The sequence below is a fragment of the Lissotriton helveticus genome, chromosome 6, assembly GCF_964261635.1.
Source record: "Lissotriton helveticus chromosome 6, aLisHel1.1, whole genome shotgun sequence".
Taxonomy (NCBI): domain Eukaryota; kingdom Metazoa; phylum Chordata; class Amphibia; order Caudata; family Salamandridae; genus Lissotriton; species Lissotriton helveticus.
The window spans coordinates 640,057,359-640,201,537 of record NC_136067.1 but is presented as its reverse complement, the minus strand read 5'-3'; the positions used below and the strand labels follow the sequence as shown (position 1 = coordinate 640,201,537).

The 144,179-nt window shown below is 46.0% G+C and overlaps 1 protein-coding gene across 1 annotated transcript; it reads right to left on the bottom strand.

Annotated features, from left to right (window-relative positions):
- Nucleotides 1-40,020: 40,020 nt before the first annotated feature.
- IRAK1BP1 (interleukin 1 receptor associated kinase 1 binding protein 1) lies at nucleotides 40,021-111,915 on the bottom strand. The gene is made up of 4 exons (XM_078648098.1): nucleotides 111,495-111,915; nucleotides 76,867-76,932; nucleotides 41,720-41,850; nucleotides 40,021-40,392 (listed from the first exon to the last, which is right to left on the bottom strand). The coding sequence occupies exons 1-4, from the start codon at nucleotides 111,819-111,821 to the stop codon at nucleotides 40,137-40,139; spliced, it is 780 nt and encodes a 259-aa protein (XP_078504224.1). The 5' UTR covers nucleotides 111,822-111,915; the 3' UTR covers nucleotides 40,021-40,136.
- Between the last annotated feature and the right edge of the window lie 32,264 nt (nucleotides 111,916-144,179).

Genomic DNA, 144,179 nt, shown 5'->3' with positions numbered 1-144,179 from the left:
AATTTGCCAAGCACAGATGGGGGCATATTTACAAGGACCTTGCTCCACGGGGAAAGGTCTTAAATTAAAATGGGAAAAATAACATCAGAGAGACTGAAATGCCTTATAAATATGCCCCAAGCAACCTATGAAGCACTAGCAGTACATATCAAGAAACCTAATATTTTTCAAAAAACGATTTTAAACACATCAACAAAATCAATGATATACCTACATTCATCGGGACATGACTTACAATGCCCTAAGACACATGAAAGCGTTTTTTTAAGGGTCACTTTTAACATGGCTATGTAACTCAAAGAAACAAAATCTATTTGTAAAACACTTGACACAAAGCAACATTTTAAATACACAACTTTCTTCATAATTTTCTCCCTAAACCATACTATTCTCTATCTAAATTAAATGAATCTTTTCTCACCTTAGCAAATACTTTATGAGTTTCAAAACAGTCTCAGAAACACACCAAATTGTCTTTAGCAGAGCAAAAGGTATGCACTCCAGAGTCTGCAGCTATTAAAAGCACAGAAATGCTGTAACCCATCACACATATCTCTCATGTCACCCAATCAAAACTCTTCCCTCACTTTTTTCAAATCAACACCCTTCCCCCCCTCTGCCCTCTCTGCCTTTTTTGCATAGCAACCACCTCCTGAAAGACCTCTGATGTTTGCAAGTTCACACAACAATGTTTCAATTGAACTCTGAACTCTCAGTGCACCTGCGTATCCAGTGCAATCTTTCATTAAATGATTTTTTCTTGACCATTCAAATTACATCTTTCAAAGAACACATCCATGCACCCTAACTTTCTGTTTTCAGCAATCAAAATCCACCAATCACTGCTTAACACAGAAACTCCACATTTCTTTTCATTTTAAACTCTTATTTTTCCAACTGCCATTTCATTGCCACACTTCATCTGACTGCAGCAGAACCTTCTCTCACCATGTTTTCTGTCTGGATTGTTGGACATAGTTACATCTACTGGGCTCAGAGGTATGCTGAGAACAGAAATTTACCTAACCTCAATTTACAAGATGTGGAAATTAAGTGGTTTGGCCACAGAGGATTAAAATGTCACCAATTGATACCATTGGAGAAACCTTTATGCATTTGCCTAAACCTGACCTGTTAATTTTGCACTGTGGAGGTAATGACTTGGGCACTTTGACTGGTGTAGGTCTGGAAATGCTTTTAAAGGACACCTTTGAGCAATTGATGGCACTTTTTCCTCAAACTGCCTTGGTATATTCAAATATATGCCAAAGACAGAAATGGAGGTGGTCGAACCAATTTTGTCCACAAATTGAGAAATCGAGGAAGCATGTAAACAAATCTGTTTCAGCTTACATGAGAGACCATGGAATGGGCTCCATGTACAACAATAACTTGCGTTACTACATGCAAGATATCTACAGAGGAGATGGAGTTCACTTCTCAGATGAAGGGAACAGAGTTTTCATTCTGAATTTAAGACTCTGCATTGGTACCTACTTATAAGTACCTAAATGTACCATAAACCCAAAAGCTCTTCTCAGAGCTACCCTACATCTGATCACTCACAATGATTATTTTACTCTAACTTTTTTCACTAATTTTCAACAAAGTACTTTCCCCGGGGCGCTACCCGGTACGCGAACCGGAAGCTAACCGCGTGAATTTGTTTTAAAAAATGTGTTTTTTTCGCACATATGGGCCTCCTCAGCCATCCTCAGAAAACCTAGGGGGTCAAAATACGTCTACCGTGTCCTCTTCTACCCATTCTGAACATTATTTGCCCTCCATCTTGTATCTTAATTCGACCGAAACACAAAATGGTGGACTCCCGTAACGCTTCAGGTTCGCGTACCGGGGCGCTCGCCAGTTCGCGTACCGGGTCGCTCCCCGGGAAGCGCTCCATCAAAAAAGGTGGGAAAGTAATTTACAGAAAAGCGACTGGAGACACTTTCACCAAATATAGATTAGCTCATACTACATACCAATTCCTACCATTTTCACAAATTTGATTGAAATTCCATTTAGCCATTTAGCCTGTAGACCTCTCTAAATGCCGTGAGGTAAATTACTTCACAAAACACATCTGAAGTGTTGGAATTGACAACCAATGAAAATGTTACTTTCATTTTCAATTTTTTTTACCAGACATTTGATTGGTTATATACCTGAATATATATAAAGGAAGAGAAGGAAACAGAGCCATTTTGACTACTACTTCCAGGTGTACATTTCAATAGGATTTTCACTAATAACTTCAACTTCTTTGTAAAGGTAAGTTGTTATTTTAAAAACTGAAGTATATTGTGCACTTTAAGTTAATATGGTAAACTTTTTTTGATAGTTATATACTATCCCTCTGTAGTAGTTATAGATTTAGATAGACTTCTCTGTTATAGTTATGGATGGAGTTAGGTTTCTCTTGTATAATTATGATTTTACTTACGTTAAATCACATACACTTTTTTATATTCCTACTTCCACTCTGATACTATACACTGCCCAAAGATAAATTCACTGATAAAAACTGCCTATCTAAAATTAATCCCAACAGTGCCCTATCTGTACTAATATATTTTTTTTAATCCAAATTTCAGGCAACATGGAAGGCGAACAGAAAGTTTCATTTCAAATTGTCCTGCAAGAGAGCAACCAAGAAATAATTGATCCAAATTATATAGAATTTATGGATGAAACTTGGGACCAAGAACTACTGCAATGTGTGCAAGCAGTAGATGTCCTCCTTGACAATGAGGACATTTTACACACTCAAACATTACAAGCTATGTTCAATGAAAATAACGACATTTCAGACAGTGAAATGTTAGACATTTTATTAAATTTTGAAACACAATCACAATAATAAATAATTGCTTAAAAAATAAAGAAATTAAAAAATAATCAACAAAACAAACAATCAATTAACATACAATATTAGAAAAGTCTATCATTCTTTTTTCCTTTTAGTACGCTCCCCAGAACGCTTCCCGGTTCGCGGACCGGGCGCTCCCCACGCAAAAAAACAATTTTTTTTTTTTCTTTGCCCTGCGGGGCCCTTTTAAAGCCTCCACATCAAACCTAGGGGGTCAGGGAGGATCTACTATGCCCCCTTATGGTAATTTCCCCCTTTGTTTTGGCCTCCTCTTGTCTCTCGATCCTACCGAGAGACAAGATGGCGGCCGCTCCGGACTGTTTAGAATGTTGACAGACAGCGGAGAGCCAAACAGCTTCGCTACGCGAAGTTCCGTTACGCGTCAAGTACGCGAACCGGAGCGCTGCCCGGAGCGCGCTTACAGATATATATCTTTTTTTGAACGTTAATTTCTCAAAATCCACTGGAGCACATATATTGAGACCTAGCAAAGGCACATCGGGCTAACAGTCCCTACAATTTTGCCAAGTTTCGTGCAAATCCATTCAGCCGTTCGGCCTAAAAGTGAGGCCAACCGCCCTATGGAAATTAACATGGGAAAAACATGTTTTGGGACCCCCCTTTTTTCTCAGCCCCCCCTTGACAAACACCCCCCAAATTTTCAGTGGCTGCTCAGAAACAAAATGTTCCATTTTCCTGAAAATTTCAGCCAATTCCGTCCACAAATGCCAAAGTTATTAGACATAGAATTTTCAAAAATCCCATAGGGAAAAAATCCTAACTATATTTACCTACTGGCGGTCAAAACTGCCTATCTAAAATTAATCCCAACAGTGCCCTATCTGTACTAATATATTTTTTTTTATCCAAATTTCAGGCAACATGGAAGGCGAACAGAAAGTTTCATTTCAAATTGTCCTGCAAGAGAGCAACCAAGAAATAATTGATCCAAATTATATAGAATTTATGGATGAAACTTGGGACCAAGAACTACTGCAATGTGTGCAAGCAGTAGATGTCCTCCTTGAAAATGAGGACATTTTACACACTCAAACATTACAAGCTATGTTCAATGAAAATAACGAGATTTCAGACAGTGAAATGTTAGACATTTTATTAAATTTTGAAACACAATCACAATAATAAATAATTGCTTAAAAAATAAAGAAATTAAAAAATAATCAACAAAACAAACAATCAATTAACATACAATATTAGAAAAGTCTATCATTCTTTTTTCCTTTTAGTACGCTCCCCAGAACGCTTCCCGGTTCGCAGACCGGGCGCTCCCCACGCAAAAAAACAAAAAAACATGTATTTATTTTTTGCCCTGCGGGGCCCTTTTAAAGCCTCCACATCAAACCTAGGGGGTCAGGGAGGATCTACTATGCCCCCTTATGGTCATTTCCCCCTTTGTTTTGGCCTCCTCTTGTCTCTCGATCCTACCGAGAGACAAGATGGCGGCCGCTCCGGACTGTTTAGAATGTTGACAGACACTGGAGAGCCAATCAGCTTCGCTACGCGAAGTTCCGTTACGCGTCAAGTACGCGAACCGGAGCGCTGCCCGGAGCGCGCTTACAGATATATATCTTTTTTTGAACGTTAATTTCTCAAAATCCACTGGAGCACATATATTGAGACCTAGCAAAGGCACATCGGGCTAACAGTCCCTACAATTTTGCCAAGTTTCGTGCAAATCCATTCAGCCGTTCGGCCTAAAAGTGAGGCCAACCGCCCTATGGAAATTAACATGGGAAAAACGCGTTTTGGGACCCCCCTTTTTTCTCAGCCCCCCCTTGACAAACACCCCCCAAATTTTCAGTGGTTGCTCAGAAACAAAATGTTCCATTTTCCTGAAAATTTCAGCCAATTTCGTCCACAAATGCCAAAGTTATTAGACATAGAATTTTCAAAAATCCCATAGGGAAAAAATCCTAACTATATTTACCTACTGGCGGTCAAAACTGCCTATCTAAAATTAATCCCAACAGTGCCCTATCTGTACTAATATATTTTTTTTTATCCAAATTTCAGGCAACATGGAAGGCGAACAGAAAGTTTCATTTCAAATTGTCCTGCAAGAGAGCAACCAAGAAATAATTGATCCAAATTATATAGAATTTATGGATGAAACTTGGGACCAAGAACTACTGCAATGTGTGCAAGCAGTAGATGTCCTCCTTGAAAATGAGGACATTTTACACACTCAAACATTACAAGCTATGTTCAATGAAAATAACGACATTTCAGACAGTGAAATGTTAGACATTTTATTAAATTTTGAAACACAATCACAATAATAAATAATTGCTTAAAAAATAAAGAAATTAAAAAATAATCAACAAAACAAACAATCAATTAACATACAATATTAGAAAAGTCTATCATTCTTTTTTCCTTTTAGTACGCTCCCCAGAACGCTTCCCGGTTCGCGGACCGGGTGCTCCCCACGCAAAAAAACAAAAAAACATGTATTTATTTTTTGCCCTGCGGGGCCCTTTTAAAGCCTCCACATCAAACCTAGGGGGTCAGGGAGGATCTACTATGCCCCCTTATGGTCATTTCCCCCTTTGTTTTGGCCTCCTCTTGTCTCTCGATCCTACCGAGAGACAAGATGGCGGCCGCTCCGGACTGTTTAGAATGTTGACAGACACTGGAGAGCCAATCAGCTTCGCTACGCGAAGTTCCGTTACGCGTCAAGTACGCGAACCGGAGCGCTGCCCGGAGCGCGCTTACAGATATATATCTTTTTTTGAACGTTAATTTCTCAAAATCCACTGGAGCACATATATTGAGACCTAGCAAAGGCACATCGGGCTAACAGTCCCTACAATTTTGCCAAGTTTCGTGCAAATCCATTCAGCCGTTCGGCCTAAAAGTGAGGCCAACCGCCCTATGGAAATTAACATGGGAAAAACGCGTTTTGGGACCCCCCTTTTTTCTCAGCCCCCCCTTGACAAACACCCCCCAAATTTTCAGTGGCTGCTCAGAAACAAAATGTTCCATTTTCCTGAAAATTTCAGCCAATTCCGTCCACAAATGCCAAAGGTATTAGACATAGAATTTTCAAAAATCCCATAGGGAAAAAATCCTAACTATATATACCTACTGGCGACCGCCAGTAGGTAATATACACACACACACATACATACATACTTATATACACTATATATAATATGGATTACACAAGCAAAAAGTCCAATATGTTTTATCTGGTTTAGTGCTTGATTTTCAGTATTAACTAAAGTGTACTGATAATCATAAGTCGCTAGAGTCTAGCTGTAGACATATCGGTGATTAACTGAAATTGTTATAAGTCACCGCACAAAGATCTGCTTCCAAAACATTGATGATTTCAATGTCAATTGCAGCTTTCAATAACACCTTATCTGCTTGGCAACACTTCGATAAATCAATCCAAAGCTGTTGACCTTTCAAATATAACACAGATGTCAAAGCTAGCTCAAGTCACATGAGAGCCTGAGAGGCAGCCTGCCATAGGCAATGTAGCCTTCAAGAAAACTTAGCAGAACAGAAGATGTCTGGCTAATTATTAAGTCTGGCAAAAAAACAAATCTCCATGTAACTAAACTACATGCAACTTGATTTTGAAAGTTGTTAATGTCTGACCTGCCTGTCGCCATATGGAATATTAATCTTCCGATCTGCTCTCATGAATCTGAATTTCAAGTTTTCAAAGTGCGGTTTCCAAGGCAGCCTATTTATTATTTATGCTTTATGCACATTCATAGATATTTCTATTCTTCAACCGGTTCTATTAATGAAGTACTCATTTACCAAGAAAATGGGTTTAGAACGCTGAAAGGGCGGCATTATTTTGGTTTTCGTTAAGCTTATAATCAATGTGTTCGCTTTATTGTACATAGCCAGCTAATTTAGCAATCTCTGCATTAAGGCTGGAATAGCTACCAGTAGCGCTAAGTAGTAGGCTAATGTAACATATTAATGCATTGCCTAATTATGAAGGCTGACTATCCGACTTCACCACATTAGACGCAGTGTTCTTTTGCTAGATTTACCTTCTATTTCTTTCATCAATTCCACACCACTTCTAACAGTTCTTTAAAGGAGCACAAACTTTAGGGACGGTTAAATGTAGTTTGCTTGTTGTTCGGTAAAATTTACATAACCAGGTTGCAGGCAGAAAAACTAGGTCTGAAGAGAAAGGGGAGGAGAAGCAAAATAACAAACTCATGAGGGCATTACCCATTAGGCCAGTTGCTGCATTGCCCATTAGGCCTGTTGCATAAGCAGCAACAACGTCCTTATGCTCAGATGGTACCCATTCACCACCACTAAACAACAGGTGCACACGTAAACAAGCATTGGCATAGCCAATAGGTCTTGCCTTTGGGACCTTATAAGTATTTAATTTTGCCGCACAATATCCTTGGTGCAACATCAACTGTTGCATGGCTAAACACTTATAATATCCCAAAGGCGAGACCTATTGGCATAAATGCTTGTTTCAGGTGCGGTTGCTGGCCGTGAGGCAGTCAGGCTGCCTATTTGGATTGTACAACTTTCCTTTAATAAGTGGTCAAAAAGGCACAAACATCAAAAATGTGGATGTGCTAACCTCAGGTTCGACAAATGTTTGTTTATAGTTACCTGGCATGGAAAAGGGGGCATAAGATATCAGGAGCTGTTGCGATGTTTAAATAATCTTATGAGACGGCATAGATGTACAGACATTTTACTGATTCACTTAGGACGAAAATGACATGGTGGTATGCAAGGGGCTGGCATTGTTAAAGGTAATGAAGAAAGATCTGATGGAGATCAAGCGGCAATAGTTAGGATGTTTCTTGCTGTGGACGGAATTTGTTTGAATATGAGAGTGGATGGGGGGCGATGAAGCCCTCTGCCATTATAAGGCAAGATGTAAAATTAACAGGGACATGTGGTTTTTTATTTGCAAGGAGAAGGTTTTGGTCAGGTGGAACACTCAGATTTGAAATATGATGCAGCAGAATTTTTTTTAGTAGGGACAGGGTTCATTTTTCTCGCTACTGGATGGAGCTGTATTTGTGGCAGTTGAAGGAAGTTCTGGCTAGGACACTGAATATTCACAGGTGGGACAGCAGGTCCTGGGGGGAGTGAGACAAGTCAGCAGGCCTTTTATGAGTGACAGTTAAGTTGTCATGGTTCTAGATTAAGAGTATTATTGTGAAGATAGGTGAATCAGGAAATTGAAAGTGACAATGAAGTTACAACTGGGTGAAGCAAAAAATTCAGTTAAGATTGAGGATATTTTGATAGTTAAATGTTAATAGATGTAGGCTAGGAGGTAAGGGAGTTAAAGGCCACCAATTCAATGCCAGGGTTTCTAGTTAGACATTTGCAAGTTAACTTAGGGCTGGAGGGGGGGGGGGGGGTAAGTGACCGTAGGTGACATTGTATAGTGAGGTTTAGTTTTGTGAGGTAAAGGCCGAAGGTTTATTGTGTGATGTGCACCTGTCTTCAATAAAGTGGCCTTTTTCACATAATAAAGTCAGTAATGTGGTCTGGCGCTCCCCTTTTACCCAAAAAATACGACTGGGTAATTTCCTTCACATATGGTTTCTGTTTGATCTCTTGAGAAGGTGCTATCGCTCCGCCTCCTCCCAAAGTCCAGGTCGTGCACACACTTGCAGTCCACCCACGGGGCACACCCGCACCGTATCTCTGGCCATCAGTGTGGAAAGCCTTGCAGCCGTCTATTACCAGTGAGGCTTTTGCGGTAAACCGATTTGCTGCTAATGTTTCACGCAGGTGCCATTTTTATGGTCTTAGCCTCCAAATCGTGTAATAGCAACAACTTCCAAACTTGCCACACATATATGGACATTGGTAAAGCATGTCAGATTGAGCCATTTCGTAGAGTGAGGTGTTTTTTGTCTTAAATCTTGGTTATTGCAACAGATCTTCTTTACTGCTTAGACCTCCGGTAACTGACGTGCAGGGCGAGAGATCGCTGAGCCTTTTGCTTCTGCATTACAGGGACAGCGTGGGCTGCGTAATGCACATAGAGTAGACAGTACAAATAATTGGCAAAGGCAGACGGGAGCGCAGGAATCACACAACAAGCCTCCTACACACCGTTGAAAGTATTTTTATTTATTGAAGCTCAAGTTTAACGTATGTGTCTTGTGTATATTTGATAAGCATGTCCCATGTTTTAAACTGTGTATAACGTACCAATTTCAACCTATAATGCGGAACAGTGGGTACTCGTCGTGCGTCGATGACGACATAGACTATTTTCCATACTGGGTTCAATTTCCCAGAGAAACGCCAGAATGTAGAGCATGAACTAGTGCAGTGATGAGGTAATAGCGTATTTTTCCATTTTGGGTCGATCTATTGGAAGCAAATGCCAGGAACATTGAATAAACGTTTGGGAAGTGACGACGTCGCATTTTATTTTCCTATATGACTTTAATCCTATCTGAAGATATCAGGCGTACAGTCAACCTGCAGTTGTGACGTCCTACATTGTATTTACCGAATATATGACGTTACAACGAATTCCGTTGCAACGCATGCCTTTACCACGCATGCGTTACAACGGAATTCGTTCTCTACGCATAACCTTTACCACTAATATTCCTTTACCACGCATAGATTAACAACGTTTATCGTTGTTAATTTATGCATGGTGAGGCATATTCTTGTTAAAGGTTACACCTGTCCTCTTTCACGTCTCCAGCCTCTACTACTTTTCATTACCCCTGCCATTAACCCTTATTTTTAAAAAAATAATAATAATTTTCCCTTACCTTTTCAACTCGTCTCCTGGCCATCTTCTTTGTTACGTCGGTTACGTCGGCCGTACGTCCTAAAGAGGAAGCGGAAGTTTAATTCCGTTTCCTCTTTTACGACGCTGATCGCATGTCCTCACTTCAGGTATTTATTTATTTTTTGGGGGGAAGCCCCCCCAACCCCCCTTTTTTTATCCCTCGATTTTTTCGTTTTTGGGGGAGACCCCCCAAACCCCCCCTTTTTAGGTTTTGCCTGGCGAAAAGATGCGCTCTGCGCATCTTTTTCGCGCAGGCGAAAACCTGATGAGAACTGTAGTGTGGCTTTGGGTCGGCCCTCGTCATTCATTGGCTGGCTCCATAAATGGAGCCTAGCCATTGGACGAGGGGCCTGTCCGTCAATGCCGGACCAGATTCGGGGGCGTTCCCGAGATTCTTTGGCTTTTTCCGACGTCACGCGACGTCAGCCGAAAGCCGGGAACGCCCCCGAATCTGGCTTTACTCTGTGGGCAAACACGAGGAATTGTTCCTTTCAGGTCATTTGCTTTCATTGCCCCCAGGCTATTGGGATTCTGCGGTGGTTTCAGCGTGCCGGAGCTTTTGTCAAAATGTTTCTGCTGAGTTGCTTTGTGCCGCAATTTCTTCATATAATGATCCTGTTGAGTGGAAGAAATGGCTCCGAAATGATAGGTAATCTCGCGCTTAATTTTCTTTTCTACCAGAGTCCTGCAAGTGACTTGGCTTGCAGGGTTGCGGCGCCTCGCCTCTCGAGTTCAGCGGGGGCAATGGATGGCTTCTCCTTCTCGTCGGGGACTTTCTGCGTCTCGGTTTCCCACAATTTCAACTGTATGGCGAAATGCTGACGAGAGAGTAAATTGTAGTGGGCTGCCTGTGTTAATCGTCGGGGTAATTCGAGGCTTGTGTATAAGGAGCCGGGCATATTTGTACACCGCCTCTGGCCGTTTCCGTGCTTATATTATGATATATTTAAATTCTAGAGGACCCCATTACTCTCAGCTGTAAAGCCAAAGTGCCTATGATGCACCAATATTGAAATCTGCAGTAGTAGCGCGTAGCGCGATGTTTGCTTCTACGGCAGGCTATGGGAATGGTTCATCTGCTCCTGTGCTACAATGTAACACCAAGAGGACTGACGTCAGAAGAGGAGTCATTGTGAGTGGCAAATTGTGAGACCCGTTTTAATTGGGTGGGCAGGCAGGCGCGAGAGGGCTGTATATTTTAAATTTAGTAACTGGCTGGGCTGCTCCACTGCTGTGCGCGCGCGGGATTTTGGTAGTGCAGTTGAGCACGCTGCTTCCATCTGTTGCAGCGGTGGCGGCATAACGGATCCCGTGGGCAGCCCGAGCTGCACCCTCTGAGGCTCAGCCGACCCCCAGCGCTGCAGGCGGGTGACTCACTCGCCCCCGTGAGTCTGCTGCTCAACTTTAATAAATGTAATTCTGCGTAAGTCAAATTATTTTATTTTTCTGTTAATTTATAATGAAGAAACTGAATAATCGGAGCTGGAATTGAATCATACATGGCGAGGCCCGTGTTTTACAGATTTGCCGTGCCCCGCCTGGCCTGCCTCTGTCCGAGTTTACTCTGGGTATTATAGAAGAGCCCGGATTGCTCTCTACAGCGCTACAGGCATGAGTGATCCATGAGCGGCGCCTTGCCTGCAATTTTCCTGCGAAGTGTGTGCCATCAAAGGGGCTCCCCTTTGATGGCCAGCAGCGTCACACACCTCGCAGATTGGCCCCAGATAGGCAGAATGACGCCGGGCGGCATCTTTGTTTTTCTTTGCAGCGCTGCCATCAGCAGACTTTCTGTGCCGTCTGACCCGACCCTTTCAGTGTTGTGGGTAGGGTCATGGTAGAGGTTGTTGGTTTGCAGCCTGCTGGGCCCATGCCTTCCTAACCCCCCACAGATTACTTACCTCGGATTGTTGTGAAGAATCGATTTGCAACTCTTGCCCTCCAATCACATATGGTTTCAGGAACTGGCACAGTGTTTGTTCATTTTCCCGATCCCGGGCCTTTTTCGGTCAGCAGAGCGCCCAAGCGTTTGTGTGACCTCCAGCCCAAACTTGTCAAGGTTCCAGTCGAGGCTTGTGACATCCCCCATCCCAAAAATCAGAAGGCCGTCTGTACTGTAGAACCTGGGAGACAACCCAACCCAGCGCGAGGATGAGGTCAGCCAGCAGCAACAATGTGGTAGGGAGCAGGGATAAATGTGCAGTGCGCGCCATGGCAGATGACAGCTAAATTCTTCAGAGATCGGAAAACTGCTGTCATTAATTTAGGTAATGCGTATCAATTAAAACTGAAATACCAAACTAGTGTAACATTTTGTTTACAACAAAATTAATTTCTACTTACAGATCAAAAGGGTATAAACAGGCCAACCCTGAGATAAGACAGCTGTTATTTGGTATAGATTACCTGCTGAATTTTATTAAATGCTACTAAAACATGTTACAGGAAGGTATGGTATGGCAGAAAAGGGTGCAGGGCAACTTCACAAATCATACCAGGTGTGAGTGGTGTATTTAATCCAGGTACTACACGCACTTAATACAATTTTTTTTATCATTTTGTACCATACATTTTCTTAAACCACTGCGCCTTATAAAGTATCACTGAAGGCATTGCACAGGAGATGTGAAAATCACTTATACTTGACTTGAAAACAGAAATGTTACTTGTGTGTACTGAGTACTTGGCAGCTATGTTTGGGCCGCGCCAGTGATGGTCGGGTGACACTGATAGTTGTGACGGCGATAGTGTCACTCATAGTCATTGAAATGTCACTCATAATTGCACTGAAATTATGAAAATGTCACACGTAGCAATCTGAAACCTTGGCAGCTATGTGCCCGTATGTACGTCAAAGGCTTCTTTCTAAAAGGAGATACAAATCATGGCTTTTAATAGCGCCTAGTGAAGGGTGGCGCACTTACATTGTTGAATATATCTTATAACTAAATCTTCGATACGGAGCGTTAGACATCAGCCCCTTTGTAACTGGCTGATGCGTGTGTATACAGGAGCAAACACATACTTTTAAAGCGCCTTACGAGATTGGTGTGCTTATATTTTACCGAAAATTGACATTACTGAATATTTATATTTATAATTTCACACCAGAGCAGGAGCGTCTCGTCTGAACCCAAAAAAATGGCTTTTAATACAGCACCGTATGGAGGTCGGGAGTGTAACATTATAAAAAAATAGGTAAATTATAAAATAATCCACATAAGCCGAGGGTTGGACCACAACACGATGCCTTTGTTTACTAGAGACCAGAAAACATGGCTCCACATAGCGCCTTATGGAGGTTGGTGCATTTATTTGACTGAATATTGAAATTCTAATTTCATAAACTGCGACGTGCGCACTTATTGGGATGTGTTTGTTTAAATATAACCAGTCTTTTCTAAACTCATCTATACGTTGTTGACTTTAGTAACGAAGAAGATTCAGAGTGCAGAGGCAGATTCAGAGTGCAGAGTGCAGATTCAGAGTCAGAGTGCAGATTCAGAGTGCAGATTCAGAGGCAGATTCAGAGTGCAGAGTGCAGATTCAGAGTGCAGATTCAGAGTGCAGAGTCAGATTTCAGATTCAGAGTGCAGATTCAGAGTGCAGATTCAGAGTCAGAGTGCAGATTCAGAGTGCAGATTCAGATTCAGAGTGCAGATTCAGAGTGCAGATTCAGAGTGCAGAGTCAGAGTGCAGAGTCAGAGTGCAGAGTCAGAGTGCAGATTCAGAGTGCAGATTCAGAGTGCAGATTCAGAGTGCAGATTCAGAGTCAGAGTGCAGATTCAGAGTGCAGAGTGCAGATTCAGAGTGCAGATTCAGAGTGCAGAGTGCAGATTCAAAATGCAGATTCAGAGTTCAGAGTGCAGATTCAGAGTGCAGATGCAGAGTGCAGATTCAGAGTGCAGATGCAGAGTGCAGATTCAGAGTGCAGATTCAGAGTGCAGATTCAGAGTGCAGAGTGCAGATTCAGAGTGCAGATTCAGAGTGCAGATTCAGAGTGCAGAGTGCAGAGTCAGAGTGCAGAGTCAGAGTGCAGAGTCAGAGTCAGAGTGCAGAGTCAGAGTGCAGAGTCAGAGTGCAGAGTCAGAGTGCAGAGTCAGAGTGCAGAGTCAGAGTGCAGAGTCAGAGTGCAGAGTCAGAGTGCAGAGTCAGAGTGCAGAGTCGGAGTGCAGAGTGCAGAGTGCAGAGTGCAGAGTGCAGAGTCAGAGTGCAGAGTCAGAGTGCAGAGTCAGAGTGCAGAGTCAGAGTGCAGAGTCAGAGTGCAGAGTCAGAGTGCAGAGTCAGAGTGCAGAGTCAGAGTGCAGATTCAGAGTGCAGATTCAGAGTGCAGATTGCAGATTCAGAGTCAGAGTGCAGATTCAGAGTGCAGAGTGCAGATTCAGAGTTCGGAGTGCAGATGCAGAGTGCAGATGCAGAGTGCAGATGCAGAGTGCAGATGCAGAGTGCAGATTCAGAGTGCAGATTCAGAGTGCAGAGTGCAGATTCAGAGTGCAGAGTGCAGATTCAGAGTGCAGAGTGCAGATTCAGAGTGCAGAGTGCAGATTCAGAGTGCAGATTCAGAGTGCAGAGTGCAGATTCAGAGTGCAGAGTGCAGATTCAGAGTCAGAGTGCGGATTCAGAGTGCAGAGTCAGAGTGCAGAGTCAGAGTGCAGAGTCAGAGTGCAGAGTCAGAGTGCAGAGTCAGAGTGCAGAGTCAGAGTGCAGAGTCAGAGTGCAGAGTCAGAGTGCAGAGTCAGAGTGCAGATTCAGAGTGCAGATTCAGAGTGCAGATTCAGAGTCAGAGTGCAGATTCAGAGTCAGAGTGCAGATTCAGAGTGCAGATTCAGAGTGCAGATTCAGAGTGCAGAGTCAGAGTGCAGAGTCAGAGTGCAGAGTCAGAGTGCAGAGTCAGAGTGCAGAGTCAGAGTGCAGAGTCAGAGTGCAGAGTCAGAGTGCAGATTCAGAGTTCAGAGTGCAGATTCAGAGTGCAGATTCAGAGTTCAGAGTGCAGATTCAGAGTGCAGATTCAGAGTCAGAGTGCAGATTCAGAGTGCAGAGTCAGAGTGCAGATTCAGAGTGCAGATTCAGAGTGCAGAGTCAGAGTGCAGATTCAGAGTGCAGATTCAGAGTGCAGATTCCATTCCGAGTGCAGATTCCGAGTGCAGAATGCAGATTCAGAGTGCAGATTCAGAGTGCAGATTCCATTCCGAGTGCAGATTCCGAGTGCAGAATGCAGATTCAGAGTGCAGATTCAGAGTGCAGATTCCATTCCGAGTGCAGATTCCGAGTGCATAATGCAGATTCAGAGTGCAGATTCAGAGTGCAGATTCCATTCCGAGTGCAGATTCCGAGTGCAGAATGCAGATTCAGAGTGCAGATTCAGAGTGCAGAGTGCAGAGTGCAGAGTGCAGAATGCAGATTCAGAGTGCAGAATGCAGATTCAGAGTGCAGAATGCAGATTCAGAGTGCAGATTCAGAGTGCAGAGTGCAGAATGCAGATTCAGAGTGCAGATTGTGTGGGTGACTCTATGTGTGTGTGGGTGGCTTTGCGTGTGTGGCTCTGTGTGGGTGTAAAATGCAATAGGTCATGCATTTGCGAGCGATTAAGCTATTGGCATTGTAAATGACAAGGCCATTTATTTAACGATTACGCTATGGGCAATGTAAATGACTGCCATTTATTTATGATTTTTTTTAAAAAACACCCCCAAAAAAATGTCATGAGCAATGCCAATAGCTCTACCTTTAATATTGCCAAGACCATTGCATTGTAAATGCTTGTTTACACTGTCACCCTGCCTCGGAGACACACATTTCTCAGTCAGTCCCTTCAACGCTCAGTTGGAAGTTGCCAAAACCCATTTTTGAACTTTAGACACGCAAATATCCGGTTGTATATTATTAGATATGTTGAGTAGCCCATCGAGTCTGTTTGTGTTTTTCCTTTTGCTTTTCATGTTAAAAATGCGAACTCGAGCAGCGGAAAACCCAGAAAAAACGTGAGCAGGCGGACTACTCGCTTGTAAAAAGCTTTCTGAACTTCCTAGTCAACTGCTATTAAACGCGTAAAGTGTATACATGTTGTATATGGTCGTTTTTAGGGTGTGCAGGCAAAAATGGGGGTAAAATTGGGGTCTGCAGTGCTACACGGTGAGCTCTCCTAGATATCAAGTGTGTATGTTACTGTTTTAAACACATTTTTGGTCTGGCAATAATTGTCAGTATGGAACTAATTAAGTTCTATCAAGCCCTGTGTGTGTTGAGGAGGGCCCCTCAGTGTTACACATGCTTTTACGGAGGTTTAGGGACCTTGTTGCTTCACTGCTGATTGGGCTCTGAGACGGCCATCCTGCCTAGTTGCCTGTTGTGAATGGGTATAAACAATAAACGTCCGATTATGGTGCCGGTTGGACCTATCCCCCCTCAAGAACACAAAGAACCTACTGACATTTTCTACCTGAAATAGACCATCTAATTTGGAAAGACCACCCTGTGTCCTTCCTGATTTTATTTTCACCCAGTCACTAATCTCAAACTTATACTCCTTTCTCTCCATGCTCACATTTGTCCCCTTGCCTCCTACACCATTTCAACCTTTCAGCCATGCAGGGACCAATTTAGTACCAGGTAAGCATCACACATCTATTGAAATGGGGGTCGCAGTGTGTGGGGGGGCTCGCAGTGTGTAGGGCTTGCAGTGTGTGGGGGGGGTCGCAGTGTGTGGGGGGCTCTGTGTGGGTGTGTGTGGAGGGCTCTGTGTGGCTGTGTGTGAGGGGCTCTGTGTGGGTGTGTGTGTGGGGGGCTCTGTGTGTGTGTGTGTGTGTGGGGGGGCTCTGTGTGTGTGTTTGTGTGGGGGGCTCTGTGTGTGTGTGGGGGGGCTCTCTGTGGGTGTTTGCGTGTGTCATTTGCGAGAGATAAAGCTAGTTGCATTGTAAATGACAATGCCATTTATTTATGTTTTTAAAAAAAAACATAAATAAAAATAATGTCAAGGGCAATGCCAATAGCTCTAACTTTAACAAAGGCAAAACCATTGCATTGTAAATGCTTGTTTTCATTTACCACACATACCTTTACTATGTATTTCGTAGTAAAGATATGCGTGGTAAATCCTCTCGTTGTTACCACGCATGCGTTGTAATGCATGCGTGGTAAAGGTTTTCGTGGAAACGGCTTCGTTGTAGAGGCCGTTTCCCGTATTTGGATGTATGATGATACATCGCTAACCGCCACAACGCCAGCAATGACCACGCAGTTTTTACATCGCAAAAGGCATCACATCGCACGCATTCTGTGCGCATGCTGTCCCCACGCGATTGTAGTGTCTCTGCCGCACCCGCATTAGGCAAATACATCGCAGTTCTTCAAATTGCATGCTATTAAATTGTTTTTCCGAAAGTGTTTATTATAGTACCTGGGGCGATTTGTATTGTAATCCTTTAGTGTTCAGTTTGTCTAGATCCAAGCTGGCGAGTGTTTGTGACCCCCCCTCCCCCCTACCCCCCCAAAAAATTATTTTCAATCGGCCGTCATCTTGCATCATCCTCGATTAAAAATGTTTTTTATTTTGAGCAAGTGATAATTATCTTTAGTTTAAAAGTAACGTTTTTTTCATAGTGTAACCATATGTGCGTAAAATAATTCATATTCAATACAACTGATCATTGCAGGCATCTGTCATCTCCTGTGTTCCTGTCATAATGCGCATCTGTGATCTCTACGCATCATGCAGCCTTTGCTAATATGGCTTGCACGCATCTGCCGTGTTCGTGACCACCCATGTCATCTTGCATCAGTGGGTCTAAAGTGATAATTCTCTATAGTTTAAAAGTAAAGTTTTTCTCATAGTGTAACCATGTCATCTAATGTCTGCCCCGTGGCTATTGGTATATCGTCACGCATAATGTCATAAGCCGGCACGCATCTGTCATCTTCCGTGTTCGTGCATACCATCTCCCATTTTATCTATCATCTTCCGTGTTAGTGCATACCATCTCCCACGTCATGGCAGCACCCCCGTGTCTATTGGTATGATGTCACCGCAGCACACGCATCTTGCATCAGTCATAATGCGCATCTGTAATCTGCACGCATCATGCAGCCTTTGCTAACATGTCATCCATGTGCCACTGCTAATAATTTGTTTTGAATAGGAGTGATCGGCATGTGGATCGGCATCTGTTATCTTGCATGCATCTGCCATCTGCCGTGTTCGTGACCCCCCCATGTCATCTTGCATCAGTGGGTCTAAAGTGATATTTATGTATAGTTTTTTTCCATTTTCAATACAACTAATTGCTAATTGCATAATAATTTGTATTTAATACAAGTGATCGGTGCACACATCTGTGGGTCTAAAGTGCTAATTATGTGTAGTTTAAAAGTATTGTTTTTTTAATATTCAATACAAGTAATTGCGAATTGAATAATACAAACGTTTTTTCATATGAAATACAACTAAACGCTAATTTCATAATATTTTGTATTCAATACAAGTGATCGGTATGACGTCACCGTAGCACACGCATCTTGCATCAGTCCTAATGCGCATCATACTAATTGTAATTCAATACAAGTGATCAATGCGCATCTGTCATCTGCAAGTGATGAATGCGCATCTGTCATCTGCATGCATCTGTCATCTGAACCCATCTGTCATCTGCACGCATCAATAATTTGTCATAAATACAAGTGATCAATGCGCATCTGTCATCTGCAAGTGATGAATGCGCATCTGTCATCTGCATGCATCTGTCATCTGAACCCATCTGTCATCTGCACGCATCAATAATTTGTCATAAATACAAGTGATCAGCATCTGTCATCTTAACCATCTGTATCGGCATCTTATTTTATTTATTTATTTATTCTATTTATTTATTATGCATCTTGTAACGCGCAAACTAAACCCGAAGGTGTCAAGGCGCCTACCAAAAGGATCAAAAAGCAGGGCGCAACTACTCATACGCTTGTACAAAGAGGCGTGTTTTGAGGGCAGCTCTAAAGGTCTGAAGGGAGGGAAGGGACCTTAGCTCTAATGGAAGATCGTTCCACCATTTTGGAGCCAAATGAGAAAAAGCCCTGCCACCCCATCTAGTTTTCCGAATGCGAGGGATGCGGAGAAGAAGATGATTGGAGGAGCGGAGGTTCCTGCCAGGATTGTAGTAAGACAGGATGGAACCAATGCCTGTAGGGCTACTTTTCGCCAGAGCCTTATAGACCATACACATGGACTTAAAGACTACCCGCTCCTTTATCGGAAGCCAGTGAAGCTGCTTCCTGGCCAGCGTGGCCGAAGAGCGTCGGGGAAGATCGAGGACAAATCTGGCTGCCACATTCTGGACTACCTGCAAGCGCTGCAGCTGACTCTTATTCAGTCCAGCATACAGCGCATTGCAGTAGTCCAGACGAGAACCCAAAAGGGCGACAGCAAGTTGCCTTCTTGCCTGCAAAGAAAGGTAGTTCCTAATCTTCCTGAGGATGTGGATTATACCCCAACAGGTAGATACCGTCCTGTTGACCTGTTGACACATACCAAGAATGGGGTCAATCATCACACCGAGATTTTTAGCCGAGGAGGTAGGTTTAGGGCAGGCACCCAACGAGTCAGGCCACCACTCCATAGACCAAATGTCTTCCTTTCCGCCGAACACCATCACCTTGGTCTTCTCCCCATTCAATTTCAGTGAGTTGTAAATCATCCACTGGCTGACAGCCTCCATACAAGATCTAAATCTGGAGGCCGTCAGCTCGACTGACTGGGAGAGAGACACGAGGATCTGGGTGTCATCTACGTAGGAAACTACCTCCATCCCAAAAGATCTAATAAGTCTGGCAAGGGGGGTCACATAGATGTTAAAAAGGGTGGGACTAAGCGCCGACCCCTGAGGGACCCCACATTGCACAGACAGGGATGGAGATAGAAATTTTCCCAGCATTACCCTCTGCTCTCTGTGATCGAGAAAAGAGGAGAGCAACCCCAGGGCTGCCCCCCGGACCCCAATCTCACCCAGTTGAGATGTTAAGACACGGGGAGATAGGGTATCGAAGGCAGCCGTGAGGTCCAGGAGGATCAGGAGGGATGTCCGACCCTCATCCACACTCATACGGATGGAATCGAGCACCAGGGTGAGGGCAGACTCGGTGCTATGTTCCCTCCTGAAACCATGCTGGGAAGGGTCCAGGCAGCCCGAATTCTCCACAAAGACAGCCAGATGCCCATTTAAATGGGCCTCAAGCATCTTTGCGGGGGCCGGAAGCAGTGAGATGGGGCGGAAGTTTTTTAATACCCCGGGATCTAGGGAGGGTTTCTTGAGTAGAGGTTTTACCACAGCATTTTTCCACTGCTGTGGAATGACACCCTCCCTCATTACCCCATTCATGATCTCTAGTAAAGGGGGTAAGAGAGATCCTCTACACTGCTTCAGGATCTTAAGAGGACAGGCATCTAGCGGAGACCCTGACTTCGTTTTATCAAGCAGCGTCTCAAGATCTTGTAAAGAGAGCGGAGGAAAGGATTCCAGACAGCCGGCCGAGGGAAGCTCCGCAGAAGAGACATCCGGGACCACAATAGCCGATGTCTCAGCCGTTGAAAGCCTCTGTGACTCCAGGGAAGAATAGATGTCCGATATTTTGGACTGAAAGAAGAGAGCTATGTCGTTGCAGAGCTCCTGAGATGGAATAACAGGATCGGGGACCTGGAGAGATGTGAGAGAGTCCACGATCCTGAAGAGCTCCTTGGGAGATGAAAGGGAGGAAGTCAGGGCCACAAAGTAGTCTTGTTTGGTCCCAATAACTTCCAACTTATATCTCTTAAGCAGGGTTTTATGAGCTTCCCTGTCTTTGGGATCCCAACTGGCATGCCATTGACGCTCCTGTCTCCTTACTTCCTGTCTAAGGAGTCTAAGTTGTTCAGAGAACCAGGGGGCTGATGGTCTTTTCCTGGCTGAATAGCAGGACCGAGCCGGCGCCAGTTCGTCCAAGGCCTCTGTAAGAATATTATCATAATGCGGCACCGCCAAAGAGGGATCCATCTCCCGAGTAGAAGACAAACTGGGGATCCACGGATCAAAAGAGTGTTCCCCGATGTTTTTAAAATTCCTACGTACTTCAAAAGTACTCGGAACTTTCCTAGGAATTTCCTGGCTAGGGAAGGCCATGTTGAAAGGAACGGCCAGGTGGTCTGACCAGGAGAGAGAGAAAGGATCCGTTACTGACAGTCTCTGATCGTTAGAGAAAATCCCATCGAGCGTATGACCTGCTCGGTGGGTGGGTCCTTTCACCAGTTGGGTGAGTCCACATGCTGTCAATGCTTCCAGCAGCGCAGAGGTGTCATGGGACTCCAATAACTCTAAGTGAAAGTTAAAGTCACCCAGAATCGTTAGATTCTCACGGCCAAAGTAGGGCTCCAGGAACTGAAGCAGTTTTAAGCTAAAATCTGCTCTAGGACCGGGCGGACGATAGACCAGAATCCCGTTAAATGGAGAAATAGAGGAGTCATGTAAAGAAAAATACAACACCTGAATAGCGTCCTTAGGCATCTGGCAAGCATCTGTCAATCACATGCATCTTACATCTCATCTGTCATACCTAATGTCACGCATAATGTCAAAATCCTTCTTCCGTGTTAGTAAATCTCCCATCTCATCTGACATTTCGGCACTCTGCGTTTTATTGAATACAAGTGATCTCCCATGCCATCTGTCATTTCGGCACTCGCGCAGGCACCATCAATAATTTGCATTGGATACAAGTGATCGTAAATCTCCCATCTCATCTGTCATCTCGAAACTCTACGTTCAATACAAGTAATTGCTAATTGCACAATACTAAAGTTTTTGTTATAAATACAACTAATTGCTAATTGCATAATAATGTTTATTAATTACAAGTGATCAGTGCATTCACGGCATGACGTTGAAATCTCCCATCTCATCTGGCACGCTTCAATATTTTCTAATCAGATCTCCATCTTGGCACTCCGCATTTTATTCAATACAAGTGGCACGCATCAATAATTTTTATTGAGATCTCCCATCTCATCTGATACAAGTGATCTCCCATCTCATCTGTCATACATCTCGGCACTCGCGCGTTGTAATGGCTAGCGATGTTAATGCGCATTAGTAGCATGCGTTCTAAAACCATTCAGTTGTCCGGTGGCAAGCGACCATCGAGGAGTGCTGAGGAGCTGCTACTACGACCAGCCTTCTTCCGAAAGAAAAAAACCTATGAAAGAGCGTTCTCAGGAGCGGCCCCCAGAATATGGAACTCACTCCCTCCAAACATCAGGAAAATCCAGAACCTGGTAATATTCAAACGGGAAGTGAAGAGCCTACTGATGAATAGATACATTACTTAGTGGAGATCACTGATCATGGATCTGCTGTACTAATGCCTTAGTTTAGATCAAGTACGATATTAAAATGGGAAGCACAGACTATAATATAACAGAATATGTATAAGAACAACCCAAAGGCCGACAGGAATGAATACTTGATTGAACAAGATAACAGCATCTTTCTCGAACTTATACCGTGCTACCTCATATCTGTTTATATATACATGTTTTGTTACTATTTAATCATAGAATATTTACTTACGTTAACGTCACATGTGGTACGAATATATATGTCATCTACCTCACTGCAATTGCTTATTTCTTGTTAAGCGCTCTGATACCCACGGGTCTTGTTCGCGCTATACAAAACTTTATAATAAATAAATAAATAAATAAATTCAATGTAATGCCTCCAGCGATGTGAAAGTTGCGTTGCGATGGCAGCGCGTGAAAACACCATCGTTGTAATGGGTGTTTCCTGTGGGATGAGTTACCATCCTTAAACAAGTTTGACGAGAGGCAGCAGGGAGAGGGGGACTGCGCCTCTTTCCCTTGCGGGAGCGAGCAGGAACCATCTGTTAAGTACAAACAGATGGTTTCAAAGCTCGCTCCCGCAAGGGAATCGGCAAACGTGCACGCGTGGCCATTGAAAGAAATGCAAAGCATGTACGTTTTTGGCAGAAAAAGGGAATCGATTACTAAAGGTCTCCTATGCAGCGCATGCGCGCTGCGTAGGCGAGACCAAAAAATGGGACAAAGGAAGAAGTTTACATCCCTCCTGCTGTCACTGAAGGGATATTGATGGCGGTACGGCATCTTTACGCTTGGTCTGTTCAGGTCTTTGCATTACACCAAACAGGCGTAAATATTGCATACCCTTAACAGGTTAACATCCATTTCTTCTAAACTAAATTTATGCAGCCAAGTATTTAATGTCTGTTGGCAATTCTGGTGTTCTTGTGCAGTCTCAAATCCTTCTGTCTTTTAATAACTCTGATGAGTTTCCTCGCTTTCAAAACATTGACATATCATTTTGTTTCAGGTTGATTTTTAACTTTACAGACCGTACCCGGTCATCACATTCCAGGCGGCTGAATGAAGGTTCGGAAATACTGCTATGCAAAGTGATTAAAATGGGTAGCCAGATAGTTTTAACAAGTTTAATTTTCTGTCAATAAAACACTGTTATTTGTATTGGTAAAGTTGCCACCTGAATGCTTCTGTGGTCTGCCTGAAAATGAGAAAAGTACATCACTCCAACGGGTAAACCAATGGTGTGCTTAAATCTAATAAACCCCCATTTGCGAAGACCTTTCCTGGATATAAAATGTTAATCGACCACTAACAGGATGTCCGACACAAGTATTGTCCCCCCTTGTAGAGCTTGAGGGAATTTTAGTATTCGCTATTCAATCTAAATGAGTAGCAGAACGGTTTCCCAGATAATCAACAGAAATAAAAATGGAAATAGGCAATCATTAACCTCATGACTAAAAGGTACAAAAGGTTCAAGAGTCTTCGTACTTTGCTTAAAAAACGTGCATTTCCTGGTTTACCTTTTAACTTTCAAACATGCGATATTTTTTCCTTTTTGGAAGTTGGTTTACCTTTCACCAACACTTTCTGAAAGTATGCGCCTAGACTTTTCACTTATGTTTTTCACTACAAAGGGCAGTAAAATCATTCTCATTTGCTTTACATAGTTTTGTTTTTCCCTTTGAAATTGTGATACTAGACCCTGATTATTATGGTTCAGATGTATTGTTGTCATTCTGCCAAACGAAATTCACTAAAGAAGGCATAGATGACTGAGCAATCATACCCTTTGTTTTTTTTTGGTTTAAATTTATTTTATTGGTTTCAGAGAGAAACAAATACATTACAATGCAATATTGAGTCCACAAGAAAATGCAAATGACAGGCTGGAATTGCCTCTTTGTATATCGCTGCGTATAACCTGCAAGCGTCGTGGGGCCCCCCAAGTGTCCGAGTGTTGTGCCGCCATGGTGACTTGTGGATCCAGGCAAAGATCTTCCATGAATCCAAGTTAGTAATAACAAAATTAACAATCCCCCCTCCTGCCCCCGAAACCCCCCCCCCCTCCCCCTCCCCAACCAGTGTGCCGATGAGTGTGAATTGGATATATCGAGGGTGTGGAGCACTCACGGCGCCTCTGTCTCAGATTCTGTGGCGGCTTGGTTTGCATCTGTTAGGCGTATTCGGCGGAGGTATCTTGGGCACGTTATTTCGTTGAATTCCTGGGATAAAAGCGTTAGCAGTGGTTGTCAAAATGTGTGGAATGTGGCTGTGGACTGTGTGAGTGTGGCTTGGATGCGTTCCATCCCCAGTGTATACCAAAGTTTGTGCAACAAGCCAGTGTGAGTGGGCCTTGTGTTAGTCCCCCCAAAGGGATAGGATGTGTTGGGAGGCTGCTTGCAATGCTAGACCTATTTGTCGCCCCCTAATGGATTTCAGCGGGAAAGTAAGCATGTTCGGGAGTCCTAGAATGGTGTAGGCTGGAAACCGTGGGATTTCGGTATCTAGGGAGCTGTCTATGTCGTTGAGGACAGTCGTCCAATAAGCTTCGACTTCTGTGCAATCCCATTGAAGGTGCGTCAGAGTACCTATTCACCACACTCTCTTCAGCAGGACGAACTTCGGGATGGGTTGCCCCTATGCAGCCTAGCAGGGGTTAGATACCAGTATGTGGCTAGCTTCACGGCTGACTCTCTACCCTCTGTATTCCTAGCTGTATGGTTGGCCCTTTAGTGTATTGACTGCCATTCCCTAAGCGTCAATGTTCTCCATAACTCCCTTTCCCAGCGCTTCTGACCGACCGAACGATGTGTCTCAGAGGGAGGAGAGAGCATCTTATAGAGATCTATAATCAGGCCACGGTCTGAATCTTTTGTAACTAGCCATTTCTCAAATCCCGTCATACGCCTACCAACTAAGGGGCTGATCTCGGGTTGCGTGAGCCAATGCCGGAGTTGAAAATATTGAAAGAGCTGTGGCGAGTTGACATCGTAGATCTGGGACACTGTAGAGAGTGGTATAAATCCCTCTAAGTCGAAAAGATGTCCCACCGATCTACAGTTGGAGCCTCGCCATTGTGGGAACGACTGGGTGTCAGTACCTGGGAAAAAATCAGGATTATCCAACAAAGAAGTTAGCGGGGATGGGAAAGATGTGAGTTCCCGCTTGGTTGCCACCGAGTCCCACACTCCCAGTATGGTACGTGTGATGGGTGATTTGTGAAGGTAGCGCGGTCTGTGTGTGCGGCGGAGGAATGGTATTTTCCACAAGGATGTTTGGGCCATGTCGTCTTGGAAGAGCCACCTCTTCTCCGATTCGGGCATGTACTAGATATCTCAGCTGTGCCGCCTGAAAGTATTGTTGTAGATTGGGAATCCCTAGAACCCCCTCATCCATCCCTCAAAAAGCTAGCTGTTTGTTCATTTGCGGTCTCTCCCCCCACCCCCCATATAAAGTGCTGAATCACTGATTGCAGTGTTTTAATAGTCCCGGCTGGAGGGAACACAGGAATGGTCTGAAAGATATATAGTATCTTAGGGAGTGCTGACATTTTCACAGCCGCGATCCTCCCCAGCAAGGACAATGGTTGCTTCTTCCAGCGCCCAAGATCACTATAGATCTGCGATGTTACTTTGGCGTAATTCAAAGCTACCGTTTGTTTCTTAGATGGCGTGAGGGTAATGCCTAGGTAGGGGAGGTGCATCTGAACTAGTAATCCCCCTCCATATGTGGGTGCTCCGTGCTGTGTGTGGACGTTTTTACCCAGTGGTAATATCAGTGATTTCCCTTTGTTCATCTTGAGGCCTGACGCTCTTCCGAAGGCCTCCATCTCCTCCAGGAAGGCTGGCACCGAACGTTGGGGGTCGTCAAGCGCCGGTAAAATATCTTCTGCATACAGGCCGATTGGGTGTGGCTCCCCGCCAAAAGTTATGCCGCGGATATCAGGGTTATCGCGCACCCTCTGTGCTAGCGGCTCGACATAGAGCGCGAACAGGAGGGGTGAGAGGGGGCACCCCTATCTGGTGACGCGTTGGATTTCGAAGGGACTGGAGCATAATCCGTTGAGACGAATCCGCGCCTGCAGATGATGATAGCAGCTTTCAACCCATGCTTGAAGACGCTACCCCCACACCAAAATGTGCCAGAACCTTCCCTTGAAAGCCCCAATCGACGCGATCAAATGCCTTCTCGGCGTCAATGGCTAGGAGCACCAAATCCGATTGTCGGAAATGGGCTTTGTCAATTAAGTGGAGGATGCGCTTGGTGTTATCACTGCATTGTCTACCGGAGATAAAGCCTGATTGATCCGGATCTATGATCCCCGGGAGACAAGGTCCAAGCCTCGAGGCTAGCACCCCCGTAAAAAGTTTGAGGTCGAGATTGAGTAGGGAAATCGGCCGATAAGCAGAGCACTGGGTAGCGTCTTTGGCTGGCTTAGGCAGCACTATTATGTCAGCCTCCAGCATGTCAGGCGGGATGGAACAGGGGCCCTGGAACGAATTAAAAAGTTTAGTAAGAATCGGGGCGAGTGGCAGACAGAAAATCTTATAAAAACCAGCGGAAAAACCATCAGGACCTGGTGACTTTAGGGGTTTGAGGCGGGAAATGGCTCTGATCACCTCTTTAATTCTGATAGGTGCATCTAGGGAGCTTATGTTCGCTGAGTTCAGCGAGGTAGTGGCCGCGCCGTGCAGGTAAGTGTCGGCGCTATCTACAGGTGTGAGATCTGCTTTGTAGAGAGATGCATAGTAGTCCCTAAATGCCCCCACTATTTGTGCCTCATCTTGGATCTTTTCCCCTTCCTTGTTGTGTAAGGCTAAGATTTTTGAGCGCTGGACCTTGGCCCGCAGCCTGCTCGCTAGGAGGTGTCCCGTTCTGTTCCCCCCCCCACGTAATAACTGTGTCGTAGTCTGAGAGCCGCATATTCGGCCCGATCTGTATCCAGACTCGTCTGTTGAGCACTGGCGACTTTTAATTGTTTCCAGATTCTTGGGGCCCCCGTGCGACTGTGCACTCGCTCCAATTCCACTACCTTGGCTGTTAAGGATTCTCGTTTAGTTTTACGGTCTTTGACCTCCGCCGCTGCTATGGCGATTAGTTCGCCCCTCACCACTGCCTTTAACACCCCCCACACTGACATCATAGGCGTATCTGGCTAATCTCTCTACGCTGCAGGAGGGGTTCCCTCAACCTCCATCGACCAGGTGGTCTCTTGATGCTAGGGTCTCTGAACGTTATTTCCACGGCGTCGTGGTCGGAAATGGCTGCCGGAGTGATGTCCACATCCACTACCCAGGTCTCCAACTCAGAGGAACCTATTAAGTGGTCCAGTATGGCATATGTGTGGTGCACATGGGAATAGAAAGTGTAATGTGATGTCCCAGGGTGCTTAGCTCGCCACATGTCCCTCAGCCCTCTTTGCGTCAACCACTTTTTCCCTGCCGCCGTGATGGCGCCTGTGCTGCCATAGCGATGGCCCGATCCGCCCGTCTCTTTATCCATCACCAAGTTGAGGTCCCCCCCTAGAAGCAGGAAGGGATCGGGAGAACGCAGGGCCTCCGACAAAACATTTTTTAGAAAGGGCTCCTGACACGTGTTAGGGGCATAAAGGGATCCCACGGTGTTAGAAGCGGCTGTCTCTAGTTGGCAGAGGTATACACTTCTGACAAATAGGGACACACCTTTTCTAGTCAGGGCAAGGAGATCACACACTTAGATAACCCCTGCTCACCCCCTTGGTAGCTTGGCAAAGCAGACAGGCTTATCTCAGAGGCAGTGCGTTAAGCATTTATGACCACATACAGTAATAAAGTGAATACACTACAAATGGACACGACACAGTAGTATTATAAAAATAAGTATTTTTATATAAGGTTTAGCACAAGACCAAATAACGACAAAAATATACCACAGTCTTAATAAATACTCTTGGAAGGAAAAATAATAGTTCAAGCACGGTTTCTTCTTAGCACAAAGTCTTTAGTATCAAAAGCAACTCTTCTTCTCTAAAACACAGTTCTTGGCAACAATGTAACCCACACGGGAGTCACACGACGTCGAGGCAAAGTTAATCCAAAGGTTCGGCGTCGACCGCGAGGAGCGCTACGTCGAGCCCGGAGTCGCACAGACCCCAACAACACAGTACCTTGGAAAAAGTGAAGCACTCGATGATCAGCGGCGTCGAGATGTCCGGCGTCGCGTCTTCGGCGTCGATCGGGCCTCGGAGTCGGGGCGATCTGCAGCGGCGTCGACCGAAGTCAGGCGGGAGCAGCGCTCACGGGATGAAGCAGGATACGGCGTCGTCGATGTCGATGTTGCAAGAGTGAGCAGCGCTCACGGCGTCGAGAGGGCTCGAAGTCGATGCGATCAGCGGCGGTGCAGACACGGGGTCACTTGGAGCTGGAGCCGAACTCACTACTCACTGGCGTTGCTGCTGGCGTCGATCGGGCCCGGCGGCCGGCGTCGAGGAAGCGGGACACTGGAGCCGTTACTCACGATGTCGAGCTGGATTCGGCGGCGTCCGTCGGCGTCGAGATTGCTGGATTCTTTCAGAGGTGCTGGATTCACAAACTCCAGCAAATAGCACTTTAAGCAGATGAAGTCCTTTAGCCCTGTGACTTCAACAGGAGACTGGCACTCTTCCAGCCCTTGGAGATTTTCTCAGCAAAGAGTGAGAGTACACACAAAGTTCCTCTCTCCTGGTTCCTTGGCAAAAATAAAGAAGCAATGCAGGATTCCCCCAACAAACAGCACTCTGGCAGAAGGGGTAGGCAGTCCTTAGATCAGCAGGCTTCTTGTCCTTGGTTCAGGTTTCCTTGTCAGAAGTGATCTAAATTCTTGGTTCAGGGGTCCTTCTCTTATACCCCTTTTTGGCTTTGATCCCTTTGTCCATGCAGGGGAAATTCCCCCCATCCTGGGTTTGTTGTGGGTGTTGCCAGGCCAGAGCACCTGGCCTATTCACTGGGCAGGGCAGAGTCCTCAGCCGCTCAGCAGGAGCGGAGCCAGCATTGTCACTGGCAGGGGCAGGGCCATCAGCTGCCCGGCAGGAGGCGGGCCAGGAAAGTCCCAGGCAAGCACAGAGTCATCAGTCGCCTGGCAGGGGGGTGGAGCCAACATTGTATCAGGCAGGGCAGGCTATCAAGAGCTACTCTCCCCTACTCTCAATGCAAATGCCCCACTCATCCCACACTGACTCATTCAGACTCTCTGGAGCCACCCAGCTCCTGTCACACGCACACCAGAACCAGCAGAGACCGGTAGACAGTTAGACAAGAAAATAGCTACTTTCTAAAAGTGCTATTTTCAAACACAGAGTCCAAAAACCATCCACACAAACGGATGCGTTATTAAACCCTGAGTTCAGGGATACCAAACTCGACATTGCACCATGCTCCCCGAGCCCGCTAGGATTATAGCATTAATAATCCTGGCAGCCCATTCTAACTGATGGAGAGCAGGCTACCTTACAATAGTGAAAAACGACTATGGATGTAATTCACTATTAGGACATGCCAACCTTGTCAGGCTTGTCCTACCTTATGCTTACAATGCACCCTGCCCGTGGGCCTACCATAGGGGTGACTAACATGAAGTTAAGGGAAGGTTTAGGGACTGGCAAGTAGGTGTACTTGCGCAGTCCTCGTGACAGTCAGACTGCACGTGGTCTGGCAATGGCAGACCTTCAGACATACTTTTACTAGGCCGCTCTTGTGGGTGGCACAACATGTGCTGCAGGCCCACTAGCAGCATTTGTATTTACAAGCCCTGGCACTCCTGGTGCACTCTACTAGGGACTGATAGTAAACCAAATAAGCCAAACATGGAAGTCAATCAATACAGCAATTTCACATAGGGAGCACTTGCACTGTGGCACTGATCAGCAGTGGCACAGTGCCCAAAGCATATACCAGCAAAAAAAACATCGTAAACAGAGGAGGCAAACAGAAAAAACGGAGGAGAGACTCATGCCAATGATGCCAGGTCTAACACGTGTCCCCTCCAGCTGAAATGTGGGGAGAACTACCCTTACCCTAGGGAGTCCTCATCACTAAGGCGGAAAAATCTGGACAGACCATCAGCATTGGCGTGATCTGTGCCAGGGCGGTGTTCCACCGTGAAGTCCATCCCCTGTAGGGAAATGGACCACCTCAACAGCTTTGGATTCTCACCCCTCATCTGCATCAACCATCTGAGGGGCCTGTGGTCTGTCTGCACCCGGAAGTGAGTCCCAAACAGGTAGGGTCTCAGCTTTTTCAGTGCCCAGACCACAGCAAATGCTTCTCTTTCTATCGCACTCCACCTCTGTTCCCTGGGAAGTAACCTCCTGCTGATGAAGGCTACAGGTAAGTCTCGGCCCTCTTCATTCACCTGAGCTAGAACAGCCCCCACGCCATGCTCTGAAGCGTCCGTCTGGACAACAAATTCTTTAGAAAAGTCGGGTGCCTGGAGTATGGGTGCTGTGCACATTGCAGTTTTCAGGGTGTCAAAGGCCGTCTGACAGGCGTCAGTCCAGTTCACAAGTCGTGGCCGCTTCCTGGAAGTCAGCGAAGTCAAGGGGTGCACAATGTTACCATAATCCTTGACAAACCTCCTGTAGTAACCCGTGAGACCCAAGAAGGCTCTCACCTGAGTCTGGGTTTTGGGCGGTGCCCATGCCAGGATGGTATCAATCTTGGGTTGCAGGGGGGCCACCTTGCCGCTCCCTACTTGGTGCCCCAAGTACACCACTGAACCCTGCCCAATCTGGCACTTACTGGCTTTGATTGTGAGGCCTGCTCTGCGCAGGGCCAACAACACTTCCTGGAGGTGGCACAAGTGTTCCTCCCAGCTGGAGCTGAACACTGCGATGTCGTCCAGGTAGGCGGCACTGAAATCCTCCAGTCCAGCCAAGACCTGGTTGACCAACCTCTGGAAGGTGGCAGGGGCATTCTTCATCCCAAAGGGCATAACCCGGAACTGGTAGTGCCCATCTGGTGTGGAGAATGCTGACCTCTCTTTTGCCCCATCAGTTAAGGCGATCTGCCAGTACCCAGACGTTAGATCAAACGTACTAAGGTACCGGGCAGCCCCTAACCGATCGATGAGCTCATCAGCTCTGGGGATGGGGTGCGCGTCAGTCTTGGTGACTGAATTGAGTCCTCGGTAATCCACACAGAACCGAAGTTCCGGTGAAGCACCAGGCGCTGCAGCCTTTGGAACCAAGACCACGGGGCTGGCCCAAGGACTGCTAGAGGACTCGACCACCCCTAGGGCAAACATCTTGGAGACCTCCTCTTTGATGTATGCCCTGACCTTGTCAGTCACTCTGTAAGCCTTGTGCTTGACAGGAGTGCTGTCCCCGGTGTCTACATCATGGACACACCACTGAGTAACACCAGGAATCAAGGAGAACAGATCAGGGAATTGCCCCAACAAATGGCGACAATCCTGCTGCTGTTCAGGGGTCAGTGTGTCAGAGAGGACAACACCATCCACTGACCCATCTTGCTCTTTTGCATACAGGAGGTCAGGAAGAGGCTCACTCTCCTCCTCCATTCCAGCATCTGTAGCTAGGAGCATGCCCACTTTGGACCTTTCTAAGTGGGGCTTCAAACGGTTGACATGCAGGACCCGCAAGGGGTTCCTGGGAGACTTTAAATCCACCAGGTAGGTGACATCGCTCTTCTTCTCCACAACCTCGAATGGTCCAGTCCACCTGTCCTTGAGCGCACAAGGTTCCACAGGGGACATGACCCAAACTTTCTGTCCAGGCTGAAGCTCTACCAGAGTGGCCCTCTGGTCGTACCACCGCTTCATCTCCTCCTGGCTGGCCTCCAGATTTGCCTGAGCAAGATCCCTGAAGCGCCTAGTCTGGTTCCTAAAGGCCAGCATGTAACTGTATACATCCTGGGGAGGTTTCCTGGGAGATTGCTCCCAGCCTTCTTTGACCAGACTCAAAGGTCCTCTTACCGGGTGACCATACAAAAGCTCAAAGGGGCTGAACCCTAGAGACTTCTGTGGCACCTCACGGTAAGCAAACAACAGGCATGGCAAGAGGACGTCCCATTTACGCCTCATTGGTTCTTCAAGACCCATGATCATGCCTTTAAGGGTACGGTTGAATCTTTCAACCAACCCATTACCTTGAGGGTGGTAAGGAGTGGTGAACTTATAAGTTACCCCACACTCCTTCCACAGAGACTTCATATAGTTGGAAATGAAGTTGGTGCCCCGGTCTGACACCACCTCTCTGGGGAACCCCATTCGGGAGAAAACACCCATCAGCGCCCGTCCCACCACGGGGGCAGTCACTGTTCTGAGAGGGATGGCTTCCGGGTACCGTGTGGCATGGTCCACCAAGACCAGGATGAACCTGTTGCCCAGGGCTGTCTTGGGGTCCAGTGGCCCAACAATGTCAATCCCCACCCGGTCAAAGGGGGTACTGACCACGGGAAAAGGTTGGAGGGGAGCCTTCTGCTTCCGCCCGCTTTTCCCACTTGCCTGGCAAGTCTGACAGGTCTTGCACTGGATGTCCACATCCCTTCGCATCTGAGGCCAATAGAAATGGGTGACAAGCCTGTCATAGGTCTTGTCCTGCCCCAGATGTCCAGCTAAAGGAACGTCATGAGCCAAACCCAGTAGGAAGGCTCTGAAGCGCTGGGGTACCACCAGCACACGGGCTGACCCAGGCTCAGCAGCCTTAGGCTCGCTATACAGGAGGTCGTTCTCCCAGTACACAAAATGTGACCCTGACTGATCACCTGAGGTTTGGGCTGAGGCCTGCTGCCTCATACCCACAAGAGAAGGGCACACTTTCTGTTCTGCACAGAATTCCTCCCTGGAGGGACCACCATCCTGCTGCCAATGGGTCAGCTCGGGCAGGTCTCCCAGTTCGGCAACTTGTTCACCTGTGGGTTCCAGGGCATCCCCCTCGAGGTCTGCCTCCTCCTGGACCACGGGAACTACGGGGGACGGTTTCCCGCGCCCCCTGCCTCTTCTCTTCACCGCTGGGTCCTGGGCCATACTTTCAGGCTCCAGAACCCCATCAACACCCTTACTTGCTGTCATGGATCGAGTGGTTGCACACACCCACTCTGGCACACCCAACATTTTCAAATGGGTCTCCCTCTCCACCTTAGCCCAAGGGGAGTCTTCCAAATCGTTGCCCAGGAGACAATCAACAGGCATGGCGGGCCTTACAGCAACTTGAAGAGTACCTGAAACTCCCCCCCATTCAAAGGAAACTTGAGCTACCTCACACTCTTTCTGGGAGTTGTCAGCAGCTATCACAGGGTAGAATGCGTGGGGAACAACCTGCTCTCTGGACACCAAGTGACACTTGACAGCTGTCACACTCGCTCCGGTGTCTCTGAGAGCTTCCACTCTATGGCCATTAATGGTCACCCACTGCCTATATTTCTTAGTGTTACTAGGCAGAGGGGGTGGAGGGACCAATTCCATGTCTCCTAGAGAGACCAGGGACATCTCCGCGGGACCCTCCCCACCATGGGCAACCATCTCCTCCCCTCCCAGAGCTACACTAGCCAACTGACGGGGTGGTGCACTGGGTAGTGCACCAGACTTCTTCAAGGGACACTGAGGGTCATAAAAACGGTGTCCCACCTGCTTACAAACGAAGCAGGTCAGTGGGCCCCTATGACCAGGTTTACCTGGCGGGGCCTCTGATTTCTTCACAGGGGGAGGCTGGGAACCTTTCCCTTGGTTCCCTTGGGGATTACTTTGGGGCCCTTTCTGGGACTCCTTCTGTTTACCCTTGTCCCCCCCACTCTTCTGCTGGGGACCCTGCCCACCTTTGGCTGAGTCTCCCACTGGACCCTTGTGGACCCTGGTACTGACCCAGCGGTCCGCCTCTTCAGCAAGTTTTCTAGGGTTAGATATCTTGCTATCAATAAGGTGCTGGCGCAGCTCTGGAAAACAGTTATTAGACAAGTGCTCCCAAGCAAACAAATCATAAAGAGCATCATAACTTTCCACTTTGCTGCCCTTTACCCAACCATCCATGGCTCTGCAAAAATATGACACATACTCCACCCACGTGGTACCAGGCAACTTCTTACATTCTCTAAAGGCCTGTCTGTACTTTTCTGGGGTTAGGCCATACCTTAACATTAAAGCATCTTTCATATGAGCATAAGACGTCCTATTCTCAACAGGCATGTCTAACAGGGTATCTCTTCCCTCATTCACAAAGCGACCCCACAACCCCGCTCCCCAATCCTTCTCAGGGACCCGGTGGGCCAACAATGCTAACTCATATGCTTTAAACCACTGACCAATATCCTCATTCTTCTGAAAATCTTTGATCACATCTTTGGGAAAATAAAACCTACTTTCTGCAGGCACAGATGGGACGCTGCCACCAGAGGGATTCAATTCTAACTTTTTAGCTTGGAGCTCCAACTCCCTCAACTTGGTATCACGCTCAAAAGCTAACTTCTCTCTTTCAAACTCTAATCTTTTGATCTCTAAATCAGCTTCTCTCCTGCCTCTTGCATTCTCTATCTCCAACTGCCCATTTATCTTAAGTTTTGCCATTTCCATGTTGTAGGCTCGCTCCTTCGCCCTTTCTTCTCTTTCTTCAGGGGAAAGACCTTTGGAGGAAACACTGCTGCCAGGAGGGGATACAGGCCCAGTCACGGGCACTTCCTCCTCCCCTTCCTCTGTCGGTACCACCACCGGGGCAGAGGGGTCTCTGGCCTCTAACCAGGCTTCCAATGCTTTGAAATATTCTGCTTTCTTGGAGAGGCCTGGAGTAGGGACTTTCAATTGTTTGCAAAAGTGTTTCAGCTCCTTTAAGGAATAATCATTTATCTTACTCCTATCAAATTCCTCCACAACAGCAACAACAGGGGCAGTGACTCCGGCGTCACTCATGGTCAAAACTGGCAGTTTCAAAAATCAAGCTTCAGGAAAAGCGGAGAACAAAAATAGAATATCCAACCAAAACAGATTGTGGCTGCGCTATGGTCTGCTTTCACTATGTAGCGCACACTAATCACTGCACATGGGTCATAAATGCAAAGTTCAAAATCCCACCGCTGACCCACCAATGTTAGAAGCGGCTGTCTCTAGTTGGCAGAGGTATACACTTCTGACAAATAGGGACACACCTTTTCTAGTCAGGGCAAGGAGATCACACACTTAGATAACCCCTGCTCACCCCCTTGGTAGCTTGGCAAAGCAGACAGGCTTATCTCAGAGGCAGTGCGTTAAGCATTTATGACCACATACAGTAATAAAGTGAATACACTACAAATGGACACGACACAGTAGTATTATAAAAATAAGTATTTTTATATAAGGTTTAGCACAAGACCAAATAACGACAAAAATATACCACAATCTTAATAAATACTCTTGGAAGGAAAAATAATAGTTCAAGCACGGTTTCTTCTTAGCACAAAGTCTTTAGTATCAAAAGCAACTCTTCTTCTCTAAAACACAGTTCTTGGCAACAATGTAACCCACACGGGAGTCACACGACGTCGAGGCAAAGTTAATCCAAAGGTTCGGCGTCGACCGCGAGGAGCGCTACGTCGAGCCCGGAGTCGCACAGACCCCAACAACACAGTACCTTGGAAAAAGTGAAGCACTCGATGATCAGCGGCGTCGAGATGTCCGGCGTCGCGTCTTCGGCGTCGATCGGGCCTCGGAGTCGGGGCGATCTGCAGCGGCGTCGACCGAAGTCAGGCGGGAGCAGCGCTCACGGGATGAAGCAGGATACGGCGTCGTCGATGTCGATGTTGCAAGAGTGAGCAGCGCTCACGGCGTCGAGAGGGCTCGAAGTCGATGCGATCAGCGGCGGTGCAGACACGGGGTCACTTGGAGCTGGAGCCGAACTCACTACTCACTGGCGTTGCTGCTGGCGTCGATCGGGCCCGGCGGCCGGCGTCGAGGAAGCGGGACACTGGAGCCGTTACTCACGATGTCGAGCTGGATTCGGCGGCGTCCGTCGGCGTCGAGATTGCTGGATTCTTTCAGAGGTGCTGGATTCACAAACTCCAGCAAATAGCACTTTAAGCAGATGAAGTCCTTTAGCCCTGTGACTTCAACAGGAGACTGGCACTCTTCCAGCCCTTGGAGATTTTCTCAGCAAAGAGTGAGAGTACACACAAAGTTCCTCTCTCCTGGTTCCTTGGCAAAAATAAAGAAGCAATGCAGGATTCCCCCAACAAACAGCACTCTGGCAGAAGGGGTAGGCAGTCCTTAGATCAGCAGGCTTCTTGTCCTTGGTTCAGGTTTCCTTGTCAGAAGTGATCTAAATTCTTGGTTCAGGGGTCCTTCTCTTATACCCCTTTTTGGCTTTGATCCCTTTGTCCATGCAGGGGAAATTCCCCCCATCCTGGGTTTGTTGTGGGTGTTGCCACGCCAGAGCACCTGGCCTATTCACTGGGCAGGGCAGAGTCCTCAGCCGCTCAGCAGGAGCGGAGCCAGCATTGTCACTGGCAGGGGCAGGGCCATCAGCTGCCCGGCAGGAGGCGGGCCAGGAAAGTCCCAGGCAAGCACAGAGTCATCAGTCGCCTGGCAGGGGGGTGGAGCCAACATTGTATCAGGCAGGGCAGGCTATCAAGAGCTACTCTCCCCTACTCTCAATGCAAATGCCCCACTCATCCCACACTGACTCATTCAGACTCTCTGGAGCCACCCAGCTCCTGTCACACGCACACCAGAACCAGCAGAGACCGGTAGACAGTTAGACAAGAAAATAGCTACTTTCTAAAAGTGCTATTTTCAAACACAGAGTCCAAAAACCATCCACACAAACGGATGCGTTATTAAACCCTGAGTTCAGGGATACCAAACTCGACATTGCACCATGCTCCCCGAGCCCGCTAGGATTATAGCATTAATAATCCTGGCAGCCCATTCTAACTGATGGAGAGCAGGCTACCTTACAATAGTGAAAAACGACTATGGATGTAATTCACTATTAGGACATGCCAACCTTGTCAGGCTTGTCCTACCTTATGCTTACAATGCACCCTGCCCGTGGGCCTACCATAGGGGTGACTAACATGAAGTTAAGGGAAGGTTTAGGGACTGGCAAGTAGGTGTACTTGCGCAGTCCTCGTGACAGTCAGACTGCACGTGGTCTGGCAATGGCAGACCTTCAGACATACTTTTACTAGGCCGCTCTTGTGGGTGGCACAACATGTGCTGCAGGCCCACTAGCAGCATTTGTATTTACAAGCCCTGGCACTCCTGGTGCACTCTACTAGGGACTGATAGTAAACCAAATAAGCCAAACATGGAAGTCAATCAATACAGCAATTTCACATAGGGAGCACTTGCACTGTGGCACTGATCAGCAGTGGCACAGTGCCCAAAGCATATACCAGCAAAAAAAACATCGTAAACAGAGGAGGCAAACAGAAAAAACGGAGGAGAGACTCATGCCAATGATGCCAGGTCTAACACACGGTCATTGTCATGCTTCCCACCGTGATGGGTAAGAAGTCTACCTTTGATCTCCCCCACTTTGTCTCCAACTTGGCCCTGAAAGTGCTTAGCAACCAGAATCGTGACTCCCGCCTTTTTGTCAGGGGTGGAGGAGAAGAACTGTTGAGGGAACGCCCAGGACCTCATCCTATGCCAATCTTTAGGGAGTAAATGTGTTTCCTGAAGTAAGCAGATCGCGGCGCCTGAGTTCTCTAGATATGACAGGACAGCTCGCCGCTAGATGGGGTTATTAAGACCCTTTACGTTCAATGTAAGAATTTTCAAAGTGGTATCAGCCATCTGGGCACAAGGGAGTAATTGCTGCGCGGTTCGCCCTTCGCTTTCGTGCTGCACCATGCGCGCGGGCCTCAGCCACTGTCGGCACACTGGTTCCCACCCTCCCTCCCACTGCCCCGCAACTCACCCAACTCTCACTCCCCAACCTGCCCACCCGCCCCCCCTCCCCAACAAACAAGGACCCACTTCCCCCTTCCCAACAATCCAACTGCCCTCCTCCCCCGACCCTAACCCAAACACCCCCTTTCCCCCCTCCCCGCACCCTAACCCCAATGTAGAGAACCCAATGCCGTATCATAGTCCCAGGCCAGATAACCCACAACACAGGCCAGTGGTAAAGCATGTAGGTAAGGGTGCGCCCACCTCTTCTCCCTGCGTTGTCCATTTTCTTTGCTGAACTCGCAGTGCCCCTTTTCAAGATGCTGGGGTCCTCAGTTGCTCTCGTGCCACGCGTTTGTGGGGGAGGACTTGGTCCCTGACCGGGGACCAAGGCACCACAGGTGGAGACGTCAAGGGGGAGCAGCCCCAGTTGCTTTCCCAGCCCTCCTCGCGGAACCGAACTGGTGCTGGTATTTTGTCATCGGCCAGAGGTGCAGCTCTAAGGGTCCACTATCACGCCAGGGGTATGGAGAACAACCACCGGCTCTACAGAGAGACCTCCACGGCTCTGTTTCTCATATGCTATTGTGTCTCGAGGGTAGGAAGGAGGGCATCAATATGGGAGAGGGTCCCTGAGACGGCTAGGATATGGGTTCTAGGGGAGCACCAGCCCAGGGCCGGTTGGACTCTGCTCTGGCGCCTGGGCGAAAGTCTCCCATAGTCCCTTGTAGGCCTGGCTCTTGACCAGCAGGCAGTGCCGACTCACTTCTGTCTTGGCGGTTCGCCGCCCCTGCTTGGCCGTTGCGGGCTGCCTCCTGTGTTATGGCGCTCTCCCAGACGCGCCTCTCTATCGTCGGGTGTTGTGGGGGCCCCGCTCCACACCCGTCATCTGCTATCGCCAGGTTCTAGGTGGCCGGTGCTCCTCGCCCCTCTTTCTTCCACTCTGGGTGCCCCCCAGGGCCAGGACGGGCCGCAGTCAGGCCAGTCACGTAGGCCTCAAAGTCTCTGCCTAGATTTTCGCGCCCACCGGGATCGGTGGTCTCGGCCTCCAGCGCTGCCTGTCGCTTGCCGCCTCCCCCGTCCCTGCCGTGGGGGGCAGCTCCTCACCTCCGCGCTCGAAAGTGCTGAGTGGCAGCTGGTGCTTAACATTGTCTGGGCGCCCGGGGTGGAATCGGCGGCCCACCCCAGGTCGGCAGGCCCGGGTGCACGGGTCTCGGGTTTCGCTACACCTCCTGGGGTCCCGCAGCCGCCGCCAGTCACCCCCGCCGCCCGCAGCTGCGCTCACCGGTGCTCCGGTCTCACGCCTCTAACACCTCCAGGGCGGCAGTCGGCCTGCGGCAGTAATATCATTAATTTTCACAGCCTCATTGTGTGGTCTAGTAGCAAACAATTTTAAGTCTCATAAGAGTTTGCATAGGTGACTGTACCATGATTTCATTAACCTTCCCCTCCTCACTTAACAAAAGTAATCTGTTGTGTTTTTTTTTTGTCTAAGCATGTTTTCATAGTTAATGGTCCAGAGTTTTATATAAGAAAATAGCATTGATGTTCACAGAAGTATGTTAGATTGATACTCCTTTCTGTAGCTGAGCACCACGATATAAGCAGACTGTTATGTCTGCCACCAACTAACCTTCCAGCCTGACAGCAGTGTCAAAGCAATTTGCACAATTAATGGTTCGTCGCCTTGATCCGTGAAGAAGATGGAACTAACACTCGGGTGTCTTCTAGTGTGACTGCACCATATCACAAAAGATTTCCTGACTCCGTACAAGCCTTGCTGCACAAATACCAAGAGACCACAGAGACACAGAGAGAGGAGAACGAATAAGCCCTATGTCTGGAAAGGCGAGGCTGAAAAAAAAGGGCTTTTTTTGTAGAAAGGTGGCATTTCAGTATATGAAATAAAGTTCCTTGGTTTTACACCAGATTTGTGCATGAGCATGTCCATCCTTCTCCACATAAATCCTTCTGTTCCAGGATTCATTTCCAGCACGGGCTGAAGGGAATTACCACATGGACACAGGAAAAGGCAGGAGAACACGCCCAATCACTGGAAAAATGAGAAAGGAAACAGAGCACTTCTTTTATAGCAACATGTTCAACTTTATAACGTTTTGCGCGAATTAGTAAGCAAGTAAGTAAGTAATTATATCTCTCTAAGGGGGTAGACATTGATTTTATTGCTAATTAATACTTCTATTGTGGTCATAAAGATCTGAGTATTGTGATGTGCTAACAGTCAGTGAAAATTTACACATGCTATTACTAATCCATTAACTCAGCTTAACATTTTTTTTATTTCCTTTTATTTCGAATGTGGCAAAGATTTTTGATGCAGCAGATATTGTTGTGTTTTTAATTTTCTGTTGAATGGACAATCCATCTTGCTGGTTGTCTGCTTGGCATTCCCACTCTTTCATCTCATCTTCCCTGATCAGCAAAGGCTTTCCCAGTGCCTGTCCAACCAAACGACAGACTTCCTGAGCTTTACGCCGTGCATTTCCAACAGCAGCAAGGCAAACTCTCCTTCTAGAAATCGAAAAATGCAGACCATATTAAAATTCGTTTGGACCGAAAGTCAGATCAAAAACGTGTAGAATAGCGGCAGTATACACTTTGGCAACAAATCAATATCATTACATTTCATAAGGCACACAGATAATATATTTCGCTACATAGGCTTTTCGAACACGTTTAAAATGTCGTCTTGCTAGCCTTGTTGCTTTACTTGGGTCCAGGGAACGAGTCGGGGGTATACGGGGGACGGCATCCGCCTACTATTTTTGCAGGGTGAACGCCGTCCAACCTGCCAAGAATTTGGGCCGCACTGAATAATGTGCTCAACTCGCCCTGGTGTAATTTTCAAATACCGGGACACTTCCAGCAGCGCCTGCACGTTGTCTGCTTTCCTTCTACAACAAGCACCAACATGCAGGCTGGAAAGGGGCTTTCTTATTTAAGACTCCTTCTGGGCCCATAAGAAAGGTCGAATTTGAGGGGTCATCAGGCCTCCTTTTGTGAGTCTCTGGGCTGGGAGCTGTCAGGAGCCTCACACCTAGATGCAAATGAAGCGGAGGGGAACACAGGTTAGCACTTCACACATACTTAGGAGAGGCAGCCTTTCACTTTGTTTTCACTTTGTTCAGTCCCTGTTTAGGAGATATGCATGCACAGTAAGAATGTCAGAAGTGTTAGTCTTTCCCAGTATTTACACACAGCAAATTACATCTATATAGAGCTTAATACACCTGAGGAGGCGTTGAAATAATTTATGTACCACTATTTTTTTCTTGTACAGCCCTACTCATCCCAATGCAGGGTGTCAGAGCGCCTTACATCAACACATGCATGCTACATGTACAATGAATTATACAAGTTTGTAATTGAATGTACAGGATGTGGTGTTGCATAAAACTGGGGGACTGCAAGGTGTAGAAGTCACATATCTTCCATAGCTCACTGTGCTATTATCCTCGCAATGCGCTCAAACTTACACATGATAGACCTGCTAAACATATGTCAGGGCTTTGGATCGTATGTCACTTCTTGTGATGCCACGTCCTGTAAAGTCGAGGCTTGTGATGCCACTTCCTATTATGTCAATTCCTGTAATGTCATGCGCTGTGATGTCATGCGCCATGATGTCGTACGCCTTGATGTAGTGTGCCTTGATGTAGTGTGCCTTGATGTAGTGTGCCTTGATGTATTGTACCTTGATGTAGTGCGCCGTGATGTAGCACTCCGTGACGTAGCACGCCGGATGTATAACTAGGTTAGTTCCCCCACTTCTTTTTTTAGGACTTGTGCTGTGCTTCGGTAACTCAAATGAAAAAGCAACCTTAGTTAAAAAGCTTACCGAAGACCTTCCACAGATTCCGGTGTGTGATAAAAGTGTGGGGAGGAGATGGTTACAGAAATATCCAGTTTTTCAACAAGTAGGTTTGAAATAGTCTGCATTTTATCAAAGTCCTCAAATATAACGCATATCTGTAAAACAGAAAAAGTTGAAGATATTTTAGGTTGTAGCGTATGCAGTATTGAATTATAAAATAGTAATCCTGAAACAGAAACAATGCAATTTATGTTAGAACCGTTCGGAAGGAGTAGAAAATGTGAAAAGGTTGTGCTTATGCTCATTAATAGACATGCATTACCACAGCTAATAGGTCTGGCCTAGGCAAGTGTGCCATGTTTTAAACTTTTCGGCAAGCACAAGCAATAGAAATTATACATTAAAAACACAAATAGTAATTACAGTTATGTCAAGCCTGTACAGAAACAACAAAGTGTTACACCCTCTTCTCCATCCGCAATATCTGAACGCTTGACATTTTTCGTAGATAAATGATGCCTCGCTTCTATGCAGATTCGTACAGTTTTGTCAATACACCTCAAGAAAGCAGTAATACATGAAACAAGCATTGGAATAGGTCTCTCCTTTGGGACCTTATAAGTGTTCAGGCATGCAACAGTTGGTGTTGTTGCACTAAGGATATCGTGCTGCATAACTAAATACTTATAAGGTACCAAAAGCGTGACCTATTTGCTATGCCAATGCTTGTTATTATGGGCCACGATTTAGAGCTGTGGAGTTGAGGCTGGAGGCAGTGTGAGTTTCTCACAGTGTCTATCAGTAGGCCAAAAAGGTGTTCAGAATACATGGTCATCCAATCCCTGACCTAGGCAGGTTGCACAGAGAAATGGTCACGTATTCCAGTTGCAACTGGGAATCTGTGCAAATGTGTGTGAAGGAGGCACATATTTGTCAACATTTTGAGAAAGCGAAAGTAAAAGAAAATCTAGTGCTTACACGTGAGTGAGTGCATGTGTGTTTTTGGTGGTGACGTGAAGGTGATGCGGAGAAGTGCATTCAGGAGAGAATGAAAAGAAGGTGCTGAAAAGGCTAGAGAAGAGGTGTATGATATGCAGATGGAGGAGATGTGGACTCAAAATAGGAGTACATGTCTAGCACAGTGAACATAACAGGAGTGACTGAGACACTCTGAAGACCACTACCCCTTTCACAGGTCTCAATGTTTAATTCACTATTTCACAATTTTGGAATGGAAACATTTTTAATATTATTTAAAGCACAATTATTGTTGTTTCTCATTTATCATGAGCAGCTAACAACCATTAGAAAAGCCAATAGTCCAAGCTAGTTGTAGATAAATGTTAGTTGTTGTATTATGTATCTAGATGCAATGACAGAAAGCTGGGCGAGGCACCAAATACCAATCGGGTGGCACACTATGGGTATCACATAAATGTAGTTTAAGTGTTTAAGCCACGCCCTTAATTACATACACCATGCCCTTTTTCGAGACTTCAGCAGAAGAGGGGTGGGTGAAGGTGCCCGCGCGGGCACACCTCAAGGAGGCATGGCTGGGAATGCCCTCCGAATGCCGATGCATTAATGATGACAATACCACTGTCCTCTGGGTTTAGGGCTTATATGAGGGCACAACTGCTGTCATCGGACCCGAAGACAATAACAGTTTCGGTGGAGCTATCCACGGTCACTCTTTACTTGTGGTATTACAGCAACCCCTGGATATTTATTGTGGCAGCGGCTTCTAATCTGGTGCCATTTACGGATATTGGGGCTACCCTAGGGCATTAATGGAATGAAAGGTGTGCCACGGGATTAATTGGCACTTCTCCTGTAAACGCGCAACAGGGCATTACTGTCTCTTAGGTGGCAGACTCTTAGGAAGATAATGCATGTGTGAGGAGCATTAATAGCAGGCAATGCCCCTTGTGTGATAATGTATTTACAGTAAATAATGCCATTTATTTAAGAGTGCATGAACAGGAGAAAATGCATCACTTGTGGCAGTGTATTAACAGAGGATAATGTGTATAGTTATACGTACAGTAGCAACGGAAACATATTCGGTTCTTTGGACACTCTTGGGTGACGCGATGGCCAGGTTCAGTTGAGGACATTCGCAAGGGGTAAGGTCAGAGGTCAGGTCCCTCCTTGAACCAGGCAGCCAAAGGCCGTCTGTCTGTTCTATTAGTAGCTTTAATTGAATTTCCCCTCCTCAGCACTGTGGAGGGGCAAGAGGAGGAAGGAACGAGGGGTTGGGATGTCAGAGAGTTCTGGGGTGGGACTGTGACTGGCAAGTGGAGCAGGTGGGGCGAAGGGAGGGGGTGGAGGGGGAGTAAAGGAGGGGAAGATTGAGTGAGAATATGTGAGTGGGGAGAACGTGAAGTGGAGAAAGGGGGAGGAAGAGGCATAGAAAGACGAGAGGGGGCAACGAAAGGAGCAAAGAGATAGTCAAATGCACAGAAATTCGAGAGAGAGGGGAGAAGTAGGAAGAGTAGAGAGTATGAGAGTATGTATGCATCGCTGAGATGGATAGACCAAGAGAGAGGGATAAAAACGAAGAAAAAGACAGTGAAATAGGGAGAGAGAATCAAAGGTGAAGAAGGAATGAAGGCAAGAATGAACAAGTGCATGCGCGCCTGGCACGGCAGCAGGGAGAGAGGAGGGGGCTGCGCCAGATTCCCCTACGGAAGTGAGCAGCAAGGCGTGATAATTGCTAACATATGGTGCTGCTGCTCGCTCCCGCAAGGGAATCGCCAAACGTGCACGTGTTGCCACTGAAAGCAATGCAACGCATGCACGTTTTTTGGCCTCAAAACAGGCGAGATTGCTAAAGGTCTTTTTCCTATACAGCGCTTGCGCGTTGAGTAGGCGAGACCTAAAAAAGGACTAGTGTAGCTCGGTGGTTCGAAAATCTTAGGATAGAGAAATGCCAAAAAGTGAAACATAAATGAAGTAATATAATCAAGGTGTCAGATCCAGTACCAACTGATCATAGTATGGCACTTTTTGAAACAAGGCAGGGAGGGAGGGAGTGACCCTGGCCATGCTAAGTAGCATTAGAAGACTACCATCCACCGGGACAGGAAAAGAGAAATACAATCACTTTAGAATGGCATCCACTGTGACAGATAATCACATGGACAAAAAAAGCATTTACAAAGGTAATAGGTCTGACGTTGGCTGCCAGCCTTTTGACTTTGTCAAAGCTTATTTTGCGTTTTTTACCACTTAATTTTAGGGGTAGCTGCTGGGCCCTAACCACTATAAAAATGGCTTAAAGCAATAATATGTTTTTGGTCTCAAAAAGCACCCTTTACAACAGTAGTACTTGGAACTGAAGGAAACCTCTCTGTGTGAGATATGATCCTTGTGAAAGAGCAGAATGTCATGACTGTATAGTCAGCCAACATTTGAAGTGGTATGAACCATTGGCCCGGTGCTGTATTGTGTAATGGGTGGAAGAAAAATATGAATGACAACAACAGACCACTGTATGAACCTAAGTATAGCATAATATAATTATTGTCAAGTCTAACAGTTCTAACACCTGAGCTAAAAGTAAATAGACTATTCATAAATCATATATGCAAGCAATAAGAACGGAACCCCACAGCAGAAGCATTAAAAATGTAAATGCTAATTATTTCAAACGTACCACAATACTAGCTCGAAACCTTCCAAAGTGAACCCTCTGTAACACAAAGATATAATACATGATGTTGGGAAGTGGGTTATTAGAAGTGGTAAATATGCATCTTCCACTGGCAATAAGGCCACCAACACAGTCTGGGGCTCAGAGGGTGAGCAAGACCTCTGACCTCACGGCCAGAGACCTGCTCTCTCCCGCTGCAGCTCTGCTAGTAGGGGTTCGAGCCTCTGTCCAGACTTTATTGTGACCATTCTGTTGTCCCACTGAGTTAATTTCTTTTGCCTTACTGTGTCCCTCAGAGTTAATTTCTGTTACCTTACTGTGCCCTTTATTCTCTGACTGTTGCCTTATTGTGCCTTTCTGTTTGCCTCATTGTGCCATTTTCTGGTTGTTTTGTTGCGCTGTCTGCCTGGTTTTTCTCTTCCCTCTACTGCCGTTGCTGCTCCCGCGCCCCCCCTCCCCTGTTTATTTCCATTCCCGCCTCCCAGTTATGCCTCCCTCCCCCTTACCTTTTTATTGGCGGCCGTGCCCAGCGGGCGTGCCGCTAGCGCACCAAAGGCACACCAAGGGCAAGCCCATATGCTTCTGACCGCGACCCGACCCGGACCAGCGCCAGGGACCCTGGCTCACTGACCATCCACCGCTACGACTTAGCTGCCCTCCTCACACTCAACCCTGGACGAACAACTGCCAGCTGTCCAGGCCAAGCAACACCCACAGACAGTTCTCCTGCCATCACTGCTGCCAGACCTTCACCATTTCCCGCACCCCCACAGCCATCACCCCTGCACCGAACCCCAACACCTCTGAAACCCTGGGGTGCATCCTCCTTAATGTGCGCTCCTTGCACAGACACGCCGTAGAGATTTGGGACCTCCTCGACACCCTCTCACCATATGTCACCTTCTTCACAGAAACCTGGACCCATGCCTCCTCCGCCCCGACATCGCCACAGCCATACCTGACAGATACAAGATCCAGAGGAAGGGCCACCCCAGCCGCCCAGGAGGAGGACTCGCCATTGCACACAGGAGCTCCCTCCGACTCACAACCTCCAGCATGAGTGACTCCTTCTACACCACTGAACACCTTCACTTCCAGGTCCAGACATGCACTAGAACCACATTTCGTGGCACCCATGCCTATAGACCCCCCAGACTCCGCGCCTTGTTCGCCACTACCATCGCTGACCTCTTTGCACCCTATACCATCGCCTCCATGGACTACATACTCATCAGAGACCTGAACTTCCACCTCAACAACGTCAGCAACCCCAACTCCACCACCCACAACTAGGGAATTACCTCGTGGGCGATAACCACCTGTATGGCCCTTGTACGATTTTGGCAGCGATTGGGAGCTGAAGAGTCGCTCAAAATTTCCCAATGGGCCAAAAAGGAAATTACCACGGGTGAGCTACCCTGGGCAAAAGAGTCTAGAGCATCAATAAGGAATGCCTACAGGGTGCTCGAACTGAAGGTCTGCCCGCTACAAGACCATATAATAATAGGTAAGAAAGAACTAAGGCTTCAAGGAACCGATATGTCCCGTACTTATGACCGGGAGTACCTCTCACAAAAATGCTCGGTAGCCCATATGACATCAGCCTGGGAGCTTGACCAACATTTTCCCTATGTAGATCGGCTACCAAGCCATAGCTTAAGGCGGGAAGTCCTAAAAATGAGAATTGGAATAAACCCATGTTTCGCTAATAATGAAGCTCGAAATCAAATGATGGGATGTAATGGGAATTGCACTTGCACTTTAGGCACTACCTGCAATATTACTCACATTTTATTAGATTGTTTGTGGTTTTTAGATATACGAAAGGAGTTTTTATGCCCGATTTTTAAAAAGTATAATATTACAAACAGGATGCAAGCCGCTAAATTGTTGATGGAAATGGGGAACTTAGATATAGCCTGTGCCTTGGGGAAATATATGAAAAAAGTTAAGGGGTTCCTCAACTGCACAGAGTAAGATCTAATTATATAAGTCCTCGATATTAAATAAGTCTGAACCAATTAGTGTTTAAAATAGTAAGTGCTGCATGTTTAAGGAGGTGTTGTATAGTATGAATTAAGTGATTTTATTAATTTTATTGATATAATACTCCGATTTAAAAATGATAGTACTCATATTTATACCAAGAAGTAATATGTCTATTGATACCGACGTGCTATGTATCTGTCGCTGTTTTTATTTTATCCTTTTTAGTAAGATAAGATGCAAATTGTACTTTTATGGTTGTAACAAACCAAATAAAGTTTGTTTTGACTGACTGACTGACAACTCCACCACCCTCCTGGACAACCTAGCCTATATCGGACTGAAACAGCTCATCACCGCGCCAACCTACAAGGAGGGACACACCCTCAACCCCATCTTCGCAACATCCATTTCAGCCGCACCACACAACTCCAATGGACGGACCACCACTGCGTATACTTCCATGTCGACAAACCCAAGCCGCCCAAAACTGCACCGCGCCCTCCACGGAGGAACTGAAGCAAAGTCACTGAGGCGCAGCTCAACTCCACCCTCAACTGCGACGCCACCATCACCTCTGACCGACACCAACCTCGCAGCCAAAGAACTCCACAGATGGATCTCCAAATGCGCAGATGAGCTCACACCCCTATGTAACCCTGACAGACAGCGCCCCAGGTAGGCCACCTGATTCACCACCGACCTCCAGGAAGCCAGACACACCTGCAGACGTCTCGAGAAATACTGGAAAACAGCAAAATGTCAGAAAATCACACCACCTTCAAGAAAGCCAAGGGAGAATACCACCAACCCATCAGATCCACCAAAATGACCTCTATCCAAAGCCAGATCCTCGCCAATGCTAGCAACTCCAAGGAACTCTTCAGCGTCATCCAGGTATTCACCAAACCCCCCAGCGAAACCACGGAATTCACCTCTTCCAAGGACCTCTTCAACAAGCTCAGGTCCTACTTCCATCTGAAAATCAAGGGCCACTAAAACTACTTCAACGACCAGGAACCCAAACCACTCCCTCCTCCAGCAACACCAGCCAGCCCACCATCTCCTCCTGGAGCCCAGTCACCACCAAAGACACCACTTCGACCATGATAGGCATCCACTCAGGAGCCCCCACAGAACCCTGCCCACTGCACATCTTCCACAGAGCTGCCACCGCTCCAGAACTACGACGCACTATGAACGCCACCTTCAAGACCGGCAACTTTCCCGACGACTGGAAACAAGCAGAAGTCAGACCCCTGCTGAAGCGCTCAGCCGACCCCACGGATCTCAAGAACTACCTATCCATCTCCCTGCTCCCCTTCGCAGCCAAATTCACCTAGAAGACCATCAATGCATAACTAACAACATTCATCATGGAAAACTCCATTCTCGACCCCTCCGAATCCAGAGTCCGCAGCAACCACAACACCGAGACCGCTCCACTTGCCGCCACAGATGACATCCGCACCCTCCTCGACTAAGGACACATCACAGCCCTGATCCTACTCGACCTCTCTGAAGCGTTTGACAACATCTCCCACTGCACAATCACCGCCAGACTCCACGAAGCCGGCATACAAGGAACTGCCCTTGACAGGGCTCGCTCGTTCCTCACTGGCAGAAACCAAATAATCAGACTGCCACCCTTCCTCTCGGAACCCACATGAATCAACTGTGGAGTACCCAAAGGATCAAAGCTCAGCCCCACACTCTTCAACATCCACATGACCCCGCTTGCCACCATCGTCAGACAGCACAAACTCAGCTTAGTAGCCTACACCGACGACACCCAACTCATCTGCTCCCTCACTAAGGACCCTATCACCACCAGACTCAACTTCCAGTAAGGAATGAAGGATGTTGCATCATGGATGATCAGCAGCTGCCTGAGGCTCAAGTCCTCATCCTCTGCATGGGACAACACCCTCGGCAGCCCTCGCACTCCCACGGACCACGGCCAAAACCTCCGCATCGTACTGACTCCTCCTTCTCCATGACCCGACAGGTCAACGCTGTCACCTCCAGCTGCTTCAACACTCCACATCCTCCGAAAGTCCTTAAAATGGATCCCCCAAAGCAGTCATCCACGCACTCATCACCAGAAGACTGCACTATGGAAACACTCTACGCCGGGATCAACAAATCTCTGCTCCGCAAGCTCCAGACCATTACAGAGCGCCGCAGCCAGACTCATCCTTGGCATCCCTCTACACAAACACATCACCCAACACCTGTGGAACCTCCACTGGCTGCCCGTCAAGAAGAGAGTTACCTTCAAGATACTCACCCATTCCTACAAATGCCTCCACAACACTGGACACCAATATTTCAATGAGAGAATATACTTCCACATACCCAAGAGAAACCTCCGAACCACCAAGCTCACGCCCTCGCCGAAACCCAGCACATCTGCAGAGCCAGAACAGGTAGAAGAGCCTTCTCCTACATCGCGGCCAAGCCCTGGAACGAGCTTCTGATTGACATCAGTCGCGCCCCATCCCTGAACATCTTCAGAAGACACTAAAGACTTGGCTCTTCGACTGAACGGAACTGCGAGTAGACAGGCTTAACTTAAGAGATAGGTACGTAAAGCATTTAAAAACACCAATTCACTAACTAATTAAGACACACAATAAAAATCCCACACCATTTTATAAAAATTGGATATATTTTCTATCTTTAAAATTACACCAAAATGACATATATCTAATGTGGGGAACAAGATATATGAATTTTAAAGCTTTAGCACTATATAGCACTTAGAAACCTATAGCATCACCTTGGGACATCTGGTCGCACTTGACCGGGACAAAGTCAAAGTTTCAGACCGACTGCAATGGAGACCTGCTTGGATAACCCTTGCTGCAGGCCTCGGTCAAGATGTTACCTTCTGACTTAGAAACTTTTCTGGAGCCTTTTTTGCCGGGTCCCTCAATGCTCCTCGTCAGTCCAGGATTCAGTGAGGATTCGCTGGCTTGCTTTCCAGGGATCTCCAAAGTCAAACTCTGGAGGATGGACCTCTGGAGCTTTTCAGCAGGATCAACTAGCAAACCAGGCCAGCTCGCGGTTGAAGGTGGGCACCTTGTCTCTCGCTTTTGAGTCTGTCTCCTTATTGAACTTTTTCTAAAGTTGCTCCAAACTTCCGGAACATCTTCCTGAAGTTCCTCTTGAGGGTCCAAAGTGTCCAAAACACAATGTCAGGGTCTGGAATCTCCAAGATGGTCCTTGAAATGGTGGGACCACAATTCCCACTCGGCACCTGGATAAAACCCTTACAAATCCACTGGATGCATTGAATCAATCAGGAGTTTGTATAGAGTGGCTACTCTACGAAACAAACAAAAAGGGGAAAGAGAGGTCAGGTTTGCTGTGGACTCAGCCTCCTATCTTACATAAGTAACAGAAAAAAGTCCACCCGTATTTTGAGTAACAGTCCTACCAATGGTCTTGATAATGGTTTTTAAGGAAAACTGTGAGTTTTCTTAAAATAACACTCACCCACCAAAATTTCCCATGGTGGCATAATAACACACACTTGTTTGACCCTCCAACTCTCGTTTTACCAATCACCTAATAGTCAACACCCTAGAAAGTGCTCCCCCATCGCCTTTGGTTGTACCACGTCCTGTCCCGCAGCGAGGCAAGAAGAACCAGATGAAGAAGCATGCCACCATGGGACATTTTGGTGGGTGAGGGTTATTTTAAGAAAACTCATTTGTTTCCCTTAAAAAACATTATTAAGACCATTGGTATGACTGTTACTCAAAATACGGGTGGACTCCTTCTGGTTACATCGTCTACTCACCTGTGAGGGTCTCAAGTCGCCTAGGGGATGGGGGGGGGGCAGCTAATCCATCCGGGCATGGAGGTTCAGTCAAAGTGCCAGTTCTTGAGATTCTCCCTGAATTAGGTCAGCGACGGAGATTGCTTAAAGTGGAGGAGCAAGGGGTTTCAGGTCATGCCAGAGAGGTAGGAGAAGGAACTTTGTCTGGTTCTGGTCTTGTGAATCTGTGGGACGGTGGTCAGGGTAAGTTGGTCGGAACATAGTTATCTGGCTGGTCCGTGGAAAGAGAGGCGGTGGTTTAGATATGCTGGTCCTGCTTCGTGGAGAGCTTTGTAAGCATGTGTAAGGAGCTTGAAGGTAATTCTCTTGTTGACTGGGAGCCAGTGGAGGTGTTGGAGGTATTGCATGATGTGCCTGCGGCAGGGGATATTGAGGACCAGTCTGGCTACGGCATTTTGAATGTTCTGTAGTTTCCTGAGCTGTTTCTGTGTGATGTCAGTGTAGAGTGTGGTGCCGTAGCAGAGTATGCTGGTGATGAGTGAGCAGGTGACAGTCCTTCTGGATTCTGTGGGGATCCATCTGAATGGATTTTGAATCAGGCTGAGCGTGTGAAAGCAGGATGAGGATACTGCGTTGATCTGGTGGTTAACTATCAGAGAGGAGTCCAGTATGATGCTGTGTTTATGTGCTTGGTCAATGCGGGTGGAAGGGGTTCCCAGTGCAGCGGGACACCAGGAGCCATCGCAGACTGACGAGGTGGGTCCCAGGATAAGTACTTCGGTCTAGTCTGAATTTAGCTCAAGGCAGCTATCTTTCATCCAGGTGGCCACGGCCTTCATCCCTCTGTGAAAGTTGGTTCTGGTGGCTGTGGATTCGTTGGTGAGGGAGAGGATCAGCGGGGTGCTGAAGATGATGAGTCTGTGGTTTCTGACCAAGGCTGCGAGGGGGAAAGTGTAAATGTTGAAGAGGGTGGGGCTCAGGGAGGAGCTCTGGGACTATCCGCAGCTGATCTCTGTAGGTTCTAAAAGGAACATACGTAGTCTGACTCACTGTGTTCGGCCTGTAAGGAAGGAGTGGATCCAGTCCAGGGCTTTGTCGCGGATGCTGGCATCATGGAGAATCGTGATTAGGATGCGGTGGGAGACGGTATCAAAGGCGGGCGAGAGATCCAGTAGGATGAGGGCTGCGGTTTCGCCATAGTCGAGGAGGTAGCAGATGTCTGAAGTTCTTGAGGTCTGTCAGGTCGGTGGATGGCGTCTTCAGCAGGTGGTTGATCTTGGCTTGTTTCCAGTCATTGCGAAAGGTAACTGTTTTGATGGAGCAGTTGATGGTGCGGTGAAGCTCTGGGGTGATGGAGGTGGCTGCTCTACGGAAGATGTGATATGAGCAAGGGTCCGATGGGGCTCCTGAGTGGATGCTCTTCTAGGTCTTGAGTGTGTCATCTGTGATAAGCAGAGTCCAGTTTAACAGGATCTGTTAGGGTGCGGCATGGCTGCGTCCGGTGGTGATGGAAATTGTGACAGGGTCTTGGGAGTCGAAGCTGTCGCAGATTTGCCTGATCTTGTGGTGGAAGAAGGTGCCCAGTTTGTTTTAGCGGTCTTGGGAGGGTGGGATGTCTGTGGTCTCGCTGTTGGGCCTGGTGAACTCCTTGACTATGGCAAAGAGTTCTTTGCTGTTGTGTGCATTGGTGTTGTTTCTGTCTTGGAGGGTCGCTTTCTTTGTGGGTTTGAGGAGGAGGTGGCGTACGTTGATGGTGGTTTTGAAGGTTGCTTGGGTTTCTGGGATTTTATTATTCCTCCATCTCTCCTCGAGTTGTCTGCAGGTACGTCTGGACTCGGAGGGTGGGAGTGAACCAGCTGACTTTCTTGGTGTGTTCTTTGCCTGGAGCCTTCTTGAGGGGAGCCAGAGTGTCGGCACAGTTGGAGATCCATCAGTGAAGGTTGCGTGTTGATGTGTTGTCTTCTGATATCGGCGGTGTGGTAATGTTGAGGAAGGCGATGAGTTCTTCAGTGGCCTTGTTCCAGCTATGATGGGGGGAGTGGTGAACGGTTGTAGTGGTGAAGGCTAAGTGCACACAGTGGTGGTCAGTCAAGAGGAGTTCAATGGTGTGGCTGTAGATGATGTACCTGCCGGCGGAGAAGACTGGGTCGAGTGCATGTCTGGCTGTGTGAGTCGGAATGGTGACTAGCTGCTTGAGCCCGATGTTTGCGAGGTTCTCCAGAAGGGATGCAGTGTTCTGGTCACTGGGGTTGGCCAGGTGGAAGTTGAGGTCACCAAGTAGGATGTAATTAGTAGATGTGACAGCCTGGGGTGCGATGAGGTCTATGTGGTGATGGTCCAGGTGAGCTCTGTTAACCTGTAGCTTGCAGGGTGTCCACTCTTCATTCCTCTTGAAGCAAGGTACATCCAAAGGGCTGTAGTTCTAGATAATGCAGCAGGTGCAGTCAGTAGGAATGGAGAGCCTGATGGTGCAAATCAAGTTTCCAACTATGCACACCTTCTTCTTCTCTAACTTTCAAGTAGATCTGAGAGGCTCTGTACCTCTAACCCACTTATTAAGTGTGCTCTGGGGTGCAGCAGGAGAGTACCCCTGTCCAACGAAGTGCAGGGCAACACCCCAGAGCATGACCACTTCTTCCAAAGTGTTGCATTGGCTTCTCCCAGAAAGCACTATAACTACAAAAGTCTGTATGGCTGAGCTCTCAGTTGAGGAGCAGAGGAGCAAGAAATAACTAAACTAAACTCCAGTATAGCTCAATTCCATAGCTCTCCTCCCTACCATCTGCAAAATCCAGTCTTAAGCCTGCCATCTGGCTGGGTCAGAGGGTGGGGAGGTAGAAGGGCCTGGTATTCCCTGCCTGTCCTATCCTCCTTTGAAGCTCCAGGGTTTACGAGCCCCCCCAAACACCCCAGTCTGACATTCCTGTGTAGCAGAGCTCTCTCTATCCGATAGTCTCTCTCTGGGTGAGCCACTGATCACTTCATCAAAGTAAATAGGTTAATACTGTTAACTCTGACCAATCAGGGGAGACCACAGAAAGGGTGAATTTTGGATTACAGATAAAAAACTTCTTAGAACTTCGTTTCTGTATATTTTAGCATAAATTCAACAATAGCATATTGTTGGATCACTCAATACCAATTCTTCAAGTCCTTGAATGATATTCTAGTAAATTTTTAGCATTAGTTATGAGTTCATAAACTATTGCAATGTTATCCTATGTGGCTTGGGATCTACAATAGGGAAAATTAAATGTGCAATTTTTCCAAAAACCAAGGCTTGTAAAACTGCTTTTATAAAGGCCCTGTTTATAGTTACATGATCCCCTCCCTGCCCCTGGGACACCGGGGGGATAATTTAGGGGTCCTGAATATGAAACAATAGTATAGATCCCCATTCCACAGTGCTCCTAGCATCAAAGTCAATTTTGGGAAGCACTACAGTGGGGAGGTGAAATGTGCAAGTTCTCTATCCCCAGGGTATGTAAATCCTATTTTAGAAGCACCTCCCATGACCCCCCACCCCTAGGACACATATTATGCCAAATTATTGTAGATTGTCATTTTTAAGTGCCCCTTCCACCATAGTCTAGTTTGGGCATAATTTACATTTAAAAGCAGTGCTGCAAAACAGGGACTTAAAGGTAGTTGTAATCCCCCTGCCTTATATTGTACCAGGGACTTATAGGGTAGGTCATGCCAATTATATGTGTACCCTAATACATAGTGTACCCTCATCTACGTGTGTGTTTTCAGCATAGCACTGGCCTTGGTTAGGTAGAGCCCTGGGTCAGTCAGAGTCAGTTACCTCCTGTACCTGTCAGCAAAAGTTTGGGGTGCACAGGACGGACTTTGCTACACGAGAACCGGAATTATACATGCACACAGAACATCAGTACATAAAAAGACCTGCCACCGCCCACCTTTTAGGCCCCTATTGTAGAACTACTGGAATTTGGTGGAGAGATTAACAAGGGCTGGAATCTCCGATTCCAGCCGGTATCCTCGCCCCAAATTACGCCAATCACACATTTTGTTCCTGGAATGGGAAAGAGCCACACAAACTTGAATGTACCAGATCCTTTTTCATGTGGTTTTCCATGATTCTGGCAAAACAGCTACATATAAGTTCTGCCTGCAGAGAGCACAAGCAACCCTCAGAGCCCCAATCCCTAGAACAAGCATTTGTGGTGCATAGGTCTCGCATTAGCAACATTTTAAGCTATTGGCATTGTATCTGTTTTCAAACCCAACACATAAATAAAAAGCATTGTCATTTACAACGCCAATGAGTTCTGTGTAACTGGTACCTTTAAGCTGCCATAATCCTGTGACATTTCAAGGTGCATCAGCTCCCACACTCCGGTAACATGAGAGGGTTTAGACATTAGGTTAGTCCTCCCTCTTTATGCTTCAGCACAGCCCTCCCCTTACATGTAGACTGCAGTTCACATGGTGCCGTCCTGTGTATGTGAAAGTCAAAATAAGCAGCCTTCATTTTTGCGAGGGAGGCAGAGCATTGTAAAGTAGGGAAGCGGTACGTGTGTCCTTAGAGGATAGGGGGAGGGCTTATGATGAAGTGGAAGGAGGAAGCAAAAAGTACAATCCTTTAGTGAATAGTAATTAAAACAAACATTTCAGTAAATGCGCCAAAACAGTTACAATATGGAAATAGAAAACTACGGCTGAACCAAAAAGCCAGGAATGTATCCTTGTAGTTTCTATAAAAATAGGAAAGCAGCAAACACTTTATCACATTCAAATTTACATATGCGCTCTTTACTTGAGAACCCAAATTAGTGGTCACAGTTGGTGAAATATCCTGCAAGTCCACCCGTCCAAACAGCATCTAAAAAATACAGGCCTATTTAAGTAAACAGGTAACGGACTCGGTCAAGTTAATCAACCAACTGCAGCAAGTATGTGGGGAATTATGGGAATTGTAGTGCCTCCATACTTTATATACATGACTGAAATCCTGGGACTTATCCACCAATCACGGCAACCATGGAAAGGAATCCTGGGGTATGTAATGCCTCAATACTACGTATACATAATTCAGACCAAATAACAAATATAATGTGTGAAATATTTGCATCGCCTCCGAAGTTGAAAACTCCTAACCCGTGCACTGAGGTAGGAGCGTGTAACATTCAGCAACCATTCTGAAGCATGTTATCCCCATATAGACAGAAGAACTTAAGTTACAGGGAAGCATAAAAGCACGGCGCCGGAGGGGGGTGCGTACGACAGGCGCCATTCTTAAGAGCGCCCAGTGTTATTAAACAAACAAACAAGCACTGATGAGTGACGGGACGCCCAAGGCACATGACTGAAATCCTGGTTCTAATCCATCAATCACAGCAACCATGGAAAGGCATTCTGGGGTATGTAATGCCTCAAACCTTCGCATACATAATTCAGACAAAATACCAAATAAAATGTATGAAATATTTGCATCATCTCTGAAGTTGTAAACAATTTGCTCACATACCGTTAACAAAAGCCCGGAAACTACCACTTTTCAAGAGTAACTGGGAAAACTTCTAACCTGTGCACCAAGGTAGCAGCGTGTAACATCCAGCAATAATTCTGAAGCATTTTATCCTCATATAGACAGAGGAACTCAAGTCACGGGCAAGCATAAAAGAACAGCGCCGGAGGGGGGTGCGAGTGGCAGGCGCCATTGTCAAGGGTGCGCAGTGTTATTAAACAAACAAACAAGCACTGATGAGCGGCGGGACGCCAGAGGCAGTTACAGGAAATAACTGAGAATAAGGGAAAGCGGTAGGCTTTAAAAGCAGCTAAGCAATTAATATGTACAGCTGTGTGTAAAGCTAACACTGCGCTGCGGGAGTGAGAGGGCTCCGCCAAGGGTGAAAAGCATTACGGACACGTAAAAGAAAGTTCCCCTCAAACACACATCAAACACAAAAGCGGCCAAAAACAGTAGTTCGGTACTGCTGCTTCCGGACTAAACGGAAGTCAGTATCAGATCAACAGCCAGTAAAAACCCAGCTAACAAGAGGTATGCCAACGTTAAACAAATGGAGAGCGGCAGGAGATATTACCCAGCAATAGGAGGAGTTTCATCCAACATATAGATTACTTGATGTCTCGGAGAGACAGCACATGCGCTGCCTAGGCGAAACCTAAAAAGGGATGGTGGAGGCTGCGGGGTAGGGCAAGGGTGGGTGGGGGATGCTGGGGGCAAGGGGGTGCACTTATGTCCTGCCTGCTCCCTTTGTACTGCAGGGGTCGGGTGTGGCCACACTGCGTTGCTGCTTACATCAGTAAAGACAGGCAGAAATATACCATTGTATGAAAATAAGTCATAAGAACAATATGCTATTAACATTTTCAGTATCCCTATAATACAAAACAATGACAAAAAACAAAACTTTATATTTTATCTAAACACTGGACTCCTGAACCACTGCAGACTCAGATTCAAAGACAATAAGCAAACCTAGACAACCCTCCTACGTGAAGCAGCCACATAACGGGCACTGATAATCAGATAAACACTTGTCTAATACACAAAAATCTGCCTCTGGCATACAGACACACAAAAAATGCTTACCCGAGAACACATTTGCAGAATTTTACTAACTATCCTTCCGGACAATATGTACACAAATCACAGGCATGCCAGTAAAAGATTTCAAATGCATACCGCTGACTTGATAAATTCCGTCTCTAGTTTTCACAGCCACAGCAGTATGTCACAGTCTGTAGTGTATATATGTATCAACCTTTCTAGTACAATATAATCATGCGAACACATCCAAACTTTAAAATAGAGAAAATAAAAGCTGCTAAGGATTTGCAATAACAGGATTGACTCCAGTGGACATGTCTAAATCCCATGTGGGTCTGTGAGCCACACAAGGATTCCAATTCTTGCAGGAAATCCATCTACTGCTTGCTGAAACAGGCAAGATAATAATAAAATAGCATGGCTAACTTGTGGGTGCTATCTACTTAACATACTTGACATAGACAGTGATATGGACAGCCCCAGGGGTCCATATGACTTTATGTATAAATATGTTGATGGTGAAGGCAAGCACACATAATACTGAAAGCAACACTAGATGGAGAAAGCCATCTGTGGACGTTGGCCAGCATCAATGCCCCTAATGTTAACCAGGTACATTTCCATGACTCAGTGTCTCTAAAATTGCTAAGAAATCATGATTTGTTAAGTCTATACGAAGGGGATTGTAATGCTTTGGTAGGTTACAAAGACAAATCAATCCCTCCCCTTACAAAATGTATCCCGTAGAACAATCTCCCATAAATTCATGGTGTTGCTGAGATTAGGCAACTTGTACATATTTCGAGTGAGATGCATCCTGGCAGCCAACAGTACTCATTATATTTCCCAATACACTGTATGCACACAAGATGAGGGGGCAAAAAGAAGCAGGAAGATTTGTATATTACTTGGGTCGTACAGAGTCTGATCATAAGCCACTCTTGATGGTGGTTGGGTGGGTCAAAATCCTCTCCTTTTTGCCTTGTTGGGAGTACAGGTTGAGGCCCTGCTAGAAGCACCCTTCAGGACCACAGTAGAAAAGCACATTAATCACTACTTCCAGGAAAATTAAGGTACGACACATGATAATGCAATTGAATGGGGTGCCTTTAAAGTTATCAGGAGCATCTGCTTGAAGACTACATATGGAATCACGTTAATGTTTGTCAAAGAAATATAAACAGTAGACCAGGAAATAAGTGAAGTAGAACTGAAGACCATAACCAATCAGCGGACTGAGAAGAAATACAACACCCTTTGTTGAAAGCTTAGAGAGGTTAACTATGGCGACTGTATGGCTAGACAGCATAGTAAAGGGGTCAATGCAGGCCTTTTACTAGCAAAGCGGACAGAGCCCACATGTGTAATGCACCCACAAACAGGTGAAATACTATACTCACAAAAGTTGTGGTGTTTCTTCCGTTAAAGGTAAATTGAGTATTTCAGACAAAGGTGTATTTAAGTTATAAGTTTTGAACTGGTTTTGTTATTATATGTGCAGCACATCACGTTTTCAATTTCGGCATATATTTTCTGGCACAGATCATGCTCATTGAGAACTTTTCACAAACATTTGGTCACATGTAGCAGTTTAATTTGTCACAATGACAAACATTTGCACTTGTTTGGTTATATGTATATGCTTATCTCATTACTTTTTAATTATTTGGATGTATGAGAGTGGGGGTTAGAGCACACCAGGGGAGAGCGCACTAAGTAATAACAGCACATATGATCTTGCGATGGGTATTACTGATGTATATGTGATTTGTTTTAAGGTAGTAACCCCTGAGGAAGGGCAGTCATTACTCAAAATGCATTGGGTTAAATAATTTTCGTCACACTATGTGGAACAAGTGAATCCTCCTGGGTTTTGGATAAAAGCCCGGATAGGCATCTGTTGAACTTGTTAAAACATTCAGTACGAAAATGTACGAATTAACAATGGATACGGATCAAATGGGACAACAATGGATTAAAAAAAGGAGCAAAAAAAGTTTGAACTGATTAGTTTGTGAATGAACATTTTTGCTGTGCATCCTGCGTTGTGAGCTGGCATGGTTCAAGCCCAAGTGTATGCAAAAGGGTATTAATTATATCTCCTTTGCCAGAAGAGCTCCTATTTTGATATGACATGGGCTTCCCTTTATGGTCTTAGAGACCAGGAAGGCTGATTTGTATTGTTCTCGGCAGGGTGGACGGGTGGGATGCGTTATTAGGTTGTATTTACATGCCGAATCAAAATCATATCCCGTTCTACTTAACACTGTCATCTTTTCTGGGGTGCTTATATAAGAGCACTATGATACTATTATGGGAGCATGGGAATTCCAACTATGTGAGTGATGTGAACTAAGAACGTACCACACCCTCATTGCTGGGCTCCCAGCCACTGGAGGTTGCAAAGGCCTTCATCACTAGATGGATGTTGGACTGGGGTCTGACTGACATCTGGAGAAATCAGCATGGTCTAAAACAAGATTTTGCACTCTACTCTAGTCACTATGATGTGCATGTACATCTTTATAAGGTACTATGTACAGAGGACATAGGCCAATACTTGAGGGGTTCCGGACATCTTAGAGCGCTCTCCAATCATAATCCTCTGATAGTTGCTATGCTATTAGTGGAGCCTTGAACTCAAGTACTGAACTGGATGCTTTGGTCTAGTGCTCTGTCTGATGTCCCCTTCACAGCATCCCTGGGAGACGTGATCTCTGGGTACTTGAATAAGAACAATGGTTCAGCCTCTACTGCCGTTGTGGAATGGGAGGCGTTTAGGGTAGAGCTAAGAGTCCACTGTGTGGGTAGATTGGTAGGCAAAAGAAAAGAGCTAGCTAATCAATTGGCTACCCTAAACAGCATCATGCATGCCCTAGAGCTAGAAGCACCCCAAAACCCTATTTTGAAGAGGAGGCAGGAGGACTGTAGGGGGAAATAAGTACGGATAACAGAAAGGCTCCATTGCAACAACTATGGAGAATGTATCTCATGAAGTACATGAAAGGGAGGGCAAACCAGGGAGACTTTTGGTGTGGCTGGTTCGCCCTGGGAGCAGAGGTTGTCCTTTAACACAATAAACAATGCATGAGGGGAGGATTGTGCAGTCTCAACGAGAGATCAATGACGCCCTCAAGGAATACTAAGTGAATTTAACGGAGTTACCCTTGGGGGCTCCACTGGGTGAAGTAGTATCCTTCCTAGAAGGACCCTTTTACCATTCTGAGATCTCATGAGTTAGAGAAACTAGGTGGTCCCATTACAACCAACAAGATAAGGGTAGTCATTACAGACCTAGTCAAAGTAAAATTGCTGGGGTCTGATGGACTCCTAGACGAATTCTACCAAACCGGTGAGTCCCTTCTGACCCCAAGGCTAGTTGCCCTTTACGTCGAGACATTGGCGGAAGTTGACCTCCCTGCGACAAGAAAGGCCTGGGTGGCACCCTTACCCAAGACTAAGTTATTAGGGTGAATGCATACAGTTTTAGGCTGATTTCCATGCTTAACCTGGATTTCAAAATCTTTAGTAAAGTGCTGACCAGTAAGTTAGATCCCCATCGAACCACCTTGATACATGCAAACTAAAAAAAGGGGGTAATCCTGGAGCGCAATACACCCCTTTATCTTAAGAGACTATATAGAGTATCACAAAATACTGAGACTGACAAATAACCCTGGGCAATGGTGATCTCTGTAGACTGGAAAATGCTCTGTACACTATTCAGTGACATTATTTGGAGGCAATTATGTCAAGAACAGGGTTCTGAATGGAATAGATTCACTGGATATGCTTTTGTACACCAACCTGGCTACAAGGATCAAGAGCAGTCAGTGTATTTCACAGGGGTATTGCGCATTTTGGGGCACACATCAGGAGTGCCCCCCATCCTAGCTTGGCTTTGCATTTGCAATTGAACCATTAGCTGCAGTACGTAGGAAGGAGGGATGGGAGAGAGGCATACTGTTGGAGGGAGCGGCGAGCCGTACAAATGATATCTTTATATGCAGATGAGGTACTGCTATATGTTACTCCACCTACGATACAATTACTGAGATGGTGTGCAGTTGTCTCAGGGCACAAGATTAATGAATCTAAAATGTGTCTTTTTTGGTATCACCAATAGGGAAGTCACTGGAGACCACAAAAATGGCATTTAGATGGACCCCTCATACCTTTAAATACCTGGGGATGCACGTCTAGCATTAACTGGATGATCTCAGAGAGGGTAACCTCTGCCGATCATTACATGCGTAGCCCAGACCATAATTGTCATTTTACACAGACAAATACATTTCTTTTTAATTAGTCTACCTGTAGGAGTTCGGCCCTCTTAGTTTAAGCAGCTGGGGACTTCCTGATTAGAGAATTAGGGTGGGGTGGCAGTTGTCAGAGTCTTTCCCTGGAATGACTTAAGAGACCAATTTCAGACGGTGCCCTAGGTTTTCTAGACTACAAATTATATAATCTAGTACCACCTGCAATATGTCTTGAGGTAGCTAGACGGGGAAACCATGGAGGAGATGGGCCAAATTGGCAAGGATTCTAATTAGAGAGCATTGACAGCAGTGCTAATGCAGACCAGGATTAAAACAGGCAAGCAGGTGCTACCAATGTCTACTGCAATTAAATCTTGGAAGAGATGCCTTACAAAAGACATTGAAATGGTTAGTCAAGTCAAGTCAAAAAATTTGTATAGCGCCCTACTCACCCAGAGGGTCTCAAGGGAGGGAGGGGGGGGGGGGGGGGAGTGTTCGTTACTTATCAAATAGCCAAGTTTTGAGTTGTTTTCTGAAGGAGAGGTGGTTCTGTGTAAGGCGGAGGTGGGTGGGGAGAGAGTTCCAGGTTTTGGCCGCTAAGTAGGAGAAGGATCTTCCTCCCATGGTGGTTCTTCGGATGCGTGGCATCGTGGCGAGGGCTTGATTGGACGATCGAAGTTGGCGGGTGGGGGTGTAAAAGGTCAGGCGCGTGTTGAGGTATTTGGGTCCCAGGTCGTATAGGGCTTTGTGTGCGTGGGTGAGAAGACGGAACGTTATTCTCTTGTTGACTGGGAGCCAGTGAAGGTCTCTTAGGTGACCGGATATGTGGTTGTGACGGGGTATGTCCAGGATAAGTCGGGCGGAGGCGTTCTGAATGCGATGGAGTTTATTCTGTAATTTGGCTGTTGTTCCGTCGTAGAGGGTGTTTCCGTAGTCCAGTCGGCTTGTGACAAGTGCTTGGGTGACCGTCTTTCTTGTTTCGGTGGGGATCCAGCGGAAGATCTTTCTGAGCATACGTAAGATGTTAAAGCATGATGATGAGACGGTGTGGACTTGTCTGGTCATCGAGAGGGAGGAGTCTAGAATAAATCCCAGGTTGCGAGCATGGTCTGTTGGTTTGGGTGCGCTGCCCAGGGCCGGTGGCCACCGTGAGTCGTCCCATGCGGAGGGTGATGATCCTAGGATGAGGACTTCCGTTTTATCAGAATTCAGTTTTAAGCGGCTGTTCTTCATCCACTCGGCAACGTCTTTCATCCCTTCGTGTAGGTTAGTTTTAGCGGTGTTTGGGTCTTTGGTGAGGGAGAGGATCAGCTGGGTGTCGTCGGTGTAGGTGATGATGTTGAGGTTGTGTTGGCGTGCGATGGATGCGAGGGGGCTCATGTAGACGTTGAAGAGGGTGGGACTGAGCGATGATCCTTGTGGTACGCCGCAGATGACTTCGGTGGCCTCTGACCTGAAAGGGGGAGGCGTACTCTCTGGGTTCTTCCGGCGAGAAACGAGATGATCCAGTCCAGTGCTTTTCCTTGTATCCCGACGTTTTTGAGGCGTTGTACAAGGGTGCTATGACAGACCGTGTCAAACGCTGCAGAAAGGTCCTGGAGGATGAGGGCCGCTGTTTCCCCGTTGTCGAGAAGTGTTCGGATGTCGTCTGTGGCTGCGATGAGGGCTGTCTCGGTGCTGTGTTTGGCTCGGAAGCCGGACTGTGAGGGGTCGAGGGAGCCGTTAGATTCGAGGAAGGCTGCGAGCTGATTGTTGACGGTCTTCTCTATGACCTTGGCAGGGAAAGGGAGGAGCGAGATGGGGCGGTAGTTTTTAAGTTCAGTCGGGTCTGCTGTGGGTTTCTTCAGTAGAGCACTGAGTTCGGCATGTTTCCAGCTTTCTGGGAAGATAGCGGTGTTGAGGGAGCAGTTGATGATATCCCGGAGATGGGGTGCGATGATGGAATTGGCCTTGTTGAAGATGTGGTGGTGGCATGGGTCGGTTGGTGATCCGGAGTGAATGGAGTTCATCAAGGCATGGAGGTTCCCTGTACTTGGCTGGGAGCAGAGATAGTCCCAATTTTCAAGAAGGGCTCTCCTCTGCTACCGGCCAATTACAGGCCAATTAGCCTCATCGATGTCCCGCAAATTTTTTTTGCACGACTCACCCTAGATCGCCTACAGGACTGGTTGGAGGAGCATGCAGTCCTCAGCCCGTATCAAGCGGGGTTCAGGAGGAACACTTCCACCATGGACAAAATCTTCCGCCTAATATTACTATTCTGGAAAACGGCGAAGATCCAGGGTGGCAGCCTCTACATGGTGTTTGTGGACCTTCGCTCCGCTTTTGATTTAGTGCCTCGCGGGAAACTGTGGTCCGTGCTCCAAGAATTGGGTTTTCCACAACAACTCTTGAATGTGCTAATGAGGCTGCATGAGGGGAATTTAGCGCAGGTCAGATGCGGGAGAAACGGGGCACTGTCAGACAGGTTCCCCGTAGGCAGGGGGGTGAGGCAGGGGTGCGTTTTGGCACCTACCCTGTGTTGCCTCTATGTAAATGGTGCAATTACACATCTGGATGTGTTCCTAATAATGATGCGCCAAAGTTGGCAGGCAGTAGGGTGCCGGCGATTATGTTCGCCGAAAACACCCTGCTGCTTTTCAAGTCCCCAATGGGGATTCAGCGCGTGCTGGATGGCTTTGAGGATTTCTGTAGATGCCGTGGCTTGGAGATAAACGTTGATAAAACGAAATTTATGATCTTCAACCCCCCGGCATCCACCCGCTCGAATCCCAGCCTGGGCAAAGTGAGACTAGAAAGGGTATCGACCTTTGAGTACCTGGGGGTAACCATAAATGAAAATCTCTCATGGGGCCCCCAACAAGTAAAATCACAAATGAAGCTGGCCCAGCTGGCTGGGGGAATCCTCAGGCTCTCGAACACATCAACATACAGACCAATCAAACCCCCGTTGGAGATCTACAAGACCCAGGCGAGGGCTGCAATTTTGTATGGGGGGGAACTGTGGGGGCACTCCTTAAGGCCTGAAATTGCCAAAACGGAAAATAAATTTATCAGACAGTTACTGTCCCGCCCACAAAGTACCTCACTTTTACCTTTAAGGTTGGACCTGGGGCCCAGACCTATTGAGGTCGAACTAGCACTCAAACCCCTCAGAGTCTGGCGTAGGCTTTGGCCAACGCCAGAGCTGTCGAATTATAGGCTAGAACTGAAGGAAATCCAACTCTCTCATAGTGCAGCAAAAATATTCTTAGACTGGGATTGCCTGACCTGTGGTATGATCCGGAAAGGTGCTGCCATGAGGTCTAACGCAAGTCGCTCACTACGATCTTTGTTGATGATAAACTTTCTGTTGCTTTATCTGTCCCCCATGCTGGCACCCGCATTAATTCTTTTTTAACATTTAAAGTTTTTTATTGCTTCGAGGATTTCTTGGATGTTGTTCATCCTATTGCGTTGAGGAAACTTTATTTACAATGGAGATAAGGTACTTTACCCCTAAGAGCTTTTACAAGCAAATGGTCAGCCATCGCCAATAAAAACTGCCCAGGGTGTAGCTGTGACCTAGAGGATGAACTCCATGTGCTCTTTTTTTGTCCATTCTATAGCAAACCCAGAAAGTACTGGTTAGTACCCCTATGTAAAACTTTGGGTTTTGTACAGTGTATATATGCTTTTAGACTTTTAAAAACTGATACGTCCGGGCACATTGTATTTTCAGTCTCCCAGTTATTGCTAGCTATGTGGGTTAAACGTAGGCGCATGATTGATAATGTATGATAAGGTTCATCTGTGATGAGATTAGGTTTTGTAATCTTGTGCCACTCTAGCAGGAACGATTTTATTATCACTGTGTCTATATAATGAATTTTACTACACTGTATCTATTTAATAAATTGTACTTTTGTATATTTTTTATCTGTACTCTTTTATGGCAAAATGCCGAAATAAAGATTCCTTGATTGATTGATTGATAAATGTTCTTATTTGAGTTCAATTTTAGGTAAACAAGAAGAGACGTCCGGTCTGTATCCAAACCTGTAGAAATTATGTCTGTCAAAACTAAACAACCCTCGGAACTGATACACACTAAGTCCACATCAACTGAACTTGTGAAACTTAAGCGAGAAATAAGGAAAAATGAAAGGAGACTAAAAAGAACCGAGAAGTCTTTCCTAGACTGGGAATCAATGCGGAACCTCAAGAAAAATTACAAAAAGATGCTGAGGGAAGACAAAAAAAGACATGAGGATAACTTTTGGGCCAAATTATTACATACTGCGAAGAAAATCAACTCAAGTGCCTTTTGGGGGAATAATAAATGGTCTAAAGCGGCGTGCTAACTCAATTACCTCAATTACCTCAAGCGTACAAGAAAATGAGTGGATGACATTACTAATAAAGAGTTTCACAGACATTGAACCATCGAACCACCCTGTATGGAGAGAGAGGTTTCAAACAACTATTGTGGAGCAAGAGGAACAATTATGCCTTGACAGAAGCGTCTTACAAAAGACAAACAGTATCCCAACTTGCCAACATCCCGAACTGCAAAACACAGACGCACAACGGAAAGAAGCTGGTGGCTCAAGATCCACCTTTGGAAACTTGGGCTTCTTCATTGAAGACGTTAAAAGAATAATCCTGAAGGATCGTGGAAATGGGGCGCCTGGTCCAAATGGCATCCCTCAAATAATCTTTAAATCAGCCCCAGACTTCTGGAGTGGAAGACTAAAAAACCTGTATGAAGAAGTGGAGAGAGAGAGGCAAATTCTGACAAGCTGGCAAGGATCAGTAATTATTCAGATTTTTAAAGGAGGCGATCGAACCTCCCCGTCCAATTACAGGTTGAAAGCGCTTTTGGACGTAGATGCAAAGTACTATCCCTCTCTACTATTGGAAGATCTGTTAATTTGGTCTGATAAAACAAAACGGATACCACTCAACCAAACGGGGTTCAGAAAAGGGTGCAGCACTATAACAAACATCCTATTGCTCTAGTTGCTTGGCGACAAATATATACGGCGGAAACAGCAGCTATACCTCAGTTTTATTGACCTAAAGGAGGCTTTTGATAGCTTGGACCGTCTCTTTTATGGGGCAAACTGCGTGCATCGAACATCCCTGAAAAAATACTCAAAATAATTTTGCTGCTATATTCCAACACATAGATGAGAGTTAAATCGGGAGATGGTGCAAGGCTGTCAAGAAAGGTTGTAACCACCAAAGGACTGAAACAAGGCTGTGTCCTTGCCCCGCATCTTTTTAACCTCTTCATGGCTGACCTGGCCCCAAAACTCAATAGGATAATATCTCATCCTCCCAAACTAGGAACTTTATCACTATCTCACTTATCATATGTGGATGCTGTTTTTTTGATCAGCCTAACTAAGATCGGCTTATGAAGAGCACTTACAGGAATGCTGGAATATATTGCAGACAATAAACTAAAGCTAAACATCGCAAAAAGCAAAACAATGCTGATTAGTAGACATCAGAAGGCAAAACAGCAATTCCAATAGGAGGGCAAAAACCTAGAAGCAGTATCTAAGTATAAGTATTTGTGCTTCTATATTGACAACAGGCACAACCATCGGGACCAAAAAGCATATATGACACAGAGGACAAATGCCTTATCATTTGCTTTCAGGTCTCTAGTGAAAAAAACTGATGGGGGCCATCATTTAAAACCCGATTAGCAGTAATAAAAGCCAAGATGTTACCAACATTAACATATGGCAGTACAGCACTACACGGGAAAGACGCTGACTTCTTAAACAAGTCTCAAGTCTCAATTTATAAACAAGTCTTTCAAATTCATCAGTCCACCTCCCCAGCACAGGTAAGACTAGAGCTCGGGGTAATCAATGAAACACTGGGGAGAATGTATGCAACAATTAAGCAATGGTACACCCTCAAGCTAAATGCGGCAGAATTGGAATTGAACAAGGCTTTGTGGGACGAATTAGAGAAGGATGAAAAATCCCCAAATAACCAATATCTAAAAAAAGCACTACTAGAAACCTGCACAGGTGGGTTCTGGGAAAACAATTTGCCCTACTCATCCTTCAAGCAAGCCATAAATAAATCAGCTAAATTTCATTCCTTGTTGGTCGTAAAAAACATCCTCAGTAAGAGAAAACACGCCTGGATGGTAATCACTAATTATAAAACACTTACCCCAGCGCCATACCTAAAAGGTTTACAAAAAGTTGCAACTAATTGCTTTACGTTTAAGCAATCAGCTGTCTACTGCCGATCAGCCAACATGGGCTCACAAAGGGCCGAAAGATTGTTAAACTATGTGGAAGTAGAAAAGAGGATTTTGTCCACCTAGTCTGCATATGACCCAAATTATCACAAGTGCAAATCTCTTTATTAATACAAGCCATGAATACCAGAGGTATAAGGACTTGCAGACCTGCAATTATAGTGACTTTGGACCCAACAGACGTAACACTGAACTGTAAACTAATAAAGTTCCTTTCCGTACATACACAAGCATTAAAATAATAAAATTTTAAAAAAAGGGAAACGACTGTGAAGCATCACTCGTTAATATCAAACAAGACTGACTGCCCCTGAGATTGCAATCGCTTCTGGGATACAATGGTGAATAAGGCAAGAACATTTGGAGAAATATTCACTCTTGTAAAGACTTATTAATAATGCACCTAGAAAATATCTGTATTTTATTAGGAGACTAACTAATTGAATTACGACATCTCCATAAAAATCGGAGTGTTAATAACTGTCAAACAAAAGATTATTCTCCGATTTTTTAGGTTTTATAGAAAAAAAAAGTTTTCTGTCGTTTTTTTTATAGAAATTGTATTGTAGTGGTTTTAACTAACTGAAATAATAAACAATCTTGAATCTTGAGATAAATATATAAGTTTATTGATCTTGGGTTGGTAAATGTCAAAAGAAAGACAACAATGAAGTGGGAATCAAAGACGGCCTTAACATCCATGAATTTTTGTTAGGATATGAAAAACAGGGTATGAATGAGCTGGGTGCAATTACAATTCTGCAGAGGCAGCATGGTACACACCTAGTAATAAATGAGATGTAATAAATGTAGAAGAACAGTGACAAAGCAAATAAATTACACAAAGGCGTAACCTATTGGCTTTGCCAATGCTTGTTTTATATTACATGATTACTTGATTGATAAAAGGTTTGGATTTTTTTTACTTTTCATGAATAAACTGTTGATACAACTATGAACAATGGTGAGGGTCAGGTTAATGAATTTATCAGGCCTGGGCGTAGTTCGCAGAGTTTCGCTATGCGGAATGCCGCAAAGTAACCAAAAACTCTGTGAAGTTCCGCAAGTGGCGGAGTGCAGTGCGAACTGACGTTCGTGCTGGTCTTCCTGCCGCTCAGGTAGAAATTCTACCCGAGCGTCAGCTCACGCTCGCGAACTTACCGTTCGCGAGCGGGGGAAAAACTCCGCTGCACTTTGCGGAGCGGAGTTTTCTGCATTCTGCCAGCTCCGCGGTGTGCAGAAAACTCCTCAAGCTCCGCAAACAGAGCGGAGTTCACGGCCTAGGCCTACGATTTATGCGATTATGTTGCAGACGTATTTACAGCATAATTATGGATTTACGGCCTTTACCACATAATTTGCAGATTTCACAGAAAATAAACTTTCTACCTAAAATGGCCAACAATCATACCACCAGCGAATGTGCAGCATAATTTGAATTTTCTGTAGGTAAACATAGGTAACATTACCACATAATCCTAGTATCCCTAACAATGGCAATGCTCTGCAGAGTGGTGTGGAGGCATTCATTGTGATCTTGAAATCAGTATTTCACACAGAACCATGACATATTTGAAATATTTTCTATGTTCCAATACTCTCTGCGAAATATGGATTTTTTATCCACTGCATTTTGTGTAGTGCAAGAGCATGCCAGCAACCACTGTTAGACCTGAAATTATCGGTGTTGTCTTTTCCCAAACGTTTTGCCTTCACCCCTCATGTTTCCTGAATTTGTTTTTGTTGTCTTTAGCACTCTATACACTTTACCACTGCTTACCAGTGCAAACGTTCTTGTGCTCTCTCCTTTAAACATGGTGAACTTGGCTTAAACCCAATTGTCACATTCATTTTATTTTTAAGTCCTTAACAAAGTGGTACTACATGTACATAGGGCCTGTAAATTAAATGCTATTAGTGGGCATAGTGCAAGTGCACCACTCATTATGCCACCCATTTAAAAAGCCTTTTAAAACCTGAAACCTGTCTCCGGTTGAAATGGCAGTTTTAAAACTGCACTACAGGCTACAGTGGCAGGCCTATAGTATTTACAATAGAATGGTGCACGGGCAAAGGTTCTCTTCACAATAATCAATTAAACAGTCTTTGTGAATTTTCTTTTTCTCTTCTTTCTGATATAATCTTCATACATAATCCATGCACATAAAAACATCCAGCCAACGTGTTTCGTTCAAAATATTGACCTTCTTGAGGGCTGTAAACAACATATAAAATAAAAATACATATAAAAATGAAAAAACACCATAAAAGGCAATTTGTAACACAATGACACCAATATATATAGAAAAATCCCTATTTCACTAAATGTATAAACTCATAAAAATATGTGATAAAAGTTCATTAAGAACAACAATAACCACCCACAGTGGCTATGTTCCCGTAAATACAGCAAATAACGTAGGGGCATACATATTGCAGGCATCCAGGCGACACACCTTACTAATGTGGAACTTAGCGCTGGAGTGGGCAGGTATTTGGAACTGGCTATTCCGCTTAGGCTAAGGTGGTTCTTACCTGGATTGCCCCAGTTATTCCCTTTGTACCCAGTACCCAGTAGAGTAGTGGTAGACACAGAAGGCCGATGTTCTACTAGAGGGAGGACTGAATGATCAACCCTTATCAGTGGTATCCTGTACAAACCAAACACGCTCCAGTACGAGTTCTTCCACCCCCTCTATCCACCATGCCCTGTCCATGCTTGTGGATCCCCAAGGGGCAGCGATCTGGGGAGGGGACTGTAACTGTATACACAGCATGGATGTGGATCTCTCAATACCTCCTCTCCTCGGCATCCAAGGAATACATGAGACGAGACACTTTAAGCAGTGGAGGGAGGCAGCGCAACCACATGACGTCTGGCGGATGCGTCACCCTGGGTATACAAAATACTCCTACTATACCCCAGGGCACCAAGTACACACTAGACTAGGTTACGTTCTCTGTAATACAGAGTTTTAGCCTAATGTGATCAGCTCTGAATACCTGGCCAGACCAAATCAGACTACAGCCCTCTCAGAGTCGTGTTCAGTTCGGGGAGGTGTATGAGCAGTAAGAATGGTTTTTCGATGTCAATCTGGATGGGCGCACTGCCAGTATGGAAGCACTATTGAAGGTAGTATGTGGTGCAACTAGGTGAGTGGAAAACCATGTAACCACCCAAAGGAGATGTTCGCAAGCTGAACACGTCCTATAGTTAATGAAGAGACGTACCCTATGCACACACTGAGTGATATTGCAGACGTTGGTCAATGTATAAATTCCTGATATTTAGACAATAATGCAGAGGAACAGCAGCAAAAAACAATGATATCATTAGAACAGTAATTTCAAGTACATATGATGTGCATAGGGTACATCTCTTCAGTTCGGGGAGGTGTTTTGACACCAATACCAAAGTGGAGACTGCGGATGTAAGCCCTTCTTAATGCAGTCTACAGGGACACTATCAGCACACATTTGCTACATTACTTTGAGGGCAGTAAGGGGTCCAGGGGAACAGAATGGGATGCAGTGAAGTTATTCATGTAAGGACACTGTATTTTGGGTGGGGGAGAGATCTTCCCTACTCCGTAGGGTGTCAGATTTAGAAACAAGACCGAGGGTGGCCAAGAAGAAGGCATTCCGGCTTACATAAGGAGACTGCCCTCCCTTGCCTGATGCCCCTACAATCATAGGTATTACAGCAGCCTCTACAAATAGAGGAAGTAAGAACAGCGATCTGCCATATGGCCATGAACACAGTTCCGGGGACACGCAGGTTTCCTGAGCAATTCTATGCTGCATACAGTGGGACCTTCACCCTAAATTACTTGAGGTCTATCGGGAGGCTCATCGGTACGGAATATTACGCGATTCTCTATGAGAGGCCTCATTGTAATTTTGCCAAAACCCGGCAGAGACCCCTTTGAGCTGAGCTCCTATCGCCTGCTGTCAATGCTTAACAAATGAATATTACATTTTAAGCAACATGCTTGCCAATAGATTGCTGCCCTTGCTTTGGTCACTGGTACACCCCAACCACTGTGGGTTTATTGCCTAAAGGGCCACCAACTATGATACACGCAGGCTGTCACATTATGGGTGCAATTGAGGGAACGAACCGATGAACTACCGGCGGTGTCTTTAGATTTTGAGAAGGCATTCGACACCCTGAGGTGGTGCTACCGGCTACTGGAGGCCACGGAGACCCAAGTTCCTCTGGTGGGCCAAATTGCTATACATGGCTCCGCAAGCCAGGGTGAGGATGGGGTAGCAGATATTGCGCCAATTTGAGAGTGGGAGGTGGGGACAGTTTGGCACGCCATCTCCTTATAAGCAGATGACATTCTAGACGACATACAAGACCATAAAATGGCGTTATTGGCCTTGTATGACCTTCTGGAACTTGACAGTGATATGACGGGCCTCAGAATCCATTGCGGAAAGTCTGGTATCTTTCACTTACTTAGTGTGGAACGGGCAGAGCTGGTGGGACTGGAGCCTGTGAGGCTGCCCTAGTGCCTTGAGACCTTCCGTTACCTTGGAGTTAATGTTTACCACTCTGACATGGACCTGCTTGACAGCAATCACTGTAGGGTTCGTACGTCGATGCAACAGTCGCCTAGGCTTCTGGACGCGATTACCCCGGGCGCCTATGGGCCAGGCATCAATAGCCAAGGTAATAGTTCTCCTGCAGCTCCTATACATTTTAATGGAACTACCGGTAGTGTCAATTTCTTTCTTTGGAGAATTAAGGGGAATGATATCTGACTGGATATGAGGCACTTCTTGGAAAAGAGTGTACATTCAAATGCTCCAGCGGCTTCTGGTGGAGGGAAGTTTAGGGGCACCCGACCTGGAGCTCTGGATCGCAGCAGCACAGTTGCAGTGGTCCATGAGGTGTCTGGCGACAAGTGTGATGGAAAGTAAAGCAATTTGGGAGGTACTGGGGGTGTTGGTGTACTGGAATGGCTGCTGACGTCTGGTGCCAAGCCAGGGGCCTGGGCAGGTTGGCACGTGTAGCCAAACTCTGCTGGAACAGATATATCCAGTCTAGGCACAGAAGAATACACTAAGCACCACCGTTACAGCTCTGGAGCGTACCAGGAATGAAAGCCCTGCTAATAGCACACAACCTGACCCCAATGCGGGAGGCAGGGGATAACCCAATTAGGCAACTTTTATGACTAGCACACCCTCCAATGCTTCCAGGACCTGCAAGACACATATGAGCTATGCGCTTCTACTAGAGGTAAGAAATACTTAGAAGCTGGGACAAGAGGAGCCACAACTACATTATGGGCTACAGTGAATCCTAACACACGGGCTGGGCAAAAAGGCGGTCACAATTCTATACACAGCTGTGCAGGCTTCAGACAAAGATCGCAAACTGCACAGTAAGCCTCTGTGGGAGGAGTGCCTGGGGGTGGCATTGATGGATAAACAATGGGAAATGGCACTGGAAGAAGTTAAGCAGGTTTCTCGAATTGCCCGCCTGAAGTCCATGCAGTATTTACATGATAACTACCTTACACCACACCGGATACACAGGATGTTCCCTGGCGTAGCAATGCCGTGCTCATATTGAAAACACCAAGATGCAACTTTTCTACACATGGTGTGGGATTGCCCGATGCTGGAAAAGGTATGGGTGCAGATGATGGAGCACATCTAGGCATTGATTGATGTGCCTGTTCTATAGGTGAATAAAATGTTCTGAGATCCTTCCATACATCTAAAGTCACCCAACTTTGTGTGACGGAACAGCGGCTATACTTATGCCGTCTAGTCTAGGGAATCCTAGATCATCTGCTATTCTTTAAAAACAGATGTGTCTGTTGGGTCTGTCTCCCAAGGTCTGTGTCACCCTGTAGTGTGAATGCCCTAACATAGATAGAAAAAGAAAAGTGCTGGTAAAGGTTGGCAGTGCCTCATAGGAGTTTAAAGAATAGCAGGTGACCTAGGATTCCCTAGAATAGACAGCATAAGTATGGCTCCTAGCGACGACTGTAGCAACTACTGGGAGGCCTACTGGGGCTAGCTCACCGCCCTCCCCCGCAGACACATTCTTCCTACATGTAATATCCTTTCCTAAGTTCAGTTTACTATCATTAGATTGCAGCTCCCAAGGAACTAGTCTGTTAGTAGTTTGATAGAATAGCAGTGATTATATGTTTTTGGAACGCTACTGGTCATCCAATCTACTTTATTACTGGAGCAATTACTTTACACAAGTGCCAGTAAGAATCATGTATTGCTCACCAGATCATTGTTATGTTGATCTAAGTACAACAATATCTGTGCGTTGATGAGTGGCCAATTGTTGTGATATGTAAAATGCCAAAAAAGAGATATATATATATATATATATATATATAGATACAAACAAAGTCCTGTGAGATTGGCTCACCACGCGTACTCCTCCTTCAGGTACAGATCTCTCAACACCAAAATTCAGTGAAATAAAGTGCCTTTATTCCCTCCTCTCCATCAGCATGACGCGTTTCGGCTGTATAACAACAGCCTTGATCACATGGCCTCAAATCACCAATGGGGGTGTTTTTATACTGTGTTCATTGTGGACATCATCAAACATGAGGGTAATAGACATAGAGGAAATACTGATACAAACAATCACGATATATATACAGTGATAAGCACGACCTTTGAGGGATTATTTTTCTAAACAAAACCTCGCTATCCCGGAAATGCAAATTAATAATGATGACATTAATCAATATCAGTTAACCAAATATACAGCTCGCAAGAAAAAATTAAAAATGCAAGTGCCTGCCACATTTCTCTTACTGTAGATCAGCCCATCACGAGTTACTACACAAGTTGTTAAATATCCAACCATGTACACCCAAGAGGGAAATTAACTTAAATGAATGTATCTTCCTATGTATTTAAATATAATACAAACCCTCATGCAATTGTGATGTCAACTAAAAAGTGCAAAAGTGCTCAAATTAAAAAGGTGCATAAATTCAGCGCTATATGTACAAAGTGATAATACATTATATAATGTGATCAATCACATGTAATGAATATAAACAACTGTACAGGCGCAAACATTTTTTTCTCATCTTTCTTCATCTTTCATGTATATACACAGTTATTAACACAAAGCAAAACTGCTGTCGCTTCAAACCAACTAAAGCCATAGTGACTTTTGTAGTAATGTGGTATACTGAGTTCATATTAACTCTTGCCACAACCCGGTAAGTATAAATCACAATCAACATCAAGATCAAAATCAAGATCAAAATCAAGATCAAAATCAAGCTGCCTGAGAAAACTGAACCAATGAATTAACGGGTACCTTTATGTTACAAAGTTTAGGGAAAACTAACTAAATTCAAGAGACTATCATTACAAGGGGTTTCAGTGAGTGGGTTAAGACCTACTTTGTTGTATTTACAGATTAAGACATGTTGAATCACTCAACGAATAATTGTTCCCCAATGTTAAACCTCAAACATAGTACTGATCTACTGTGGATACTTATGTAGGTTACCAATGATCTCTCAGAGAAAAACCTGTAAGTCTTCCCCCCCTGTTTAACCCATTTGGTATCCTAGTATCGAGAAGTACAATGTATTTGCTTTCGAGCTGCCGTAAAAGTTTTTCTCGATCCCCACCTCGTATGTTCTTCGGTATGGAATCGATTACAAAATATTTTAGATGGTTAAAATTTTTGGCATGTACTAGTTCGAAGTGGCGGGCAACTGGATACGTCGGGTCCGAGTTAACAATGGCTCTTAGATGTTGTAATATTCTGTTAAACACCTGCAGCTTAGTGCTGCCCACATACTTCAACCCACAAGAGCATTCTAAGACATATACCGCATGATCAGTACGACATGTGTATAATTCCCTAATAGGTATGGGGTTAGGGTTGAATGGCGATTTAAATTCAGTGGTGTTGGTCCCGAACTTGCATGCCCTGCATGAAATGCACTTATGAAAGCCTTTCTTGTTGGACACTCTTATTGTGCCACTCTTGACTTCCGGGCTGCTTCTAACTAGAGCGTCCCTCATGGAGGGCGTCCTTCTGAAAATAATAGAATAGAAGGTTCAGATGGGAGTAATGGTGCTAGATTGATGTCAGTCTGCAGAATAGGCCAATGTTTTTTAAGAATACCCCTTATCTTTCTTTCTTCTGTGTTATAGGTGGTTATTAAACTGATGGTATTGTTATTAGTGGGTGATGTCTTTTCCTTATCAATATCAGTGACCTCCACTGTACTCACCAAGCATTCCTCCCTATTCTTGCTATTGGCCTTATCCCTGGCTACCAATAAATCTTCAATGTGGTAGCCTCGTTTTAAGAATCTCTGAATATATATAGTCATTTTGTGGTGTGAAATATTAGTACATCAGCTGACGAGAAAAATGAATGTAGGGTAAAGAAGTGGTTAGTTTTAAAAAAAATACTGCCTAGTTTGCGACCCTACCTTTCAACATCAGGACATTTGTTTACAAAATAATATTTGGAGGTGTCAAAGCCCGCTTCTAAAAGAAGAGAGGGCATGAACTTCTTTAAAACTATAGTGAAAAGAGGGCAAACGTGACTCTCAAGTAACATGCAGCACAAGCCAAAAAACAGTTATACAGACAAACTAAAAAGGCACACTAAATTTGAAATTTACAAATATTTCATCACATACCTCTACTTCCATATTGTATGCGTTTTCTCTTCTTCGGAAAGTTTTGGTTACTGTTAGGTTTTCTTCCTAAAAGAAAATAGCAGCATAAAATGTAGCATCTACTCTTTTTTACATGATTAAACACTGTTTTGAAGTTTGACTCAAACTTGAAACCTTGCAAATATGTTGAACGTGGTGAGAGATATTAGGAAATACCATATTGAAGACATGTCTTAATAGACAAGCAGCGCCTTTACTGTGCTCCCATTTGTTCCCATTTTCCGCAATGCTAGCAGTAACAGGGCATTCATCATGAAGGGTATATGCTCAAGCCATATGCATATTCAACAAGATGCAAGAAGCACTAAATAAGTACACTTTGATATTGCAGCCTCTTCGATAGTGAGACATACTTCTTACCAATCAAAACATCGTGAGCTGCTGCCTAATGTATGTACTTGATGAGGGTAGAGGACGGCCAATAACTTAAATGTTGCCCATGGATTACCCATTCATGCTTCAATGAACGTACATCATTAATAGCACAGGAGCTACATCAGAAAAGATTTCCATTTTGGTTTCTCAAGGACCAGTTTTCTCCCCTTACTTTTGTTTAGGAATCAGCTCGGAGATGTGACTGTCATTTGAGCTTTGTTTGCTTTGTGGTGCAATGCATAGGATGACATTGCTCTCATTTTGGGAAGTAGTGTCGGAAAGACTTCTATAGTCTGTTGAACTGCTGCTAAGTTACTGGTCAATGCCCACAAACAAGCAAATCAGAAATTAGTTTAACATATTCATAGCAATCTTAACAAGAGCAGTTAGCAATAATACATTTCACAAGGTAGGGACTTCGCTCTCTTTCTAGTCAATATATCTATTCACTGCCAACCATTTAGGGGTGTGAGGGGTGATTGGGGGGGGTCAAGGAAAGGAAAAATATAGTGAAAAAAAGAAAGAAAAAATATAAAGATAGAAAGAAATAAACTAGAAGAAACAGAGAGAGAATTAAGAAAGAGACAAACAAAAGAGAAGAAAAAAGATAACTTGGCACAATCTTTTAAACATTGTCTTAGAAAGCAGGCAGCTGTATTCTGTCAAACCCAACTGACAGGTAGTTCTGATGTGTGAACTACTAGTATCTAGAAATTGCTGGAGACCCATGATGTATTATACGTGAAAAAGGGATGTTTTAATATTAAGGGGTCCATTCGGATATCGGGTGGTGGCACCACCACGGTGCTGGCGGGGCGGAAAAACGCCTTTTTCCGCCCGCGAGCAGCAGTACTCACGTCCGCCATATTAGTATAGCAAAACATAGGTAATTTCCCGTCCGTCGTGGAGCGCCGTGCTCCGATATTAAAGTGCGCTCGTCACCGCGGCGGTGGGAGCCAAAGGAGACTCTCCGCCGTGCGAAATGACGTCCGCCCCGCTCCACAAATTAGGATGGCGCAAACAGGCAGACGCACCGCAGCGGGGACACCGCACAACCAGAGACGGCGGAAACTCGACAGCGGAGCGCGAAAGCAGAGACCACACCACCCGGTCATGAACGCCATGGACCCAGCCCTACATATGCATCCGGTGATACACCTGCTACAGCACTACCATCAAATGGGCCGCCGCGGATGACGCAGCAGGTACGCAACTACACAAATACAACACACAGGCTGACACAGGGTCCAATTCCTCCACAGACACCCTTCTGGGGGTAACAACACATCCACAAGGTCACCCACACATGACCCACCTGCCACCAAGTCACCCCACTGCATCCTGGACATACATCGACCGCGAACTAACAGCAACGTCCCGGTGACGTCACCGCAGCGGTCAACATATGCACACAATGCAGAAGGCAGGGCCACTCCAAGGCATGGGCAGGGCACAAACACCACAGGAACACACCACCCCCAACCACACATCAACACACCCCATCAAGTCACAGGCCAGGTGCCCATTCTGTGCACCCCCATGCACAGCAACAAGCAACAAGCAAGCACAATACACACCCTGCACCACACAACAAGCAACCAGGGAGACAGGCACTGCAGGAGTGGCTGACAAGGACCACACAACGCCATTGCCACACACACTGAAGGCTGACAATCCTTGCCAGCACATACACACACACACACACACACAAACACACACCCTGGGTGTAGCTACAAACATAACACACACACAGGGAAGCCTGAACAGATGCCTGCCCAAAAACAACACACAAACACCACAGGAACACCCACAGAACCCCAACAGAAACAGACATACCCTGTCAGCCAAACTGTGGAAAGGCAATGGGAGCACAAATACAACATGAGTGCACAACATCATCACTCAGGAACAAAAAAAAACACACACAACATACCACAAATCACCCAAGAAGTGCACCTGCACAGACCTACACTGCCACATCACACCAACCACAGAGGCACATGAAACTAAAAACCAACAAACACCACAGGACATCAGGGGGTGCACATCCGGCAATTCCATTGCCACATACACACAGCACTGTATGCACACGCAGTGTGTGCACACCAAGCACAACAGCCACACACAGACATGACTGACACAACCTCAACACACACACCACAAATCAGCACAGCACAAATACAACAGCACACCCAGGAAGTGAAGCAATACCACAGCCAACACACATACATCCAACACAACAACATGATGCACCGCTCTGGGATACAAGAGCAGAACCATCTTCACCAGAGCACTGGGCAGCACACACAGCTGAAGTGCAATCCTCACTGATAAATAGCACAAGAACATCACACATAAACCATTAGGGCAATGTCCAGAGTGGAACATCACTCTTGGCCCAAGAACTGCACCACAAGGCACAGTGTCAAAAATGAAGTGATGGGGCGGCACATACACATGTAAACCAAGGGGACAGCTGACATCAAAGTCAACTGACTTGCATGCCAGTAGTAGACATGCAAGGGGTGTACCATACACAAATAGAGGGAGTGCAGACCCACAATGGATCGGCACAAGTGGCACACATAGGGGATGGCATTACACCACACACACCATGCCATACAGGAGGATAAAAGGCACCATGTGCCTGCAATGCATGAGAAACACAAACACAATGCCAGTGAGGAGCAGCAGGGCCACACAGTCTACACAAACACACTCAAGACACATTGATGATCAAACAAACACAACACTGATATGCAAGTCACACACTTTGCACATTCATAAGTGACCAAAACAACAAGGAGGAGTCAGACAGAACTGCATGGACACACCAACACACTGCACAACAGACAACTCACACAAGTGCATACAATCATTTACACAGGGCAGGACAATCCAAACAACAGGCACACAACTCCTGGGTGACACATGTGTGTCTATCACAATCCAGGGGCACACACACATCCACATCCACTACAAAGTCACACCCTTCACACTGCACACCTCTTCACCACCCAAGAGCACACATCTCATGCAGGCCAGGGGACCAGGACTAAGGGCCAACACAAAATGACCATACACATACACAGCTGGGCACATATACAGGAATAACACACATACATCATGACATTGCCCAGCCTGCATGCAAACCTGTGCACAGCATCACACCCTGTGCTGGCAGTGTCCCCCCAACCTGACATGGCAACAATGTAGCCAACAATAGCAAACCACTAAAAAGAGAACTGCATGACAGGTAAAAGAGCCATCACAGATAACACTAGTATCAGTGTCTGAGTGGACTGAAGACACTGTCACCCCTGTCTAAAAATGTGATGCGGGCAAAGAGCCTGGCAATGTAGAAGTGACACATAGAGCATAGGGCACAGGCAACAAAATGCACACACCAAAAAAACTTTAATCAGCAACGACACTGACAAAACACAGAACAGGAGTAACTGTCTTTATTCACATATTGTAAGATGTGACAGTAGAACAACAGTAGACAAGAGCAAGGCACAAAATGCGGATCATATGCAAGATAATCTGCACAGGCAAACTTCAAACATGAAGGCCAGTGTCCATGGCACAGGGGAGAGTACAGCACAGCAGAGCAACAGGGTCAGTATCCATGGCACAGGGGGGACTCCAACACAGCAGAGCAACAGGGCCAGTGTCCATGGTACAGGTGAGAGTATGACACAGCAGAGCAACAGGGCCAGTGTCCATGGCACTGGTGAGAGTAGGTGAGAGTCAGGTGTGGGACAGGGGGCATGGTGGGAGTCGTGGTACAGGCCTCCCACCCACAAACAAGCCTCCCAAGCAAGATGGCTAGCTAACTGTTAGGTGAGGGTGAACAATGCAATGATGTTTGGGTTGTCCAAGGAAGTACTTATCAGTGTGTTGGTTGCCATTTGTTTGCACTTACCAGCCTCCATTCCCCGGATACTCCTGTGAGACTCTCAGGATGCAGTATGGCAAGCACCTTCTCCTCCCATGGTGTGAATCTTTTCAGTGGCATGGGAGGGCCACTGCCAGTCCGGTTAGCCAGCTCCAAGTTCTTGCTCCTCCTCTCTTTGACAACCCTCTTGAGATCATGCCACCGCTTCATGATCTCCTTCTTGGATCGCGGGGTGGTCCCTACTGCATTGACCCTTTGAACTATCCTTTCCCACATTTGTGTCCTTGTGGCTAATTGTGTCTGTTGGACCAGGCTACCAAACAATTGTGATTCCACTCTCACTATCTCATTTGCCATGACTGTCAACTCACTCTCTGTGAATTTGGGCATTTTCTGTGCTGCCATGGTGCGTGGTGTTTGAAGTGTTTGTGGGTGCAGGGGTGTGTGTGGTGGGTGTGGTGTTGATGTGTGAGGTGTGTTGTGTGGTGGGGGATTGTTGGTGCTGGTGTGATGGTGGGAGTGATGGTGGTGGTGTGTGTGCTGTGTTCTTTTGCCTCTCCTGTCAGATCTGGTGTATGCCCTTCTCTTCTGGAGTGTTGCAAAGGAATGTGGTCAGTAAAGGGGCTGGTTTTATACTCAGCTGTGTGGGTGTGTCCAAATGGGATTTTGCTGTCAGGTGTGTTGTGGGTGTTGTCCTGGGAATTGTATGCATTTTTTTGGGCATTTGTTTTTTCATTGGTATGTGTTTTGTGTATTTGGAGGGCATGGCTAGCATTGTTGCAGTGTTTTAGCATCGCCCGCCATGTTTTTCATGTCTCATGCGCTGCGGTGGCTATGCTGCAGCTCTTCCGCTGTCTCTCCCATTCACTCCTGTGTGCGACCGCGGCAGTCGGAAACAGCGGATCGTACTGCGGGACCATCGGGGATATACTAATTTCCTGTGCGGTGTCTTCGCATTGCTTGCGGAGGGTTGTAGCTTTTCCGCAGCATTTCTGACCGCCGCGGTCAGTTTTTGGACGTCACCGCCCGCGTCGGGCGGTTTTGGTTCGCCCGCTACCGCCGCGGTCGGTCTTTTTTGGCGGTTGATCCTAATTTGACCGCCGGTTTATCCGCGGCCCAGGCGTGCGGTAGTTTACCGTCTCCATGGCGGTCCGGGTGGTTTTCCAACCGCTATCCTAGTGGGGCCCTAAGTTTCTAAAAAGAACATGAAGCAGGATTTAAGGTTGGATGAATTCTCATATAGTTCATTATAAATATGGTTGGTGTTGACTTCTAGAAATAGTGATGAAGAGGGTCACCGGAATTATCCACCGAAAGTAGAAAATTCCAGTGTCCATCAGACACATCAAACAGAATATGTAGGAAGCTAGCTCTTTAAATGATATACCAAAATGAGATATATATTTTGCAAAGAGTCCAGGGGTTACCTTATGAGTGGACAGGGCTTGCTCTAGCAATCACAAAGTATTCATTTACGAGGCAGTGTGGTCGCGCAGCCTTAGGCTTAACAGAGAGGCGTGCAAGCCATCAGCAAATATACACAATAGTCAATAAATGTAACACATGACTCAATATGGAGACCCACACCAACTTATGAAAATAACAGGTATCTTTATATATGTATATATGTTTAGGCATCAAAATCAATTTGTGAATGTAAGTAAACTTTTCAATAGAAATGCTCCAGGGCAAAAAGTAGACAGTGCAATTTTTAGAAATCGAAATGCTATCTTATGGGAGGAAAAACAAGTGCGGCATTCAGGTAAAGTACAGTGACTTACATGTAGACTCAGAATGTCATAGGCTGTGCAGACTGTTTAGCAAACCCACAATATTTCTCTTTAGACAGTGACTTACAGGACCAATCTCCAGGAGTTAAGGTGAGTAGTGGGCAAGGTCCAAGGCAGCACCATTAGAATACCACCAGCGGCACGAAGGTGGCCGGGTGTAGAGGTGCTAAACAGGATTGGATGCCCAATGTTTGTTTTATAAGTGGTGAACTTAAAGCCTTACACAGAAAGCCTATGTGTATGTCCCTACTTAACTAACAGAAACGCTGAAAAACTAATTTGGCAAAGTAAAGCAAATGAGTGTGCAAACGTGAATGGATCTGCTTTTTTAAAACAGCTGAAGACATCCATACATTGGCACAACAAAAAGCCATAAACCAGTGAAGTAACACGAAAAGGAAGCGTGTGATATTTCCTTTAGTTTTATTCCAGGTATAGTAGAAGAACAGCTTATACAATCACCAGGCAACGGTATCTTCCAACAGTGGCTCCCAACCGCCCATCCATAGAATCCCCAACAAGAATATAGAACATAGAATACAAGCCCAAGATAAACAAGTGAAAAGGAAACCCAATGAATACAACACACCTCCCCCCCAATAAAAACAAAAAAACCCATAAAAAAAACATCAATATTTCACATAATCTTTCATTTTCAGCGGAGCATTCCTAGAACGACAACTCCTTCTAGGTTCACACATGAATTGGTAAGCATCTTTAGAGGTCTTATCAGCAATTCCCATTTCCCCAGACATACTATTCTGTCCCACAACAGGAGAAGAAGTTTGCTCAAAACCGTTCTCAACTTGGCCACCTGAAACAGAATCAGGAACTTGACCACCATCGGAAGTAGGTTCAGGAAAATAGAAACTGTCAAAGAAATTCTGAGAATCCTCATGAATTATCTCTTTAGAATGCACAACAGGCAAATGAGGTTTCTCTTGAGGTTTCCCAACAAGAGACCTATTCTTGAACAAAGAAACATGTCTGAAATTCCAAACTTTACCATCTTTTACCCTTACTGCTTTAGAAAAAACTTCAATCACCTCAATAGGATCAGACCATTTAGACCCTTTCCTATTGTAAGTCCCTCCAAATTTCATTCTCACCAAATCACCAATTTGAACCTTCTGATCCTGTCCTTGATGCACAAATTTATACTTATTCATTTTCCCTTGATAAATCTGTACACGCTCTCTTGCATGAGCAAAATCCACATCATCATCCTGTGAATACCTTCCTTTCAACCACCAAGGCAGAAGTTTCACCCCAGGTTTCCGGCCTCTCAACATTTCAAAAGGAGAATAACCAGTAACAGCACTCGGGGAAGTGCGATAAGTAAGCAAAGTAGCTCGCAAAGCTTTCCGCCAATCAATATTGCTTTTCACAGCCAGTTGAATAGATTCTTTAATAACCCGGTTGAAGCGCTCAACCTGACCATTCGCCTGTGGGTTATAATTAGAGACCCTTTTGTGCACAATACCGTAAGTCTTTAAAAACAGTTCCATCTCCTTACTTGTAAATTGGGTGCCATTGTCCGAAACCAGCTCTGAAGGTAAACCCTCACGGGAGAAAACATTATCAAGAAATTCTATTACTTGTGAAGAAGTAATTGTCTCTACAACTTTAACCTCCGGCCATTTAGAAAAATAGTCTATTGAAACCAAAGCAAAAACTTCCTTAGAAGAAGGCAAACACAAAGGACCAATGATATCAATCCCCAGTTTCTTCCAAGGTCCATCAACAAACTCAATAGGAGATGTGGAAGTAGACAAAGGTTTGACAGATTTATCACTCTTGGAACAAGGAATACAGTCTCTGACCCATTTGTCTACAATATTGTCAATGCCTGGCCACCAGTAGAATTCTCTTAAACGCCTCTTTGTACAAGACATACCTAAGTGTCCCTCGTGAGCAATGGTCATTAATTTCTCTCTAACCCCAAATGGAGGAACAATTTTGTCACCTCTGGTAACAATATCTTGTGAAGACATAAGTTCGTCCTTCACCTTAAAAAAATAACTCAACTCACCATTCAACTTCCTCTCTTCTGGCCATCCAATCCGTAAAAATTCAAGCACACTACACAAAACATTATCTTCACCCATAGCTTTTCTCCAATCATACTCTGAAATAACTCCAGAAAAACCAAACCCGTTGACATCCTGAAAAGTATATGCAACGTCAACACACTCTTCTCCAGAATCACTGGAATCAGCATCAATAGGTAGGGGTAACCGAGACATACAGTCAGCGAGAACATTCAAACGGCCAGGAATGTACTCAACACTGCATTGAAATTCTTGTAACTTAGCAGCCAATCTAGCCAAACGTGCGGTCAAAGTTCTTCCACCACCTGCATCTAACATGTTAATCAACGGTTTATGGTCCGTCCTTAGACAAAATTTTGTTCCCCACAAGAATTGTCTGAAATACTGTGCAGCCCAAGTACATGCCAATAATTCTCGCTCTATAGTGGAATAACTGCATTCAGCACCACGCAATGATCTCGAGGCATATGAAATGATATGTTCAATTCCATTATTTCTCTGCATCAAAACCACCCCTAGACCAGTCCCACTCGCATCAACAGCTACTACACATTCCTGTCCAACCACAAATGGTTTCAAAAATGGTGCTGAGCAAATCTCCTTCTTAAGAATCTCAAACTCAATTTGTTGATCTTTACTCCAGTCAAATTTTACATTTTTTTTTAACAACAATCTAAGACGAAATACTTTTGAAGCATAGTTCTGGATACATTTGCTATAGAACTCAGTAAGACCCAAAAATGAGTATAACTGTTCTTTGTTTGTAGGAGCAGGTGCTTCAGCAATACTTTTAACATGGTTAAGCTTAGGTTTAATGCCCAGGCTAGATATCTCATGTCCCAAGTATTCAACCTTTCCTTGTCTAAATTTGCATTTAGAATATTTAAGAGTCAACCCTTTATTCTGTATACTCTGCAAAACGTTCATCAAGTTGTTATCATGTTCTACAAAATCTTTGCCGTAGATTAGTATGTCGTCTTGAATGGCTATCGCACCAGAACATCCTTCCACAACTTCCTTCATCAACCTTTGGAATACAGATGCTGCGCTAGCTAAACCAAAAGGCATTCTTAATAACTGTTACATACCCTCTGGTGTTATAATAATAATAATAATAATAATAAGCATTTATTAAGCGCCTGGCTGCACAAAACTGTGTGTCCCCGCGCTGACTGCAAATGCAAAAACCACCTAAAGGAAGAGAACAGGCAGACGGGGATTAGTTTTTGGGAAATAGGTGAGTTTTGAGACTGGCTCTGAATCTTGTTTCAGAAGGTTCCATACGTAGCTGAATTGGCAGGGCATTCCAAAGCTTGGTGGCCAAAAAGCGGAAGGATTTTCCTCCCATCTTCGCTTTGGTGATGCGGTTATGAATGCTGTTAAACATTTTGAATCCTCATGTAGCACAACCTGATGATAGGCACTAGCCAAATCCAATGTAGAAAAAACACAAGCCCCAGATAGTGTTGAGATTAATTTGTGTATATTAGGTAAAGGATGTCTATCAATCCAAATCTCTTTGTTAAGACTGCGGAGGTCAACACATAACCGAAGATCCCCATTAGGTTTAAGGGAAAGAACAACTGGAGAAACCCAGGGTGAAGATTCAATGGGTTCAATGATCTTACCATGTACTAACTCTCCTAGCATATTCTTCAATTTGTCACGATAAGCAAGAGGTACATTGCGTACTCTGTGTCTCACCGGAATGGCAGTACTTTTGAGAATAATTTTATGTTTGAAATCAATGAATTCACCAAGACTCTCCTCAAAAACTTTAGGAAACGTCGCCTTAATACTAGCAACAAATTGTTCATTAGAATCAGATACAACATATACAGAAGGTGAGGCATTAGGATCAAGTTTCATCCCCATTTCCTTCTGATGAGGCCAACCTAAAATGGACAAACCTTTGGTAGCTACATATACCTTGCCTCTGGTTCTTCTACCTTGAAAATTTAAATCTGCCCAGAAAAAACCTTCCAAATCAATTTTTTTCTCAGTATAACCAGCAGGTCTAATATCAGGAGGCAATAATTCTTTGTCCCCTTTTAATTTCATAAAAACTTCTTTCCCAATTATAGTGTACCAGGCACAAGAATCAACCATCACTTGGATATCTTCACCATTAATAGATATCAAACAAGATGGAAAACTCTTGGTGTCACTACATCCAACACAAGAAATACAGTTAAATTCACTAAATTGTTCACACATTCCTTCTTCACCTGATGTTACGCAATTTACTTTTGGATTAGATCTGCACGTTTTCCCAAAATGGCCTACCCTCTTGCATTTTACACAGATTTTATTTAATGCTGGACAATTTCTAAAGTTTCCAACATGGTCAAAACTACCACATCTATAACATATTATGAAATTGCGTTTCCCGGCAAATTTGTTTTCAGAAGAGGTAAATTCTTTTTTTCCCCACTTGTTTTCTTTCATTTCCACCTCTTTTTTAAAAGGATGCAAAGGTTTCTTAAGATAGGACTGATTCTTAACTACAGATACTTCAGAAGTGGAATCTTGAATTTTCACAGAAACAGTTTGAGATTGGCCTCTAATCTCATTAACAAATTTCTCAGATTGTTCAATACCCTTAGCTATATTAACTACAGCACTCAGAGAAGATTCAGTACCCAACCATAGTCTCTCTTGTATTTTTTTACTCTTGGTTTTCATCATGGTTTGGTCTCATAGAACTTGTTCATAGTTGATAGTGTCAAAAGCGCATGAACCTGCTAAAGCACGTAATGCTGAGACGTAGTTTTCAATAGACTCATCATCTTTCTGAGCTCGAGAGTAAAATTTGAATCTTTCCATTACGGTATTGATTGTCTTGCCAAAACGTAAAGACAGTTGTTTTACAGCAATTTCAAATACATCAGTCTCCTCAGATCCTTCAATTGGAGGTAAATTCGTAAATTCTTTTATTCCCTGTCCACCTAAACAATGCCTCAAAAGATTTGGTTTCCTCTTTTGAGAACAACCATCTTCCTCCAATACCTCAACATATGCCAAAAACATTGGGTCCCATAACTCCCATTCAATTTTTGGTTCTCCTGCAACAGGTAAGAAGTGTGGAGGCGCTAAAATAGAGGACATCTTAAATAACTGTATAATGTGGAGTAACAGGAAAATGACTAAAAATAAACTTGCTTAAAAAAATAATTTCCTCAATAAATGTTGCAATATAACAAAAATGTCTCAAATTCAATTTATATTAAAAACGAGGTAAATTTCTTTTGAGGTGAAAGTGTGCGCATCACTGAAGTTCGCAATAAAATATGAAGAAAACTGTGTGTAGAATGCTTAGCAATGCTGAAAACGCCGATAAACCAATCTAAAATGGCCGCCTTGCGTGCGTGATGACGTCAATGACCCTGAAACCTCAGAGTGATCCAGAATGCATTGCGCGACAATAACGAGAACCTACACAACGCCAGCTTCATATGACGAATTGATTGCACAGGCCTCGCTTTGAGGAATCCAACGCTCGAGAAGAAATGACGGTTAGCTTTATTAAATATTTCCTTAAGTTTTTGTAGTATAAGTGCCGATAGGACAATATGCTTCACAGCAAAACCATAACAACAAAGTCAATATGGTAAACAGAGTCAAAATGAAGCAGGGCAGAGGAAATAATAATAAAAAAAATATATATATCTGGACGCGTTCAGCCGCTGGTGCGATCACAAGCACGGTACATTAATCAGCCGCCGGTGCAATCACAACACAATATAAGAAACAGCCGCGGGTGCAATCAGAAGCACAATACATAAAACAGCCGCTGGTGCTTTCCCGCACAAAAATAAATTTAAAAAAAATACCTTGAAGCTAGGTGAACGCTGTCTTCTTCTTCTATGGTCTTAGAAGTATCCCATCTGTCGCCAAATATTTATGAAGTAACACGAAAAGGAAGTGTGTGATATTTCCTTTAGTTTTATTATAGGTATAGTAGAAGAACAGCTTATACAACCACCAGGCAACGGTATCTTCCAACACTGGCTCCCAACTGCCCATCCATAGAATCCCCAAAAAGAATATAGAACATAGAATACAAGCCCAAGATAAACAAGTGAAAAGGAAACCCAATGAATACAACAACCAGGAATTCAAATCTTGTTATATAGGGGTCTCTTAGGGAGCCTCTATAATTTAGCTCAGTTTGAGTCTCATAACCCACTGGTATGACATAGTAAGAGTTGATAACAAAACTGGTTGCCAACTGTTTTGATCTTATAAAGGCCTTCCAGGCCAGGCTGACAAGGTTCTCAGAGGCTGTCACCGCAGCACTGCCGGTCTGCTGTGACTGAAAGCAGAAAGTGGAGCTGCAGCAGGGGGAAGGAAGGCAGGGAAGGTAGTGGGGGTTGACCAAGGATTGCAGGTAAGGTACTTATTTTTACTGTTGGGACAGCAACACATAACAGAGTCACTGGTATGTATGGCTTCCCCATTACTCCTACTACTATGTAGCAGCTGAAAGCAGGGGCAGGTTATTTTGTAGACGCTTTGATTAATCAATGAGAAAGGGACACTTGTATCTACACGAACCATTGGTTCAAATTGACAACCCTCATAGACGCTGAAGATTATGACGTTGCGGTATATTTGTTTTTCCGCCCCTCATCAAGCGTCATGGCATAGTCATTGGGTGGTCAAAGGTAAAGTATGCCAGCCTCACCCGAGGCACCTCTGGAAAAGTGTAGAAGTGTCCAGAGATCAGAAGTGGTACCTCCAAATGGAAAGGAACACAAGGTCAAAATATGAGGGAAGTGATAAAAAACAGTATGCACACCTCAGGCAGATTTATTCAAAGAGGTGAGAACTGTTGACTAAAAGAATAGGGTATATTCGGTAATCGTATTACTAGATTGCCATATACAATTAGTTGATAAAAGTCGACATGTTTCAGCTCCTTATGGCCCAGCCGGGTCTATGGAGCTTTCGTCAGGACAAATACAAGCAAGGCGAAGTCTACTTACACAACTTGTGCAGTATTCATGTGCTTAGGTAATCACAGATTCATTTTCCTGTATATTGGAAACACAAAACACAACATCATATTGTTCATATATGTGAAGTCGGCATACTGGACTGGCCAAATGCGTCACAGTCTATGACACACTATTCTTATTGGAAGGTGCCAATTTACCAAATGTGCTTGATAATACATGCACACAAGCTCTATGTGGGCGGTGAAATAGATAGAAAAAGTGAGGGAAAGCAAGCTGGTTGTGGTCTCAATCGGAAAGCGAACACTTAAGTTACTCATATCATTTCTTTGTTATGATGCTAGGAATGTTAAGGTAACCTATATTAATCATCCTTACCATTTTGTCACAGGTAATCGTTTAGAATTTTTTTTTCAAAGAAACGCTAGTTCTGTGATAAGCATTTGTATTCAGTAAACATTTTTTCATTGACTGGTTGTCTTTATGATATACATGGTTTCTCTGTATACATACTAAGCTAAGTGGAAAAGCTATTAAGTGAAGCTATGACGCTAGTACATCTTTGAATCATTTTAGGGACTGCGCGCTTAAATACCTGATTACACGGAGAAATTCTCGTCTTCAGGGTGCTAAGAGCCGCTAGGGGTTGTGGTCTTGGCTGTAAACAGTAAACACATTGCGTGAAATGTATGATTTATCGGAGAAGCCCCGCCTTCGGTAGCCGGACTATACATTAGTCAGTTTGAAAAAAACTGCGTCCTCAACAACCTGAATCCATTCGTTTCCAGTATACTTTACTGGAAACGTTATATTGATGACGTTTTACTGATTTGGGACACTAAACAAGATCTACAGATGTTCATTGACTGGCTAAACGGGCAGGACCGGTGGTTAAAGTTCTCGTTTACAGCGAGCAACAAAAGCATTGACTTTTTAGATTTGACGCTTTTTTGTGACAGCGGCAAACTGGAAACCAAGACATACACTAAGCCCACTGCTAAAAATAGTCTCTTGTCATACCTGAGCTACCACCCTCAACCTTTAAGGGACAATTTACCGTACAGCCAGTTTTTGCGACATAAAAGAAACTGCAGTAAAACCAGCGATTACACCCAACAGGCGCAAATTTTAAGTGACAAACTTCAAGCCAGAGATTATACCCCTCGGGTTATCTCTAAGTGCAGAAAACTGGCAAACAATCAACCACGCGACTGCCTACTACAGACCTTTGAAAAAGAGCCAGTAAAAGACCTTGTGACCTGCGTCACTACCTTCTGCCCAACAACGTATGAGGTCCAAAAACTGATAAAGAAAAAGTGGTCCATCATCACCTCGGGTGCTTATAATTGGCCAAAGCCGAGATTTGCCAATAAAAGGACAAAAAACATCAGAGATGTGTTGGTCCACACACGACCTCTGAAAAAACGACCACCGCCTAGAATCAGAGACATAAATATGGCCCCGATGACAGGACATCAGCCCTGCGGAATGTGTGGGGTTTGTAAATTCACTAAGAGCACCAAAACATTGCAATTGACTGACCAACTACTATGGACCCAACGCTATCACACAAATTGCAACTCGACCCACGTGATATACCTCATCACCTGCCCCTGCCAAAAACAATACATTGGCATGACCTGCAGGAAGGTGAAAATCCGCATCGGAGAACATAGAAGCAATGTGAGGCTAAAAAAGAACACAACGAAACTATGTGCCCACTTTGTCGAAATAGGCCACACATGTGACGACCTGAGTTGGACAGTCCTTGAGATGCTTCAAGACAGAGACACTAATTCTGAACGAATCCTTTTCGAAAAGGAGCAAAGATGGGTGAATCGCTTACAAACCCACGTGTTGGGGATGAACGATAATATTCCCTGGCATCATTTTTCCTGAGTCCTCTGTAAAGCTGAGCTCTAACCTTAGGAGACAGTGAGATTTCCACATCTACCTCCCTACCTGTTACGAGCGTGGAATTTACATTGAGCCCCATTTAACATTTGTCACTGAGCATCTATTTGATCATTTGCTAAAACTCTGTTACACCTCTCATTACAACAGATCTCCCCACTGAACCGTGGCAAACCTTGACACCTTGAATAAACCAGTCTAGTGTCCGATACCATTCAAGTGTGACACTGTGGAAAATTAGTACGGTCTGGTAAACATTATCTGCGCCATCTTGCCTTTTTCCCCTGATGCCACACTTTTTGTCGTGCGCACCCGCCATTTTAGGTGCCTCGATCAGAACAACCCTTTTGCATGCCACTGGCCCCCAGCATAGCCCTCCTCCCTCACAAAGCCCGCACTCTGACAACCCCCGCTCGCACATGCCTTGGGTCATAAACCCCTCTTCAGCGCAGCTCTGCCTCAGAACCCCATCCTGTCCCCAGCGCGACACCTCCCTTCCTTCCTTTCATGGTCCCAGGCCCTCTTTGATACAAATCCCCTTTTCCTGTGTGCCCGTTTTTCTTCCTCGTTCCCAGGCCGACACCTAGCTCTGCCGATACTGTTCCTTGCCCCTCCCCGTACAGTAGAAAGCTTCCCTCATCAAAGGACCCCCGAGTTGATCAAAGCCCTCACCCTATGAGATCCGACCAAACCCCCACATTCCATGAATCGGCGGAATGTCCAGCTGCGCGGTAGTCATCACCTGTTGTGACCGGGGTGAGGACTTCAACTGTAAATGTGTGTGGGAACAGGCCTGAGGGGGAGATTCGGAGGATATCCTTCCGTACATCAAAGCATTGCCAAGAATGTGTTGTATGTAATAAAGCAATAAACCTGTGTATAAGAGGCCATGCCTCAGAGATGCGGTTAGAGCACCTCATGACGATACCTGCTGTCTGAACTGATGTGTTCTCCTCCGGAGAGAATAAACCTTGTTTCCTGCCTTCCCGTCTCCAGCGCCTGCCTCTTCATTGATTAATAATTCGTGGGTTAAAGAGGCGATACCGCCGGGCAAATATCGATTGTCCCTTGACCTTAGATTTAACAATTGGCGTCCCAAGCGTGGGGCCCATCAGCGACTCGTGGATCCAGTGGGAGAGGTCCTGACGACAGAGTGAACGACTGCAACGATCGGGAGACCTCTTGTCCAATAGACCCTCGTCTGGCAGCCGATCATCCGAACTTCACTGGTTCCGAACAGACCTCTCCCGAGTGATCTACGGTCCTGACTGGGAACCATCAGGAGTGCTGCGAGGAATACAAAGAAAAGAGGACGATCGGGCGCTGGATTCGGAAGACAAGAAACTGTCCATACGGTCCGGGTAAGGTCGTGTAGACACGACGAAACACGAAATAATTGTTTAATTGTTCAGAAAATACTAGTATTACTCTTTGTTGACCTATTTGGAGATTCACTGTCTGCACACGAAGAAACAGTAGGCTCTTTCTCTTTGCAAACAGTGAAGGATAGGTAACGCAGCCGTCGCGCCTATCTTTCTCCCCCACTGAATCGATTATTTATTAACGGCCACTGATTAACTGTTTTTGACCCCGAGCTACTGTTCGCGGATTGTTTTCTGGAGATTCTCTGTCTACAAACAGGAAAGAACAGGTTCCCCTTTGCAGATAGTGAAAGGGTAGAGGACGCAGATCTTTTGGGAATCTACTTATTCTTCCCACTGGTCCTCTTTTTGTTCATTTGATATTGGTTCATGAGGTATTCACTGCCTGCAAACAACGTAGAATAGAAATATTCTGTCTAGTCTTTGCACACAGTGATAAGATAGGCAGTGCTGACTTTTGTCCCTCGTTGTGAGCTGTCATGTCTGTCTTCTCCCCACTGGTCGATAGCTGGTTCAGCCCGGACCGTTTATTAGAGGTGGATCATCTAGCTCCGCTGGAAGGCACCCCTAATAAAGACATGTTCATAAACTATGGATTAGTTACCATAGCCTATAGTAAACTGTGGCACAGGTATACCAAAGAAAGTCAAGAGAAACAGTGGCCACTGATAGGATCCTTCGATCTTGATAAAATAGAAACGTTAGAAATAGCCCTTCGTGATAATAAGACAACGCCTATTATGCTCGACTGCCTCGGTATGTGGCGCAAAGAAGCAATGCAACGAAAGAATAGAGACGAGGACAGAGCAGGTAAAGGAACATATCGACAGGACGACCCCAGGACACAACGTCCCGAAAGTAATCCCCCGACACTACGCACAGGACGGCCAGACTTAGGGCAAAACCAATGTGCTTTTTGTAGATATGCCGGGCACTGGAAAGCCCAATGCCCGACTCTACTGAACGTGAGTAGGAGCAGAGGACCGACAGGAATAACAGGCCGGCAGAAAGGGAAAAGGCGCGAGACAAAGATGAATCAGACTGACTTGGACAGGCCAGATAGAACCACCACGTTCGATTATGCCCGATGGCACAGATTTCGCCAAGCCGATTTCAGCGACATGTTCGAGTCCTCATAGATCAAACAACGATAAGACGGGAAAACCCAGTGTAGCTCTAAATTGACAGACGACAAACCCCGAAGAAACCAGAAAGAATAATGTACACACATGATCAAGCATCCTTACGTTTAGCCAAGTAGGGAAAAGTTTAGGGTATTTCGAGGTAAGGGTTACACAAGTATCCTTCGCCGAGAGGACTAGGGATATTGCCAATGTCTGAAAACCTACTACCTCCTTTCTTCCGCATCCTTATAGGCATATAACTAAAGCCTGCCCCATTGCTCTAACAAAAAGTATGCGCAGCATATAGAAATAAGATAATTATGGCCAATAACTGTTTTATGTTTGTCTTGGGTCTTTTTATATAATATTTGTACTGTCTCCCCGTCTGAGTTTGTGTGTACGTGATGCATGAATCTGCGTCATCCCTCTGCCTGTGTTACCGTGGTACTTAAACTTCTGTTAACAGAAGCTTTAGCATGGAACAACCTGGAAAGAAAGGAATGGGAAAACGAAATCCGTAGGCCACTGATGAACTTGAACTTTTATTTAACATAACGAACAAGAAACAAATAACAGTACGTAATAATAACACCTATCAATGCCCTAACAACAGAAAACGTTTGAAACAAGAATGGTAAACTAGAAAATGAAAGTCAGCAGAACATTCGCCCCCCCCCCATTCTGGAACCTTCCAAAGTAGGGCAGGGTTACGGCTACGCCCAGCCGGCAGCAACCCATATAAGGCGGGTCCTGCTGCCAACAGTCGGCCAGGAAATCGTAACATAGGGTGGAGCCGGAGGAGCGACAAGGGCCAGCGGGACCCAGCCAGGGGATCACCTTGACCACACCGGAGAGTTGTAGGGGGGGGAATGTCTATGTCCTCGACCCCCCTCTCTCTCTCCCCCAGTCCGGCCACGGTGGCGTGTGGGAGTTTCAGGTAGTCCCGCCACATGTCTTCCCGGTCCGGCCACCAATGGCCGGGGACTGGGGCCAACTGGATCCGGCTGCAGCCGATGAGCCAAGGAACCCGTTCATGGGGCCAGAGCAAGGGGCGTCCGGCCGACATCCACCGGAAGCCCGGCCCCGAGAAGGACGGGACACTTCTTTCTTTTCTCCTCCGTAATGGCCGCAGCAGCACGCCCGGCGCCACTTGAATAATGGCTGCGACAACTCTGGGGGGAGGGATGTCTTGTACATACCTCCGCGAAAATTAGTCCAGGTCGGGCTGGGAGGGAGAGGCGACGCGGACGAGCCTCTCCCACCTCCACGGATAGGAGGTTTCCCAGCCCCCGGCCCAGCGCCGAACTCCTCCAGCCAGGCGGTGGTGCCAATACCTGCGTAGCACCGAACATACCATGGTGGCGCCCCAGTACTTGCGCAGCACCGAACATGCAACGGTGCCGATACTTGCGCAGCACCGAACATACAACGGTGCCGATACTTGCGCAGCACCGAACATGCAATGGCTGCGCCAATACCCGCACAGCACCGAACATGCACCGCAGGTGGCCATACTTCCGCAGCACTGGACATGGGTTCACTCCAAAAGGTCTCCTCCACTCTTGCAGACTCGACGAAGGGCGGCTGCTGCAGGCCTCAAAATGGCGTCTGGGCCCCCTGGAAGGCGGGTCTCGGCCGCTAGAGTAACTTTGAACAACAACGTAACTCGGGCGCTTGCCCACCGGGGCATGAGCCCCCACCTCCGACAGCACCCCCACAGCCTTGAAGATTCTACAAAAGTCCCAGGAGCCCTCGGCCCCTGCAGGCTTCCGGTGAGGAACAACTGCCTTGATCGCTAACGAAATAAGCATGACATAGCCACTCCTTCTGTTAGCATGAATTCTCGAACTGCCGAAAAGGACTCTGGTCCAACTGCCGGTTGTAGGAGACATTTTTTCCCTGACGCTACTTCCGGACTAACCCGGCCCCGCCCAAAATGGCGCCGGTATCAATAGGAACTCACGAACACCTCGTGGTGTTTTTTTAGCTAAAAAGACTCGATGTTCTGAAAAATATATATGATCCTTTGTACACTTGACGAAAAAGAGGGAGGGTTCACTCGATGAACATGTAGAAGGGCCCCGTGAAAACTGTTTTTCAATGTACGATTCATTATGATATTATCATGTAACCTCGCTTATAACACACACCCATGGTATACCTATAGGAATTTGATTACAACTAGTCCAACTGTGTTTCCAATTATGAAATGAATGCCCCTTGGTCCCTCAACTATTCGATAGACGTTTTTAGTTCCCTGCAAATGAATGAATGAACCTTTTTAAACATGTTTTTAATCCTACAAGATAGCCCCCCCCCCCCTCTACTGTACGCACTTTAGCCATTGCCGTATCCGGCCAACCCCGATCACACTGTCCTATCAACATGCTGAACGATTGTGCAAATAAAGGTTTTCGAAACTATGAACGGGTATTGCATGCTTTATTTAAAATGTGGGATCGGCGGGAGAGTTTTTTTCTGTGCACCCTACTCTGCTCTCTCTTTAAGGTTAATAGAAGTGGTTGCCCAGCCCCGGATGGAGGATCGAATCTAAGACACGACACTCTGCCGTCAAATATGCGACTGACTCAGGGACTCGCGCATGGAGAAAGACCTCGATTTCTGGGGTTGGGTAAGGCGAAACGGTGTAAAAGATGGAATATAAAGGATGGGTAAAGTGAAACGATGTAAATGATAGAATATTATAAAGATACGACACTCAAAGGTACTAGGGAACAGAGTTGACCGAAGAGCTGATAAACCTTAGAACATCACAGCGTTGGAAGAGATTTAAGGACCCCGATAGCTAAATACACCTACCAACTAGAAACCTCGCGCTAAGTGCTTCTGATTCTCTAACGTTTTCCTACTCACAGCCTATAAGGACACACTGCCCCCCCCCCCCCTTGGCTCCAGAAACCACAACCCCAGGGATTCTATCCCGAGGAGATAAGACGAGTATGAGGTAAGTAAAAGACCTTCGTACCCGTGCTTTTGATATGCTCGAATGTTGTCCCCCTCCCCTCCCCTCTTTTTTCCCCCCCTGCAGGCCACATCGGAATCACGACCAAGGTATGGTGAAGATCTGAAGCCTCGCCATGTCTGATACACGAAGCGGACTAACACTGCCTGGTGGCACCTAAACACACCCACAAACTGCTCTTGTACCAAAAGAGCCAATAAATTGTATGACATGATGAAAGCGATCACCCTTAATCCGTGTTGCGTGAATGGACACCTGTCACGTATGTCTGAAACTATGAGATGATGTTTGTGTATGACTGACGCGTTGACTTAACTGGTTAAAGGACCGAGAATGCAAGAAATGCGACACAATGGTGCCCTTTTTACTCGATGCATGTCCCCTGTACCCGGCCTAATGCTCGTCCATCCCAAACTGCATGCTTTCAACATTGTAACACAGACCCGTAATGTCTTATGTTGTATAATGCGCTGAATAGCCTATCTTAATGCACGGCCACTCCCCATGTCGCACGTGTACTATTTAGCCTGTTGTTGCACATCTCTCTCTCTCTCTCTCTCTCTCTCTCTCTCTCTCTCTCTCTCTCTCTCTCTCTCGCTCTTCCGAACGACTAGCACCTAAATTGGCAAACCGCCACCCCTAGTGCACCACCAATTGGCTCCAAATACCACAAGTATTTGCTCAAAATGTATCCTAAATAAAAATCACCCTGACGCCGTGTCACTACCTCTCCTTTCTGCTAAAAATTGATGAAACCGAGATTTGGCCATTAGGGAAAGGACAGGTAAGACGACTGAGGTTCCCTAATCTGACCCGAAATAAAGGAACTACATGTCAGCGGCTCCTGTGTTATAAAAAGATGCCTCAGATAACGCGACCTTCCCCGTCCCGAATTGTCGCAATACCCAAACAGTAAAGGTGATCGAAACATCCTCATGTTCCCGGAACGTCCCCTGTTTCGTATCAGCTGCCCCAGACGAGGGTTATAAAACTGTCCCTCACCCCCGGTCGTAAGAGATGGGTCTATTTACGCCCTTACCACAGTTTTCTATGTCCCTAGTTGTTTCCCATAAGACCCCTGTCTTTTCTAATTAAGTAGTCAGGCCGTAAGAGGCTACGTAGGAACCAGAATGATGTTTTACAAAGTTAAAGATTAGACCGAAGCGAAGAAATCATTGCAATGAACCCTGTTGAAAGCGAAAATGTTTAGTTGAAAGGCAGGATGCATTGATAGAATGAAAAATGTTTAGCCTATGTTCGTCCCTCAGCAAGACACCTGTCAGACCATGGTGATAGCACACAGCACCCTTTTTAAATATAAAGCCCTGGAGAACGGTATAGCTTCGTAAGGCTCGTATTAAGAAGGTGGGTCTCCGTCAGAAGAACTGACGTAACTGTAATGCAATAAAAGGTGCCAGATCTCGTCCCACGACCAACAAACACCAAAGAAATAGCTGTGAAGGAAAGTTATAGTAAATCCAGCAGGCCCATCATCAATCATTTATATGTTAGTTGCGAACCCTAATATAACGGACGTTTCCATTTTTGCCTGGAGCTGGGAGAGAAATAGACTTATGTGATTACCTTCCTCTGCCAATTCTCTAAAGACTGTCTTTTCAAACTCATTTAAGGGTACGACTGTCGGAGGAAAGAAGGACCGGATGTGGGAGCACGTGGCCTGACTACAGATCGTGGAACATCTGCGACATTGGCCAAGGCGAGACCGCGACAGAAAGGAGTTGCAGGACGAGGCACTGTTTCCGTCAAAGTGAGAGGAAAGGGCTGACCTGATGCCCCTGCTCAATGTTCAACGTGTGCCGAAAAGTCCCCGCTCTCTGAATTCGGTCATGAGCCCGCCTACCTGAAATTTCCGCCCCCCTGATCTGTTCCCGATTTGGCCCAGCTCCATCCCCCCTTTTTTCTCCGACCTACCCTATGGACTACACACTCTTCTTCCATCTGAACCTTTTTGACAATCAACTCAAAGGACACAGGGCGAAAAGGACCTTTTTGACCAGAAACGCGAGGAAAAGGTCGTGCCCTGCAACGCGGGACCTAGAATAGAGCTGGACCCGAAGCTCCACCGCCGGTGCTCCACAGCGCCAACAAAAGACGACAAAGAATGCTGAGAACTCATTAACTTCGAACATTGACACCCTCAATTATCGTTTCTACTACGTCTCATTTCTCCCCCAGCCACCATTGTATTAATTATGCTCCAACCAAACATGAACAGAACTCACATATGTAATGACCTATCAATTTACATTCCGAACGACTATAAGTAGCTATGAAATGTACCCAATGCTCTCACTACAGAATCATCTTTGTCTGTTATTGCATTACTATGGCTTTCCTGCAAACGAGTTTTTTTATCGATAGACCCGCCTCCTAAGATGAAAGATTTTAAAATGTAATGTTTATATCTCCTTCACCTGGGTACCTACTTCTTTTCCTATGACCACCACAGTCGACATGAATTGGAAATAGGCCAGCAAGATGTCTTGGATATGTTAAAGGGAGGACTGTGGAAAATTAGTACGGTCTGGTAAACATTATCTGCGCCATCTTGCCTTTTTCCCCTGATGCCACACTTTTTGTCGTGCGCACCCGCCATTTTAGGTGCCTCGATCAGAACAACCCTTTTGCATGCCACTGGCCCCCAGCATAGCCCTCCTCCCTCACAAAGCCTGCACTCTGACAACCCCCGCTCTCACATGCCTTGGGTCATAAACCCCTCTTCAGCGCAGCTCTGCCTCAGAACCCCATCCTGTCCCCAGCGCGACACCTCCCTTCCTTCCTTTCATGGTCCCAGGCCCTCTTTGATACAAATCCCCTTTTCCTGTGTGCCCGTTTTTCTTCCTCGTTCCCAGGCCGACACCTAGCTCTGCCGATACTGTTCCTTGCCCCTCCCCGTACAGTAGAAAGCTTTCCTCATCAAAGGACCCCCGAGTTGATCAAAGCCCTCACCCTATGAGATCCGACCAAACCCCCACATTCCATGAATCGGCGGAATGTCCAGCTGCGCGGTAGTCATCACCTGTTGTGACCGGGGTGAGGACTTCAACTGTAAATGTGTGTGGGAACGGGCCTGAGGGGGAGATTCGGAGGATATCCTTCCGTACATCAAAGCATTGCCAAGAATGTGTTGTATGTAATAAAGCAATAAACCTGTGTATAAGAGGCCAGGCCTCAGAGATGCGGTTAGAGCACCTCATGACGATACCTGCTGTCTGAACTGATGTGTTCTCCTCCGGAGAGAATAAACCTTGTTTCCTGCCTTCCCGTCTCCAGCGCCTGCCTCTTCATTGATTAATAATTCGTGGGTTAAAGAGGCGATACCGCCGGGCAAATATCGATTGTCCCTTAACCTTAGATTTAACAACACGCTAACCCCCTTTTCGAAAATCTATCGTTTTATAAAATATTTACACGTGGGTGTAGTATTTTGTGTAAAGATCTGTACACTATTTAGTGTAATTTCAACTATTAAGGGTTTGTTCAGCTTCCTTGACGGGAGTCTGTTTTCTAGATCGTAGATCCGATCTAAGTTCATGACACTAGACCGCAGACCTTGTCTATGTTCATGGCACTAGTGTCGAACAGCGTTTCTGCTAGACACTTAAATTCCCGTTTATAATATAATCTTTGTACACAATAATTATGTTGATATAGCACCCGATTATTTAATCGATCAATCAATGAATTGTGCACAGTTGCGTGTAATTTCAACCACTTAGCGTACTGCACCATGACGCCAGTCTGTTTTCCAGAACTAACACATTGTCCATTTCCATGACAACACGTCATAAGATGCTGCTCTGCCCGCGCTCGGCGCTTCCAGGGGCAGAGTTAGCACAGGTACTGAACGGACCTACACGTGGGTAAGTGTGAAGCCTCCCGAGTCCATCCCTGGCGGGGCTTCTCCGATAAATCATACAATTCACGCAATGTGTTTACTGTTTACAGCCAAGACCACAACCCCTAGCGGCTCTTAGCACCCTGAAGACGAGAATTTCTCCGTGTAATCAGGTATTTAAGCGCGCAGTCCCTAAAATGATTCAAAGATGTACTAGCGTCATAGCTTCACTTAATAGCTTTTCCACTTAGCTTAGTATGTATACAGAGAAACCATGTATATCATAAAGACAACCAGTCAATGAAAAAATGTTTACTGAATACAAATGCTTATCACAGAACTAGCGTTTCTTTTAACGATTTTTTCTAAACGATTACCTGTGACAAAATGGTAAGGATGATTAATATAGGTTACCTTAACATTCCTAGCGTCATAACAAAGAAATGATATGAGTAACTTAAGTGTTCGCTTTCCGATTGAGACCACAACCAGCTTGCTTTCCCTCACTTTTTCTATCTATTTCACCGCCCACATAGAGCTTGTGTGCATGTATTATCAAGCACATTTGGTAAATTGGCACCTTCCAATAAGAATAGTGTGTCATAGACTGTGACGCATTTGGCCAGTCCAGTATGCCGACTTCACATATATGAACAATATGATGTTGTGTTTTGTGTTTCCAATATACAGGAAAATGAATCTGTGATTACCTAAGCACATGAATACTGCACAAGTTGTGTAAGAAGACTTCGCCTTGCTTGTATTTGTCCTGACGAAAGCTCCATAGACCCGGCTGGGCCATAAGGAGCTGAAACATGTCGACTTTTATCAACTAATTGTATATGGCAATCTAGTGACACGATTACCGAATATACCCTATTCTTTTAGTCAACAGTTCTCACCTCTTTGAATAAATCTGCCTGAGGTGTGCATACTGTTTTTTATCACTTCCCTCATATTTTGACCTTGTGTTCCTTTCCATTTGGAGGTACCACTTCTGATCTCTGGACACTTCTACACTTTTCCAGAGGTGCCTCGGGTGAGGCTGGCATACTTTACCTTTGACCACCCAATGACTATGCCATGACGCTTGATGAGGGGCGGAAAAACAATATACCGCAACGTCATAATCTTCAGCGTCTATGAGGGTTGTCAATTTGAACCAATGGTTCGTGTAGATACAAGTGTCCCTTTCTCATTGATTAATCAAAATACTACCCCTGGGGAATTGAATGGGACAAGTTTCCTCATCCCTCCTCTTTGATAAATATTTTGTAGACGCCACATAGAATTACAGATGGGTAAAAAGTGAATTACAGGGATGTTTTTTACCTCTGGGTTCTGAGTGACATTTTCGTTCTCATTGTCTATTTGAAGTTATCCATTTATAATTCCATATGTTGAGTCAGCAAGGTAAGCCAATCAAAGAGGACAAACACTGACTACTAAATTCCTACTTGCTGCCCCCTACAACCCCCAAAATAAATCTAATGGGAGCACAAAAGGGGCAATGGACCGATCCAGAACAGGCCATGGCTTTGACAGACAGCAGGTCTCCCAACAATGGCAAACCATGAAAAAACATTAACACCAATGAGAGAAAAATGCAGATTTAAAACGTGCAGGTTCTCTACGCCCCTTTTCTGAAGCATTGGTGATAAAAGGTAATAAATACAAATACTAAAGGTGTCCACATCCAGTACTAAAAAAACAATGATTCCAGAATGTAGGATCTTCTTTCATGGTCACCCCCACTTTTTGCTGGTGTCATTATGTTTACTGACTGAGACCCTGCTAATAAGGACCCCAATCTCTTCGCTTCTTCCCTAAACTGGACATGGGGAGTACTTATGTACACTCCAGATTGGCTACTAGGGTACTCTTGTAAGTCCCTAGTATATATTACTAAGGTGCCCAGGGCATGGGTACACCAGGGGATCTCCCATGGGATGAAGAATGTATTATGCCACCAATGAGAGACCACACAAATTGTGAGTCCAGGCCTGCCATTTCAGCCTGTATAAGCTGGTGCTAGCACCATTTATGATAGATATGGGTTTCCCTATATCTGAGGTCACTACACTTAAAACCTATAAGTCACCTCTAAGGCAGGCCTCTCAATCTTGAGGGCATGATGCTGGGTATGAAGTGTGAGGGTGCCCCTTCTCCCGGGTTGTAAGTGCATCAGCCATTATACCATATATAGTAGCCATGCGTCATTAAGCGATGACCATCTCTAAGCTGCAACGGACCCTGTCATGTTTGGTATAAAACATGTTGGAATTATACCCCCACACCGTCAACGATGTGGGGGGTATGATTCCATGCACTGTAAAGCTCCTCTGGGAGGCCCTCAGTGCTCCTGGTACCAGTCTTCCAGAACAGGACCGCATGCTAGGGCCAGAGACACGTTTTAGCCCTCCTGCTGCTGAGCCAAGCTTGAGCAGGGGAAAGCAGAACAATAGATATCCTGTCACAGGGAGGTGTGACCACCTCCCAGACAGGGTTTAGTGTATTGGGGCATGGTGGGGGCGCTTGCAAGCACCACTGAGACTGCTTCAAGGGCACATTTAGTGCCCTCCTTGCATACTCCATTTCAAAACAGTTAAGGGAGCCATTGGCTCCCGCTCTGGTATGAAACTGGACAAAGGACATGGGAGTATCCTCCCCACAATCCAGCCCCTCCTCTTGGAGGTTACTCTAAATCGTCTCAACACTTTCCTAAGGGTTCTTAAGGGCTTACCTGTGGGTGGGTCCCGAGATTGGTCGTGGGACAAGATTCAGATCACATACCACTTCAACTTCGATCGTCAGAACACTCTGGACTTCGCTTTGGGAACTGAGCATGCACAGGGGAAGATTCCTGCTGCTCCTGGTCTCGTCCTCCTACTAGGTTTCTGCAATGTCTGTGCCCGTGCTCCATACGGTAGGCAGACAAAATATTGAGTTTTAAATATCGACATACAATAATGTCGATATTTAAATATCGAAGGGACAGAATTTCGAAGGTAAGTAATATCGATTTTGTTAATATCGATATTACTAATATCGATTTTTATATGAATTTTATGTATATTATTATGTATTTAATATGTATATTATTTTTTAATGTAATTTATTTACATTTTGTATTTTAGTACCGTAGCGGGTTGTCGGTTTATAGGGGAATAGGGTTGGAAGTAATTTAATTATACTAATTTAATTAATATTTTTTTGAAATTATGAATTAATTTTAATTAATTGGTAATTAATTTGTATTAATTGGTAATTATTTTGTATTATTTTACATTAATTGATTAATTGGTAATTATGTTCTGTAGCGGGTTGTGGGTTTTTAGGGGAATAGGGTTCGGAAGTGATTTAAATTATACTAAATTAACTATTAATTTTTATGAATTATAAATTAATTTAAATTAATTAGTAAATAATTTTTATTAATTGGTAATTAATTTAAATTAATTGATTAATTGATAATTATGTTCTGTAGCGGGTTATGAGTTTATAGGGGAGTAGGGTGGGAAGTAATTTAAATGTAATTAAGTAATAATGTATTTTAATTAATTGTTTTTGTTAATTATATTATTGGTGAATAATTATTAATTGGTAATTAATTATTCATTGGTATTTATTTTTTAATTTATTTTCAGTTAATTATTCATTGGTAATTATGTTTTAAATAATTATGTATTGGTATTTGTAAATAGTTTAGATTTATTTAATAATTAATTTTTTTAATATTCTTAAATATTAATTTATTTATAAGTATGTTATTTTTAACTTCTACGCTATCCTACTGTTGCACTCTCTGGAGTGGGAATAGTAATCTTTACCCCTACGCTATCCAACACTTTCCTTACTGTTGCACTCTCTGGAGTGGGAATAGTAATTTTTACCCCTACGCTATCCAACACTTTCCCTGCTGTTGCACTCTCTGAAGTTGGGAATAGTAATTTTTACTCCTACGCTATCCAACACTTTCCCTACTGTTGCACTCTTTGGAGTGGGAATAGTAATTGTTACCCCTACGCTATCCAACACTTTCCATACTGTTGCACTCTTTGGAGTGGGAATAGTCATTTTTACCTCTAGGCTATCCAACATTTTACTTATTGTTGTTTTTTTTGGAACTATAATAGTATTTTATTCCCTCTGTTATTTAATATATTTTGTATAGTTTTAGCTAATGTAGTATATAATTAATTTAAAAAATATTAAAAGTCAATTTCATTTTTTAATTTGTTTTGCATAATTATTACATTTTTATTTATGTTAATATTTTATCTGTATAGATGAATTTGTAATTCATAATATATTTAATTATTTATAATGTATTAAAACAAGTATTCAAAATGAATATTAAAGTATATATATTATATAATATATGTGTATGTTTAATTAATGTTTTACTAAATTATGTGTATTGCTTATTAATTTTAAATATAAAATATTTTAACTATGTTTATTATATTTTTAAGTATTTTTTAATTTATTTTACTTTTTTTTAATTTACAAAAACAATATTTTTTAACAATATTTTTGACATTGATATTTTTTTCGATATTTTTATACTTACCTTGTTGTAGATAGGATGTTGATATTGTTGACATTGATATTAATGCTCCGATATTTTTGAACCTCGATATTATGTCTTTCTATATTTTGTCAGACATTCGCTCCATACAGGTTCTTCACCAGGCATGTGGACATCCAAGACACTTGAAGGAATCTCCCTTGGAGTGAAGAAGTCACTCCCTTGCATCTGTAGGCACTGGAGCTCAGCTGACCGGTATGCTGATCCTGGGCTCCCACTGACTCCTAAAGGCTCAGCAACACAGGCGGTGGTTCTGCAACTCCCTCGAGGCCTACATTGTCTTTTTACTGAGTTTGAGGCCAGTATCCCTTGTCCGAACCGCTGGAACAGAACCCCTGTTCACCGCGTCAACTTGCCGTAGTCAAGGCTTGTTGACTCTCTGCCCCAGACATCTTCGGGCTCCAAGAAGCTCCAACCTCAAGCAAATCCTGCAGCCATGATCTTCGCCCTCACCACTTCCTCTGCACCGTGGGCCTTCTTCTTTGGCAAGCTGCTTGAGGACCTCTTGCGACTCCTGTGCCTTTGGCTCGTGGGTCCTCTGGAGGGTCTTCTTTGGCTGCAATGGGCTCCCCTGCTTGTTCGGGGCTTGCTCAGACTTACCTGCTCGTGGTGAGTCACTTGGACCTTGCTCGTCCCGACACTGCACCTTTTTCTTCGACTAAGTTGTTTGTCCTTGTCAAGACTTGTTGGTGCCCCTGCCGGACACTGACCCCTTGGCTCTTGACATCCGACATGGGATAAGCTCGTGAACGGCTGCTGGTCCTCCACAGAATCGCCTGGTCCACACAGTTGCACCTTCAAGGGCACCGTCAACTCTCCTGCATCTACCGACATCGGTGGGCATTAGTTTTCCGTGCCTCCTGGTCACTCCTGAGTGGCATAGACTCCGTCCCCTCTGATTGCAGGTTCTTCTCACCTTGAATCAATTTTTGGGTTCCACTGTACTCCTTTGTCTTCTTCTCCAGGTGCATCTTTCCTGAGGCCCTCCATTGTGGTCTACGGCGGTTTCCGACGTCAATTGACACCCATTTACCCGGCTTCCCTGGTGTAGTTATACATCTTTAACAGGATTTCTTCAGGGTCCACTGGGAAGGGTCCTTCTTTAAAATTGCAACCGTAACTTTTCTATTGACTAACATTGAGCATGCAGTTCTGTTCTCATTTAGCACACAACCGCTTTGGGGCTCCTAGATACTCACCTAGGGTAGTGCCTTGGGTCCCCGACTCTTCTGCGTCTTGTGGGTCCATTCTTGAGTTGAGTTGTGGTTAGCATTCCACTATTTTAGTATATGGTTTGGTCTCCCCCTGGAGACCACTGTGTAATTGTGCTACTTACGTGTTCTATTTTCTAAGTATTGTGTTTGTATCTTCGGGTAGGAGATAATACAACATGTTAGTGAGTGTTTGTAATAAAATACATATTTTTATAACTGACCTGTGTGATTCTTTTTCACTTAACCTATACCATAAGATTAATTACTGGTAAAACAAGCTGCTTTACACTCCTTCTCGAGTAAGCCTGAAAGCTGCTCTCCACAGCTACCACTTAGAGAGCATTCTAAGTTTGTCTAAGACCACTAAAATCATCATAAGCGTGGTCTGGATTAGTGCAGGGTGTTTCAAATACATAAGTGAGCACCATATACTGACAGCCACTCACACAGAACTAAGATATTACTGCCGTGGCAACACGCAAGCACACTGCAAACATTCAAATGTCACATATTGTCAGGGCCACTGGAATTGTGCGACTGTACGTTTGCTACAATTTCCTGTATATTTATAGATTTGCTGCATTTGTCACATAATGCATCAACTGTGGCATAATCTGCAGATTTTAACCCTAAAAAACCTTTTTATTTCTAGCTCAAACAGTTCAAACGTTACCAAAAATGCAGCAACACATATTGCTGCTTAGTGGAAGCCCCTGTGCAAAGCTGGTCTGGTCACATTTCTGTTGCTTGTTGCTATATTTGGATGTTAAACTGGTACAAATGAGGTGCGAACCATAACCAGACAGTGCTACCAAGTTTAACAAGCATTGGCAAAGACAACCTGTCTCGCCCAGGCAAAAGCTATTGGCTTTGCCAATATTTTTTAGCTATGTTGGACACCAGCGTGGCTGTTGTTCAGGAACGCTAAAAGTTAGTGGTATAAAGGGGAGCGTCATGGAGTGGCATGGAGTGATGTAGTGTGTTGTGGAGTAAGTAGAGTGTCGTAGAGTAGAAGGGAGTAGAGTGGAGAAGAGTGTCAGAGTGGAGTGGAGAGTTTCATAGAGTGGAGTGGCATAGTGTGTCATGGAGTGGTGTAGAGCAGAGTGGACTGGCATGGAGGGTGTTGCCTAAAGTGGAGCAGAGTGTTGTAGAGAAGAGTGACATACAGCAGAGTACATTGCTGTAGAGTGGAGTAGCATTGAGTGAAGTAGTGTGGGAGAGTAGAATTGCACAGAGTTGAGGAGAGTGTTGTAGAATAGAGTGGAGTAAAATGGCATGAACGAGCATAGAGGAATGTGTGGAGAATCATAGAGTGGCATGGTGTTCTGAAGTGTTAGGGTGGAGTAGAGTGTTGTAGAGTGTCAAACTGGAGTATCGTATAGTAGAATGTCGTAGAGAGGAGTATAGTGGTCTAGAGTGAAGTGGTGTAAAGAACAGTGTAAAGTACAGTGGGACAGAGTAAATTGGAATAGAGTACAGTGTCTTAGAGTGCACTGGTTTTGAATAAATTGATGAAGAGTGCATTAGGGTAGAGTGCAGTGGTGTAGAGTAGACTGTTGCAGAGTAGAGTGAAGTGGCATCGGGTGGAGTGGTGCATGGCAGGGTAGACGGGAGTAGAGCAGTGTGGAGTGCAGTTGCCTAGAGTAGAGTGGAGTGCAGTGGCATGGAGTGCAATGGTGCAGTGTAGACAAGAGTGGAGTGATGCAGAGTGTAGTAGCGTAAAGCGCATTGGAGTAGAGTGCAATAAAGTGTTGTAGAGTACAGTGCAGCGGCATAGAGTGCAGTTGTAGGAAAGTGGGTTTCTGTTGTAGTACCCTCCCCTTTTTGCCTGGCCTATGATGCAAATGTGACTGTAGAGTCCTGGGTCCGTTAACAAGGTTCCCAGTAACAGTGTTCTTTCCCAAAACTGTACCATTGCTTCCCCAGTTGGCACATCTATGGCTCACATATAAGTCCCTTGTAAAAGATACCAGTGGTACCAAAGTCCTTGTGACCAGAGAGGGTCTCCAAGGGCTGCAGCATGTATTGTGCCACTGTGAGAAAATACCCTCTTTCTGCTCATGTACTTTGACTAAGTGTGCCCTGGGTTCCTGCTAATCAGGCACCCAGGGACTACGTTCTTTCACTAAAACTGCATTGAAGACATAACCCAATTGGCACTCTCTGGCCACAGGTCAGCCCCTGGTAAATGGTACCCCGGGTACCCAGGGCACTGTGACCAGGGAAGGCCTCTAAGGGCTGCACCACTTATTGTGGCACCCTTAGAGGGCCTGTACCTTTACACTCACACACTTCCTTTGCAGGCTGTGTGTTTTGGTGCAGAACAAAGTGAAGAGTCGACATGGCACACATCCCTGTGTAAACAATACTATTGTTGGGAGTGGGCTTGCACACCTTGATTTTCTCAATTGTATTCAAATCATAAGAGCTTATGTACTCTATTTTTAAAGCAGGTTAGCGTGATATTCAAGCTGTGGGGTTAGCCCTATACCCCTCTCAGGTAAGATTGCATGTAAACAAGGCCGAGGTAAAACCCAGGACCTGCGTGAAGCACAGCTCAAGACTCAAAATAGTCTCTCCGAGTTCTAAATATTTTCTAAAAAAAAGTTATACCAAAACCATTTTTAAGAAACTGACTCAAAAACATTTTGATAAGAGTTAATTCCACTCTTTTGTATTCAACGATTTTTCATAATGCATTATCAATGCTTATCATCTTTGATATGATATGTACAGAAGAAATTAAACATGTTCTAAATCTTGACAAACAATATTACAATGATTCCCAATGCATTTCATTTTTTTTCCAAAACCCTTCGTAAGGGGTAATGTAATAGAGAAATTTACATATAAATTGTCGAGATGTCCTCCGTTCAGAGCTCAAATCAAATCAGAATCAAATGAATATTTGATGAGCCAATGTTACATTACGGTGTTAAAAGAACTAAAATTAGGATTTGCACTCAGGAAAGATATAGTGTCGAGGGAGGGGTGAAGTATTACAGAAGTGTAATGTGCATAAGAAAAACACTGTTGTGCTTGAGATAGATTTGTTAAGAAGAATACTAATCAAGCTGCTCGTGAATGGGAGTAAATTAACCACTCTCCGTCACCATTCCCCAGTTGAAAAAATGTGCTGAATTAAATGATGTTGAGGCTTTTGCCGCTTACCCAAACATATAACTTTGTATTCCAATTACTGTAAATTCTAGCATGGCTGAAACACTGAAAAAAACACAACCTCAATAAATAAAGTCCAACACACACCTTCCACACACTCCACAGAATGTTCAGATGGATCCCAGGCAACACCAGAAAGACCATCACTCAAACCTTCGTCACCAGCCTCCTCGACTAATGCAATGCACTCTACTCCAGTATCCCCACCCGGGATGGTCATCTAGAACACCACAGCCAGATTCATGCTGGACCTTCCCAGATGGACCCACATCACTCCCCCACTTCAGAAGCCTCCACTGGCTCCCTATCCAAAAGAGATGCCAGGTCAAGATCCTCATGTAAGCCTACAAAGCCCTACACGATCAAGTACTGGCTTACATCAACCACTGGCTCAATTTCCGTCCACCCGCCAGACACTTGCGCTCCTCCTTGTTAGCCTTTGCGCACACCCTGCATCCTTCGCAGCGGGGCTGTTCCTTCTCCTAAATCACCTCCAAGTCCTGGAACGACCTGCCCCTCCACCTCCGGACTGCTCCATCCATAGCGGACTTCAGAAGGAAGCTCAAGATCTGGCTTTTCAACTTAGAAGACCCCAAGCGCCCAGATGCCCCGAGGGGGGACAGTACAGCACTCTACAAATGCTGATTGATTGACCCACATATACAAAGTCTTGCACAACGAAGGACCTGACTACATTAACAAACTCATAACCTCCCATCAACCGACTAGACACCTAGGATCAGCCACCCTCTTACTCGCAGTCCACAGAAGCAACAGCAGAGGATGCTCCTTCTCACACCTAGCGGCCAAAATTTGGAATCAGCAATTCAGGAAAGGACTTAAGAACTGGCTGTTCGAGTGAGCAGTTCACCACCTAGTAGGTAGCAACTCCAGTGCCCACAGTCTTGAGACCCTCACAAATTATTTGCCATTCTTTATAATTCCTTGATTGATTAACAGCAAACAAAAAGTCTTGAAGAGACAACGCATGAGCTGTCCACGCGAGACTAACAAATGAGGACATAATTAAGTAATATTGTTAAAAAATGTGCCACGTTAAGCCGCATAATTTGTCTTTTCTTGCTGCATAATTTGGCCCTCTCCTGCTGCATAATTCCAGTGGCCCTTCATAAAGTACCCAGCAGAGTTGCAGCTTGGCTGCCTGTGTGGGGAGTATCCTGTACCTAGATATGTAGTGACCAGACTCAGAGGGCAAAGCGCTGGGGCGACCAATGCAAGTTTCTGGGAAGAAAGCTCAGCATTTTACCTGCACACCGTATTGTCGTATGCTCTGCAATATGTAGTCCAGGCGGCGGTTGACACTGCTCTTGGCCTCGATGGCAGTCTCTTTACAGCTGCTTAGATGCACAGACACCCGTGCACGATCCGGGGCGGCTGAAAGTTCAGCCACAGCACTCACATGAACCTCGCGGGGAGGTGCATCCCGCAAGGCTACTTCAGAACGGTTTTCCTGTTTCTCCATGCCTCGGTGTCTGCAGAGGCCAACCTCACCTACTATCTCGTTTGTTTCACGGGCACAGAGTGCAGCAAACACTCTGGACACTGGCAATGGCTGTACTCTAGAAACAAGCATATTCTCTAACAGGCCACCGTCGAACTAAAACCATGGCAACAGACGCTGCGGACCTTCGTTTTGAGCTTCCTGATGGTTATCGCGTATCTTAGAGTGTGCGCATGCGTCATCGTGCGCATGCGTACTAATTAGTTTGGGATGATTTTCTAAGCGCCCCGTGGGTCGGCCAGCATTCTTATGTGTGGTGCGCATGCGTTGCATTCGCGTTTTAGTAGTTGGAACACATGCGTTGCGTACTATATGTAATTTGGGATCACCAGCGTAGCTAGGGGAGGGCGTGGGGGGCGGTCCGCCCCAGGCGGCACTATTGTGAGGGCGACCGCCGACCGGCACTGGCCAGTTGAGCCTGGGATCACAGATGTATATTGAAGTCCCCCTGGCGGGGTAGCGCTACCTTCTCGAGTCTTCCCACAACACCTACCTCGAGTTCCTCTTAGTCTGGCGATGGAGACTGATCAGGGGGAAAGTAAGAAAGTAAACGCTGTATGGACCAGCGCTAACAACTATCTCTCTTAGGCTCGGGTCCTGTCGTTTGGCTCTCAGTAAACCCAGCTAAAGCCAAGACGATCATTGGGCTGCTGAAAGGGCTTCAGTAACACCCCCCCCCCTCCCGTTGTGTGTTTATGACTGTGAGGTGGCGCCACGCTAATAAAGTGAAATAGAAGGACGTGTGTGAAGGGCAATATGAAAGGAAGAATGAAGTGTTCACGCTATATTGATAACCACATAAAAAAGCCACTTTAAATAAAGTAAACAAATAAAATAACGTAGTGAAGTAGCAGGAAGGGTATTCAGTGTGCGAGTGAGTGGCTGCACAGATTTCTTTGCTGAACACTGCACGGGGCGAAGAGCGAGCGTGGGAAGGCACTTAATGAAAATATATAAGCAAAATAATGTGGACATGCACATAGCTGCCAAGGTTTCAGATTGCTATGTGTGACATTTTCATAATTTCAGTGTAATTATGAGTGACATTTCACCGATTATGAGTGGCACTTCGCGCGCAAAATCAAGCAATGAAGATGAGGGGAAAAGTATAAATATCAGAAATTACATCTATTTGAGCAATGAGATCGGCTTTAGGATCATGTGTTCAAACACACATAGTTAAGCTAAAAGAGTTCTAACCAAAAACGCTAAAGAGTTCTAAAACAGGCAATTGACTTTCTCCATCTATGGATAAAGGATCTGTAAAAACATCGCTGTATCCATCAGGTCTGCCTCAACACAGCTCAAACTGAGGAAAGAGTTGTAGATGCACCCTTTTAAAGACCAGGACACCACAATGCAGTAATATTACATGTCTCCTCACAGAACCCATGTACCTCTACCATCACTCGCTGACTATACTCGTGCCTTGACCCTGTACATCACTCCACTTGTCTTGGTTTGTGCTATTAAAATAGCATATACTTAGAATAATCTCCCTTCACAGACATAGAAATTCAGAGTAATCTACATGCACAGGTGAAAGAATGCAAACGTTTTGCTTAGTCATATATGGCGACTAATAACTAGAATATTATAAGCAGAGAAGCAATGTTAAATACAATAATCAAATAAAACAATCTTTTTATTTAAAAAGTAACACTTCGGATCTGGATAACAATGTTAGAGTTATTTGAAAATTGTAATGTATCCAGATACAGCCCTGCAAGTGGTTGTTTCTCTTAGCTTTTTCTGTTTATTTGCTATCAGTCTTGTACCCAAACTCTGTTCAAACAGTGTGCCTACCTGGAAGCCCTCGCTGCCTGTGCCCTAACTTAGCTCCAGGAGTTCCTATGGGCCCTCGCTGCCTGTGCCAATACTCGGGTGTAAACCTACGAAAATCTCCATCTGCTCTGCAGACAGAACACAATTGAGATGGTGAAATGTTTCAGGCTTCCCCTGCAATACTCTAGCCGCCCTCCAGCAGAGATAGTGCCTATAATACGGGAGATGGGCTGACATTACAGAAATGGAGGCTTAGGTCTGGGGGGTGGGAGAAGAAGGAGGGAATACATGTTTCATTTATTTATGTGTATTGTATGGCACACACATTTATGTCCATTTTTTGGGATTATTATAAACAGGAACAATGCTAGAGTTCAAACATTAACAAAAAAAGTAGGTTGTACAGTAAGAATGTCCATTAGTGAAACAATCGCTTAGTACAACAGTAAGCCAGTGATATTTGTAAGCAGCACGCACTGAAGAGGAGCTGGTATCTTGCAAAGCCAAGCGGCGAGTAGGAGTGAGACCGTAATGCAAACAACTATGGTCTGAAACAACCGACTGCTTGCTACTTAAAAGGTTAGTCTGTGTGAGGCACTTACTTGCGGCGTGGGGAACACTGCAGTGCTGTCACGGTACGAGCCAGCCGCCACGACTTCCTCCTGCACCGTGCAGAGGCCACGAGTCACGGACTGGCGCAGGTCCTGCATTTTAATATACCCTTAGTTCTGCTGCACTCACTGCAGCGCTACAGGCTTCAGTGCCTGTTGAGGCACCATCAGTTTGGCGGACGGGTCGTGTGGGTGACGTGGTAGTCAGATCACGGCAGGCGCGGTGAGATCTGAAACTGTCTGCAAAGCCGTGCCGCCCGCTGAACAGCATCCATTATTGCATTGACAAAACGGCACCACAACAGCAATTGATCAATGTCATTGACAAAACGACACCTGGCTTACCACAGCATCACCAGTGTCTTTGTTAAAACTTTTATTGTTAAATAGAAAGTATACAATAGTATCACAGTACAACTGTGCCACCCTAAATCTTAATAATTAAGAGGGAGTGACGACCCGACTGGTCACTGTACTGCTGCCCAGCCTGCATGGATGTGCACTCTGCCTCCTACCTGTCTTCATCCAGGCTGCTGGCCACTCGAGTCGACTCGTCCCCCCCGCCGCTCACAGTTGCTGGCCAGCTGACTGTGGCTGGCTCAGCTGTCAGGTGCCTGCAGTGTTTTGGGCGTAGCCGCTGGCCCGGCTGCCCGTCGCAATCGACCATTCATGCCTCTTCCACGGCGGGCGGCCATGAGATACTCGAGTCTCGTGTCTCGTGCTGCACTCCACTGACTCAGATGAGTCCCCTGCCTCTTCCTCCGGACTAGTGAGGGCACTCTACCGGCACATCCGCATAACTAATCCCGGCCCACATGGTGTGCCACAGTGACTGACAGCAGTATCGACTGCTGAGAGGCCGACAGCCCCTCCCTCCCCCTAATTGGAGCAGTGTGAGTCTGACTCTGTAAGGCGCGCCGCGCTGGCGCCGCAGCCGCTATTGCCGCATTGTTTCCAGGCGACACAGCAGGCATGGGCAGAGTGAGATACATTATAGCGCTCTCAGCCACTCCACAGAGCGGAGAGCACGTGGTTTAACTATTTAGGAACTCAACCCAGCAAGCAGCACCGCCCCACCAAGCAGCAGAGAGCCTGTGCACAAGCGCCGCTGGTGGCACGCCTGGCAGGTGGCAAAATGCGTGACAATGCATTTCAGTGCGGTGATGCGGATCACCGCACTGAAATGCGTGAGCGTCACACCTGTTGCGTGACGCTTGGCAGGACTGCATGCAACATGAAGGGTGAGGATGTGGGGGACGGGTTAACAATGCTGTGTGCAAGTAAGTGGCAGCACAGCTTTGGTTTTTATAAAAAAAATTGTTTTCATCAACATGGTGCACAGGGAGAAGAGCGTAACACGAGGAGCAAAGAAAACCTGTGCGAAAGAGTGCACCAAGACGAAGACACTTGCAAATTTAATTCACACCCTCTCTATTATCTGAAGGAAGACCTTTCATTAGAGAAAAATCTATTCTCCATGACTATGGAAGTGCCTTCCCAGTGTGTTCTTGTGGTTTGAGTCTGCCATTTATTGCAGTATTATCCTTCTACCTGTGTTTGGTACCCTTTTGTAACATGCACACGTCACTTTTCTCTTGTAACACACTGTTTGCTACCTCTTACATTTTGTTTGCTTTAGATACTTGCACATGTGCCACCGTTGCCTACATAACGTTTGTCCCTGTGCTTGAGTGTCTGCCATTTATTGCAGTATTATACCTCTACTTGTACTTTGTACGCTTTTGTAACTTGCACACATGTCACTTTTTCCTCCTGTAATGTACCTTTGCTACCTCTTGTAAATGTACAGGCATTTATATAGCGCAAATCACCAAGCGGTTTCTAAGCGCTTGCTTAGGGAACCCGTCCTGGTATTCCCCTGTGAGATAACCCCAGCAGGGTATCCGCAAGGTGAAAGCCAGGCATCCCGCCGCGAGGGGCCGTTGTGGAGATTAAGCAAGCTATTGCCCAGAGTCGCAGAGTGTGAACCCGTGAATCGAGTAGGCACCGGAGCGAGAATTGTCGAGTCCATGGACAATTTAGGACTCAAGACCCCGCCAAGCCGGGAATTGAACCCTGGTCCCGGGCTGACCTCTGCTTCCAGGTCTGCCTCCTCTAACCAGTGAGCCACACTTCTCTTGTATTTTGTTTGCTCACAATTGTCACTATTGCCTCATGTAATTTAACGTTTGATTTTGTAATTTGTTCACTTGTAATTTTCTCCTCATGTATCAGTACTGTTCTGTTAGAACTGGCTATTTCTGGTAGGCTAAGGCTGACGCCAAAGCCAGGCAGAAACCACCATTATAGTCAGGGCAAGGGAGTCACACGCCAAGATAACCCCTGCTCACCCCCTTGGTAGCTTGGCACGAGCAGTGAGGCTAAACTCGGAGGCAATGTGTAAAGCATTTGCGCCAGCACACAACAGCAACAACATCCTAGGCACACCACAAATGGGACTCCACACAAGGTTATATTAAAGTAACTTTTGTATTGTAAACACACATCAGATAAGAATCACACATGTACATTGTGCCAACTGGCACGGGCAACATTCATAAGGGATTATGTACAGGACAGGGCCACATGGGCCACTGTCAGAATCAACGCTTTTAGAAGTACTTTGTAGAAATGAAATACTGTCAGAAATTAGAATAAGTATAGCACAAAATAACAGGTATAAATCACATCCAGTAACTACTGGGAACAGGTAAGTACCACCTACGCAACCCTAACCACCATAGGAGAATGTCACGCAGGGGACCAGGACCTCACTAGGACCACCTGTACTAAAAAGAACAACCACCTAAGTATCACACAGCATTTAGGGGTCTAGGAAAGAACACATTACCCAGGATGTATGAAACACATTCAGAGGAGTAGTAAAGGGAAACACATGATGCATAAACCTACACATTCAGCGGTGTTAAGAACAAAGCACATGATGCATCACAAACACATTCAGAGGTGCAGCGCTAGGAGACACATGACGCCTAAAACATTCAGAGGTACAGCGCAGGGAAAGAAAGACACAACTCAATAGCGCAAAGACACATGATGCCTAAAACATTCAGAGGTGCAAGGAAAAACCACACAATTGCGCAAAACCTTACATAAGCCACCACCTGTGGCAGTCCCTAGGCCAACTGGCCTTGTTGGGGCTAGGACGCCCTGAGTCTCAATGTCAGGGGCCTAAACGGTGCAGATGCCCACTACTTGCTGGGCACCTGTGGACATCCCAAAACCTAAACGGTGCAGCTGCCCACTAATTGCTGGGCAGCTGGGAACTTCAAAACTGCGGCAAGGGCTCTCACTGGCCCTAGACAAACTGCGCCGCAGGGGTTGGAGCCACACAGGCTTTCCAAATACATACGTCCACGTTGGAGCCACATAGGCTCTAAAAACACTGGTCAAACGTTGGAGCCACACAGGCTCTGAAAACAATAGGCCCTGTGGAGCCCTCAGGCTCTGAAAACAATCACATGGGCAGGAAGCCTCTCAGGGCTCAACGAATATGCCCCCACAAGCCTCTCTGGACTCTACTTCACGTTGGGGCGACCCGCTGCCAACCGGGGCCGCCCTGCTGCTCCATCTATGCCCCCCTAGACACCTGTGGGGGGGTCGGTGGAGCCCCCCTCGGGGGCTCGACATCACAGGAAACCCCGTTGAGCCCCTCAGGCTCGAAAGCTATAATGCCCCACGGTGTGGCCGCTGCCCACTGCTCAACGGGGCAGCGGGAAGGGAGAAGGAGGCCCAGGCCACGGGGGCGAGCACCGAAAGCGTGCTCCGACACACCCCCCAACCGCCTCCCACCGAGCTGCCCTCACCGGAGCTCCTGGGCGGCGTCTCGTTCGGCTCCTCTCTCTCGCCGGGGCTCAGCAGGGCTCTCCGCCTCTTCTCCTCATCTGGGTGAGTGCACCGGGGCGCAGAGTAGGCTCCTGCCTGCCCCGGTGCCCAATGCAGCCGCGACTCTTCTCTCTCGGGGCTCCCTCCGCACACGGGGGCCCCGTCACCGGCCACAGCTCCACTTCTCCTCCCGGGGCACCAGCCAATCCCAATGCGGCAGCGGGCGGGACTTCCACGCAAAACCGGAAGTCCCGCCCCGAGTCAGGCGCTTGTGCCTGCCTTCCTGTTTTGGCGGCGCGAGGGCCGTGGCGGTGGTTTTAACGAGCACAGAGAGGGGTAAGCACCCTCGAAAATCAATTAAACGATAGAAGCGAGGTAGGCACTCGCTAGGGCGCCATACACGGGGTAGCACCCGAAGTTATAAAAATAAAGTGCATATGAAGCACTCTGGGTCACACAAAGGGCAGGAGCGCTCCCCTCAGGGAAAACCACAGCGCTCTGCCCAAAAATAAAGTGCTTCCATCGCGCTGGGGGCACTGACAGCCCCACAATCCCCCAGAGATGACCCCTACATCAAGAAGGGTCCCAAAAGTCCTGAGGCATCCAGGAGGCAGCACAGCAGCTCCTATTAAGAGAAATCCTCCAGCAAAGTTCTTCAGGAGTCCAGGACCAGTCCGTCAGGAATCCAGGGGCTGGGCCAAGTCAGCCCAGGCAAGGCAGAGGGGTCTCCCAGAAGTCCTCCAGGGGCTGGGCAGCGCCTGCCCCTGTTAGATTCAAGTCAGAAACAAGAACATTTTGGAAGGGGACACAGCCCCTTCTTATACACAGAAAAGTCTTTGAAGTCTTTGTGTAGGCAGTGTGAGAACCAGCTAGGACTGGTTATAGGGAAGTCCCTTCAGTATCAGGGACAGAGGTGACAGTCGCCCAGCGGGGGGTGGAGCCATCATTGTGGCAGGCAGGCACAGCCCTTCACTATCAGGTGCTAATCTCCTCCCACTTCCCTGGCAGCAGATGCTGCCTTTCATCCACGGGCTGACTCAGACAACCTCCTGGAGCTCTGCAGCCCCTGTCACACTCAAACCAGACAGTCAATCCACAAGCAGGCCCAGGCACTCCTGGGCCAGGAACACCAGCCAATCACGTGCCAGCAGACTCCCTACACAAATATGCCCACTTCTAAAAGTGGCACTTCTAGACTAGACACAACCATGCCGCATACACCATTATGCAGCATTCATTCTCTCGAGTTCGCACATATCAAACTCGACCCTGCACTCCCCACACATCCTGTACTACCATGGGCATACATATTCCCCATTCATTCCTATGGGAGGGCAGGTCACTCACCATACATACACAGACAGCACACGCACTTTAGACTGTACCACAGTGAAAAAGTGCGCAGAGGCCTAAAATCACCAACCCAGGTTCCAGGAACAGGCTAGGAAAAAGCAAAAAAAAGTGTCGGGGTGAACCTGCCAAAAGGGCCAGGTCCAACACGTTCCTATTGTGAAGCACTCTGACACCTTCGGGTAAAGTCCGCACTATATAAAATTGCATAAATAAAACAATGACAATGGGAGGGGGTAGGAGCAAAGGCAAGAGGGAAAGCTGGTAGCCTTGGTGCAGATCAGTGCTTTAAATGGGGAAAAAATAAGTGCAGTTACTCATTAATATGAGCTTGAGGTGTGGCAAGTGGGCGTGGCTAGGGGGCGAGGCTAAGGGCAAGATATGATACATAATGACTCTGTACCAGCTGCAGCCCATATCAAAACACATGTGAAATGCGTTCAAGTAACCAAAACAAGTTAACTCATTACAAAAAATGAAAGTCAAACAGGATGATATGTTAAAAGTGTGGTATCCTGTCACACTAGAATACTCCAGATATGCCATGTAGGCCGCATGCAATCGTGGGTACTAAATGACATGTACTGACACTGTACTTTGTTACTGGGCCAAGACCCTGAGCTTTCAAGAGCCCATTTATTTATACCCTTGGGCGAGCCCACCCTTGGGGTGCATGAATGCGTGGGCGGGCCAGAAGGCTCCGTCACTACATCCCTCCAATCTTTTAGATACAAAGAAAAACCATTTCGGATTAATGTTCAGTCCTGCTTTACGCACCACGCAAAGTGGCTTAGTTTCTGGCTAGGAGTTGGGTTCGGCCGGAGACCATACCTCTGGCTCCGGGAGCTCTTGTTTGCTTCCAACCCCTTCACATCTCTCTCTGACTCGCGCGACACAGTTCCAGTATTCTTTGATTCTTCCGCGGCAGCTACCGCTCTTCCGGCTTGGTGCTGGCTTGTCCCTGGGCTGTCAGGAAAGTATCTGTGGAGACTACCCCGCCTTCTTCCTCAAGGTGTTCCGGGTTCGGATGCCTCTGAAGGCGAGGTACTCCTGGAATTCTCTTCTCTGGAACGGTGGGCCATTGTCTGACTTCACCTCCGCAGGCAGTCCCATCATGGCGAGGACGTGTTCAAGAGCAGTCTTAACGTGGTGAAACGCTGATGATGATACCACTTCCACCACCGGGAATTTTGAGTGGGAGTCGATGAGTACCAGGGTTCTCTGTCCATCTGGAAATGAACCAAAATCTAGACTCACTTTAGACCATGGCTCCCAGCACGGTTCTTCAGTGATCACCGGGTGGGGCGCAGGATCACCACCCATAATGTTGCAGGCATTGCATGTGCGAACGACTCCCTCAACCATGGCGTCCATCCCAGGGAACCAAACTTTGCTCCTCAGCCTGGCCTTGGTCTTCGAGACTCCTTGATGCCCCTGATGCGCTAGACAGACCACTTCTTCATGAAGACTCCTCGGGATCACTAGGGTGGTCCCTCGCAGCATGACTCCATGAAGGCCTTTACTGGGCTCGCTCTGAACTCTCCACACTTGTTGTCTGAACAACCTTTCCTCGGCCGTCAACAAGCTGACACCATCCAGGAAATTGCGCCAGTTTCTGTTAGCTAGTGTTGTCTTGACCATGGCAAGGCATTCATCTGAGTCTGTAGCCTTCCCGACATCTTCCAGCGTGAGAGCGACTAGACATGCTTCGAAGGAGGTCATCCGGACAAATTCTTCAGTGCAATCTTTGACAACGGGCATGTTGGACAGTGTTGGTGGGTCAGGGTGCTGTGATAAGAAGTCGGCAGGGTTGTTGGCCCCTGGGCGGAAGATTACCTCAAAGTGATAGGCCTGTAGCAGAACTGCCCATCTCTGGATCCGGGGAGGGGCGGGTCGAGATGTGCCAGCGAAGATGGGAACCAGAGGTTTGTGTCCGTGACCACCCGCAATGCATGCCCATGTAGGTAGAGATGGAAATGCAGGCAGGCCTACTTGATGGCTAGGGCTTCACGCTCTATCTGTGCGTACCGCATCTCTGTTGTAGTCCGCGCCTGGCTGGCATATGCCATTGGAACCACTCCTTGGACTCTGTTTTCTGCACCAGGACGGCGCCACTCCTAAGGGACTCGCATCTACCACAACCTCTGTGCGACATGACTTTGTCATCGGTAAGGGCCTCCTTGACAGCCTGAAATGCCAGATCTTCTCTTGCGGTCCAGACCCACGGTTGACCAGACTTCGCGAGGGCCTGGGGCGGCTCAGACAGGGACGCCAGGTTGGGAATGAATCGGACACAGTACATGGCCATCCCGAGGAAACTCCGGACTTCCGTGGCAGATGTTGGTCTCGGGGCCGAACGTATGGCCTCCGACTTCTTCGGGTCAACACACAGCCCTTCTCTGGAGAAGATATAATCGAAGAAATCCACTGACTCCTGATAAAATGAGCACTTGGCTTTGTGTAAAGTGAGTCCGTTGTCCGCCAGGCGTTGAAGAGTGGCTCGGAGGTGTATATGGTGTTCCTTCAGCATCTTGGAGAACACAAGGATGTCATCACTCAAGTTTATTACACCCTGCAGTCCCGCGAGAGTCTCCCTTATGGTGTTTTGGAATACCTCCGCGGCCGATGATACGCCGACGCTCAATCTTTTGTAGCGACGCAGTCCTACGTATGTGGAGAACGTTGTGATGTTCCTACTGTCAGGGTGGAGCTCTAGCTGATGATAGCCGGCATTGAGGTCGGGTTTTGTGAACCATTTGGCGCCATTCAGGTCGGCCACAATGTCATCCATCGTTGGTGTGAGATGACGGTCCCTCTTCAGGGCCTTGTTAGGAAAGCGCATGTCGACACACAGTCGGATAGCTCCTGGTTGTTTTGGTTTCAGGGCCACGACCAACGGGGACACCCACGGCGTGGGGCCTTACACCTTCTCTATCACCCCTAGGTCCTCTAACTTCTTCAACTCCTCCACTTGCGGCTGCAAGTGAAATAGCACTCACCGATGCCTCAGGGCCATGGGCCGGACCGTCGGATCAATGTGCAGCGTGAACGTCTTCCCTTTCAGGCAACCAAGGCCCTCGAATAGCATGGGAAAGTCTCTGAGCATCTCTCGGGCATGTAGGTCATGTACCTGGTTCGCAAGAATACTAGCTCCAGGTCGTCCGCTGTGTGACAACTGAGGAGGGTGCCTCTTTTTTCTTCAGTGACGTGGAACTTTGTGTTGAGACGATGGCCCTCACTGACAATTTTGACCTCCATGACTCCTCGTAGAGGAAGCGGCTAATTTCCATCGTACGTGTATACCCTTGCTTTGGACAGCAGGAGCGGCGGGCATGGCGATAGCTTCTCATACTGGTCACTGTCCATCACATTTACTGATGCTCCAGTGTCTATTAGGGCACTCACGGGAGATCCTGAGATGGTGACGGTGCACATGGGCAGCAGTCGGTGCCGTGTTCCTTCCGGGCCGACAAAAGATACAAAGAAGACGTCGTCATCATCAGCGCCCAAACCTGGCGGGTGTTAGACCTGGCACCATTGGCGTGGGTCTTCCTTCCATTTTAGCTGTTGTCTCGTATTTTTGCTGGTGATAGATGCTTTGGGCACTGTGCCACTGCTATTCAGTGCCACAGTGCAAGTGTTCCCTACTGTAAATTTATGTATTAATCAGTGGTTCCATGTTTGGCTATTTGGTTTACTTGTCAGACCCTAGTCTAGTGCACTGAGTGTGCCAGGGCGTGTAATCCAAATGCTGCTAGTGGGCCTGCAGCACTGGTTGTGCCACCCATGGAAGCATCCTTGTAAAATGTGTCTAAGGTCTGCCATTGCAGAGCCTGCGTGCAGTCTGGTACTGTCATGCTGACTGGGCAAGTGCATCCACTTCCCAGTCCCTAAACCTTCCCTTTTCTTCATATCAGTCACCCCTATGGTAGGCCCAAGGGCAGGGTGCATTGTAAGTATAAGGTAGGACAAGCCCTGATATGTGTGGCATGTCCTAATAGTGAATTACAGCCATTTTCGTTTTTCACTATTGCAAGGCTACCTGTTCTCATTAGGCCAAAATGGGCTGTTAAAATTGTTACACTTTATAATCCTAACTGTCTCAGAGAACATGGTAGACATTCGAGTTTAGTATGCCTGAACTCTGAATAATAAAATACATCTTTCAGTGAAGTTTATTTTAATATTCTGTGTTTGCAAATACCACTTTTAGAAAGTAGGTATATGCTTGTCTAACCATTCAAACCTGCCTCTGCTAGTTTGTGTATTCCTATGTCTGGTTTTGTGAGTGACAGAGCTGGGGAATTCCAGGAGACAGGCTGAGTCACCCAGTGGTAAATATAGAGAGATCTGCATCTAGATGGGAGGGAGGAGTGCACTTGAACGCTGAATAGGGCTGTGCCTGCCTTCCACAATGCTGGCTCCGCCCCCTGGGGAGCGGCTGATGTCTCTGCCCTGCACACTGAAAGAAGAGAAGTAGTCCTGTAAACAAAGTACTCCAGGACTGTACTTGCCTTCCACAATGCTGGCTCCACCTCCTGTGAGGCGTCTAATGTGCATGCCCTGCACTGTGAAAGGAAAGGAGAAGTCTGGTAAACAGAGTGCTTCAGAACTGGTTTGGACTGGGTAAAGGCCCCTCTCCCCTCAGAGAACAAGGGATTTCTGGGTATAAATATTGGGACCCTGATCCCATGAAATTAGATCACTTTTGACTACAAGAAGAAACCTTTACTGAGGAGAGGAACCTGAAGAAACTGAGGAGAGACTATTCCCAAGCTGAAGTGCTGCTTGGGGGATTGGCCTGCAGTGGTTGCCTTACTGCCAAAGGAAGGAGAAAGGAACTTTGTGTACTTTGCTTTCAACTTGTGAAGGATTTCCAAGGGCTTGGAAAAGAGCTTTCCTCCTGCGAAGTCTCAGGGACAACAGACTCCCCAGAGCTCTTGTGGTAGTGCCTGCTGCTGTTTTGGGCCTTCTGAGGAACTGCGTGTCTCAAGGAGCTGGAAGTGCGACTCAACGAGAAGAAGCGTGTTGCCGTCGCTGTGCCTGCCGTCGCAACTCCGAAGGACAACTTAGCGCTACGAGTCACATATTGATTGCTGCTACCTTTTAAAAATCTTAAATCCTTCTGTCTCACCTTGTATATTTTCTGAAGATTGTGTGGCGTTACCTGTGGCCCCCCCGGTCCACCGCAGTCAAGAGCGGACTGTTTGAGTGGAGGGAGGTCACAGGGGAACCCGGCATTCGATCTTTTAACCCACTTCCGGGTTGTGCTACACGCGGCCGCCATCTTTGGGCAAGGGACGCTCTAGTGTTTGCGTTCCCTTCCCAAGGCGGGACCTTTAAAAGCAACCTATGGAGCTAGTGCGCAGCGGACGCGCGCAGCGAGCCTGCCGGGCCGCGCCGAAGGCGCGCCAAAGGCAAGCCCGTCTGCGTCCGTCCGCGCCTGTCCGTCACCAGAAGCCTGGACCCCTGGTCCAATTAAACCTAATAATCCCCATAGCCCCATTGGAGCCTTACCTGTGCTCACCTATACTAGAGAATTCCTGTTGCAGCTTAGACCAGCCCTCCAAATATGTCCCCCTCGGAGGATGGCCCGAAGGCCTTTTTCTTGCTATAAGTGTAAGTACCAACCCAGCCCCCTACAGAACACAAAAACTACAGCTAATTCTATTACTACAAGATCTCCTTTTATCGCTGAGACACGACCCGATAAGAAGTCCCCTGCCGAGTCAGCACATCATACTGGATGGATAGGCCTCTTAGCAAATGTTAGGTCGCTCCCCCGACATGCTACTGCCATTTGGGATCTCTTAGAGGATACTAACCCGGATCTGGGATTTCTCACGGAAACCTGGATTAAACCCTCTGCGGTTCCTGCAATAGCTCTAGCTCTACCACCCAGCTTTCGCATTCAAAGACTTGATAGACTAGAACGAGCGGGCGGAGGTATAGCCATAATTCATAAAGAACATATACCAGTTACCATACTCGACCAGTTCTGTTCGGAATTATTTGAATGTCTTATTTTTAAAATTGAACTACATCCCCAACAGAGTTGGAAAGGAGCACTGGTTTATAGGTCCCCTGGACCAATAAACAATTTTAATGGTCGTCTTTTAGAATTTATCGCCCCCCATATTGTTGCTACCCGAAATTTCCTACTTCTAGGAGACTTTAATATTCACAGTGAGGATTCGAACAACTCAGCCGCCAGAACTTGTCTAGAGGACTGGGCTTCGCAAGGGCTTTTCAAACTTAACTGCGATCCCACCCATCTAGCCGGACACACCCTTGATTTAATTCTTTCCAACTCTCAACTCATTGAATATAGAGATACTTTACCGCTCACTTGGTCGGATCACTCTGTAGTCAATTTCCATCTGACAAGCCCCCCCATCCCACCTTCTCTTACACCCCTCACAGATAGGTGGTATAGACCCTGGCATAAAATCAAAGCTCACCACCTGTCAGAAGGCTCCTGAACACTTCGCAGAGGTAGTATTGCTGCAAGTCCCAATCGCCCTCCCACCAGTGTCTCCGCTACAAGAGCAAAGTACACCAGCAAAAGGGAAAGGGGAAGTGGAGAGAGAGAAGAGACACCTCGAAAACCTCTGGCACCTGTTCTGTCTTCTGACTGTCTTTGGGGTCTGCTGTTCGCCAAATTGATGATGCCTAATGCACAGAAGAGGAAGAGAATAAACCACAACAACCTACCTCTACAGTAATTACTCTATGAGAAATACATAGGTTTTATCCTACCAGTGATTCTCTAGGCTATGCTTCTCTTCTGTGTGAGATAGTTTTCTGTGGAGGCTTCCTGACTACTAAGTAAAGGAGACTCTCATTACACTAGGTTCATATTTAGCAGTTCTAGTATCCTAGTGTCCTTTTAGCCTTTTACCTGGAATGCCTCTTACTCCTGCTTTACTGGGGTTTCTGTATATGCAGTGTAAATTGTTAGGACAGTTCTCCTCGCAGCTTCAAGCCCAATTATTCCTTCAGAGCGCGCAAAAAGGTACAGGGAAGGCACAAGGAAGAAGGGAAAGATAGGGAAAGCGCAAGGAAGGGAACGAGGACCAAAGTTCGCTGCTTCAGTTCGCTGAAATACTGTCTTACTGTAAGCTTTCAATTGTTGCCACTGCTGCTGCTCAACTGTCTCTGTGGTTCTATGAAGTGAAAGTTTACTGAAAGGAAAGACGATATAGCATTTGCCAACGTCGTATCCGCCTTGCCTCCTCAGCCGTCTTGAATTCGACTTTCTCCAGAAGACGGGAACTTCTCTGCTGCTTGTGGGAATTTCTCTCTGACTACAAGAAATATACTCTAACTAAACTGGGAGAATGCGAAGCATTACCGGTGGTTATTTAAGCTCCCGTCATGAATTATTGACGTGAAGCTGAAACCCGTCTGCTTCCTCAACGGATTCTCGTGTTGAAGTGCGCAGTACAGAGCTCGCGCTTCCCACAGGTTCACTAGAATGCCGACCGCTCCTAGAACACAGAGCGACTCAGTCCGTCGGCCATCTTAGGGGAAGAATTATAACAGAATTACCAATAACTAAACAAGTACTGTACAAATGTTATTTACAATTGCAAATATCTTATTAGAACGGCCAGGGAAACCACACATTTAACCGCTTGGGTTTTACCACTATTCGCGCCCTCTTATGCCGAGCAGGAATACAAGTGGCGGCAACACGAAGGGTTCGGACAAATCGTAGGTTCCTGACAGTACCCCCTCTTAAGGACCGATTTATCGGTCCTGGTTTGGACGGTTTTAGTGTATGAAATCTTTTAATCAATTGTGGAGCATGAATCTGAGACTCAGGTTCCCAGGACCTGTCTTCAGGGCCATAACCCTTCCAATCCACTAAGTAATGGAGTGAGCCCTTCTTGTACTTGGAATCTAAAATGTCCTTGACTTCATATTCTGCCTGACCCTGAATGTTCAAAGGACCTGGGGGTTTATTGAGACGCATCTTTGGCTTGGTCTTCTTCAATAAGGACACATGGAAAACTGGGTGAATAGCTAAGTTTGTTGGTAACTTTAATTTCACTGTCACTGGACCCAAAACCTTCTCTACAGGGTAAGGACCTACAAACCTAGGCTGAAACTTCCTATTGCCCTTTAAATGAAGATTCTTGGCGGACAGCCAAACCAAATCACCCTCCCGGTACCCAGGAGCAGCTTGTCTATGCCTATCAGCACATTTCTTATATGAGGTCTTGGCCTTGATTAGATTTTGCTCTGCCGATTCATGAAGGGCGTTCATATGAGTTAGTAATTCCTTCACTGCGGGAACTCCCAAATCTTCTTTAGTTACAAAAAGATTTGGATGGCGACCAGAATTTAAGTAAAATGGAGAGTAACCAGTAGAGGAACTCTTCGCATTATTACTTGCGAATTCAGCCATCCATAATCGGTCTGACCAATCACCACCCTGATCAATGAGAAACAAACGGAGATATTGTTCAAGCTGCTGATTGATTCTCTCCGTCTGACCATCAGATTCAGGATGGTAACTAGTGGACAACCTACTCTCCACTCCCAATCCTTTCAGGTAAGCCCGCCAAAAATGAGAGATAAACTGAGAACCCCGGTCAGACACCACTATCTTGGGGACTCCATGCAGTTTCACTATGTTTTCACTGAAAACCCGGGCCAACTCTGGGGCAGTAGGAATGCCTGTCAAAGGAATAAAGTAGCTCATTTTCGTGAAAGTGTCCACAATCACCAAAATGGTATTAAAACCTTTACTCTTAGGCAAATCTACAATGAGATCCATGGAGATGGTGTGCCAAGGATGGGTAGGTGTAGAAAGTGGTTGAAGTAAACCCTGAGGAGCCTGTCTGATAGGTTTCCCATGAGCACAAAGCTCACAAGATTGCACATACTCCTTTACATGAGAGGACAACCCAGGCCACCAAAAATAGCGCTGTACTAAATCTAGAGTCTTGGAGATTCCCTTGTGGCCCGCTAAGGGGTGATCATGACAATGCTGTAACGCCTTCTGTTGAAGAGAGGGTGTGGGAAGATACAGAGCTTCTTTAAAGTAAGGTAAATTTTGATGACATCGTCTTCCATCTTCAAACCGCACCCATTTCTGAATTTCTTCTTGGGTCAAACTTTTCCGTACCTCTTCTTGAAAATTGTCAATGGAAAGGGTGCAAACTATCTTGGACTCCGGAATGATAGGTTGAGGCCCCACAGAATGCTCACTTTCTACAGTGTTCATACGGGACAAAGCGTCTGCTTTTCCATTTTTAGTACCTGGACGATAAGTAATTACAAAATCAAAGTCTGCGAAGTATAAGGACCAGCGTAACTGCCGTGGTGTAAGGGTCTTGGCTGTCTTTAAAAACTGAAGGTTTTTATGGTCAGAGAATACTGTAACCGTGTGTCTAGCTCCCAACAAATAATGTCTCCAATCCTCGAAGGCGTCCTTTACTGCCAATAATTCCTTTTCCGTGATTGTGTAATTTAATTCTGCCGGAAGCAACTTTCTAGAGCGGTAGGCAACAGGATGCAATTGCCCAGTCTTTGAATGATGTTGAGAAAGGACACCTCCAATAGCCTGATCAGAGGCGTCTGCTTCAAGGTAAAAAGGTTCCATAGGGTCCGCATGCAGTAGGATTGGAGCAGACACAAATTTATTTTTCAGATCACAAAATGCTCTTTCAGCCTCACTAGACCACTCAAACTTGACACCTTTCTTCAACAAACGAGTTATAGGAGAGATTAATTGAGAAAATCCCTGGATAAAACGTCTGTAGAAGTTGGCAAATCCCAAGAATCTCTGAATCTCCTTGATGTTATGTGGGGTTGGCCAATCTTCCACAGCTAACACCTTTCCTGGATCCATGGTGATGCCTTGTGAGGAGATGACGAATCCCAGAAATTCTACTTGCTTCACATGAAAAACACATTTTTCTAGCTTCACAAACAAGTGATGGGCTTGACGTCTTTCCAACACCAATCTTACATGCTTCGGATGCTCTTGTGTGTTCTTGGAATAAATCAAAATGTCATCCAAGTAAATGATCGCAATGTTGTCAATTAGATCACTCATTACATCATTAATGAAATGTTGAAATACTGCGGGGGCATTACACAACCCGAAGGGCATCACACAATATTCAAACAAGCCAAATTTAGTCAGAAAAGCAGTTTTCCACTCATGCCCTTCCTTCATTCGAATGAGGTGATAGGCACCCCGCAGATCCAATTTCGTGAAGATCCGAGCTTCTTTTATTTGATCTAATAAGACAGAGATCAAAGGCAAAGGGTATCTGTTTTTAATGGTTACTTGATTCAAAGCCCGGTAATCGATGCAAGTTTTTAGACTTCCTTCTTGCTTCTTCGGAATAAAAAATAATGGAGAAGATACTGGTGACTGGGAAGGTCTAATGAAACCATTTGCGAGATAGCGGTCCAAGTAGCTTTTCAAATGTTCATTCTCAGCTTCAGTTAGAGCATAAATCCGACTACATGGGAGGACAGCCCCTGGCTCCAAGTCTAGAGTACAGTCATACGACCGATGCGGTGGCAAAACTTCGGCCTCTTGTTCACTAAAAACCGTTGCAAGATCCCGATACTCGGTAGGAATCTCTTCTGAAGAAATAACTCCAATCGACTGCCCTCCATACGACAACAAGGTAGCTTGTGAGGGTTCCTTTTGAACTTCCTGCGGACCAAAACAATGTTCCAAGCAGAATTGCGATTGCATCTTGACAGTTCTGTTCTCCCAGTCAATAGTCGGATTATGGGTAGTTAACCACGGCAACCCCAAAATCAGTTGAAATTGGGGTGCGTCTATCAGATTGAATTGTAAGACTTCCCAATGACCGTCCGACTGGATCAAGGTGAGTTCTTCTGTATGACAAGTGATTGGGCCCAAGGTCAAATTCGTTCCGTCTACTGCACGAACGGGTTCCTGTCTTTCTTTTCGAATGGCTTGAATTCCCATATGACGAGCATATTTAATGTCGCAGAAATTGCCAGTAGCCCCAGAATCCAACATAATGGCTACTCCAGAAAGTTGACGCTCCCTGAACTTTAAGGTCATATGAAGGATCACATGCGGGGTCATTGTCTGTAAGGTGTTAAGAATCAAATGAGGTTCTGGAGCTGACTTATTCTCCTTCACCACCAGAGCGACTCCACCTACTGATGGCTCTTCTCGTTTCCCTTAAACGGAGTCTTGGGGCGCTTAGTGCATTCTTTCACAAAGTGACCGGCCCCTCCACAATATAAACACAATTTCTTCTGTCGTCTGGACTCTTTCTCTTCCTGACTAAGCGGTCCTCTTACTGCTTCGATCTGCATTGGTTCTACATCATTTGGATTTCCTGATCCTTTCTCAGTTCGAGTCCGATCAAAACGAGGGAAGGTTGCCTTCCAATCTTTTTTCTTTTCTCCCTTGCGTTCAGATTGGCGGAAATCTAGTTCTAACACCAAATCCACCAACGCTGACAACTCAGTTGGTCGATTCGGAACTTGAGCCAAAGTGTCTTTTATTTCATCTCGCAATCCTCGGTAAAACAATGCCGCTCTCTTTTCTTCGGGCCAATTCGTTTCCAAAATAAGTTTGTTAAATTGCGTAAGATATGTGATTAAATCCTTGAACCCCTGACTTAACTCCAACAGCTCATTATCAGTGGCCTGGGAAATCCTTCTCCTGTCGAATATCCTAAGAAACTCACTCTTAAAGCGAGCAAAATCACATAATAAAGGGTCATCTCCACTTATTAACGGCATGGCCCAATTAGCAGCATCTCCACCCAAATTGGAAAGGATAAAAGCTGAGCATCGGGGGAAAGGGTGGGCCGGCATATGAAATGGAGGGAGCACTGAGTCAAAAAAAGTCGGGCCTTTTGTGGATCCCCCGTGAATCTTTCGGGTGCTGCTAATGGGATTAAAGGAGAATCCGAATGAATAACCTGAGCTACAGTTTTAGGGTCTGTACTTGCACTACTGGTACTAGGAGCGGGGATGCTCTGAACTGGATTCCCCAAGGCAAATCCTTCGACCTTCTGGGCTAACATCCTCGTCTCTAGACGAGAGGCCACTAATTCCTGTTGCAAACTTTTATTTTCTACCCGTACTGCTCCTATTTCTCTTTGAATACCCTCCGGAATCTCTCCCAAGCTCTTCAAATCCATTCCCTCTGCCATACTACCCGGGCGAAGTAAAATACGTGAGCACTTCAAACTGTCAGAAGGCTCCTGAACACTTCGCAGAGGTAGTATTGCTGCAAGTCCCAATCGCCCTCCCACCAGTGTCTCCGCTACAAGAGCAAAGTACACCAGCAAAAGGGAAAGGGGAAGTGGAGAGAGAGAAGAGACACCTCGAAAACCTCTGGCACCTGTTCTGTCTTCTGATTGTCTTTGGGGTCTGCTGTTCGCCAAATTGATGATGCCTAATGCACAGAATAGGAAGAGAATAAACCACAACAACCTACCTCTACAGTAATTACTCTATGAGAAATACATAAGTTTTATCCTACCAGTGGTTCTCTAGGCTATGCTTCTCTTCTGTGTGAGATAGTTTTCTGTGGAGGCTTCCTGACTACAAAGTAAAGGAGACTCTCATTACACTAGGTTCATATTTAGCAGTTCTAGTATCCTAGTGTCCTTTTAGCCTTTTACCTGGAATGCCTCTTACTCCTGCTTTACTGGGGTTTCTGTATATGCAGTGTAAATTGTTAGGACAGTTCTCCTCGCAGCTTCAAGCCCAATTATTCCTTCAGAGCGCGCAAAAAGGTACAGGGAAGGTACAAGGAAGAAGGGAAAGATAGGGAAAGCGCAAGGAAGGGAACAAGGACCGAAGTTTGCTGCTTCAGTTCGCTGAAATACTGTCTTACTGTAAGCTTTCAATTGTTGCCACTGCTGCTGCTCAACTGTCTCTGTGGTTCTATGAAGTGAAAGTTTACTGAAAGGAAAGACGATATAGCATTTGCCAACGTCGTATCCGCCTTGCCTCCTCAGCCGTCTTGAATTCGACTTTCTCCAGAAGACAGGAACTTCTCTGCTGCTTGTGGGAATTTCTCTCTGACTACAAGAAATATACTCTAACTAAACTGGAAGAATGCGAAGCATTACCGGTGGTTATTTGAGCTCCCGTCATGAATTATTGACGCAAAGCTGAAACCCGGCTGCTTCCTCAACGGATTCTCGTGTTGAAGTGCGCAGTACAGAGCTCGCGCTTCCCACAGGTTCACTAGAATGCCGACCGCTCCTAGAACACAGAGCGACTCAGTCCGTCGGCCATCTTAGGGGAAGAATTATAACAGAATTACCAATAACTAAACAAGTACTGTACAAATGTTATTTACAATTGCAAATATCTTATTAGAACGGCCAGGGAAACCACACATTTAACCGCTTGGGTTTTACCACTATTCGAGCACTCTTATGCCGAGCAGGAATACAAGTGGTGGCAACACGAAGGGATCGGACAAATCGTAGGTTCCTGACACCACCTTGCCTCCTCTTTTTTGACATGGGACATTGATACCCGTAATTTCAATGTCGAACAACAACTACGCCATTTTAACAATATTATCTCCAGTGTACTGGATGAAGCAGCACCTTTAAAACCGACCCTCAAAAGCTCTACTGCTACTACAGAATGGTACTCTCTGGCCTTACGCATTGAAAAGAGTGAGTGCAAAAAACTGGAGCGTACCTGGCGACTCACACACTTAGAACAAGACAGAATTAAATACAAACGCGCCTTAGCAGCTTCCCACAATAACATTAAAACAGCGCGCAAAATGCACATTACTCATCAATTGGAAAAGGCTGGATCCAATTCCAGGGAGCTATTTAAAATAGTAAAAATGTATTCTAGCCCATCAGCATGTGACACTGTGGAATCCCCCCACAGTCCATATGCAATGATGTCGCAGAGCATTTTATCTTCAAAATTGATTCCATCTACCAGAAAATCATTGCTGCTAACACTTCTTCCCTTCCCCCCAAGGTCTGCCCCCGATACCTACACCACATCTGCCCAACTCCACACCTTTCCTCAGCTTCATATGAAGGAAGTTATATCCCTTATAGAAGCTATGAAATCTGGCTCATCCTTGGACATCATCCGGGCCAGGATTTCTGCTAAATTTGCGGAACAACTAGCTCTCCCGATATGCTCTATTCTGAATTGTTCCCCTAGGGAGGGCCGCCTTCCATTGGCCTGTAATGATGCGCAAATCAAACCCATACGTAAAGACCTCAAGGTCCCAACCACCGAAGTCAATAATTATCGACCCATATCTCTTCTACCCTTACAGTCTAAACTCATTGAAAAACATATTAATAGACACTTTTTTTTATTTGGAATCTCACCAACTACTGGATATTTCTCAATCAGGGTTTCGGCTAAACATAGTATCGAGTCTGCCCTTATTGAGGTTACCGATAATATACGTATGGCTGCTGACAACGGTCAAGCAGCGCTTTTGGTGCTGCTTGACCTGTCAGCAGCATTTGACACCATTTCACACCACATCCTTCTGGAAAGGCTTCAAGACATAGGCATTCAGGGGCAAGCACTGAGATGGATCACCAATTTTCTTACAGACAGAACTCAAACAGTTATCATGGGATCTTTTACATCTGCCACTACCAAAGTGAGCAAGGGGGTCCCACAGGGATCCTGCTTAAGCCCTACCCTTTTTAATATATATGTCACCCCCCTGGCAAGACTCATGAAATCCTTGGGGTTCACCCCGATCTCATACGCAGATGACACCCAGCTCCTTCTAACCTTTGATAAAAATACACCCAACATTGATCTGTTGTTTTGCGAAGGCATGAAATCCATCGCTGCCTAGATGCGTAATAACTTTTTACAACTCAATGGGGGCAAATCAGAGAGCATGTTGTTTGGAGGAGCTACCACTCTCTTGTCACCTACTTGGTGGCCTGAAGAGCTGGGAACCGCCCCACTCCCGAAAAAGTGGTTAAGAACCTAGGTGTCAGGATTGATCATAAACTCACACATAACACACATGCCAACACCATCGCAGGTTCCTGCTACTATGTTCTTGGCCTCCTGTGTAGGATTTTTCCTCTCCTACCCTCCACCACTAAAAAAACTCTCATGCAGGCCCTAATATTGAGTAGGCTTAACTATTGTAATGCCCTCCTGTTTTCGGCTAACGAAAGTGCCATTAATAAACTCCAAGTAGTGCAGAATACAGCGGCCCGACTCACCAACAATGCTCCATCTAGAACACCTTCTGGACCCCTATTCAACCAACTTCACTGGCTCCCTATAAGGAAAAGGGTAACATTGAAAATAGACTGTATTATTTACAAAGCCCGCAATGGCAAGGGCCCCATGTATCTCACCAACAAGCTCTCCTCCTATATCCCGTCAAGAACTCTCAGGTCTAGCACCGAATATTTGCTCACCCTTCCCAAAATCAAAATGGCTTGTAGCGGTGGCAAGGTTTTTTCTTATCTTGCCCCCCGATTCTGGAATAGCCTGCCTCCTCAGTTACGCTCAGGACATGATTTGACCCAATTTAGAAAGATGCTAAAAACCCATCTTTTCTAAATTTCTTCCCTCCTGTACTGATGTTCCTCCGTACTGATGTTCCTCTGTGCTGATGTTCCTCTGTACTGATGCTCCTCCATCTCCAGCGCCAAGATACCCTCATGGGTGATTGGCTTGGTAGTTTGGTTTGCCCTGTTCCCATCATGCACTGGGACAGGAACAGACTAATTTGCATATAGCCAAGTTCTGAGCTGGGATGGTGCAGTGAGCTAAAAAACGGTGATGGATCAAGCCCTGATCTTTGGACTGGGTAAGAGTGGTCTGCTTAATTCAGGCACTCTGTTCATCACCACCCCCTTTTCTGAATCATTTTGTCCACCATAAGAGTGGAAGGGTATACTCAGATGTGAGTCCCTTGCTCATTGCACCATCAGGATTCAAGCAAGCCGGGCCGACGACGCCTGAAATGGCAGAAACCGGTCCCCGGAAGCTTGTTTCCTTCCCAGTACAAGAATTGGCTTGGTAGTTTGGTTTGCCCTGTTCCCATCATGCACTGGGACAGGAACAGACTAATTTGCATATAGCCAAGTTCTGAGCTGGGATGGTGCAGTGAGCTAAAAAACGGTGATGGATCAAGCCCTGATCTTTGGACTGGGTAAGAGTGGTCTGCTTAATTCAGGCACTCTGTTCATCACCACCCCCTTTTCTGAATCATTTTGTCCACCATAAGCGTGGAAGGGTATACTCAGATGTGAGTCCCTTGCTCATTGCACCATCAGGATTCAAGCAAGCCGGGCCGACGACGCCTGAAATGGCAGAAACCGGTCCCCGGAAGCTTGTTTCCTTCCCAGTACAAGAATTGGCTTGGTAGTTTGGTTTGCCCTGTTCCCATCATGCACTGGGACAGGAACAGACTAATTTGCATATAGCCAAGTTCTGAGCTGGGATGGTGCAGTGAGCTAAAAAACGGTGATGGATCAAGCCCTGATCTTTGGACTGGGTAAGAGTGGTCTGCTTAATTCAGGCACTCTGTTCATCACCACCCCTTTTTCTGAATCATTTTGTCCACCATAAGCGTGGAAGGGTATACTCAGATGTGAGTCCCTTGCTCATTGCACCATCAGGATTCAAGCAAGCCGGGCCGACGATGCCTGAAATGGCAGAAACCGGTCCCCGGAAGCTTGTTTCCTTCCCAGTATAAGAATTGGCTTGGTAGTTTGGTTTGGCCTGTTGCCATCATGCACTGGTACAGGAACATACTAATTTGCATATAGCCAAGTTCTGAGCTGGGATGGTGCAGTGAGCTAAAAAACGGTGATGGATCAAGCCCTGATCTTTGGACTGGGTAAGAGTGGTCTGCTTAAGTCAGGCACTCTGTTCATCACCACCCCCTTTTCTGAATCATTTTGTCCACCATAAGCGTGGAAGGGTATACTCAGATGTGAGTTCCTTGCTCATTGCACCATCAGGATTCAAGCAAGCCGGGCCGACGACGCCTGAAATGGCAGAAACCGGTCCCCGGAAGCTTGTTTCCTTCCCAGTACAAGAATTGGCTTGGTAGTTTGGTTTGCCCTGTTCCCATCATGCACTGGGACAGGAACAGACTAATTTGCATATAGCCAAGTTCTGAGCTGGGATGGTGCAGTGAGCTAAAAAACGGTGATGGATCAAGCCCTGATCTTTGGACTGGGTAAGAGTGGTCTGCTTAATTCAGGCACTCTGTTCATCACCACCCCCTTTTCTGAATCATTTTGTCCACCATAAGCGTGGAAGGGTATACTCAGATGTGAGTCCCTTGCTCATTGCACCATCAGGATTCAAGCAAGCCGGGCCGACGATGCCTGAAATGGCAGAAACCGGTCCCCGGAAGCTTGTTTCCTTCCCAGTACAAGAATTGGCTTGGTAGTTTGGTTTGCCCTGTTCCCATCATGCACTGGGACAGGAACAGACTAATTTGCATATAGCCAAGTTCTGAGCTGGGATGGTGCAGTGAGCTAAAAAACGGTGATGGATCAAGCCCTGATCTTTGGACTGGGTAAGAGTGGTCTGCTTAATTCAGGCACTCTGTTCATCACCACCCCCTTTTCTGAATCATTTTGTCCACCATAAGCGTGGAAGGGTATACTCAGATGTGAGTCCCTTGCTCATTGCACCATCAGGATTCAAGCAAGCCGGGCCGACGACGCCTGAAATGGCAGAAACCGGTCCCCGGAAGCTTGTTTCCTTCCCAGTACAAGAATTGGCTTGGTAGTTTGGTTTGCCCTGTCCCCATCATGCACTGGGACAGGAACAGACTAATTTGCATATAGCCAAGTTCTGAGCTGGGATGGTGCAGTGAGCTAAAAAACGGTGATGGATCAAGCCCTGATCTTTGGACTGGGTAAGAGTGGTCTGCTTAATTCAGGCACTCTGTTCATCACCACCCCCTTTTCTGACTCATGGGATTCAGCGCTATATAAATTAATAAATATCAAATATCAAATATCAGGGTGTCGCCGCTGGAACTGTCGCACTGCACCGCATCGGAGAGAAGTGTGCCGCAACGAAGAGGAAGCGTGTCGCCATCGCTGCTGCTGCCGTCGCAACTCCGAAGGAGGGTGTCGCCGCTGGAGCTGTCGCACTGCACCGCATCAGGAGAAAAATCTCGCAACGAGGTCAGAGCGTGCCGCTGTCGCTGTGCCTGCCGTTGCAACACCGAAGCAGGAGGGTGTCGCCGCAGGAACTGTCGCATTGCACCGCATCGACCAAGAGCACCTCGCCGTCGCATCTTGGATGGCACTGCTGTAGTTGTCGCATCGAGCGGAAGCTTCACGCATCATGGGAGAAGAGCGTCACCGCTGGAGCTGTTGCCATCGCATCTTAAGGGTATTGCCGCTGCAGTCCACGCATCGAATAGAGAACTTCTCGCATCCCTGAGAAGCGTGCCGCATCTGGAAGATCTTCACGTCTTTATTTGTTTGCACCTGAATTTGCCGCATTTCCCATCGCTGCGACTTTGCTTGTCTTTGAAGCAACTTAATATACATTGAAGTAGAGTGTCGCATCTAAGAACTGAACTGAATTAAGCTTAAATCTACCATCTTAAAGTAATCATAGTGTGTATATTTGTCGTTTATGGTCTTGTGGTAACTCTATATAAAGTCTACTTATTTTTTATATAAAACCTGTGTGGTGTCCATTTGTAGTCTTGTCACTGGGTTACTGTATGTGCTCACAACTGCTTAACTTACATCGCCTCTGAAATAAGCCTTGACTGCTCGCGCCACTCAACCTACAGGGTGAGCAGGGGTTATTTTGGGTGTGTAATCCCCTTGTCCTGACTAGAGGAGAGAGTCCCTACTTGTCACAAGTACCTACCTGTGCCAACTAGATACCCCCAAATCTAACATTGGTAGGCAGCGGAAGGGATTCTGTATTTGCATTTGTGACTCATGTACAGTGACTGGTGAGCACTACTTAGTGAGTGCAGATCATAACGATACCGCATACTTTTTGGTAGATTCCTTTTTGATTTTTGGATTGCCTATTTTTGAAAGATGCCTAATTCAGTAGAGAGAGCAGAATCTGTAGCCTCCCTTAATTACGAATGGGAAGAAGAGAGGCTGGAATGCTACACAGTAAAGCAGATAAAGTACTTTTGCAAGAAATTCAATGTTTCCACTTCTGGGTTTAAAGTGAAGGAATAATTCTACACGGCGCTGAGGGCCTGGGTAGAAGCAAGGAAAACTCCTGTGATTGAGGAGGATGACTTGGCAATTGTGCAACAAGAAGGGCCAGTGGGCCTAGGAGGAAGAAAAGTGTCTTCCCCCGCATGTAGCAGTGCTTCTAACAAGAGTCTGTCTCCAGAGGAGCTGGAGGACGGAGAGAGATCAAGAAGGCATGAAATGGAGATGGCGATACAAAAGGGGATGATGTGCGGAGCGTTTGAGCAAATCAAACACTCACCCCCAGTCAACTGATCTGGGTTTAATCCATCACCATTCTTTAGCCCACTCAGCCACCCCATTTCAGACATGGCTATATGCAAATCAGTCTGACCCTGTGCCTCATTGGAACAGTCCAGCCCGAACTGCCAAGCCATGTCTTCCATGGACCGGAAACAAGCATCCTGGGACCGGTTTCGGATTCATAATCCTCATCAGCCAGGCTATCTTGAATCCATTGGCCAAGTGAGCAAGGGACTCACGTCTGAGCATACCCTGCCACACTTAGGGTGAACAAAGCAATACAAAAGGGGATGATGGACGGAGCGTTTGAGCAAATCAAACACTCACCCCCAGTCAACTGATCTGGGTTTAATCCATCACCATTCTTTAGCCGACTCAGCCACCCCATTTCAGACATGGCTATATGCAAATCAGTCTGACCCTGTGCCTCATGGGAACAGTCCAGCCCGAACTGCCAAGCCATGTCTTCCATGGACCGGAAACAAGCATCCTGGGACCGGTTTCGGATTCATAATCCACATCAGCCAGGCTATCTTGAATCCAGTGGCAAGTGAGCAAGGGACTCACGTCTGAGCATACCCTGCCACACTTAGGGCGAACAAAGCGATACAAAAGGGGATGATGGACGGAGCGTTTGAGCAAATCAAACACTCACTCCCAGTCAACTGATCTGGGTTTAATCCATCACCATTCTTTAGCCCACTCAGCCAACCCATTTCAGACATGGCTATATGCAAATCAGTCTGACCCTGTGCCTCATGGGAACAGTCCTGCCCGAACTGCCAAGCCATGTCTTCCATGGACCGGAAACAAGCATCCTGGGACCGGTTTCGGATTCATAATCCTCATCAGCCAGGCTATCTTGAATCCAGTCGCCAAGTGAGCAAGGGACTCACGTCTGAGCATACCCTGCCACACTTAGGGTGAACAAAGCGATACAAAAGGGGATGATGGATGGAGCGTTTGAGCAAATCAAACACTCACCCCCAGTCAACTGATCTGGGTTTAATCCATCACCATTCTTTAGCCCACTCAGCCACCCCATTTCAGACATGGCTATATGCAAATCAGTCTGACCCTGTGCCTCATTGGAACAGTCCAGCCCGAACTGCCAAGCCATGTCTTCCATGGACCGGAAACAAGCATCCTGGGACCGGTTTCGGATTCATAATCCTCATCAGCCAGGCTATCTTGAATCCATTGGCCAAGTGAGCAAGGGACTCACGTCTGAGCATACCCTGCCACACTTAGGGCGAACAAAGCAATACAAAAGGGGATGATGGACGGAGCGTTTGAGCAAATCAAACACTCACCCCCAGTCAACTGATCTGGGTTTAATCCATCACCATTCTTTAGCCCACTCAGCCACCCCATTTCAGACATGGCTATATGCAAATCAGTCTGACCCTGTGCCTCATGGGAACAGTCCAGCCCGAACTGCCAAGCCATGTCTTCCATGGACCGGAAACAAGCATCCTGGGACCGGTTTCGGATTCATAATCCTCATCAGCCAGGCTATCTTGAATCCAGTGCCAAGTGAGCAAGGGACTCACGTCTGAGCATACCCTGCCACACTTAGGGCGAACAAAGCGATACAAAAGGGGATGATGGACGGAGCGTTTGAGCAAATCAAACACTCACCCCCAGTCAACTGATATGGGTTTAACCCATCACCATTCTTTAGCCCACTCAGCCACCCCATTTCAGACATGGCTATATGCAAATCAGTCTGACCCTGTGCCTCATGGGAACAGTCCAGCCCGAACTGCTAAGCCATGTCTTCCATGGACCGGAAACAAGCATCCTTGGACCGGTTTCGGATTCATAATCCTCATCAGCCAGGCTATCTTGAATGCAGTGGCCAAGTGAGCAAGGGACTCACGTCTGAGCATACCCTGCCACACTTAGGGCGAACAAAGCGATACAAAAGGGGATGATGGATGGAGCGTTTGAGCAAATCAAACACTCACCCCCAGTCAACTGATCTGGGTTTAATCCATCACCATTCTTTAGCCCACTCAGCCACCCCATTTCAGACATGACTATATGCAAATCAGTCTGACCCTGTGCCTCATGGGAACAGTCCAGCCCGAACTGCCAAGCCATGTCTTCCATATACCGGAAACAAGCATGCTGGGACCGGTTTCGGATTCATAATCTTCATCAGCCAGGCTATCTTGAATCCAGTGGCCAAGTGAGCAAGGGACTCACGTCTGAGCATACCCTGCCACACTTAGGGCGAACAAAGCGATACAAAAGGGGATGATGGATGGAGCGTTTGAGCAAATCAAACACTCACCCCCAGTCAACTGATCTGGGTTTAATCCATCACCATTCTTTAGCCCACTCAGCCACCCCATTTCAGACATGGCTATATGCAAATCAGTCTGACCCTGTGCCTCATGGGAACAGTCCAGCTCGATCTGCCAAGCCATGTCTTCCATGGACCGGAAACAAGCATCCTGGGACCGGTTTCAGATTCATAATCCTCATCAGCCAGGCTATCTTGAATCCAGTGGCCAAGTGAGCAAGGGACTCACGTCTGAGCATACCCTGCCACACTTAGGGCGAACAAAGCGATACAAAAGGGGATGATGGACGGAGCGTTTGAGCAAATCAAACACTCACCCCCAGTCAACTGGTCTGGGTTTAATCCATCACCATTCTTTAGCCCACTCAGCCACCCCATTTCAGACATGGCTATATGCAAATCAGTCTGACCCTGTGCCTCATGGGAACAGTCCAGCCCGAACTGCCAAGCCTTGTCTTCCATGGACCGGAAACAAGCTTCCTGGGACAGGTTTCGGATTCATATTCCTCATCAGCCAGGCTATCTTGAATCCAGTGCCAAGTGAGCAAGGGACTCACGTCTGAGCATACCCTGCCACACTTAGGGCGAACAAAGCGATACAAAAGGGGATGATGGACGGAGCGTTTGAGCAAATCAAACACTCACCCCCAGTCAACTGATCTGGGTTTAATCCATGACCATTCTTTAGCCCACTCAGCCACCCCATTTCAGACATGGCTATATGTAAATCAGTCTGACCCTGTGCCTCATGGGACCAGTCCAGCCCGAACTGCCAAGCCATGTCTTCCATGGACCGGAAACAAGCATCCTGGGACCGGTTTCGGATTCATAATCCTCATCAGCCAGGCTATCTTGAATCCAGTGCCAAGTGAGCAAGGGACTCACGTCTGAGCATACCCTGCCACACTTAGGGCGAACAAAGCGATACAAAAGGGGATGATGGACAGAGCGTTTGAGCAAATCAAACACTCACCCCCAGTCAGCTGATCTGGGTTTAATCCATCACCATTCTTTTGCCCACTCAGCCACCCCATTTCAGACATGGCTACATGCAAATCAGTCTGACCCTGTGCCTCATGGGAACAGTCCAGCCCGAACTGCCAAGCCATGTCTTCCATGGACCGGAAACAAGCATCCTGGGACCGGTTTCGGATTCATAATCCTCATCAGCCAGGCTATCTTGAATCCAGTGGCCAAGTGAGCAAGGGACTCACGTCTGAGCATACCCTGCCACACTTAGGGCGAACAAATCAATACAAAAGGGGATGATGGATGAAGCGTTTGAGCAAATCCAACACTCACCCCCCAGTCAACTGATCTAGGTTTAATCCATCACCATTCTTTAGCCCACTCAGCCACCCCATTTCAGACATGGCTATATGCAAATCAGTCTGACCCTGTGCCTCATGGGAACCGTCCAGCCCGAACTGCCAAGCCATGTATTCCATGGACCGAAACAAGCATCCTGGGACCGGTTTCGGATTCATAATCCTCATCAGCCAGGCTATCTTGAATCCAGTGGCCAAGAGAGCAAGGGACTCACGTCTGAGCATACCCTGCCACACTTTCGGCGAACAAAGCGATACAAAAGGGGATGATGGATGGAGCGTTTGAGCAAATCAAACACTCACCCCCAGTCAACTGATCTGGGTTTAATCCATCACCATTCTTTAGCCCACTCAGCCACCCCATTTCAGACATGGCTATATGCAAATCAGTCTGACCCTGTGCCTCATGGGAACAGTCCAGCCCGAACTGCCAAGCCATGTCTTCCATGGACCGGAAACAAGCATCCTGGGACCGGTTTCGGATTCATAATCCTCATCAGCCAGGCTATCTTGAATCCAGTGGCCAAGTGAGCAAGGGACTCACGTCTGTGCATACCCTGCCACACTTAGTGCGAACAAAGCGATACAAAAGGGGATGATGGACGGAGCGTTTGAGCAAATCAAACACTCACCCCCAGTCAACTGATCTGGGTTTAATCCATCACCATTCTTTAGCCCACTCAGCCACCCCATTTCAGACATGGCTATATGCAAATCGGTATGACCCTGTGCCGCATGGGAACAGTCCAGCCCGAACTGCCAAGCCATGTCTTCCATGGACCTGAAACAAGCATCCTGGGACCGGTTTCGGATTCATAATCCTCATCAGCCAGGCTATCTTGAATCCAGTGGCCAAGTGAGCAAGGGACTCACGTCTGAGCATACCCTGCCACACTTAGGGCGAACAAAGCGATACAAAAGGGGATGATGGACGGAGCGTTTCAGCAAATCAAACACTCACCCCCAGTTAAGCATGGGCGGATCTAGCGGATCTCGCGTACGCGAATTTGCGGATTTACAGATTCGCAATCTGCGAAGATACGCGAACTCTCGCGGATTTGCGGATTTTCCCGTTTTTTGTGTTGGCGAGCGTTCGCGCCGATTTTGGGACAATTTCGCAATTGCGAACTTACTTTTCGGCTCGCAACGGCCGCGACTATGTTGTTTCTACGTCTGGTTTATCATCACAGGTTCACAGCACCCTCTGTTTCACCACTGCCACCCTCTGGGACACCCATGCCACCCTCTGGTACATCCTCACTGCCACCCATTAGGTTTGTTTATCACTGTAGTTTATGGGGGGTGAAAAAAGCAAGCACACCTCCCCTACTTCAACTGCCATGAATTAATTTGGGGTTGATTAATGTGTCAGTTATTTAGATAGTTCCAGTCTGGCTGGCACCTGCTTCCTTCCTTATCTGTAATTTGCTTTCTGTTGCAGTGAAATTTTTTTTCACAGGACCTTTATGGTCTACTTGTAGCTATTCTATGAGCCTGCTGTTTGGGTCATAGCAGGGTCATAGAATAGTTGCAAACTCTGGAGGGGCCCCTCAGGAAGCACTACAGTGAATGTTACTAATGTTAAGTTTGAACTTTTGCACCTGCTCATTGCTTTCAGTTTAGCAAAAATCGTTTTTTCTGCAATTTCGCGCATTTTTTGGGGCGCGAATCCGTGCGAGATCGATTTCGGAAGCCGCGAATGCTTGCGAATACACTAATTTTTTTTTTGCGATGTGTATGTTCGTGTG

Bases quoted from the DNA above. Each gene is read 5' to 3' on its own strand.
- IRAK1BP1 (XM_078648098.1), bottom strand. From the start codon at position 111,821: ATGCTTGTTTCTAGAGTACAGCCATTGCCAGTGTCCAGAGTGTTTGCT. The intron at 76,933-111,494 runs GTAAAATGCTGA...ATTTTCTTTTAG, and splicing joins TACGACAATACGGTGTGCAG to GAAGAAAACCTAACAGTAAC. The intron at 40,393-41,719 runs GTAAGCTTTTTA...TTCGATTTCTAG, and splicing joins GAATCTGTGGAAGGTCTTCG to AAGGAGAGTTTGCCTTGCTG.